The sequence below is a fragment of the Populus alba genome, chromosome 2 (assembly GCF_005239225.2).
Source record: "Populus alba chromosome 2, ASM523922v2, whole genome shotgun sequence".
Taxonomy (NCBI): Eukaryota; Viridiplantae; Streptophyta; class Magnoliopsida; order Malpighiales; family Salicaceae; genus Populus; species Populus alba.
In genome coordinates this window covers 689,040-825,491 of record NC_133285.1, presented here as the reverse complement: position 1 = coordinate 825,491, position 136,452 = coordinate 689,040, and the positions used below count along the sequence as shown (strand labels likewise).

Here is a 136,452-nt window from a genome sequence, read left to right as displayed (position 1 = left end):
GCGTTCAATATACACATATAAGGTAATAAGGTAAAGAGAAATATATACAAATTTGACTTTAGACTCTTATAAAAAAGTTTTACAAACAAAAAATATCATAAGATAAGACTCGTCAGAAAATCAAAATACAATTAACATGTGGCTTCAAACTGTTGGATGATTAGTTCACATGGATTGATGACTTTCTCAACCAATTAGGGTTCAGATACAATATGCACAAAGACTAGCAATGTCTTGTTAGCATGAGTAGGCGTACCAAGGGGTCATATCATGATCAAGCAAATAGAATTATATCTCGAGACCTAACTCATGACATCTATTGCATACTAATAATTCAAATATTCAAAATCAGAAATTATCAAATTAGATGTACATATATCTTATATTCAAAATTTATATTCAATAAATAATCATGTTTAATCATAACAAAGGATAATAATCAATATATATATTATCAAGAAGCATTATCTATTGCATACTAACAATTTAAATATTTATATTATTTCTCATGCATGTATAATATTATTCACTCACCTGACTTCAAAACATAACAAACATAGAAGTAGGTATCGAAAAAAATCCTATTGATGTCCAACAATTGAAATATCATAAATATTTTAGTACAAAAAAAAATACTAAAAAAAAAACTCAAAATGAACATAAGTTCAATTTAACACACTTAGCTTAGGGTGTAACTTATAACATTGTATGTTTAGGAATCACAGTGGTCTTTTTTTAGAAAAACCTAAAAATCAAACGATTTCATGAAATCTAATTCAAAAGAAAAGAAAAATCAAAAAGCTTTATAATGATTCAACAATAAACCTCCATTATTCATCAAAACTAATCTAAAAAAAATGAAATTACAATTAGGGACTAATCTGGATTTTTCTCAGAATTTTAGGAGTCAAATTATAATTTTATCAAATTGAAGGACCAAACCAAAAATATCATAAATCCATAACTATACTGAAAATTTACCCATAATCATCTTCAATTCTTTCTAGAATCTTAATTTTTCTCTAGGGACCAATTTACAACTTTTTTCAAAGTTGAGGCCTAAACTATGATTTTCACAAATGAAAAACCAAACTGAAATTTTATCATCCTCAATCTCAAAACACTTTTGTCCATTATTTCCAACAAGGGTTTTTCACAATTTCTTACAACTTATACATCAATTAAACCAATTAATCTCAAAATTATAATTCCTAACAAAATTATCTAGAAACCAACCAATTAAACAATTACATATAACAATTAATTCATAATATTCCAATCGACTCATCAATCTAACAATTAATCCATAGCATTCCAAATCATAAACTTCAAAACCCTAAATCTAGATAATTTTGTAATCTTAATTAATACCACCAATTATACACATCAAAGCATAAATATTATTTTTTAAGCTTATTTTCTCTAACTTTCTTCTTCTTCTTCTTCTTCTTCTTCTTCTTCTTAATTCTCACTATCAGTTTTCTCTCTTCAAATTAGATTCTTCTCTTTTTTCTTTTTGTTTTTCTCTTCTTATTTATATTTACAAATTGTTAAGCAAATTACCAAAGTATCCTTCAATCATTTATACCTAAGACTTACTCCTCAAGGTATTGTTGTAATTTCCTATTAAACCTTTCTTTCTTCATTTCAAAATATTACAAGGCTAGCATGAACTGGTGTATGGTATATTGATCTTAATACCCTTATCAAGTACAGTGTGTCTACAACCATGCAAAAGAATTTTACAAAATTGTTGCAAGGAATGAAAGCAAAGCTACCCCATCTGGAGATGAACATCAGCTAGTGGCTGAGAATGTTGAGAATGGAAACTCTGGTTGTCAGCAATTTCCTGTAAACAGCCTCCAGCTCCTCCTCTGCTTCATGAATGACTGACTCTAATAGCTCTAGTTCTTTCAATATAGTTTGCACTTGTATAGGATTGATGTCTTTGCCTGACTTCAGGACAAGCAACTCAGCATCTATCTTTTCCAGTTCGGTGGCTTCGCCTTCGCATGATGCACGTTTGGATTGAAATAATTTTGAAACGACAGACCAGCCACGGGAGCTTGATGTTGTCTTTGGCTGAGAAACTAAAGACAAGAGAGATTGGAAAATTTCCAGTGTTGTTTCTTTAACGTCTCTTAGCATGCCGACTACATCGACTGCTGAAGTGTTATTCTTCTCCATGGTCTTCAAATTTCTGAAGCATTTGCGGGTTGTTTTATTTAATTGTTTCCTAGACACCACGTAAGCTTCAATTTCACTTGCGATGCCAGATTCCCCACCTTTTCTCCTCCTGAGGGATGATTCTAGTCTCTTAAAGCATTCTTTCATTGATGAGAAAACATCTTTAGTGTTGTTGCACACATCCAACAACAGCAGAGATCCATTCAACACCTCTTCTGCCCTTTCCTTCTGCTGTTCATTGGAGAGTGTTTGTTGCGTTAGTGGTAACTGAAGAAAATCATCTACGCGCTCATACAAAACTCTGAGGCCCCTCGCTTTTTGGTAAACTGAAGTGGAGGGTGTTTGTGATGATCTCAACCTGTCCAATTGATCTTCAACGCTTACACTTAGAGGATGAGAACTTGAGGGCCAGCTGACAGAACGAACATGACAAGTAGCCATCTTATCTTGCTGGAAAGAAGTCCTGTTACTGATGCTGATACTAATGATCTTGGAAAATGATGTTCAAGACTCCTCTTCTGGGCCTATTATAAAGAGACAAGATGCATGCATCCAGACTTGCAATTGCTGTCACATGGCAGGTCGTCTTCTGACAATGCCGACTTTATCTCATCAATAATGTTGTAGTTCAGGAAGCATAATCCTAATAATATACCTCCAAATTATTCAAACAATATTATCATGCCTCCTTGTAACCCACACAGAAATATGATCAGCACACCATATGCATAATTTAGCTGGAATATTAAATCTCAAATCTCATAATGTAGTCTTTGGAACTATTCATAATGCAGATAAAAGAATTTGATGGTAATTTTCAAATGATTTATTACATAGAATGAAAGAACAAGTAGGACGGGTAAAAATTGCTATACTTGGCCCGACCCATGACTCGAAACTACGAGATATAAAAGAATACACATCTGTAGCGTTGATTAAAGATTCAAGATAAGAATAGAAGGGTTTGATTTATTTGGTTATATATCTTGTATCTAATATCTTATATATCTTATGTGACTATCAAAAAATATATACAATAAGATATTTGTATCCGCTCAATCCTTTTAGTAAGAGATTGGGCCGAGTATAATTTAATCGGAAAATGAAAATTTTGGACATGCTGCTCGACAACAGGGAAGCAACATGAATAATTAAAGATGAATGGTAAAGCAAATAGATGGATCTTGCTCCATCACACGCCAACCAGATTGTAATTATCACTTATATTCAATCATTAACAAAATACATCTCAAGTTGATTGACCTAGCTAGCTATATCACACGTGCATCACCGTGTCATTGCTGTCAAGATTCCAGTTGCTCATCGCCAACTACATCAATGAGAGCTATTTCCGAGCCTCGTGATCCCTTTTGATGCTCGAGCCAAATGAATATATTTGTATGGAAGACATGGCAGCAATCCAATCCACTTTCGTGCACCAATATTTTAGTTGATTGATGTGCTTATATGCAGGGTGTCATGGCAATGAACCAGCAAACATTTTGTCAGGTATGTGATTTTTTTCCATTTCATTAACATTACGAGATGATATTATTAGCAATGGTTCTTCAGCTTTGCCTCTTGAATTGACACTTGCATTATGAGATGATGTAATGATAATTTTTCTGTCTGGGATTCATCAGCACGTATGCTGATATTTTTGGATTATCTTATTGGCGGTAATCATGTTGAACTGTAGCAATGGTGACAGAAAGCTGGTCGCTGTCGGAGAAAGCAACACATGGCAGCAAATGCAGGGCTGGAAGGGAATTTGACTGGCTAATTCTTGCTCTATAACTAATAGAAGCTCTAGGAGTTGGTTTGAACAACTTCGAAGTTTGAACTGTATTACATCACCCATTATTCACATCAGTGTAGGCTTTCTTCTGCTAAAGGGGAAGATCAAAGATGGATGTTTTGATTGGAACCTCTAAGGCTTCTTGCCATGTTCGCTCCATCAGTTTGCCTTCAGAATCCCATCCCTAACTCAAGAGTGTTAAGGTGCGGTTGGGAACGTTGAGATCCTGACAAGAAACATCCTCATTGAATTGCCAAGGATTAAGTGGCCTCCTCAAGAGTTTATACGAAAGCGTGGACGATTTTCTTCAATTGCCACTCACCTACCAAGCTATCTCAAATGTACAACATCAAGGATCCGTGGATGAGGTGTTGGATAGATCTCTCAGGTTGCTAGAGGTGTGTGGCGCAACGAAAGATATCTTTTCACAGATGAAAGAATGCTTAAAGGATCTGGAGTCGTCCATCCTGAGAAAAAGAGGAGAATCTAGCTTGGCAGGAGATGTCGAAGCATTTATGATCTCTCTAGAAAACAATTGAAGAAAGTGATCTCTAAGTCCAAGTCCTTTAGAAGTTTGAAGACAATGGAGAAGGACATATCAGTAGCCCAAGACAAAGACAACCTTATTGACCCTGACAAGAGAAGTTGAAGAGATCAGCGTTGCTGTGTTTGCATCCCTCTTGTCTTCTATTTCTCTGACACCAAAATCAAAGGGAAATGGCTGGTCAGTTGCTTCAAAACTACTCAAGTCCAGAAGTACAGTTGATGCCAAAGAAGTTGGACTGATAAATGCCGAGGTTCTTGCCTGGAGATCGATCAAGCAAAGACATTAGTCTTGTACAAGTCCAAAACTTATTGAAACATTTGGAGGCATCACAGTCAAGCATTCAAGAAGTAGAGGAGGAGTTGGAGTTTGCCTACAGGCTATTACTGAAAACTAGAGTCTCTCTCCTTAACATTCTCATCCATTAGTTTAAAATTTTGTTTTGCATTCAGTTGTTTTTTAAATAATTTTTTATATTAATAATATTTTTTATTTTTTAAAAATTATTTTTTAATATCAACATGTTAAAATAATTTAAAAATATTAAAAATTTATTAACTTGAAGTTAATAAAAAATTTTAAAAAAAAAAAATTTCAAATATTTTTGAAATACAAAAACAAACAATTCAATTCTCAAACAGTTTTTGCTTCTATCAACTTCCCATTTATACAGATTTATTTGTAGCATACAATTTTGGTACATAGAAAAATAATAAACATACATAAATATAGCAGCAACATCTCTCTCGCTGTCTTCAGCACATTAATTTTGAAATAATCTTGAATTTGTTACAGTAGTACACTAGCACAGCCTCAGTCTCGGCTAAAATAATCTTGAAATTCTTGCCGTACATTAATCTCCATATAATCTTGAAATTACAGTAGACTAGTACAGCCTCAGCTGAATTCAGAGCATATGGTTATTAAATTTGGTTTTACAATGATTCAAAAAAATATCTTATCAGACACATTAGATTTTAAATTAAATTAAAAAAATATTAATCTAGTAAAATTTAGTTTACTAAAGCAAGTTTGTTTTAATGACATTAAATAATATTTATATAAATTTATTTATTAAGGGTAGAATAATATTTTCAATTTAACTTATATATATATTTTCTTTGTATTTAGATTAACATTAAATAATCATAATAAATAAATTATTAAAAATTTTAGCTTTTTTTTTATATATTTAATCTTAATTATTTTAACAAATGAGTCCGTCAAATCCAATAAAATCAACTCTGAAAAAAATTTTTTTTTCTTAAGGAGAATGAATAATTTACCCAATAATTTATAATTCATATTTTTTTAGGGGGCTGGTCACCGGGGCCGTAACACCAGGATTCATAAAGTGACAGGAAATATGAAATACAGGGAAGGAGTTAAAAACAATCAATGGGTCGTTTTATGGGCCTAAAAAGGGAAGACTCGTGTCGTTATTGGACCGAAAAATGTCAAATTGACTTTAGGCCACGATGTGAAACACTTGCCAAACGGGCTAATATTATTTCTTTGGTGTACCCAAATGGGCTTGAAACCATGGGCCTACAAATTGCAACTTCGGAAACACTACCCCATTGAAAATGAGAACCACCGATGGCGGACAGGCCGAGGCTTTGTTAATATTTCTAAAAAAAGAAAAAAAACAATTATTCTCTTAGTTAGTCAATAATTCGCTTTTACTCTCAAAGTTCGAAATTTTTCAATAGTAGCTCTGATTTTTAAAAAAAAAAAATTTCATTTGTTCCTTCATGCTAAAAAAAAATAGGTCATTTTTTCAAATTTTTTTATTTTATTTATACATAATTATGTCTCATTTCCCCTCTGTGAAAACATAAGAAAAAATCTTGTATTAGAAAATTCAAAACAAAGGATAAAAAATGTGTTATTTGATATAGTTATCAAATATGATTAAAGTATTAATCTTAAAAAAATATTGCGAGTCATTGAATCACTGAATCACTAAGTCAAATCAATTTTGTTAAAATAATGTTATTTTTTTCTATTTGTTTCTTTATTTTTTTAATTTAATTGAGTTAATAAAAACATAATTAAACCAACAGAGTCTTATTGAGTAAATATTTGTTTGATTTAATTGAAAAATTGATTTGAATTTTTTTTAATTAACACTCAATTGAGATTTTTCAAATCAATATGCCACGCTAGACTAAGTTTAAAAATTATTTTATTTAATGATTAAGGGTAATGATGGATCTTTTCGAAACCAAAAAAAGGGTAATATTGAAACTTTCAAACTGAAGGGGGGCAACAATGAAATATACCCTAAAATGCCGATTTGCTGCATATAAAATTATAAATTGTAGGAAACTTGAAGCAAGTGGATATTGTATTGTACACGTAAATACTTCTCAAACAACACCAAATTTATGGCTCTTTTTTAATCCACCTGGATTCCAAATCAAAATTGAACAAAAATTAATTCTCTTAGAAAATTCTAAGAGATAAATATAAAGCGAGGACACACCACAGAGTGTCGAAGACTCAGACAGAACATCCCAGAAAACCAGAGCATGGCATCATCAACTACAAACCCTTTACTCACTTCAAACTTCTTTGGTTCCCGAAGCTTGCCTTGTCCTAAAACAACCAGACCCTCCTTATCCTTCCTTCTACCCAAAAAATTTCAGAAAATTGTGAATGAAAAGAATTATGAGTCTTTAAAATCCCTTCAGTCACAAGCAACCATAGCTACTGCCTTAATCTTCTCTTCTTTAACCCCTCAGGCGCTAGCAATTGACAACCCTACACCACCACCTACTCCTCCTCCTGTTATTGAAGCCCAGCCCACCAGACCATCCTCTACTCTAGCTCAAAATCTTCTCTTAACAGCTCCGAAACCCCAGTCTCAGTCAACCTCTGACCTTCCTGAAGGTAGTCAATGGCGGTACAGCGAGTTTCTGAATGCGGTCAAGAAAGGGAAAGTGGAAAGAGTTCGTTTCAGCAAAGATGGTTCTGCCCTACAACTCACCGCCGTAGATGGTCGTCGTGCCACCGTTATTGTCCCTAATGACCCTGATCTGATCGACATTTTAGCGATGAACGGCGTTGATATTTCGGTTGCCGAGGGGGATTCTGGTAATGGGCTCTTTAATTTTATTGGAAATCTTTTGTTCCCTTTTCTTGCTTTTGCCGGTTTGTTTCTCCTGTTTCGACGGGCGCAAGGTGGGCCAGGTGGACCCGGTGGGTTGGGTGGGCCGATGGATTTTGGCCGGTCGAAGTCGAAGTTTCAAGAAGTGCCGGAAACCGGTGTGACGTTTGCTGATGTGGCCGGAGCTGATCAGGCTAAATTGGAGTTACAAGAGGTGGTTGATTTCTTGAAAAATCCTGATAAGTACACAGCCTTAGGAGCTAAAATTCCTAAAGGGTGTTTATTAGTTGGGCCGCCAGGGACTGGGAAGACATTGTTGGCCAGAGCTGTGGCAGGAGAGGCGGGCGTGCCGTTCTTTTCGTGCGCAGCCTCGGAGTTTGTTGAGTTGTTTGTTGGAGTGGGGGCGTCGAGAGTGAGAGATTTGTTTGAGAAAGCAAAGTCAAAAGCGCCTTGCATTGTCTTTATTGATGAAATTGATGCGGTTGGGAGGCAGAGAGGGGCTGGACTTGGAGGGGGGAATGATGAGAGAGAGCAGACTATTAATCAGTTGTTGACTGAAATGGATGGATTTTCGGGTAATTCAGGTGTTATTGTGTTGGCTGCTACAAATAGACCCGATGTTCTTGATTCGGCTTTGTTGCGACCGGGAAGGTTTGATAGACAGGTTACAGTCGATAGGCCTGATGTCGCTGGTAGAGTCAAGATTCTTCAGGTAAGTTCAACAATGTCAACCAAGTTGCTCTATTCCTCGTAAAGATGTATTGAGGACACAGATTAGGAAAAGGAAACAAACAATTGAAGCAGAATGTGTTTGCGTGCATGTGTGTGTGTCCTGTCGTGTCGTGTCTATTAAGAGGCAGTAGTTTAAGGCAGCTAAACTCTGAATGTTAGTATTGGTGTTATAAGATAAATTCTCTGCAAAATGATGGTTTTCCGGTCTAGTTATTAATTGGTCCGACACTGCATACTAAATAAATTTTCTATAATTTGATATGTTTGTTTCTAGAGAAAAATGGACTGTTCTGAATTGGTGTGATTATGGATACTAGATTGATTTGTCTGATAATGCATCCTAGAATCAGGTTGTTTTGTAAGCCTGTCCCATTGTCTACAAATTCTGTTCTTGCTTGACCTTAAAATAGTGAACAATTTTACTTTTATGAATTATAGGTGCATTCTAGAGGGAAGGCACTTGCAAAGGATGTGGATTTTGAAAAGATTGCACGGAGGACCCCAGGATTTACTGGAGCTGATTTGCAGAACCTGATGAATGAAGCAGCCATTCTTGCAGCTCGGCGTGACCTCAAGGAAATAAGCAAAGATGAGATTTCTGATGCTCTGGAGAGGATCATTGCAGGACCAGAAAAGAAAAATGCTGTTGTCTCGGATGAAAAGAAAAAATTAGTTGCCTATCACGGTAAAATGCATGATAACCTTTTGGCCTTTCCTCTGGTCTCTTGTTATATCCCAGGATTCAATTTTGTGAGGCTAATTATGTGTGTTACTCTCCATTTGCAGAGGCTGGGCATGCTTTGGTTGGTGCACTTATGCCTGAATATGATCCAGTAGCCAAGATATCCATCATTCCTCGTGGCCAAGCTGGTGGTCTAACATTTTTTGCTCCAAGTGAGGAAAGGCTCGAGTCTGGATTGTACAGTAGAAGCTACCTGGAGAATCAAATGGCTGTTGCACTTGGTGGAAGGTTAGTTCTACTCGTATTGATTGGCCTAGTTCCTGGGGAAAAATTGTAGCAAGGCATATGAGTACTTTCCTGCTCTTCAAGTAGCTATTCTAGAGTGAGCAAGCATCATCAAATTGCCCTTTAGTTTGGACCTTAGTTGAACTGCGAGCTTTATTTTTTGAGTTACAGAAACTTTATGCAAATAAGGGAATTGCCTGTGTTTTACCGAACCTACGATTTTTACTTCTGTAGGGTTGCCGAGGAAGTGATTTTTGGTCAGGAAAATGTGACTACTGGAGCATCCAATGATTTCATGCAAGTTTCACGAGTGGCAAGGCAGATGGTTGAGAGATTTGGGTTCAGCAAAAAGATTGGTCAGGTTGCCATTGGTGGACCTGGTGGAAATCCTTTCTTGGGTCAACAGGTAGGGTTTGTGCTTGAAGTTTTATTGCCTTCTCCCGTTCACTAGCTTTCTCGTTTTCGCCATTTCCAACTCTTCTACAACAAGAACATTGGATTAAGACCCCTCTTGTGTTCCAATCACAGATGTCATCCCAGAAAGACTACTCCATGGCGACTGCTGATGTGGTGGATGCAGAGGTAAGAGAGTTGGTGGAGACAGCTTATACAAGAGCCAAGCAAATCATCACAACTCACATTGACATCCTCCACAAGCTTGCTCAACTCCTCATGGAAAAAGAAAGTGTTGATGGAGAAGAGTTCATGAGTCTCTTCATTGATGGAAAAGCTGAACTATATGTTTCCTGATTGCAATTTTAAGTATCTAAACCATGTTGTATTATAAGTTAAACATACACATATACACAAAAATCAATTATTCTTTATTTATGAATCTTGTAATATGAAGGCCAAGAATTTGTATAGGCAAGATTCTGCTACAAGTTTTTAAAATCATTGCTTTTCTCATTAGGATGTGATGTGAAAAAACTGTGTGATTTTGTATTTTAAAATTTTTGAAAAAAAATTAAATTTTTCTTGGTTTTAATTTTTTTTTTTTTTAAGATAGTATTTTTATGTTGATGTTAAAAATAAATTATAAAAAATAATATATATATATATATATATATTATTTTAATACATTTATGAATAATTTTTTTTTTTTAAAAAAAAATAAGTATAATAATAATAATTATTATTATTATTATTATATTGTCTAAAGTATGCCAATGTCCTTGGAACCCACCATTTATCTGATCATATCCTCAGAGCGTTCTCTGTTTCTAGCCAAACATCCTGCCAGTTTTTCCCCTAAGATTCTGTTCTTTCTTGGCAAACTTCCAGCCTGCGTTTCCTTTCAGATTCTGTTCGTGAAACTTTTTTGTTCTTGATTTCTGCTGCATTCTCTCTTCTTAGAAAGCTTAATATTAACAGCCATCAATGGCCTCCAAAAGAACACATAAGATTAATCGAACCTCAGGGCTCTGTGTCCTCATTGCACAATTAGTTCATGTTATATATTTCCCTTCATATACAAAAACAATAATGCAATAATGTTGGATGTTTCTCTTTATATACGAAACAACAAAATCAATTATTTCATTTAATTTCTGAAAAAAATAGTGCAATGGCCAGTGCAGTAGTATTCTTCTCCACCCCACCCCGAACCCCGCCACGCTATGGTACATTTGGGCAAAAACAACCAATTCCCTCTCCACATCAAACCCACATTTTTTATACAAGAACTGCAATAATTGATCTGGTTACAAAAGAATAATACAGAGTCGTGTTCTTGAGATCATCTTCCACCACTTCCACCACGTTGCTTTTTTTCTTCCAATGCAGCAGCCTCGTTCAACATGTCAGCTGCATCCTTGTGCATGTCAAGCTTGGCAAGGGCAACGGCTTGCATGTAAAATGCTGTAGACCAATCAGGGTAGACACATTGTGCTTGCATCGCATCTCGGAGAGCAGCATCTGGTTGATCAGATAGGAGATGGCAAAGACTACGCCGGGCATAAACAGTTGGTGATACCATTGTTCCCACATCTATAAACTGCACAAACAAGCATTTTATAACTGAGCAGTGAGCACCATACAGAATCCACTTACACTTTTGTCTTTCCAAGATGAACAGGTAGGGAGGCATGGACAACCAAGTCTACATGAATACAGACTTGCGTATTCAAACTAATTCAAGTATATTTCATAGTTTGTAGTTGATTAAGAACAGGAACTATGTTGTTGCCAGCAAATTAACAAGGCATCCCCAGGACCTTGTTAAGAGAAATATAGTATGAGTCCAGTCGACAGGGATAATCTCAAATCCTAATGGATGAAGCACAACAATTTACAATTAACAATTAACTTCATGGTTGAGACATCAGAATTCCGAAACCAAAGATATAAATCAATTCACCCAGGCTTTAACATCCTAGGCGAAACCATCACAACCTAAACATAGTGAGAATATTAAGCCAAAGTATCCAAGTAACTAGTAGCGTCAAAGTCTCAGCAACTTAAAGCCTATCACATCCTGAATATTACTACTCCTATACAGGAAAAGCCATTATCTCATCCACAGATAAAAGAGAAAACACACCTGAGAATAACATTCTACAGCAGTTTTAAAATCTTTGTCACGAAATGCTACATCTCCACGCTTTCTAGCCTCCAACATATCTCTCATTTGTTGTGTCCACTCTTGGAAAGATAACTGAGAATACCCATTTAAAATGGAAGATTTCAGCAGAGAATTAGAAATGGATATCTTGAAAAGTACTTTTTGTGAAATAGATATCACAGAAATAATATTTGTACAATTCAATTACCTCGTTGGTTCCTTCATCATCTTTGTAGTGTGTCATTACCAATATTTGATGGATAGCGGTGAGATCCATCCGTGTACAAGCATCACCCATTGGAGAGAGCGGGTGCTGTGGGGTAGGTGGTGCTGTTTCTTCATGCTTAGAAATTCCCAGCATCACATAGGATGGAACCTGGAAGCAAAGATTTATGATCCCAAAACTGTAACAGTCTTACATGAATACAACCATCTACATTTTGAAGCTACTCAAAGTTGCTTTAAATGCATTGTCTAGGAAGAACAACTTCTAAATAGCAACAAAAAACCAACCCCTCCTTGAGATACAGAGAGAGAGAGAGAGAGAGAGGCAAATCTGTTGAGGAAGATAATAATTAAGGCAAAAATACTTTATTAATGGCAAGATATCAAGTAATACAAAGGGCTCTATTGCGGCAAGCAATCTAGTCATTCCAGATTTTAACTAGCCCCTGTATTCTGATCCCAAGTATTATCAAATTACACTAAAACAAGATAATTGTATGAAACAGAAGGAATGAAGCAAAGTAGGCAGCTTACATCAGGTTTGTTTTGCAGAGGTGCAAGCGTTGTAACAAGATCCTTGGTATTTGGTCGCTCCCTTGGTTCATATTGCAAGCATCGTGAGGCAAGATCGAAAACCACAGTTGCCTCTCCAGTTGAAAAGTTTCCCTCCAAATGAGAATCCATTAAAAGAAGAATGTTCTTCCCTCGAATCATATCAAGAGCCTGCAAGGAGCACATGAGTCAAACGTCTAACAAAAAATCTAACATTTCGTAACTACAGCTTAGTCTACCATTCAGGCTACTGCTTTAAATATATTTGATAGTATAAATAATACATATTCCTGCCATGCAGGCTACTGCTTTGCAGATACTCGAAAATATATATAATACATATTTTCAAATAGAAAAACTAACATGAAGTACTTTTATAAGGGAAAAAAAAAATACAACTCCATTTGCTGTCAATTTCCCATTTCCCTATTAAGCATTAGCATAGCATTAACTGTTATTTTATCTATTCAACCATTTAAGTTATAGCATAGCAATGACAATGTGTCATCATGATCAGAGATCTTGGGCATAATATCAGCAAAAACAGGTTCAAAGCTCAAACAATGGAGTATCGACATGGGCTAGATATACACTCCCAGTCAGCTATCTTCCATAAAATAATATCAACTTGTACATCCTCATGCAACTCAATCTCACACTGCTTGTTTTCATAGGCGAGAGAGAAGCTTGTGTAAGGAAGAGAAAAAAGCAGTTGAGCATTGAGAACATAAATGTATTCTTAATTTCAAAATTGTAACAATGGACAGCAAGTAATCAAATCCCAGGCTCCAGCTAGAATTCAGTCAAAATTATCCAAACACATTGAGCAGTGATTTTGACTCCAGCTTCTACTTAACTAATCATGTACAAAACTTGAAAGTAAGCACTATCAAAATGGACTCCACTGCCCACCAAAAAAAAAGATCATTTTGTTGAACCACTAAATGGAAGCTGTGCATTCTGATGTTCAGCACAGAATGACAGTATGAATCACTTACATGACTAGGAGGGATGTGCTTTCCGCTAAGAAGATCCAAAAGGACAGTCCCAAAGCTGAAGATGACACTTTCTGGAGTGACCCTTCCTAGATATAAGATTTAGTTACTTTTATGAAGCATTGATCAGATAGTAGTCACTAATACAAGCAAAAATGAATTGCAATGCAGCAAAAATAAGGGCTGTTGCTCGAAACTGAGCAAGGCACTTCTTTGGAAATGAAAATGCAAGATTGCTAATGGTATGCACCAGGCTTAAATCATTATATTAGTTTGTAAATTTCGAAGTTTTGTTCATACCAGATTTGGCTACATTGTGTTATACAGGGTTACTGCCAACCACTTAAGTTTTCACATTTGAAAAATGAAATTTTCATCGACATAAAATGCAATGCCTTAAGTACGTGAACTCGTAGAACATTTTATTGAATTATAAAGGCTACTCAAAAAATAGAACAAAAGATTTGAGGCACCAGTCCTACATGCATGGAGGATTGATTAATGAGAATAGGCTCATTGTCTGAGTATGTCCTTATCTCAATAAATACTGATGTTGGGCAATCCTTAGGCATTATATTTGCATTTCAATTAGAAAAAAAATTTCCATTACCTTAATGAGGTTATCAGTTCAATTTCACACATGAAAAACTGAGATAAAATTAGCTGCTCAAAATGTATATTCTCTTATTTTCTCTTTCGGAGGGTTGTACAAATATGATTAAGTTGGACCAAGTATTTTTATCTCTCTTGTAAATTGTCTTCCAATAACGGTCCTCCTCAAAATATTCTGTGTTCGAAGCAGCTCCTCTGTATCTTATTAAAGAACAAACTAAATTCAATTGTGAAAAGACCCAGCTCTCTTCTTTTTCTCCTCTATGGTACACGCATTCTCTTTGATTTTTCACCTCTTTTTTTCTGAGAAACACTACAGATTCTATAAAATACATAATAAGATTATCCTCGTTATACTTGGAGCTTTTTTTTTTTTTTTCAAGATGTAGCTACTAGGATACTTTCAACCAAAATATTGCCATCATGCATTTTAAACCATTGCTTTCAAGGGATTTCCAACAGCAGAGAAGACACAAATGACATGTCGTAGCACAGAGGTGAATGAACTGACTACTGAAAAGTCATAGCAAACAGACATCAACAACAGTCAAAGTAGATTTATAACAAAGCAAAAGCATTTACCATTTTGTAGGTACTCAGGAGGTGTATAAGCAAGATTTGTACTGTAACTCTTTCCATCACTACTATTTTTCATCAATCCAAAACATGAAAGCCGGGGATCTCCATTCTGCCAAAACCATCCACTAGAAATTTATGCAAATGGAAATATCTTAAAACAATCAGAGATGTTAAACTAATCAAATAAAATGGAAATCATAGATAAAAAATTTATGCAAAAGTTAGATAGACAGGCTAGATTATGATAGATCATCAAGCTTACCACACAAGATAAACTTACTATACCTCGTCAAAAAGCACTCTGTAAGCATTCAAGTCATGATACAGAGGACGACCTTCAGAACTACAATAATCTAAAGCTTCAGAAATATATAGTGCAACTCTCAAACGCATTGCCCACTCAATAGTTTGGTTTTCCCCTGTCAAGAAAGCACGGTGAAATTGTATTCATGGACGCCTTGGACGGAAAATATGTTAATATTCTGGTAGAAAAATTTGCTGATGACTATTTAATAATCGTTCAATTCAACATACAAGATACCAATATTTCTGCAAGCTTAATAGCAAGAGACATTGTTACAGGCTGATATTAAATTTTCCTCTTCTACTCGTTTTTAAACAAATTCCTTTTAAACATCACAATCGATTTGAGGTATCCATACAGAAATTATCATCTGAATGATCAGAATGTCATTAGCCCTATCATTGCCTTGAACACGAACAATTTCTTAATATACCCGTGCCGGTGATAAGAATGCTACATAGTCATCGGTAACACAAACAAAAAGCTCAAGCACTTAGCAACACCAAGAATGAAATCCCATTATTATGACAACAAATTGCAGCTTAATCTAAAAGTATTCAAGTTTCTTACCACATTATCCTACTCACTTCATTGTAAAAATATAGGAATAGCTAATACATAAAATTCCAAATAACATTAAAATTTCAAACAAATTCAATAAACATCAATAATAATAAAAAAAACAAAAGCTGAATCAAATTCAACTTAGAAAAAAAAATGCATATAAATACATAATGCAAGAAGGTGCATACAGTGGAATAAGTGTTTTGCAAGGGTATCATGTGGCAGATACTCAGCCACCAACAGCCTCTCGTCTCCGACGCAACAATAACCAATCAAATTCGCTAACCTTTTGTGCCGCAATTTCCCAACACCCCACGCTTCTTCCTTCAAAAAAACAAAAGAAAAGGAAAAACCCATCAACAAAATCAAAACCCCAGAACGAATTTAGAAGGAAAAACAAGAAAATATAATTTATATACGTACAGCGAACTGTTTGGGATCAGGCCAGGCAAGTTTGGTAAATTTCTTGACAGCGATCCAACTTCTATTATTATTGTTATCATGATTCTGTAACCGTCCTTTGTAAACAACATTTGGCGCTTTTTCACCGCTTTCAGACACGATAAACTCGGGACTAAAGTTGTTCGTCGCAGCTTTCAGGTCAGCCAATGAGAACTCCGTGAAAGACAGCACCCCACCAAGACCACCGCTTGTTTCCGTTCCGTTTGTTGGCCGTGAAGCATGATTAATTCGTACATGCTGTGGTCGTTGCTGTTGATTTTTCTGTTGCTGTTGATTGTTTTTACTGTCATCAGAGATTGGTGCTTTAAACAAAGAAGATTGGCAACAACCCATAATATCTCACCCCGAGTTGACTCAGCACCATAAAGAAAAAAAGAAAAAGAATGGGAGCACTGGCTGGCTGGCTATCCACTCGTGTGAGCGAGTGAGAGAGAGAGATCTACTGAGTGAAGAAGAAGAAGGAGGAGGAGGAGAGCAGATGCAGCAGCTTTCGTTTCGTTTTCGTTGCTTTTTTTTCCAAAATATATATATAAAAAAAAATATTATTGGGTTTCTGTACTGACAAAACTTCTGACTCTGTCCCTCTCTGTCTTGCTTTCTACTACTGAGGTGTCCTTTTTACGTGAAGTAGGGGTACTTTTGTCATTATAACAAAACGAAAAAACAATACGTTTGTAATTTATCGCGATATTTTTATTTTTTCTTATTACTATAAATATAAAACCCTTACGTTGTATGTTTCTATGTTTAAACTTGAGTTAAGATGGCTTTGAGGTGTCAATATTTATAATTACCCATGCCTAAATATAATTATTAATAAATAGTAAATGAAACTATCTATTTTCCTTAAATGAATCCTCGAGCAAAACCCATTTACTATTTTCATTTTTATAACAATAATATAGTATAATTTTGATAAATTAATAATTTTAATTAAATGATATTTTTATTTGATCCCATCTAAAATTTAAATTTTAAATAATATCTTGATCAAATAACATCTTGATTAATTAATAAAAAAATTTATGATCCTAGTAATATTAATTTATAAGAGTTTAACTACATTTATTTTATTTTAAAATATTACTAATTGTAGGTGTTATTGAATTTGCTTCTTGAATGATAATGAAGCATCGCGCTGACTTCAATTATTAATATTTAAAGTTTTCTATTATAATCGTGGAAATGTGTGTGTGTGTGTGTATAGTTTTGTGAATACAATAATATTGAATTAGGATTTAAAGATTTAAAAAAAAATCCTTAATATTGTGGGATGGATATGTTTTATTTTCACTATAAATATTTCCACTTAAAATATATATATATAAAATATCTTTTCTCCAAACTTAAAAATTAGCATTGTGAAAATCACATGGTGTTTACCTTGCATTACTTCACCATATTTATATAATATTCGTTAATTGCTCGATTAACATAATCGCTAGCATGGATTTACATGCTAATTAATATATTGATATTTTTTAGATTAGGTTAAGTATTGATGAAAAATTATTTAAAAAACCCAACAGGTAAATATATACTCAAATGAACTCAAAACTCAAAGAAAAGCCATGAATTTAAAATTAAAGGGCTGGAAAAAAAAGTAATAAATAATTCATGCAATATTTTTCTTGACTATTAAAGTATCAATGGCTTGAAAAAGATACATATTTTCTGCTGCTCTATAATTAATAAATTAGTTTCATGATATCCATCACATGTTGCAACGGTTATAAAAATTTTGGATATTATGGTGTCTAATGTATTTTTAAAGTGTTTTTTAATTATAAATACAATGAAATATATTTTTTATATTAACACATTATAAATATTAAAAAAAACTTGCAAAATATCACTTTAGTATTTCCATATAGAAAACATTTTAAAAAAAAATAAGTTAAGTCAAATGGTCACTAAATGTTTGATTGGTATTTTGGTATATTTATTTTTTAAAAGTGTTATTTTATTTGAAAATATGTTAAAATCGTTTTTTTATATATTTTCTATTTTTTTATATCAACACATCAAAACTACCAGAAAATATTAAAATATAATTTGATATTTTTTTCAAACCATATATATTTTTTAAAACATATTTAAACACTATTTATATGCAATATCAAACAGACATTGAACAACTAATCGAATTTTTATTTTTTTTACAACAATTCTCATTGTAGAATTTGATTAGAAGCTTGTTTGATATTGTAGTAGTGATTTTTTTAAAAGTGTTTTTTGCTTAAAAGTGTATTGAATTAATATTTTATATTATTTTTAACACGAAAATATTAAAAAAATTTGAAAACATAAAGAAAAATAATTTAAAACAAATAAAAAATAAAATTTAAGTTTAGTTTAGTTTTTTTCAAAATACTTTAAAATCACAAAAAATAAATGGATTATAAATAACTTATAAATGCGAAGAATTTGAAGCCACAAGTTAAGAAAACCATGTAAAAAAAATTTGTATATATTTTTTTCTTTTTTATTTTTTCCTCGTTGATAGATAAAAGCAAATTGATGGGTGCATCTTCAAAATTAGAAGTAATGATTTAGATAATATATGATTATTGTTTTAATATAGAAGAGATTGAAATAATATTTATTTTTTATATTTTAAAAACATAAAGAATCACTCTAAAATTATTTTTAAACTTTTATCTTCATTTATTTGATGAAATGTATTTCTATTTTTATTATTTTAGATAGTGTTTGGGAGTGTAGAAACTTTTGTTTTTAGATACTTTTTAAAAATATATTTCATTTTAAATATTACATTATTTTTTTTAATATTTTTTATTATTTCAACGTAAGATAATGTTTAAAATAATTATTTTAAATAAAAAATGTTTTTAAAAAATAATTTCTACCACCGTATTAAATTCATTTTTCCTTTCTATTATGGAACTGTAATCTCGCGCTATCTTATAAGCAAAAAAATATAAATCGTATTATTAGTGTGAGAGATGGATGGAAAAAACAATGATTGGCTCTAGAAGAAAACTCCGCGTGAAACATAACACGTGGTTCGAGTTTCGGCGAGAAAATGCGGTTGTGTAGTTTCGTGAGATATGGTTTTCACTCTTTTATTCGTCAAGGCCTGGATTCACACCTGGACGTTTACTTGGTCGAAAATGGAATCGTGCTCGCCCGGAAGCCTCAGGCGAGCCTGCATTCTAGCGTTACATCATTCATACTTGTCGATGATGATTGCTAAAGACAAGATACTGTTTTAGCATGCTTAATTTAATTGTTGCGTATCTTTTAAAATAAAATATTATCAGCATGAAAGGACCATCTCATCTGGTTATTTAGTCGTAGTTGTTTTTGCATTTAAAATTACATAAGAGTATATTTTAAATTTAAAAATAATAATGTTTTATTTATATTTTTTAATAATTTTGATTTGTTTATATAAAATATATATATATATATATATAAAATTTGATGTATTTTTAAGAAAAAAAATTCTTTTAAAAAAACACTTTATAACATAATATCAAGCATATAACATAAATTTGTAGTGTTTATTTTTAGGATACAACGTGTAATTGTACAATAAAAAAAAATATTTTAATGTTTTTATAAAATTAAAGTTATTACCAAACATAGCATGAATTAACTCATGCTAAATCAATTTTCTTTTTTAAAAAAAATTTTAATAATATTTTTTTAAATAGACATTTTATTAAATCAATTTGAGCTAGGTACCAAGTTGATAAATCAACAAGTTAACCAATCAAATCAAGTTTGGTATCACAAGGATGCTAGAGTTTTGATTAAAGAATAACATATATATATATATATATATATATAAACCTTTTTAAGTAAAAAAAACATTTTTAAAAAATAAATTACACTACAATACCAAATACACTTAGGTTATGTGTGTTGTTTATTTTTTGACCTCGTTTGGGGTTGCGGTGCATCTCATTTTTCATCAAAATTTAAAATATTTTTTTTGTTTCAAATTAATTTTTTTAGTATTTTTTTAATCATTTTAATGTGATAATATTAAAAATAAAAAAAATTACATTTTGATGTATTAAAAAAAACGCTTTTAACCTCTATCATACTCTTAAATACCCATTAAAATACAACATGCAATCGCACAACAAAAAAAGGTATTTTTTAATATTTCTAATAAAGTTGTTATCAATGATAAAAAAAAAATAGTTAATTCAAATTAAACAAAGTTATTTTAAATATATATATATATATATTAATTTTTTTAAGAAATTGATGTTTAGCTAACTCGATAAAGTCTAGGTTCCTAAGTTGACAAATTAATAAGATAGCCTATCAAATCAAGTTTGGTATTACAAGGATGCTAGAATTACTCAATTATCATTATAATAGTTTGCTTAATAAAAGACTTCTCTTCATGGGTTCACTGTCAGAGTTGCTACTATTTTGTGGATTTTTCACTAAACAATATGATACGGATTCTTCCAGAGGTAAAGAAAAATAGCAACGAGAAACGTAATTATTATTATTATTTTTTGGTGCAAAGGAGAAAGAAAGAAAAAACCAGACATGAACAGAAACAGAGGCAATAGCATCCCTTAAAAGAAGACGACACAAGCCAGGAGGAGAAGATCCACCGCGCGCGGCTTGGCGAGAAAAGTGATGCACGAAGGGAACTGTAACTGTAAGGGCCTTTAGAAATATCATAATTTGCAAGCTTTCTTCCTTTGAATCATAGTAATCTTAGCTCGACACTGCTTGATTTTTTGGTAACACGTTGAACAGCAAAACAACGTTGGCATGTCAACCATTAATGTTCAGCAGGCGGTACAAAGATGGAAGATGCGGCGGAACTTTGCGGTGCCATCAGCAGCCATCAATGAAAGTCAAAATAAGCAGATAACATGCTTTTCTAGCATATGATATGGTCGGGAGTGCAAGTATTTCTTGCGTTTGGAATATTGGCCAATCAGCATATCCATCTCCAATTCCTCGGAAAGGGACCGGCTGGTCCAAGGCCACTTGAACCTTGTAAGGTGTCCAGATCTTATTTCAGCTCGAATTAGCTGGTCCTAAAAAATCAATCAATGTCCATTCTCGTCGACTTTCTATGTTCCGAACCCCAAACCGATTAGCTTCGTCATGTGTACACTTCCTGCAGAGTCGTTGTCCCGTGCTTGACAAATTTATAAACTTCAATTATAGGTTAAAAGAACTAAATTTCGTTCCATGAAGTTTGTTGACAAAATTACTTAAATTAATTACACTTGTCTGTCTGTTTAGATTTGGTTTCTGTCCCGATGCAAGACTAATTCTGTCAAGCAACCCCCGAGAGATCAAGCCAACACCGAAGCAATTTTTTCGCAAAACCAGGACATGCAGATGAAGCAGCTGCTTTTTTTTTTTTATTTTTTAATATTAATGTGAGTGTCTGGATCAATTTTGCGCGTTACTCGAGTAATCTCATGAGCCTTTAAAATTAATGACTATGTAAGCCTTCCAACAATCCTGAGATTTGTGGGACTCGAACTGGTGACCTCTAAGGAGTAAATTCAGGACCTGACCAAGTTGAGTATACACTCCTCAGAGTTAAAGCAAGCTGCTTTAAGACCATTCGAAGAAGAGATTTCGTCTAATTATTAGTTAGTATATTATACATTATATTTTTATACATTTTACATTATTATAGATAAAGTTAAAATATGTGCTGTTTTTATTGATCACAAAAAAACACCCTTCTTATAATTTACTGTGGATTACAATAGTGTAATTTTTTAAAAAAAATTTAATTTGATTCTCAAACCTTTTTCTTTACACAATTAAGCCTTTTTAAGACCATATTAGAGCTTAATTACATGTTTTTTTTTTTTTAATAACAAGGAGGTTGAATTGAAAGAAAAGAGGACCAAAGTAAAAAAACAGAGTAATAGAGGTGGCGGATTGAAAATCTCGGCAAAAATTCATTTGAGTCCTCATTTTTTTTAGCTATTAGGTGACCAACCCCTTGAATTTTACAAAATTTAATTTCATACCAAACTTCATTTTACTTATTTTCAGCCCTTTTTGGTTGAGAGAGAGTCCGTTGGTGAGGAATTCGGCCACCAAAACATCGTTTTTTAAATAGTCCCATTTTTTTTTAGCTTTTAGGTGACTAACCCCTTGAATTTTATAAAATTTAATTTTGATACCGAACTTCATTTTACTTATTTTTTAGTCCTTTTTTGTTAAGAGAGAGAGAGAGAGAAAGAGAGAGAGAGTTAACTGGTGAGGAATTCAGACCACCAAAATAAGTCGTTTTTTATGTCAAATGGTTTTATATGACGATGAAAGTTAAGATTACATTTTTTTTTACCTTGAAAACATTTAAAAAAACATATCTATGCTCGAAAAGTTTTTTTTGTTTTCAAGTGGATTTCAGGTTTTAGGGCTTTTTTTAATGTTTTTTGTTGCCATGGATTGGTTTAACGAGGTTTCTATAGTGTTTCCTAAGTGTTTTGAGCAAAAAATTGGTTGAAATGAGTTTTTGGATAAAAAACAAAGGACCTCATTTTTCTAGTCACTATAGTTGCCGAATTCCGAGGATGAAAAAACAATGTGTCATCTACTGATGCACGCAACAAGTCAATTTTTCTTCATCTAATGTCCGCCCCATTAAACTTAAAAAAAGAATATAGAGCAGCACGAGGGCCATTGCTTGATTAGATTCAGGCACTAGGCCTGATTTGATTTTTTAATTTTGATTTGTTTTTTAAATAATGCATTAGTTGATCTTTTTCAAATAAATTTTGAGTTTATGTTTTAATTAGTTTGTGATGATTTTTTTTAATGATATTGGTTATGTTTAGTTTTTAAAAAGGTATGTAATATGTATAATTCATCTATAAGTTTTTCTTAATTTTTTATATAGATTAAAAAAATTTTAATATTAATTTTTTTATAAGATTTTTTATATGTGCAGCTTTGTATTTTTTTTATTCAATTAATTTTATATGTGTGTCAGATTTTATTACAAATTTTATGTGTTTTTTCTATTATAAATTTATTTTGATAGATAAAATTCATTAAACACAATAAGGTAAATTACTCGTGTTATGATGTTAAATATTTTGATCTTCATTTATCACTTAATTTTTTACAGCATCTCAATATTAGGTTGATGTTTTATTTTGCGATCATATATATTTTTTTTATCATATAGTTAAATAAAAAATAATTTTGGGAAAAAAATATGATCTCACTAGAGTTCATAACCCGGAAAAAAGGCTTAGTGTGCTAACAAATATATTGACGATTTAATATTTGATTGGTTCAGAAATAAACTGCATGATTTATTATTTTTATTTTATTTTTGCTTTCTTTAAGGTTATTATTGTCTCAAATAAGTATTTATTTTTAGGTTGGTGCTCAATTTTGTGACCATATATTTTTATCATATAATTAAAAAAATATTTTATAAAAAGACAAATTATTAAACTTAATGGAATCCATGACATTATTTGCTTGTGAACTAAGATATGATTAATATGTTATTGTCTTAATAGTTTTTTGTGAAAAAATTTATCATCTTAAAGTTTTGTTAAAAGTAAAGCCATGTTTTTACTAGTCATCAAAATTGCATTTTGATCCATGAAATCAATCAATTTAATTTAGGTCAACTCCCTCATAATTTAGTTTGAAATTCGAGTTAGGCAAAGAATTATGTTGCGAGATTTTAAGATTGACCCATTAAGCCAGGTTTAATAACATAGTCAAAAAATTCTTTGCGCTCTTAACATTTTTTTTTACTTTTTAAAAAACTTGTCTTACCCCCATTGGAGCGTAAGCCAATAAACTAGTTTCATACTAAAAATCATTCCCTCATAAGGCCCATGGTTAAAAGGATTGCTAAGAAAAAAAAAGATCCATTATAAAAGCTTGACATATAAGTCAAAACCAATTAAAAAGAATCTAGAGAGACATCAAACTTCAACTCTCTTGAGTTCGGCTATGTCAAGCCCAACTCTATTAGGACTCGACTACATGCCAAACTCAAGCATTGTGAGTCTGACAAGATACCAGACCTAACTTTTTTGGACTAGGCTACGCATTAGGCCTAAGCTTCTAAGGGTTTAACAAAATGCTAGGCTCAAAAGTTATTGGGCTTAGGATTTCTTCAGATCCAAGCACCTAACATGGAAATCTTAGGATTATCATCTCTCTACACAAGGCAAAAATTCTTATAAGAGTTGTTTATATGTCAATCAATATTAATGTTGATTATAAAAGTTGATCTCATCGATATTAATATTATGTACAGAATAATATAGGACCACCTTCTATAAACACTATTAAACACGTGGTGCTCCAATCAACATTAATGTCATGTAAGGAGACACTTACATGACATTAATGTTGATGTAAGGTTCACCCTCTCTACTTGGATGGGAAAAAAAAAAGAAGAGATTTATAACCTCTTGAATAAAGAGGAAGAAATGTTATAAACACTTTCTTAACAAACAGACCCGTAGACAATCTTCATTTTCTTAGAACATATTCTTAGCATTTATCATACATGAATTAAGAATAAATATTTTTTGTTCTTAGAATTTTAATGTTTATTTGCTAAAACTCCTCATCATAAAATCATTAACTTAATAATCAGAAGGTACCCAAATCCTTCTAATATGGATATTTTTTTGCAAGAGTCCAAACTTTTTTTACCAACCCCTTGCACCATTCAGTTATGGAGAATAGAAAATTGACATTAACATATTATTGTTCATTATCCAAACACTAAAAAACTCAATGTCCCCAACATACTAGATTCTGAAGCATCATTACCGAGTATTTGCTTTTATTGAATTAAAAAAAAAATGTTAAACAACATCCTTCAAATTTTTCTCATAAATAAATTAATTAAAAAAATGTTGATTGGCTTTGAACCACATGAAACTATAAGAAATAAAAGGGAAGCAGAAAGTTCAAAATCCAAAAAACATGCAAACATGAATTGAAGATCACATTGCTTTCTTGGAATGTGTTCGATATATTTTTGACTTTGTGATAATTTTTACGATCATGATTTTAAAAAATAAATTTTAAAAAGATAGTAAATCATGATAGTTTTTTTTTTCATAATCAAGGAGAGTTTTAGTGGAACACATAAAACTATATGTTGTTAAACCAAACACTTTTTAAAATTATGATTAGAGCAAAATATAGTTTCAACCATAGTTATTAAACCAGATTTGAGGATTGACCCCACCAAGAGGCTAAGTTTCAAGTACATGGTTGATCCGGGTCAACCTGAAAAATTTAAAAATAATATTTAAAACTTTAATATTCATATAGTTAAGAAACATTCCATATGGAAATATGTTTGTATGTGTGTGTATATATATTTATCATTAAAAAATTAACATTTTATAAACAATAAAAAAAAATATATGATTCATAAATTAATTTTATAATTTTTGAATTTCTAAAAAAATATAAAAAAAATTGAATTTCTCTTTAATTACCCGAGTTTGGCACAAAAATGAAAATCCTGGTCTAAGTCAACCTATCAGACAGAATTCATAACTATGGTTTCAACAACACGGTACTGCATTGTAAAACGGAACCTTAGTTTACCGGCTGGAACTGAAGTTGTTGGGCCAAAGATAGGTTAATCAAAGATGCAAATCCATGCTGTCGAATTAATAAATAAATAAATTACAAAAAACAAACTCGAATTTAAATCAGGAAAGCACTTGCTCTCTGGATAGCTCGGACAAAGAAAAAGGTTTTGTTGACCTCAAAACAAATTTACAACAAGATTCCTCTGTACTGCTAAAAGGAACAACTAGTATAACCTAACGAGGACGCCGAGAATGATCCTGACAGGTTAAGCTTCAAAATGATACTGATGAAACTGCAAAGTGTCAAACACAGCAGGGCATATATGTCCCAAAAAACACAACAAAAACAATCAAGGATACCTCAGTGGATGTAAAAAAAACCTGACAATATTACACTTGCATCTGATCAAAACTGCAATCATGCCTCAATGGAGGCTGAGCTGAACCACAACATGTCACATTTGTAGCTCAAAAACCGCAGCTCGGATGCCCTACTTGTTATTGCACATAGTATCACAACTATCCACTGTTGAGGAGGTGAAATGAGCAAAGGATGGAAAGAATGAATCCACAGACCAGCCTCGTCGACTCCAGGAAGGGAATAAATTCACAGATATATGTAATGCCTGATTATTGGTGAATAATTAAGGAGCTGCTGGATTCTCTTGACCGAGTCTACTATGTTCAATGTGCACATGAAGCTCCTCATAACCGTGCATGGTATCGGCAGAGAACTGCTCTATGGCTACAAAAATTTGTCTGAGACCAAACTGAAGACTGCTATTATCGGTCATTTCGCTTCGATGTACAGCTCTACCGGCTTGAAACGTCTTCCCTCGAGCTTGAATCACCTTTTGCAACCTTTGCCCCTCCCTCTCCAAGATCTTCATTTTCTTCTCCATGTCCTTGTCGGTAGTAAGTCTTTGCTGTAGGTAAACACGATGTCGTTCCAGGAACTGATTTACACTATCGAATAATCCATTCATTGCATAAATTACCTCCATCTCTGAGACCCTGTCAATTGCAAGTGACCACTGGTTACAGAACGCAAACACCGGAGGTGCTCCTGTCCTACCAGGGGAGAATGGTGGCACATCATCTAGAGTTTCTTCAAGTTCAGATGGAAGACATCTCAGAAGCCAACCATTCAATGCTCTGACGTAGCCTCTTTGTGCACTGATCCAATTGGAAAAGCTTAGATTCCAGTTTTGTAGCTCAATCTTGAGCTGTATTGCTGCTTCAAGATAGGCATCACTAGACTTCACATTGGAAGCAACGGCATCCAAACTCCTGGTTTCGACAACTGCCTGGGACTGACATCTGTGGCATTCTAACATAACTTTCCACATATCCAGTACCCTGTGATTAAATGGATCGATGTTAACCGGCACAAAAAAAAAAAAAAAGAAAAAAAAGACAGCAAACAAGCAACAAGACTAAGTTACAATGCTACATCTTAAAAGCTGTTGCAGATCAGCAGTCCCTACTAAGGAAGCAACAATGTAACTACAAGACAACTGCAAAACAAGTGAAATCCAAAACTCAGTTGTGTTAACTACAAATTAACTTGTGCAAGATTAAACAACAACATACTTTTCAATCAAGTCACTGATCAGTGGCCACAACTCTTCATCCCTCAATTTACTGATAGTAATTGATATCTTGTCAATAACTTGAATTGCAACTGTGATCTTCGTAGATAGCATCCGGATTAAAGGTTGAGTGGAGTTAACTTTATTGGCATCAGCGCCTTTCTCACCCAAGATGTTCATCTGCCCACAGTTCTTCGCAAGAATGAGACGCAATTTTTCCTCAGCCTACAATATAATGAACAATTTCTTTATTTTTCGTGTGGATTAGGAAGCATTCCAAAACGAAAGCAAAAGGAAAAGAACAAAGCAACGTGACAGGACCGTTCTTCTTCGAAAAGAGTAAAGCATACCTTCACTTCATGATAGAGTTTCTTCTCCCACAAGCACAGCTTTCTAAGAGTAGAAGACAGGTTCACAGAAATTATCCCCAAATCCTCATCAAAGCCCCCATGAACAGTACCATTCTTCTCTGAAAAAGACGGAGTAACAGTGTACAACATCTTGGAAGAAACTCCTTTACAAAGGGAAAAAAATCAAATTATTCTTGACAATATTCAACAACAGACTAATTATTAAACAAGAGATGAAGCCATGTTTAAAAGAAAAGTAATGTCAATACCTTGATAAACAGAATTTTTGTAATAATATCTGAATTTCCCTGCATCAAATATTTTCAAGACTTCATTTCCTGACTCTGCAGCTTTGTCAAACAAAACTTCTACTCCTTTCATAACCTCCAAGACACTTTGGATTTTAGCCTGCTGGCCTAAATCTTTACTCTCTTTACTTTCCTCTTTCACATATTCAACTTTCTTTTCTTCTACCACTTTAGCCTCCTTCTTCTGCTTCACATTATTACCTTTCTCTGCTTCCCTCCTCCTATCTTCTTCTCCATTTTTACCACATTTACCTTCTAAACGAATTCCATTCACAAATTCCTTATCCTTGGTCGGTAACTCATATCTCTCATATGTTTCAAAGAAATTCAAGAAATCCCAGGCTGAACTACTTGGAGCCGGAGGTGGAGGAGTTTTCCATGATGGGTAATCGTACTCATTATCGTCAAGATGATCATAAGAATAAGGATTAAACTGACTTTTATGGACTCTATGAAGCGAATCAAGATCTTTGTTGTCTTTAAATTCTTCATCTTCTGAATCAGAACGGAAATCAATGTGAGAAGTCTCCGAGTTCGTAGAACTTGAGGGACAGAAAATAGCAGGCGAAGAGGGTTTACTGAGTTTGGTAACAGCCGCGGAATCGCCGTTAGATTGAGAGTCAGACTGGTTATTGATGAGGGCTTCATCAAAGAAGCGGTGAAGTGCAGGGCCGAGGGACTTGAGGGAGTGCATGTAAGCAACATGAGCATCGGCGAGGGCATAGCTTTGGTAGAGAGCTTCTTCAAGGAACTTACATCGGTCATGGCATAGAGACACTGCAGGGAGCTGGTCAATTCTTGAAATGGAGCAGCCCATGAAGAGAAGAGTTGAACCAGACCGGAAGAAAGATGACTGGACTGGTGTGGTCTGAACTCTGAGAGGGGGGGAGTGAATGTTTGAGAACGTTATACGAGGTTTAAATATTGGTTAGGGGGTGTGCATTTAAAGCTGCATAAATCAGGGGAGAGAGGGAGAGAGAGGAAGAAAGTGAAGTCGTGGTGTACTGGATTAGCTTTAAAGGAGTGGTAGAGGAGAGGGGCTGGCGGGATTGGCGTAACGTCTCTTTGGTATTTTTGAGTTCTTGCCATTGACATCTGTGCCCAAGAGTATTCTTTCTATTGTTTATGTTTCCAAGCATCGATATAAAACAAGGAGGCCAATTCAGTAATCCCGTTTATTCGATTTTATTACAAGAATTTATTTCAGTTTTTTTAATTAATCATATTTTTAAATTAATAAAAAACAATGACATTGCAAGAGTTTTTTTTATAAAAAAAACCGATCGTAGTTTTAAATATTAATAGTAGTAAATTGTACAAGTTATTTGAAATTTAAAATACACATGCTCGATTGATTGAAATGACAATAGAGGAGCTTTTTTTTTTGACAAATCTATTTTAAAACAGGGAGCAAATAATGGAGTCTTAATTATTTACGTGTATCAACCATGTGTGTCGCGTATTTAAAAATATTTCAAGAATTTCATTTTAACCGTTCTTTTTTTAACATTTTAAATTTATCATCTTTCTTCATTGACATTTAAAACTAGTGTAGGAGTATGATTATAATTATTTTTTATGGTAAAATATATTAAAATAATATATTTTTTTATTTTTAAAAAATTATTTTTAAAATTAGTGAATCAACAAGTTTTAAAACATATAAAAAATATTAATTTAAAAAGAAATTTAATTTTTACCCGTGTTGTCAAACGATTCCTTACCTCCCAAATTTCTTAGAAATTTATCTATGTCCTTTGTTTTTAAACCCTATTTTTATTGTAAGAGCCTGATTGGAAGCATGGTAAATATTATATTTTAAATATTTTTTTATTTGAAACTAAATTAAAATAATATATATTTTTAATTTTTAAGATTTATTTTCAATATCTACAAAATACAAAAAAAAATTAAAAACAATAATCTTGAGCACAAAAAAAAATTCAAATTCTGGGTAAATGATATTTTAGCCGTATTGTCGAACACCCCTTACTCTTTTCATAAATAAAAATATAGGATCAATTGTAGGAATTATGTTATATAAGAAATAGAAAAGCTCTGTTTATTTCCATAAAATAAAAAAAAGAGAATTGCATCTGCTATGAAAGTGGGCTGTCGCCGTCGGTTTTACAACCAGAGAGCAAGGATCCTCTGGTGATGAACCGACATACATGTAGATGATCACTTCTTTATGAAAGAAGGTAAAAGGGGTCGGTCCCATGAGAATGCAGGGGTCAATGGAGGACCGATCTTCGTTCCGTACACCATGGCCTACACCATACACATGATGGAGGAATTTTATACGTTTCACCCTTTCCATGGCTTAAGCTTTTAAACCTAATCATGGAGGATTTGAAAAGGCCTGAGACGATCCTGTTTTCAAATCAGCCCTTAATTGTGATCATCATTCATTTATTTTTGGTAATAATTGTGATCATAATTTAGTGATGTTGAGGAAATTACATGGAAAAGGATGTTTCAACTCTTCAGTTGATTGAAACCAACGCGGATTGTTTTCCTTTTATATCCTTGCTGTTGCAAAAAGTAAATAAATAGATCTACAAATGGTACGGGAGAGATTAAATCATGTTTGTGTGTTTTAAAAGTATTTTTTTAAAAATTTATTTTTATTTTTATTATTTTATTTTAAATTAATATTTTTTTGTGTTTTGAGTATGTTTGCAAGATATATTTTTTTTTATTTAACTTTAAAAAATTATTTTAATATATTTTTGAATAAAAAACACTTTAAAAAACAGCCACAACTACATTCTCAAATACGCTCAAAATTAAAAACTGGCTCGTCGTAGAGAATATATATATTTTAACTAAATTGGATATAATTGTTTAAGTGATCTACCCGATTCTACCGGGTATAATTATTAGACTTGATTCAAAAATAAATTAAATGAAAGGGCTGAATTATCAGTTATGCAAGTTTAAAAAACTACATCAAGTAAAAAAATTTAATAGATTTTCATCAAGTTAATTCAGATATTTAATCATGTTGTATTAGATTTATTTTATTTTATTTTATTTTTTATAAAATCTATCCTGAGCCAAATTTCAAAATCTAAGATTGATCTGGTCTAGAATTATCTTGCCAGACTAGTTGGAGTTTAATAACGGTGATAGAAAGTACAAGCACAACGTTTAAAAGTTAAGGGAATGGGAATAATGAAGGGTTAGAATGTCATGTGATCTCCTTTTCGAGCATTTTAGATTCAGGAAAACAGGTAAAAACAAAAAGAGTCACGTTCACGACGGGGATTTTGAATCTGATTGCATCTCAAAAGGAGGGGTAAGAGTGGAATTCCAACTCGAGCAGGCTTGTCTGTATTGTCTCTCCTTTATCTTTCTTCTCAATGTGTGCCACGTCCCCATGACGAGGAGCCATGGAACCGTGTTCCTCGTTTCCAGCCTTGTATCCTGTCCTCATTCGGGGGAAAGCCTATACCCTTTTGCTTTCGATAATGCCTTCTAAAACATGGAGGTTCTGATCGGCGGCAAATAGAACTCCTGCCACCGCATGATTCCAGGTGTCGCCGAGGAACAAAGGGCAGGGTCCCCTCCCCAACCCACACACCTATTTATTAAATTCAGCACAGCCTAGGGTTTACATAATAAATTCTTGATTTGCAGCAATATTAGTTTAAGCTTAGATGATTTAAGTGGTTAATTTAGAATTTAGTTGACCACTGTATGAAAATCAATAATTTTTTTAAGATAGATTGAATTAATGTTATTTTAATAAAAAAAAATAATGAAGTGGACCTTATAACCCAATGACATGAGCCTTTACCAAACCAGACGAGTCCGTTAACTATGCCTACACGTTATGCTACACTGAATGGAACAAATAGATAAACCCTAACTGGAAACAGCTATACCCCAACCCATGATTTGGACTAGGATTGGATTAGATTGGTTAAGTTAATGGTTTTTCTTTTCTTTTCTTTTTTCTTTCTAGATGTAATTACAGATATTCTGCCGTTAATTTTGCGAAGATTAATTCTTTATTTAGAGTAGATTATTATAATTGTTGTTCATGTAGAAGATTCCAATTCATTTTTCAGAACTACCTGTCGGATTATTGCGGGAACGGAAGACTGGAAGGTGAGAAGTAAAAGGCAGATGGTGATCAATTTTATCTCTCGGAGACCTAACCGAAGCTTATCAAGAATCACAAGCAGTGGCCCCTGCTTGATTGGCAATTTCCCTTTTAAAGACGAGACAGGTCGTACCCCCTTCAACTATTCTCGACCGCACCAAAATCAAAAAGACGTTCTCTGATTTAACAAAGTTTTTTTTTTTTTTTTTTAAAAAAAAAGAAGGTGACGAGCTCGTGTAGCCTGAACAAGACAATTGTGAGAAGAAACCTTCATCATAATCTTGCAACGGTCTAATATGAAATGGGTCCAGTTGCTCGCTATGTTGCACGGGGTAATTCATACTGTTAAAATAAATAAAAAACACACACACACAAAAGCTAGCTCTGTAGCACAAGTTCGTCTCCTCCTAGACTCTTGTTTTGGAAGAGAATTTCTGCAGATGAATGGTGCCTTTGAGAACCAGACAGAGGCACTTGGGGAAGCCACCTTGAAATTCTTACAATGTGATTAATCTTTGAGAGCTCCAGTGTTGTTACGAATCCATGATTTTTTTAATCCATATTTATTTATTACCATAACTAGAATCACGGGCCTCATGAATGGACCTTCTCCAGCCCAATTACTGTTGTTTCTTCTATATTAATTTGTGCTGGGATTTGGTTAGGATTTCGTGTTGGGCCTACTCTTGAGACATTAGCATTATTAGGCAGTAGGCCCATAGGCTAATATTTAGTAAGCTGCACTGTCGGAGAGAAGAGCCATCAGACTTCAGTAAGGGAACACGTGTGTGATATATTAATTACATGCCTCATTGAAAATAAATTTAAGTATTTTTTTTAATGCATTATAATTATTTTACTTCTCAGATGCTGTGATATATTATATTTAATATAGCAATTGAAATGGATGGATTTAATAAATCATATAAAGTTAATGTACCGATCGTGTAATTATCCCTAAAGGAACAGAAATCTAGCTAGCGTGAGCCCAGAACAGGAGAGGAAGTGGAGCCCAACAACAAGACGTCATGATCCACTGATGAAGCTCAATTCACTGGAGACTGCGAGGCTCGGAGCCACAAGAGCTCGAGCATGCATTTTATAGACCTTCTCGTTCATTTTTCTACCCTCCACAAGGCATAAAAGCAGCACAACAAACATCATGGGGTCACGTCCATGGCTCTTTTTGTTCTCTTCTCTTAGCTGGGATGTCAAAACAATTCGAGCCCCGAGCTAAATTCAGCTGTCAATGCCGCTGGAGGCCATTGAGTCTCGAGAAAAGGTTAGAAAGGGAAGCAATGCCAATGATAGGAAGCGTGGTACGTACGTGATCTTCAATTATCTCGAAACAAATTAAGGTCATGATTAAGGGATGATTGTGCTTAATTATAAATTAGCTTTCCAGCAATACCACAATTATTACATATTTTTATGAAATATATTTTCAAATTAATGTAATATGATGCGTATTCACCAAATCATTTTCGATATTGGATACAACGACCGACTTGGGAATGCTGCACTTACAGCTAAAACGCATGTGGATGCAATTTATTTATTTATTTATTAGAAGATATATAGATCTCATTAATGTAATATGACTCCATCATTTGCTCACGTAATTGTATCCCTCCAATTATTTATTCATAATTACAAAGTCTATGCGCCGCCATCATTTTTCTGTTTGTAGAGGTTTCTTTTAATTAATTCTTAATTTAAGTATTTTATATATATAAAAAAGAATGTCTAAAGACAGAGCAGGATTAATTTGTGATGTATATGATCAGACTGTAGGCACACCATTAGTCCATTTCTATACAAATATATATATTACCACTAAATTAATTTGACCATTTTCATTTGATTTTACTGAAGAAAAAAGGGAAAAAGTAAGAATAAAATAAAAACTAAATGACATGATCTTCCTTTTTTCCTTTCTATTGTGTGAGACTATTGAGTAATGAAACCCTAGTGTTTATCAAACTCCTAAACACTCTTTCACCACCAGTTCCAACATCACCAATACACCCCTCCAACTCTTGCATCCTTTTCAAAACCATCCTCACCTCTTCATCTTCCTTCTTTCCCAATCCCCACAAACTCTCAACTCCAATTTGCTGAAATTCTTGAATTCCTTCATCAATCTTAACCTTCTTCGGCAACCTTAGTACTCTAATCCAGGATGATTTTCTTGACGCGAAAGACAACGTCGACATTCCATTAAAAAGTGCAAACGAAACCAACACGTTAACTTCGATAACATCTATAATAACACGAATCAACTCATCATCACCAACAGAGGGGCCTGAACCCAGTCCAGGAAACGGGCTTCGTGCGATGCATCGAACTGTGGAAACAAGTTTAGCCATTTCTTTAGCCATTTTCTTGCGAGACTTGAGGTATAAAGCAATCTTTGAGTCATCTTTCTTTCTTATTGCTACCTGTGCAGCAACTTGGTCATCTTTAACAGCCAAAACTAATGTTTGGAAGATTCCATAAACATCAACAAAACGAAGAAAGTCTTCAAGAAGCTTCTCCACCCATTCAGGCTGTCTACGAAGAGATTCTCGTGTTTGAGGTAGCTGAAGGAAGTCATCTAAAGAATCTTGAACATCCTTAAGACGACTCAAGCCATCACAAAGCCAAACACAAGTTCGGTTTTCGAGCTTCGATGACCAAGTTTTAAGCTCATTGATCTCGTTTATGAGCTGGGAAATCAAGGGATGTGATCTGCATGGAAGACTAATGGATCTATTGTGGTAAGAGATGGTTGGTTTTGATAGAGTACGGCTAGGAATTTTGTTAGGAAATGAAAGAGAGCGCTTGAACACGCCTACCATTTTCAAGCGGTGCTGAATCTTGGTAGTGTTTTTGGAGTTGTAATGTTTTTTTTTTTTGTGAGAAGAAAAGAAAGAAGAGGGGAGGTATATAAAGGTAGGACAACGAAGGCGCACGAGGGGATTAAGGATGGAGGGGACTGGATCGGCGAAGAAATCCAGCTGTTAATTATTTAGTTTTAGTTTTAACCAAGTGGGCTAGCTTAGGGTTTGCAAACCGAGGCAAGGAGCCATCGGTTATGGATCACCATTTCATGTTTCAACTGGAGAGGAGACACACATGGTTTTGACATGCTGGCTTTCTTGGATTGTTGCCCAGCTTTCATTTCTTGCTCTGCTCCAAGTTTTTCTCTCCCGAATTGGAAGGATTCGTGAGGTTAATCGTTAATTTTACTTATGAATTCGTCATGCCCTAGGTGAATTGTGATTCTTTCAATTATTTTTCTACTTCCAAATGTCAATCTTGCTCGGACCAATTTACATGTAAATCAGATTTAAATTTTAAAAATTATGAATATATCACTCTAACCAATTCACTTCTTTCTTAACGTTGAATGATTTTTTCATTGGTTGCTAACTTTGATATATATTAATTTAAGGGAAATATTAATCTAGCGTTCCCTATAACTGAAATTATCTAGAAAAATAAGTGTGCTATTTCTATGCAAAATCATCTATCAAGACCTCTTTGTTATATTTATAGTTTATATCCACATGAAACCATATGAGATGTAATTTAATTTTACCTTTTATTGAACCCAATTTACTTCAGAGCCTTGGATTAATCTAATAATCACAAGACTATAAAACTGAAATTAATTGAGCTTTACATATATAAAATGCCAGGGTGCATTGCAGACCCATACAGGCACAGCAGTAATGGTGCCTGGATCACCATGTGGGGGGTTAAAGAAGAGACTATGGGTTTGGTGTGCAACAAGTTGTAAAAACGCGTTGGTTCTGAGTACTGTTCATGCACCTCATATGTAATGTACACTTGCATAAATTAATTCGTCCCAGTCTTCTATTTAATTAATTCCCTTGCCTGTCAACCTTGCTAATCATAGGCATCCCTTTTGCTGCCATAAAACATTAAATAATATCAATTAAGAAAGATTATTTTGTTTTGTTTTTACTGTAATGTATAATGTTTTCAAATTCACATACTTCAAAATATATATATCCGTAAACTTTTGTGTTTTGTTTGGTTAGTATTACAGGGACAATATAATATAAGCGTATTTAATTAATTGAGGAATCAGAAATATAAATATAAAATAGATATATTTATATAAAAAATTTAAAATATTTTTTTTACTTTATATTAACAAAATAACTTTATATTTTTTAATATTTCTCCTTAAATCCACTATATTTATTTATCTTAATATTTATGAATAAAAAAATTGAACAGATAAAAAACTTCTTGGTAAGGACTCTTAAATTTGTGACTACAATTCGAAGCGACGGCATGGCGGTCGAACTCACGTGGAGCATTAAAAGGCAAATCTTTTTGGAAATTAAAGCAGCAACTTACAATCTTTAGGGAGTCGATGAAGAGATACACAGGGTTAGCAATTATTTTACGCCGAACTAGCTAGGGACTTGAAAAAGATCACACGCAGCTTAAGAATCTTCGATAACATATTACGTAAAATCTTTAGAGCTCAGATTGATGCACGCTTCAAATCCAGCTATAGTCAATTAGCCATCTTTGAAGGCTTCGAGAAGGGTTTTTTTTTTTTTTTACAATAAATTATTCATTCCTCTTTCTCTTCCTTTTTCGTGTGATTCAATTGTACACACAAATTTTATATATTAAAAGTATTTTTAAAAATAGCTACCAACATTACAATATTAATAAACTTGAATATGAAATATATAGGTGGGAGTTCTTTTTATTTTTCAAATTCCATAATTAATTGTTAGATCTGGATTTTAAAATATATATCCTAAATCTTGTTTTGAATATATAAATTTTCTTACAAATTCAAAAGCTTTAACCCTGCTGCTAGTGAGATGTTTGTTTAACATGTTTCGACAAAAGAAGGATGGTCATTTCATTTTTATTTTTATTTTATAGACTTGAACTTCTACTTGAGAGGATTGGTTTTTAGTACTTTGTTTTTCTTCCTTTTCGCATGGTCTCTGATTTTGGTCTCAATATTTGATGAAAAATTTAATTTTCGAGGACCACAGAATATGGAATCATTCACTAAAAAAACAAATCGCATAGAAAAACAGCTGATCTTGAGAAGAAGAAAAGAAGAAGAAGAAGAAGAAGAAGAAGAAGAAACCTTGGAATGCATGTCCTGTCCAATAACGAATATTGATAGCAGTTTTCCAACCCCAAAGAGTTGTGGATTTAAGAACTGGCTAAGTAAATAGCCTCTCCTGCTCCATGTACCTAACAAAACCCTTGCCTGGCACCAAGTAATTATTGGTCTGTACAGCATGGATTAAGACATGAGATGGCATGCCTGCAAATACCCAGCAGCATTTTGCTATTCTTCGTGGCATGCATAGAACTTGGATACGAGCAACAATGACTAGACATCGATTACTAAAATCCTGAATGCATGCATTGATTCCAGAAACTGTAGTAATCATTGCAATCGGACAATTGAACAGCCACCCAGGGCCATGGAAGTTGAACGCTCACTCATACAAAATTCGGAAACTGCAACTTCAAGTCTAACTTAACTAGAGTCCTCTCTAATGTCGACCATCATGTTATTTGTTTAACTAAAGCTGGAGCTTAGAATTGAACTTCCAAGGTTCCGAGCTGACCACGTTGTGTTCTGACTCGTCCCTCTCTCTCTCTCTCCTCTCTCTCTCTCTCTCTCTCTCTCTCTCTCTCATCAAAACCAAAATAATATTCCATCAATTAACTAAAATTCCACCATTGTTGGACTTACAAGACACTGGTGGAACTCGAGGCAGACATGACAGATAAGCTTGGTGGAACTTGTCCTCGACCATCTCTGCCTCTTACATCATGGGTTATATATGCTAAGAGATAAGACATGAAGTATAAGCCACGAGATTCTTTTGCGAAACGGTGGCAATATGCGTGAAGCTGGACGGTACAGGAAATTTTGTGCACAAAAAGAGTGTCAAGGAATTCACGTTCCTGCTTTGATTGGAGGGCATCTTACATGAAAACGGTGGTATAATATAGCCATGCATTGATGCTAAGCCATCCCATGTGGAGATGATTAATTGGAAGGCATCATCTTACATGAAAACTAACTTGAAGAGAATGACAAATAAACAGAGATGAGGTTACACGTTTTAATCATTCATAATTCTCGTCTTGTATTCTGTCATAGCCTCCATGTTTATTATTAAAGTTATTAAATCCAATTCCGATCATAGGAGAGATGCATTCACCGAGTTAATTTAAAACATTTGTTTTAGTATTTTTTTAAGAAACAATAAGAATGTTGTTGTTTTTTTTTTATATAATAAAATTCAAATTATATTTTGATTTAATGGAATCATTGATTGACCTGTTAAGTTTACCTAATTACATTAAAATCAAGCCATTTATTTTTCATCTATAACAAAGATGGGTATTTTTATAGTAATATTTATTGGGTTTTAATACTTAGAAAACACTATTTTAAAAATTGTTTTTTATATGAGTGTTTGTTTTCGTGGTTTATATTGCTTTTTGTCTAAAAAAAATACATTAATTTAAATGTTTTTATGTTTTTCATGATACTTTTAATATTCTGATATTTTAAAAAAATATTTTAATTAAAAAATATTTTTTAAAAAATATCATGTATCTAAACAGATGACTGACTCATTCAACCGGACGGAGCAAGCAGACAATTGAAGCGGATCGGGAGAAGCAAGAAAAAGGAGGGTACACTGAATCAGCCACCTGAAATGACAACAATGAAGCCAGTGACTGATGGTGTTGGAATGCATGCTAACGAGACGCTGCCGGGGCAGGGGGCAGGGGCGGGGGCGGGGGCGGGGGCGGCAGGACAGAGACAAACCACCAGCTCGTGAGACCCTGAGTGCTGATGGGCCGGCGGAGAAGCCTGGTTTTTCAGCCCAAACACCAATCTCCACCTTCAACAGGTGACCGATATCTTGAAATCACAGGCAAGTCTTGTATCTGTTTTGTTTTTCCTTGGACCACCTTAGTTTTGAGTGGAGATTAATTTTTTTTGGATGAAAGTTTTTAATTTATTCTTTTTAGTCATGCGGAATGTTGATTTTAAAAAGAAACTTGAAAAACTAAATCCAACCAAACTTGAAAAAACAATTATAAATAAAAAATATTATTAAATCAAAGTCTATAAAAAACAGTCAAACTAAAACTAATTAATTTAAATTAAATTTATTTAATTTTTATTATAAATATAAAACCAAACTGAATAAAATCGAATTGATTGGCTTAATTTTTATATCCAATTCGGTTGATTTTTTTATCCTTTGAACCAATACTCATTTAACTCAATCTTGATTTCCTTTTAACAACACGTAAGCATGTGACTGGGCTCCCTTGCCATCAGCCATTTGCAAGTGTGGGCTCGGGCCTTATTGAGGGAAACATTCGATTACCCATTTCCACTCAAAATATCACGATAAAGCCCAACATACTTGACTTTCTGGGCCCCGCGCTACCTTTCAGAAGCTCTTTCTAGGCCTCTTCCTTGAACGCTGAGAGTTCTGAACATGAGAAAGATTTATTTCTGTAGTATTATTTCCATTTATTAAACCTATAATAAATATCTATAAGATTACTAATTTGATTTTTTTGATATATTTTTTAGACTTATTATTGTAATATTTAGATATTCTTAAATGAATTTTAATATAGAAACAAAGTTATATTGGGTCTCGAATAAGGCAAGAAGAATCCGTTAGAATTACAAATTTGAATAAATGAGTTAATTTCGTGTATATAGGTTGTGATTGAATAAATTATATTTTACTACAGATCCGACGAGGCAATAAAATCTGTTAGATTAATTTATATTGATTACAACCTTAATTATAGAGGATATCATGCTCAACGTTGTTTTTGTTTTGTTTTTTTAATGGTAATAATAATGTATAAGATCAATTCTTATAATACATTGTACGTTTCTTCTATGAGATGTAGATATAATTCATAATTTAAAACTCAAGAAAGAGGCTGTAATAACTTTTTTATTTTTAAGATATTTATTTTGAGTTCTAGAATTATATAATTGTGTCCAACCTTATTGTTCTGCTGTTTATTTTATTTTATTTTATTATTAATTCGGTTATTTGGAATATCCAAATAATTATACTAATCAGACCTTAATAACAGAGAAAAAAACAAAATAAAGGCAGAAGAAAGAAAGAAACAAACTACGGCTGAGGAGGTTCACGGCGGAGACTAGGTGGTTGTGCAAAGCGAAATTTGAGGACCGTGTGTGTTATCTAGTCCGAGTATTTATTATTATTATTATTAAAAAGGGCAGAAATAGTTCAAGATTCTCACAATTGCGAGAAGGGCAAGACACAATGAATGGGTTAAATTGTGTTTATAAACTGATATATTAAACTTATAATTAAAATGATTTATTTAAATATAATGGGAGCTAGAACTTAGAACTACTTGTGCAAAGCACTGCCACTAGCCAGAGAAATTATTTGGTTTATTAGTGAGAAAATAATCTTGAATATATCTGGTTTTTGTTGTGTTATGATAGAGGGTTATACACATCAAGTAAAATTACTCAAATTTAAATTATTTTATTAAATATGTAATTTAAATTCAGTAGTTTTGTTTTTAAGAAATTAAATATATATTTTTTAAAAAAAATAAATGAATTGTCACACAAATATCGCAAGAAAAAATACAATTCAAAAGAATAATTAAAACATTATATAGTTTTTGTTTTAAGTAAACAGAATAACTAACCAAATTTAATTAATATCCATACAATCCGAGATCCAATATACTTAAAACAAAATAATTGAGATTAGTTAATTTTGAGATTTTTAAAATTATTAATTATGTAATTAAACACTAGCTAATAGCTACGTATAAAATAAAAACAACTGAAGCTAGTTAATTTGAAAACATTTGAAATTATTTTTATTTTTTAAAATAAAATAAACATTTCTTCATCTTATGAAAGCTAATGTATATTTAAAAATCACATCCCTCTCAAAATGTGAATGATTTTTAAAATCTTATTTAAAAATCACATTCCACTTTTTGTTCGATCGTCTTTAATGTTCATGGGCGCAGGGGAAGTCGAGTCCCTTATCTTCATTCCTGAGAAGAGGAAGAAGCAGATAGAGCAAGGGCGTCCCCGTCGCCTTCCGTATCAACACCCAATAAATATAATTTCTGGGAGGGAAAGTAAATCTTTTAATTTTCAGTCATCTTCTCCGATTAAAAAGCAATTAATGCAGTAGATAATCTACATGTCCTTTTAGCCTAAACTAAACATGTCCCATGAAGATTTTGTCTTTGCTTGACTAATTTTTTTTCATTTTCAATCGTTTTAAAAAATCTATAAATACCTACACGATCCATAAACCCTTGCACGTCTTTCGGCAATCCCTTCTGCCCCATACTCCATAGCAGAGTCAAGTCAACTCTTGTAATTCTTGAGAGCATCATGGCTTCACATCTCAACTCGAACATGGTTAGCCGCCTTTGTTTATACCTGCCATTTCCATCCACTGTCAAATATTTTTATTTCTTCTTTTACATTTTTTAATGACTTGTTAATTCTCTTGCAGTCTTGTGGCTTGAAAGTGGAGACCAAGGACCCTGAATGGCATAGGACATTAACCAAAGTACTGAAAAGAATCAAAGGTAACCAAGCACTTAATTTTATTTCTTGTTTGGTTTGAGATTTTTAATCTCATCTCTAATTACTCAACGGATTGAATATTGCGTATTAATTTACTACCATCTTCTCCAGGGGTTAGCTACGCCATAGATGTTGAACAAGGCATGGCATACATCAGAGGTAGAGTGGATCCAAACAAGCTGCTTAAAAAGTTATCAAAAGGAGGGAAACATGCAGACATATGCTGGGTCGAGACAGGAAACATGAATCCTTACATGAACAATGGCTACCAGTATCCCCCCCCAGGAGGCTACCACCAGCCAGGACCAGCATATCACCACGGCTATCACCCAGGTTATGCCATGACCAGCCACTATCCGAAGAGACCACCCACTTACTATGGCTATGGCTATGCTTATGGCTATGATCCTCGCAGCTATGTTTATCCTACCTGGGCTTAGAGTTTCTCTTTATAGATTGATAGATGGATGGATGGATGCAGATGGGGACTGCTGTTTTTATCCAGTCTCCTTTGTAGCAGATTGATGCCTGTGCATGGACCCAGGTGGTTTTTTTCTGTTTTTGGTAGTGGCACAAACGGATGGCCCATGGTTTTTTATGTGGCCCCTTCGGCCATTATTTTTTATTAATGCCAACTTCATATTTCGTAGACGGTTGGATTTGAACTTAATTTAATTTTTGGCGTGATGCAATTTATGGACTATATGCTTCGTATCACATCAGGCATGATGAGTTTGTCCTACCATTATAAATCTGAGAGTTGAATCTTTATATTTATGCAGCGGCGGAGACGGGGGTTTGCAGGCCCTGGCCCCAACAAGAGATTTCCCAGGCTTTGCTCCTGATTGTATGATTAAGTGGTGGATTTGATTTGATTTTTGAAGTTGATTTTGTGGTTGTTTTCTTTTCAATGATTTTGTTATTGTTCTCGTAGTTTATAAATGTTAACTTACTTACAGGAAGCAAGGTTGAAACCCTTACGTTGTATTATTTCATGGAACTGTTTCAATCATAGAATATGACAAGAGTGGGATACGCTGAAGGATTTGTCTGTGACTGAGTTCGAAGTCTTGTTTGTTTTGCCCTTTTGTTCATGGGCTAGCAAACATTTGACTGCTTAGCGTAGACACCAACCAGTTTCTATTTTTTGTCATTTTACCACATGTAGAAGTCAACTAGATCTGTGGAATTATCTGTAAGAAAAAAACCATGTGGAGGTTGATAGAATACGGTATACACAACCGGTAAAATAATAATTAAATCTTAAAAATATATGATTTACTTGGAATTGTTTATGTTTGTGATGAATTTCCAAGTCTTGTATGGTTTCCCTTTTATGATAATCAATGGTTAGCATACATTTGACTGCTCTGATATTATTTTATTATTTTTTATGTGTTGATGATAAAAAATTTTAAAAAAATTCTATAATATGGTTACTGTGATCATAACCTTCTAGCCTCAAAATTCATTGTGTTGCTTTGGTGTTTATGGGTCTCAAGATAGGCTGCTGACCTATAAAAATTTTAAATGCCAGTCCCTTTGAGCTGTTTATGAAAAATCTGCCTCTGGCAATGTAGATGTTGTCGCCGAGGAAAAAATTCAGCACCACAAACATTGGTTTCCCTCGATGATGATTAGTGGGTGGCAGCAGCAGATCAGAAGTTGTCTTGATTTTGCCAATATTTAGTTTGGATTTGGTGGGACTGTTCTCACATCAAAGAATAACACAACATTATGAAACTTTAAGACTACTCCTCTAGTCCTGTAATTATAACTTTTAAGGAACAGTAAGAAATCACTATGAAGTGTATGATCCAATGTACTATAATCCCTGCCCAAAAACCCTCTTAATTCCTATACTTTAACAAGAAATTAACCTCCAAAATAAATAATCAAGATTCTGCCTCTCTAACTCTGTCCAAGGCCTAATCTACATATCTCCTCCACTGGAGGACTATCCCACTTGAAAGCCCTTTTCTTCATTTCATTAAAATCATCCAAACATTGCTTCTCCTCTAGACCCATAATCCTCTTCCTTCCGGAGGCAAGTTCCTTCCCAGCAGCTCTATCAAAAATCTTTTCCCACCCACTCTCCCACCCACCATGTGCATCACATAACTTAAGTGTCCCGTTTTCCCAGTTAGTCCAACTCCAACCCTTATGAAGCGATTTCATAACTTTACCTACACAAGTCCCTTCACAAACAGGATTACAAGGCCTGCATTTCGCACCACTTAACGGGCCGGGACTCGACAACGCAGCCACCGGCACCCCGAACCGTTTAGGAGGAAACTCATATCTACGATCAGTAACAATACAAAAGGGCAATCTTTTAGTAACAAAAGGAACACCTTGTGTAGTAAGCTGGGCTTTAAAAGCAGTTTCCGAGTTGAGTTGATGAAATCCAGCCGCGTCAAGTTGGGGAACCAGCGAAAGACGTGAAAGGGCTACTGTTGAGGTTTTAAGATCACCGATGCCAAGCCGGTCATTAAGGCCACCATAAGTAGATCCTGGTGGAACCAGGTAGTGACCCGGGATGAAATTTTCAGGCCCCAATGGAGCATTCCAGTACCCGTCAACACGGGTACGGATTATCCAGTCATACTTAAATCCCTTTAGGCTTTGGTATTCCTGGATTATTGTCAGACATCCTTCTACGAGATTAAAATATTGAAGCAGACCCTGAAACAATTAAAAACGACACAAATCATGAATTCACCTTCGTTTTGTCCGTTACTCGAGTACCAAAACGACAGGCACTGTATTACAACAAGTTGATGGTGATTGAACTTTACTAACACGTTTACAGTAATAGTTCGTGTGTGTGTGTGTGTGTGTAGATGGATGGATATGAACCGTTCCTGGAAATTTATAGATATGGTGATGGACGTATTCGAAAATTTGTTTCGTTCCTTGAAATTTCAGCAATAACAACAGTCCAAAGGCTATGGAACTATTTATAAAAACAAAAATAAAAGTCAGAAAATTCTCACAACCTTATCATAAATTAGAAGAGAAACCATCAGAAGAGACCAAAAAAAATTCCTTAAATTGTAATTTATTGAAACAAATTCGATAAATAATGTAATTATACGAAAAACAAGAATAAAAAAGAGCTAATCCATCATTAACATACAGAAAATGAATTAAAACAAAAAACCAACTTTGAGAATGGAATTCAAAGCAAAATATAAAGCAAATCAAGGAAGGTAAAAGGGGAAGCAGACCTGTATGCCATTAGGAGAGTTAGCAGCAGTGAGGACACGGAGCTGAGGCAAGGTCTCAGGCAGAGGTTTAGGATGGATGATCCGGACAGAGGCAAGCCTAGGAACAGACTTCAAGAGAGAAAATTTGAAAGCTTTGTCGTCAAAATTACTGTGTAAAAATAGGTCTGAATTTGGATACACTTGGAGAATATTCTTGATAATGGAGGGTCCAGTCAGTTCAAACCTCCTGGCCCCGCCAACCAAACACACCGCCATTCTCGACCGACCCAACTCATCTTTCAACGAAGTTGACGCACTGCGATTCACAGGCGCCAAACCCGGGAGAGCAATTGAGGAATAATTCGATGTTGTTGTTGTCGTTGTGGTGGTGGTGGTGAGGGGGAGGGGGAGGGTGATCACGGACGCGGTTTTGTTGAGGAAGTGGGAAGCGAAGGGGGCAAAAGAGGAAAAAGGGTTGATGGGTGTCAAAGAGACGGTGAGGAAAAGGAGGAGAGTAAGAGTAGGGATGGTGAAGAGGAGAGGTTTCCAATATAGATCAGAGAACAATCTGGACATGAAAGGAGGTTTGGTCATTTTTTGTGGGGATTGGACTAGCATGTTTTGTAGGTGAAGAAGAAGGGTTGAATCCTGGTTTTGGCTGCGCCCATGACGAGGCAAATTGCTGAAAAACTTGAAGGAAATTTGGGTGTTATGATCTGGTTTTGTAACGGTGGTTTCTGGTTTGGAGACGAGTGGCCTTTTGGTTTGGTAAAAGGCAAGATGTTCACGGTACACGCGGTTTTATTTACGGGAGGATGCTTTTGGAGTTCTTGGGTTTTTTATTATTATCATTTATGACAAACTAGACCAATGCCTATGATTCATTTGCTTATTCGTGACATAGTCAATGAAATCAAGTTTATTTATGATTTCATTCTCGAAATATTTATATATTTATAATTTAATCATAATTACAAAACCTGAATTGGCCTATAACGGTTATTTTAAAAAAAAAATGTATTGTTAATAAAAGTATTAATAATTTCATTTTTTAACGTCTAAACCATAAATTCAGCTGCAAATTAATCAAATATATCGTTCATTAATTGCAAGTTTGCCTCTCTACTAGCCGACGTTACTTTAGTTTTTTTCAGGAAACAATTAGGCGTTGAATTAAATTCTAAGAAACGAGATCATCAAACTAATCACGATTTAATTAAACTCAACACTTCTTCGTCATCCCTCACGTTTGATCTTTTTTTTTTTTTTTTTTTTTGTATCAATATACATGGACCTACTTTTAGCACAAATTACTATGTAAAAGCTCGCAACTAATTTTTATTTGACAAAGTCTTCTGTTTCAAGGTAAGAAAACGATACAATTGTTTTTTGTAATACTGGAAGGAAATTTATGATTTCGACTTGTCAAAGTATTTTTTTAATCAAATCCCTTGCGTTGAAATTTAAACCAAAGGAATGTGATCACGTGTTGTGGATAACAACTGGTGTGCGTTGGAAAATAGCCAAGAGTATAAAATGATTGCGTATTTAATAAGATTCTCGCTTTATGTTACTTGGATGATGTTTGATATTGAATCAAATATTTTTTTAATTTTTAATTATTATTTTTATTTTTAAATTGTATTGATACACTGAAATAAAAAATAAATTTTAAAAAATAAAAAATATTTTTATGCATTTTCAAAATATAAAATACTTTTAAAACAACTTCTAAAAAAACACTAAATTAATCATGTTAACTTTTCAATTGAAAGAACAAAACCTCAAAGACTAATCACAACTACAAAGACAAACATAAAATTTAGAAGGTGTTTGAAACAGAGATATTGTTGACTTTTTTTTGGTGAAACCCACATAAAAAATACATGTATTTTATTTTTTTAAGGTGTGATCAGTGTTTTAAAAGGACTGTACTTTAAAAAAAAACCAATCACACCTCTATCTCAAACACACTTACCCTAATTCAAAATTTGGACAACAAGTTTGTTGGATTAATCTATAGATTGATAGGTTAGTTTGATTTTTTTTTTTATATATCAAAATAACATTATTTGTTAAAAAAAAAAACATTGAAATAAAATATAGACCGAGCAAGATTCATAGTCAATGAATTACTGAATTAACTAGCCTAACCAAGTCAGGTTTTATAATTATGTGTTAAACATGTATCATATCTAGTCATTTAATTGATAATGAAGTATATAGAAACAACACAAGAAAAAACAATAAATACAATAACACAAAATTTTTCAAAAGAAAAGATAACATTGAAACTCTAATTTATAATCTTATTATTGAATATTTCTTTTTAAGTATTTTGTTTTTCTAAAAGGTTTACAACTTCTTAAATAACCAAAAAACTAACCTAAACAAACTAGAAAAATAAAAGAAAAACAATAAAAATCACAAACAAACTATAAAAAATAAAACAATAAAAAATAGTATTCAATTTCCTAAACTAAATAAAAATAATAAAAATATTAACTTTTTCTAAAAATCATCATCATCGGATACCTAAGCTTGACCCTATGATCTTCACATCGTGTTTAGGAAAGGAGAAAAGGTGAAAAGAAAATGGGAAGGAAAAAACAAATTTCAAGATTTTTCTCTTGTTTGGAAAGAAAGAAGAGGCAGGGGAGGGGACAATGGGAATAAAATGTTCTCCGGGGAAAAGAGTGGTGAAATTATAATTTCATCCCTTTAAAAACAACTAGCTAGTTTTAGACCAAGGATATTTTCTTAGTAATTTTAACTTCCAAAAAGATTTCCCTCCAAGTTTTTACCATTTAAAACATTGAAAACAACGAACCTTTTCTCCATTTTTTTTTCATCTTATTATTAATTTATCCAGAGGAAAAAAAGTGTTTTGTCATTTATCTCATTTTCTATATTTGTTTTCCTCGCTCTTCTTATTTTTCTAAACCAGTATTGACGGCGAAGGTTTCATTTCAAGTATTTCCTTTGTCGAGCCTGTAGCCCATCAATTGTTGGGCTCATTATGTTTCTTTTCACACTTTCTCCTCAGCTCTCATCTCTCATATAATTGTCAAACCTAATCCTCTAAGTTAAGAAGTTTATTTTTATATTTTATGAAGAAAATTTTATTTATTTATTTTAAATTATTTTTTTAATATTTTCATATATTTTTACATGTTAATATCAAAAATAAATCTTAAAAAGTAAAATAACATTACTTCAATATATTAATATACAACTGGAATACCAAACAAATTCTAAATTAATTTATAAGTCAATCTAGATTTATTATTTTTGTCAAAAAAAAAAAAAAAAAACTTATCGAGCACATGACTTGATTAAATCAATCATGTTTTCAAACAACCTGGCAAGTCATTCAAACTTGATACAAGAGTTTATTAAGTCAACCCATATAGCCAAGTTCAATGACTATATTCCAATTTTAACACCGACAACAATTTTTTGTAGTAAACTACTGGTGAATTCATACATTTTAGTACAATAATTATCAATCTCTATAGATTATTTTTTAATATATGTTTTTTAAAGCTATATATATATATATATATATATATATATATCTTCTTTTGTAACTTAATTATTCTATTAATTTTCCATGACAATTCAATTGTTTTTTTTAAAAACCTGATAAATCCTGTATTTTATTTCTTTGTAACTTAGTTATTTCATTAGTTTTTCATGACAATTTAATTTGTTTTCTTGTTAAAATATACATCATTTCTACTCAAATTTCAAATTTTCACCTACTAAAGACAACAAAAGAAGCAAACAATCAACTCATTTCAAGGGACTAACCTATGTTTTTTTCCAAAAAAGGAGCTCTAACTCATAACATCTAAAGACTAAAAATAACGTCTTACACCCATCCTACCTTCAGGGGAAATGATATACTGTCCAATATTTAGAAACTGCACAAGACCTGAATGGATGCATTTATCATCCAAAGAATGAATAAATTGACATATACTACTAATTACTCTTACGTGAGACGTTTCAAACAATATGATTGAAATTAAATGAGATAAATATGAAACACCTACAAGAAAATGAGGAGCCTGAAAAATCAAGTCTTCATTGCAAGGGAGGGGGAGGCAAGTCCAGCGAGTCATCAGCTGAAGGTGGAGGTGACGACCCAAAATCGAGATACGGGTAGACACCAGGTGGCCTTTCCTGAGGTTCGATTGATAGCAACTGGCTTGATTCTCCCACGACATCAGCCCATCCATAATGGGGTTCAGCCCTTTTGTCAAAACCAAAAAAGTTGCTAGTTAATCCAATTCGTAATAGTTCCAAGAAAGAAATTTACATCTTTAGTACAAGTACTTTTTTATTAGCCAAATTCAGTGTGTTTGGTATTGCGGTAGCTTTTGTGGTTGTGGTTTGAAAAAAGTTGTTTTATAAAAAGTACTTTTAGTTGAGGTTGGTTTGAAAAAATAGGTGTTTGGTTAAAACTGTGGTTGAAACTGAGGTTGAGTAAAAAGTAGTTTAATGTGTTTGGTTAAAAAAATGCTTTTCAAATTGAGGTTATAAAATATATATATATATATATATATATTGTTTTTAATTTAAATATTGTAGATTTAATTATTGTTATTACATCATGAAATAAATAATATTTTATATAAAATATTTTTTATTGTTTCATTAAACCATTTACAATTCCATCACGTATAAAATACATCCGATAAGGACTATAGTTTTATTGGTTTTGTAAGCGCGCAACAACATCAGGTAAAATATCATCAGAAATAAAATTAGGATTGTGATCAAATTCTACAAATATTACGTCATCAAACGATCTTCTTCTAATTTATATAGTGTTATTGGATAATGTAAAACACTAATTTTTTAAAATAAAACACAATTAAAAATAAAAAATATTTTTTTTTACTGGATCAGAACCAGGTCCGGTATTCACTGTTCATGTGAACAGTGGAAGAATTCTCCACTGTTCATATGAACAGTGAAGGAACTCTCTACTGTGCACTTAAGTGAACAGTGGAGAGTGAATTAATTTCACTCTCCACTGTTCACTTAAGTGCACAGTGGAGAGTTCATTCTCCAACATGAGAAGACGCAGGTAGGATCGCAGGAGAAGAACGCAGGAGAAGCAGATAAAATCTACTTCTCATGAGCTGAGGTTCGACCTCAGTTATTAGGTGGGGCCCATGTAAAAAAATGAGAAGTTTGGATTAACCAAACACTTTACTTCAGCTTTTGTTTTCAACCGCTGCCGCAACCGCAGCGCCAAACAGCCACATAATAGGTTTCCTCGTCCACAACAATATCCCAGCTTTCACCTGTTGTGCCTTTTCCATATTTGTGAACTTTCCTGGTAAGCATAAAGAAACATCAGACTGGCAGTTCCCGATACAGCACACTGAAAAAACTCATACATACTGAGTTCCATACCCGTTCCCAAGATGTTCCTCTCCCCACGTCCTTGACCAGCCTGGACATGAAACACAATAAGTGACACCAGACTCCAAGAACTAAGCAAATAAAGTCAAACATGAACATTTCAGTGATCGTCCAAGTTACACCAGACTCCTGTTCTACGAGTGTACATTTCTGATGTACAGAGTTGCTTAATAATGTCCAAGGGAATGGTCGGAAAAAACAAGTTTGAAGCTCTGGTGGAAAGATATTCTTCAATGTAGGAATCACTAACTAATTAGACCTTGTTTCAAAAAATCTAGCAAGTTAAGAGTCTTTCATATATATAACCTGATGATCACAAAGAAAATAGCAACAAATGCTAATGGATTTCTAGAGAGAAGGTTGCTTTCCTGGATTGTAAATGTTGACAGGCAACGAACTAACTGTGAATGTCGGCAAGTATCCACCTTAATGTATTAGTAATGAGAGTATCTTATGAAACTGAGCAATTCTCGTATCAGTGAGGACAAGAGAAGGCACATTAAAAAAATTATGCACCCCTATGAAGAATGTACTTGATGTACATTTCTAGTCAACAAAAACAGTAGTCTAAAGTACAACCAACATAAATAATTACAGGAAGCTAGGATAGAGGAGCATAGAACATGATTAAAAACATACCTCCACCACTAGGAGAACCATGCCATGTCTCCCCATGGCGCGAACCTATACCAGCAAAGAACTTTTCTTCCCACTTGTCTCCCCATTTGGTTCCCAATTCGGTCTCGGCCCATTTATCTGTCCTGAGGAGAGAAAAAATAAAACTTGGGGAAACTATTTTCAAGCTCTTCTAATTATGAAGTTAATTGAGAAACATGAGGAGATATAAAACTTCGTGCAATCTTTCGTTATTCCCAAAGCAGTGTGGTAAAAAGAAAGGAAGTTCCATTGAAAACTCTAGATCACTTATGTTTCATATATTTGTCTGAGGTACTTTTATTATATCATCACTCAAAATACTGACTAATACCTAAATGTTTTTTTTTTTAGAGGAAACAATTAATTCGTATCTTCAGGTTTTGCACATATTTTATGATAGCCCTCCTTCCTACATAGACTGCGCCATGCTTCAGCATCTAGAATCCTGAAAAAATTCTACTCTAACAGTCAGGGCCTGAATAACAGACAATTTCAACTGTTTATGACTGATCTCAAAAACTATTTTCTTATGATACTAATGGATTATTAATTTTACATGGCCGATGATACTGGGTATTAAAAAGTCCAAAATAATAAGCTGGCTAAAAATAGATTGGGGTACAAAGAAAAGATAAAATGGAGAATGCAAGAACCATTTTGTGACGGAGCCTCTTCCATCGTAATGCTCCCCCCACTTCTCCCACCATGACTGCTCATTCAATCTTCCATACTTATTTGCCCCTTTCTCAGTCCAACCTTTAGCATCATATTTTTCCCACCTAAGTCCAAAATTAAAGCGCGGTTAATAAATGGATTTGTTGTTCTGCTCAGTTGCATGCTTGACCAAAACAACTCATATTCATCATATTGACTCTTTATCGGAATATTAGCTTACCATTTCTCATACCATCCAGCATTTTCAGTGCCCAACTTCGCTTGTTTCTGTGCACTCCTCTCTATTCTTGCAAGATTACTGCAGTAACAAAATAAGATAGGTGGTTTATTAATGAAAAGTTCCACACGTGATTAACTGAAGACACTCATTACTGGCAGAACTTTCAATCTTATTTGGATAGGAAAAAAGATACGAATTAAACCTCCATTCATCTTGATGAAGCATCTCTTGCCATGTTTCCCACCACGTGTCCCCTTCAGCATTTCTTCCAGATTTCTCCACGCCTGAGAAAGATCATCTTGAATGAGGGTGAAAGCCTCAATATGATTAAATTTCCAACCCAATAAAATTGAAACTACTCATCATATCATGTAAATGATAAGACAAGCAATATACCTAGCTCTTTGTATCCGGTCCAGTCGCCTTTCTCCCACCACTGTCAAGGAGATCAATAAATCCAATTAAATGCATCCACCTGGGATGATACTCTACTGGGGTTAATGATCAATCCCAAAATAACAAAGATTTAAAAATAAAACAAAAACATGACAATTGACTAGCAAAATCAAACTGTACATTTCAAAAAGCAGGAATGCACAGCCTATATCACCGTTCCTACACTGGAGGACAAGGAAAGGAGCAGAGCCAAGATGCAAGTTCCTCGTAATTTTATTTTTTTTAATTAGCATTGAATCAACAACCTTTCCTGTGGTGCAATTCAACTGACAGGTGGATTGATCATGGGAGGGCCGACAACAGAGTGAGTAATAATGAAATTAATTTTGCAATATTGGCGCTATAATCACATCGGATGGATAGTACGAAAATGGGGCAAAATATCAAAACATATGCTCGAACAAGCAAAAAAAAAAAAAAAAAAAATAAAAGATTATACCGTTTCTTCCCATTGAGAAGAAGTATCATGTGATCGACCACCCATCTTCTTCCACCTACATCTATAACCATTTTCGCCAAGATCCTCTCCACTTTTTCGAAACCAACTACTTCCATCCTCATTAGTCCCACTCTCATTCACTTTCTCATTTAACAAGTTGATTCCCATATCTTTCTCATTCGCAATACCAGTATCTACATTAACCCAATCATTGCTCAAAACACACAGTTAACGCAAAATCCAACTCAATCACTGCTAATTACCTCTCTTCGGCGGTGTATCTCGCGACTGTGGGCCGGAATTTCTCGGCGTACATCTCGAATAAAACTTCTCTTGTTTCGTACCGAAGCGAGACCTCCAGTTTATTTAAAAAAAAATGAAATTGATTAATAAACCTAAGAAGTATCATAAAGAAAGGGGGTAAATACGGTGTTGTACGTACTGAGGAGAGGGAAATGGCAACACAGTAATGGCTTGGATACGACTTCTGTGAGAGCGTTTCTCCTCGGGTTTCTCAATGCTATTACCCGACCCGGACGCTCTGCGAACCACTGAGTCAGAGCAACAGCAACTATTGATTCGACTCCCCCGAACTCCATTACCGTCAAGGAACAGGCTCAGTCTCCGCTTCTTCTTCCTCAACTCAAGTTCGTTATTGTTAGCGTGGAAAGGAGAACTGCTGAGTCGGCTGCGCTTGAAATCGGGGTGAGTCGTAAAACCACTGGAACTCACAGCCATTGATTACGAAAATGTCATCCAAGAGACTGCGGGAGTGGTTTATGAAGTGGAAGGAGAGAGAGAAGCCTAGAATTTTGATAAATTAAATTAAAAGATGGAGGGGCAAAGGAGAGAATATCGCGGAATTTAAAAAGAGGAGGTGAGACATTTGATTGACTACGGAGACTGAGCGCCTGCTACTGTATTGTTTAGTTTTTAAAAGAGTATTTCATGTTAAAAAATATTAAATTAATAAAAGAAATTTAAGTGTATTTTAATAATTTTGAGGTGTTAATATTAAAAATATAAAAAATATTTTTAAAAATAAATTTATATTATGATATTAAACTCAAATTAAGAGACCTTGGATTTTAAAAAAGAGAAATGAATGTGGTTTCAATTGGGTCTGGCTGTTGAATCGAGAATGATTCATCAATTAATTTGGTGATTTGTTAATTTAGGATATAGCTTGTATTTTATTTCAAATTAAATTGAGTTTACTATCTCAACTTACAACCTAGTTAAAATTTAATTTTTATTTAAAACTATATTATTTTAGTTTTATTATATCACGTTTTGAAAATATAATATTTATTAAATGATCAAACCGTGTTATTTTTTGGATTAATCGGTTAATTGTGTTTTTAAAATAACAAAGAAAATTTCAAAACTATCAAGATCAAGGGGGGTTTTGGCGAGATTTTTGGTATCTAAAAATATGACTATTTGTGTAGCTACATGATGGCTATTATAGAAAAAACAAGCTCGTGAAACTCCTATAAAAATTTAAACACAAAATAACGATCAAACAAAAAGTTATGGTCATCTTGAGCTGTTATTTAAGCCTTACATGACCAGATCTTTTTTTTTTTTTTTTTTTTATCTTAAACCTGTCTAATTGATTTATAAATACATTTGTTATGTCATCCACGTGATTTGTTATTTAGTTATGTCAAATTTACACCCGAATGCTTGAAATCACCTACTGTTATGTGAACAATAACTTTTTGAGATTTTAATTAAAATTTATTTTTTATTCAACAAATTGGAGTCCAAAACATATTTGAAAGAAAAACTTCATAAAATTATGATTTTTGTATAAAATAACTAACCGATTAATATAACTAGATCCAACTAATCGACCAATTGAGACAGAAAATTAGAATTTGATTATGTTGCGCCTTAGAAACGTGATATTTAATAAATATTGCTATTCTAAAATGTAACATAGTCAAGCTATATAATTTCACTAAATCTATTTAAACCTCCGTCAAAAATATGATATTGCTATTTTAAAATGTAACATGGTAAAGCTATTCAATTTCACTAAATCTTTTTAAACCTTCATCAATTTACCAATTTTTTTTTTAATTTACTGTACTAATTCTATAAAAAAAAATCCGCTGAAACTTGTAATTTTGTGTATCACGGATTCACGCTATCACAGTACAAGGCTGGAAATACCGAAATAGAGCTCCTGGAGGTAGAGTTGCCATCAAGGACTCGGTGTTTCAATTTGAACCCAGACTCTTCGACGACGTGAGCAAAGTGGTTCACTATTGGACCAACCCTTAATTCGCAGAATGACATTTTATTTGAAAATCCATGGTTTCTAATCTCATTCAAATAATTGTTAGTACATGTTGTTTTCTAAAATAAATTTTTATTTAAAAATATATCAAAATAATTTTTTTTTTTCAGATTTTTTTAACATTAACACATCAAAATCACAAAAAAAAACACTACAACAAAAATCAATTTAACTCTTTCTCAAGCCAAAAACATTTTAAAACAAGCATCTAAAAACACCCCCTAATACCAATTTTAGAAAAGGTTCCTGAAATCATCACTCCATAGATCTTGGATCCTCAAGATTGGCTCCTCAACCCCAATGGTTGAGATTCTTCAAAACATGATAGAGGAAAATGATTTTCGCTGGATTAGTATATGATCAAGTGAAATTAACAAGTTATGTTCTCATGGATTCCACTGATAAAAAAGAATGTGGGCATTTTGCAGAGTTAGTATACAATATACACGGGACAAACTTGGTGACAATATAGCGTCAAATGTAACGAAAAAAGCTCTTCAGCATCTAAGAGTACAATGAAACTTGCATTGACATGATAAGACCTCATTGCAGAATTGTTTTTTAAATGGAGTTCTTACCTGACATTTAGTGTTGGTGGAAACAGCCAGAAGATGGTTTAACATAGGGCATATGCGCGATGAATTCATTTTTTGGGGAGATAAGGCTTTATTGATTCTACTACAACCTGCAAGACATGACAAGCAATTTAATTAATTAGATTGTGAACAAAGGTCAAAGGAGTTTCCCAATGCAATCCAAATTCCATAGTATGTATTAGTGGGAGCAAAGCATCCACAACGTGGATAATTTGACACAGATTCTGGAACAAAACTATTGCACCGTGCTTCCAGAACCGAGAAGACATGCCTCACACCCTTAAAATAAGAAAATGGACTCTGTAAATGCAATTCAACTTGAAACTTCTGATGGTAATGCAAGGGAAATAATGCAGTGTGATATTCAACAGAACAATCATCAGCCCATCGTGGCCTAGGCATGAAAAGCATCAAACCAATAATTTACTTGGCGGCCAGGGCCTGGAAGATGTATGCCTTTTGCAAAACATGAGGCTATGCATCAGTGGTTCAATTGTTTTCCAAATGAAATGAGTAACACTTCTAATGTTTATCGCTACAGTAAAGGACTAGTGATCTTACCCTCCCATCATAGGATAAAGATGCAAAAATCCAAGGTTCTTGAGAACTCCAAGCAAGCCCTATCATCAGAGGTTACTGGTCAGGTTGATTTTAAAATTTGACGTTTAAAGATACCATATGGCTTCATTCATTACCATAGACACTGTCGTCATAGTCACTGAATGAGTTCAGCAATGGATCAAGTTCCCGAGTTGGTGATTTAAACACACTGCTCAATACAAACACATTGATGAGATATCAGTCAAAGGAAGAATGAAAAGTTCCCGAGTTGGTGATCTAAACACACTGCTCAATACAAACACATTGATGAGATATCAGTCAAAAGAAGAATGAAAAGGTCAAGAGTAACGCATCTGGTAAACAGATAAGAAAAAATGACTTTTCAGATGTCAACTCATCACTGGTTGTCGTAGAAGCGAACCACAAATTGACAGTCGAGTCTGTACCACCACTCTGCAATAACTTACCTTTGGTCAGGAAAATGTTGATAAATAGGATAGCTAGAAGGGTTTCGTTATCATAACAACCATCCAGACAATGAATGACTTCAAATGGAAGGGTATGTCCCCTACTGCCTTATTGTAAGGCATATAATTGACGATACATAAAAAGCCAAGAAACAGTGATACTTGTGACCAGTTTTTTATACTTCCCGTATTCCATAAGCGCTGTCCATTTGAGAAAGCACATGCTTACAGGCAATGCAAACAATGAACTTCGAAAAGTTTGCTGACTTTCCACCTTTGGACTCGATTGTGTTTGACATTTTTAGATAAAAGGTGATCATTGGTGACTAATATGGAAGAAGGTGGTGTGTGTGTGTGTGTGTGTGTTTTGTGGGGGGTGAGGGGGGGGGAGAGAGAGAGAGAGAGAGAGAGAACCAGGATCAGTCCATCATATTCAGGGTTACATGCGACAGCCCATGTCCTGCCAACATTTGGAAACACAGTGAGAGAACTATAAATACTTGAATTTTAACAATTTTATACACTGGAGGAGGAGCCGATAGAAAACATCTAACTTAATAAGAACATATAATACACATGCAACCATATGGCCAGAATAGCTCATCAGAACTGCATCATACAAGAAATGGATTACCAGTGTGAATGTCCACGAAGCTCTTTTATAGGAACCTTGGGCATTCTAAGATCCCAAATGTGTATCCCAGATTCATCCTCTGCGGTAACCTGCAATGATTAATTCATTAATGCCAATAAATCTCAATGGGCAGTGGTATGATGGTATTATTGCCAAAGAATTTTAACAGATCCTGAAGTTCATGAAGTTTAACGAGAGAATTAACTTTATAACAGAAAATTATTCTTTGCATTTGAAGCACATTTCCGAAAGATCAATGCCCTGATGCTCTCCATTGTAATTTTCTCCAAATTTAGACAAATCCCTGAAGGGCTGTCATTATATTAACAAAACTATAGCTTGTGGCATTTTCTCGGTGCATAAAAATCACTGTTTATTTTTTCACAAATTATTGTGGATTGTAGTAATTTTTTTAAAAAATTTTCAATTTGATCCTTGAATTTTTTTTCTTTGCACAAGTGAGCCCTTTTGAACCAAAATTAGCACCCAATTGTATGTTTTTTTGGGAGGGAGGGAGGGTTGAATTGAAGGACAGAGGACTGAAATGAGAAATACAGGTAATATAGGTAGCTATGCTACAAGGTCCCTTTAATTTTTAAAAAATATATTTTGGTACCAAACTTTAATTTCTCATTTTGCAGTTTTTTTTTCATGGGAGATTCCAGCAAAAAAAGAAAAAGCTCCTTGTTGGTGACAATTCTGACTATCAAATAGGTTAAAATTAGTGTCAACAGATTCCACTAGGTGAAGAGAGTTTTATAGTGGTTATTTTAAGCTTTAATGTAGCATAAAAAACCAGATCTATATTTTTTCCAGTTTGATTCAGTGGTTTAGACCGTATTTTGGGTTTAATGAGTTGATAGGTTAGTTTCTTGATGTTCTAACAGTGTTTTGTAGTTGAAATGGGTTTAAAAAAGGTTTTTTGGATAAAACACTTGTAGGCCCGACTTTCTAGCCATTGCAGTGGTGGATAGAATTTGAACCGGAAGACGACACGTCTTTTGTAAATTTTTTATTTCAAATTTTGATTTTTAATCCTTTTATCAAACTTTAATTTTTTTTTAATATTATTCTTGGATCCATAATCTTGGTTTTTTTTTTTTTTTCAAAATTAATTCTCATTCTCTTGAATTTTATTTTTTGTTTTAGGTTTTTATGTTAATTGGATTTTTCTTTTTGATTTTGCCATTTAATTCAAAATTTTAGGCTGTCCTCTTATTTTTGGAAGTCGATATGGGGCAAATATGAGGTTACATGTCAAGTGGATTGACTTGAGTTGATCCAATTCAAACAATTTTTTTTTTATTTTATAAAAAAAATAAAAGTAACATTATTTTGAAAGAAAAAAAATAAAGAAAAATAGTCAACGAGTTTTGACCTGATTTTAACTAGGTTTGCCACATGTTAATCAAGTCACGGGTCAACTCGTGTTTTTAATCGTTCCACGCCAGATCAATTCTCTTCAAATTTCTTTTTAAACCTGACTTGCCTTAAGCCCTGAGTCACGGGTCAATCCACCGTTTTTTTTTTTTCTATTGGATTATAATGTTTGCATGATCCTACTCGCGAGTTTTGACAACCTTACCTAGATTTACTGGTTCTTTGTTTTTTTTTATTTCTTTTCATTAACTAGATTTTTTATTGATTTTATCCTTATATGTTTTGATTCTTGGAGATTGACAATCATAATTGTTTTCAATTTTCTGTTTATAATATCAAGTCATGAATTTTTTTCTCTTCTTTAAAATATACTGACAACGCTTGAATATCTTTTTTTTATATTATAGAATATTGATCCCGGCCCGTAACGAAACAAGGGCCACCTATCTAGTAATCTTTCTAAATAAAAAGAGTTTATGATTTGATGCCTTCAACTGCTCCAAAAAAGTATATTTCCTCACTACTACAGATATATGAGATTATAAATCGATGCAGAGATGCATGTCTAGAGGTAAACAGAGTTACAGTATAGCACTTACAAGTATATGTTTCTTCCTGGTGTCATAGTCTACATTGCGAACATGGCCGCACTCAATTGAATTTGCTTTCCTGTAAACACATAAATCATACCGTTAGACATGATTGACATGCATCTATCTTAATGGTAAGACATAAGCTAATTAGCAGTTCCAAAACACCAATCAAGATTTTGTTAAAAAAAAGAGTCAGAATCTCAACCACTGATGTAGTGAAATCTTCATAAAGCTAAACTAGTAGGCAACAAGCTGATATTCAAAATAATAATAATACTAATAATAACATAATAATAATAATAATAATAATAATAAAAAAAACAGAATTTTAAAACTAATTCATCAGTATAGATTCAAACACAAGTTAAAGAGGTTACAACCCTCCAGTTCAGGACTTGGAATGCTGGCTATTATTAATAGATAAGTTAAATAAAAAATAAAATAGAAGGATATGCAGAACTATCATACTTCATCGCCCGAAGATCCCAAAGCTGGACTGAGGATTCACAAGTTGCTGCAACAGCATTCACGTCATGTGGATCCCAGGCTCCACCAGATAAGTAATGCAGCATGCCAGCCGACTCCTTCGATTGCACCTAGATTTTTCAGTAACATCTGAATACGTATCAGCACAAGAATTCAAGAGTGAATTACCACAGACTTGCACAGTTATACTTCACTCGTTTATCCCATCCACTGTCACCAAACAACAGCATAATGGTATCATTCAAAACACCAATTTCCATCATTTTCACATTGCATAAAATAAATACCTATACCATATCATAAGCACCAATATGAAAAACATAATCATACAAAGAATCCCAGTACAACTTCTACCTGGGCTGCTTGTCTTGAACAGTCTAAGCTCCACAAGAAGATATTTTCCTGATCAATGCTTATCAACTTATCATTCCTTCCCGATGGCCACCACAGGACACTGTTGGGTACCCACATATGGCAATTGCGACAAACAACAAAACATTTAAGGATCCAAATATCCACAAGTTAAGAACAAAACTCAAAACCCCACATCATAAAACACACATGACATGAAACACTTCAAACTCACCAATTAACCTTCCCAACATGTCCATCAAGAGACGCAATCCTTTCCAATTGCGGAGAATTTAATTGCCCATATAACTCAGGAATCTGCCACACTGCTGCTCCAAATGATTCACCTTCAATCCAAAAAAATCCCATCAAACCAGACTAATTCAGCTCACATACGCACATTAATGCATCGATCACGCTCTAACTGAATTGTTTAAACATAATTAAAAAAAACTAAGTGATTGATTATACCAGCGGAGAAAACAGTGGAGAAAACACGTTGATCAAAAGGACAAGAAGAGAGATTCCAGATCTCTTCAGGGTGCGAAAACAATCCTTCGCATATCAATTCAGTTCCGCCTGCAGATAACCTAAGCAAGTGCACCTATTCCACATTACAATTTCACTCATTAGATCCAACAAAATAGTCAAAAAAAAAACAACAAAAAAAAATCAGAAATAGTTTTGACCTCGTTTTCTTCTCTGAGACTGAGAGTTCCAGCGATGAAGCTGGTGTGATCCGTGTCTGCCTTCACATCTGATATGCACCTTGCCTGGAGGACATTGAATATTTTGAACAAGATTAGGGTTAGATTTGAAGAAATAGCGAGTGAGTTGGGGTTTTGGAAGGGTGACCACCTGATATTTGAGGCCGTAGCCAATGCCTGTTGATCCTCCTTGCATTTTTTTTTGCTTGCGATGATGAGAGCAGAGAGGAGCTATCTACGTTTCTTCATGCAACCTGTTGATTTTTCTTTCTGTTTTCTCCCTGGCAGGCCCGTTAAGGAACGATGTTTGTCTAGAAAGCGTGGGCTCAAGGAGGCCCACTTATTGTGGTTCGGTTTGAGATAAGCCCGAATGAAGGCGAGAAAGCTAGCTTGCTCTGAGTGATCTCGAAGAGGGAGAGCATGAGAGCCAGGGCCCTAGTCTCGTTATGAATTTACGAGATCTATTCATGGGTTTCATTACTTTTACACGAACAAGGGACTATTTTATTTTATTTTTTAAAAAGAAAAACTGGTATTGCTGTGAAGAAGATATTGACGTGTAAATTGATCCGAGAAAAGGGGCATAATAATTATTCCGAAAGTAATTCTCAATCCCCTTCACATTTGGAAACAGGCGCTGCTATTGATGAGCTCTGATCGAATACAAAACAGAACCATCCAAAATCAGTAAAACTCTTATAAATCAATTAGATGGTGAACTAGATTCACCTAGGATAAGGAACGGTAAGAGCAGTACGGAACCCTTGAGAACTGCTATCGAAATGCTAGTTTTCAAGCTATCAATTTCATAAACTACCAAGATTTTCTATACTCTAGTTTTGACAACAAATTCTCCAACTATCACTGATGACTAGCCTCCAAAGAAAACATGTCAAAAAAGAAAATTCCAATCAGCAATGTATACACACGTGTCGCTGCTTAACAGCCTCTGGGAAGAGAACAGCTTTGCGGGACCCTAATCTCACTCTTAAAACACTAAAACAGACAGCCATCAATCTATCAGAAGTCTATAACCGAGAAGGGTTCTGAAAACCCTTCTTAGACTGCGTCTTCAGACCCGTTCCACGAATTTCACTGCAAAGAGGCTGAACTCTGAAGGCTCGTGAAAGATATGATGTTGAACTCAATATCACACCTTACGGGTGATGTTCCCAAGTCATAACTCATTAAAACAGCTCAGTGTTGTGTCATGATACTGGCGATGTTCCGATGGTTGGAGCGGGGCTTTTGGGGATCTCAATCCTGGCTGGCAGTTTTATAAACAGCAGGTTTGGCATATGCAGCATGATCTTTTGACCATTCAACAAAAGAATTGTTTAAGCACAGCAAAGAACCCAGTTTAGCACTGTCTAGTCTGAAAGAATTTCTTCTAACTCGGGTTCTTCATTGGTGATTCCGTCATAATCCATACCTGTTCCATTGAACTGTTCTTTCTCTTGAGGGCCATCTTGGTATCCATCATCATCAGGATCAGGCAATTCTGGCTCATTGTAGCTTAATACATCATCATACCCCTTTCCATATTTTCCAGGTCCTGAATCTTTCTTTGCTTTGGCTTCAGAATCTTCACAAATGCAGGTGTGTGGGTTCTCATGAAAGTCTCCCCTACCCGGCCTCACCTCCTTTGGCTCCCCCATGAAGCCCCTCTGATAAGTACGCATTTTAGAGGTGAATGCTTCCCATGACATGGTTGTTTGGTTCAAGAACAATCTATATAGCTTTTTAGCATTTGGACGAATGGTAGGTTTGTGTCCAAAATATCTCCTGCAATTTAAGGAAATTTAAAAATTAGTCCCTAATGACAGAAGAAAAAAAGTCAAAGAAGAATGAAGAGAAGAGATGGAGAAGTCAAAGTACCTTCTTCCAGCTAATATTCTAGCCATGTTACCATTGTTGTTGGTAACAAACACATCACTTTCTTCACAAACAATGAAGTCAAGTGCAGCCATCCTTGAAGAAAATGAAGAAAATGGCTCCAGCTCCTCCTTGCTGGCTAAAGTCTCTTTTGTATAGAAGTTTGGGAAGAGTGCTTTTAGGGGTGCCAATGTCTCTTCCCCTCCATACACTTCTCCGGATGCCACATAAATATTAATGTCACTGCTATAACCCAGAGCTCTCAACATAAGGCCAACTTCTCTTGGAGTCAGCGGGCATTTTCCATGCCTCCTTTCCTTATCAGGGTTACTTACCTGCAAATGTACAAAGATAAAACTCATAGACACATTAGATGCTCCAGATCCATAGTACAAACACACATAAAAGAAGCCAAATAATTCACCCAGGGAAGTAAAATTCACTTAGGTTTAGATTCAACACTAAATCAAATTTCCAAATGCTTCAGAATTAAGTAATTTCAATGACAACTGAACTTCGGGTTGTCAATATCATGATGATGAAAGTAGGGTGATTATTTGTTTTAAATTGATGGTGGAAGAGTACATCAGTTGAGCCTTACATGTAAAGTTTTCCACCTCTTCCTTATTGCACCAAGTTCCTTCCTTTCCTTGTCACCTCCACCGTAATAGCATCCAGAGAATGCCAGCATATCAGGCTCAAACCTATAGCAAGAATAATTTGGCTTCTCATTATGCATGTATAACAAATAAAAACAGGCTTCTCAAGTAAGTTAGTCCCAAGTAAGTTAGGCTTCTTGAATTTAGAATTCATCAGTTGGAATCATAAATCCAATAAAAACAGGCTTCTCATTATGCATGTATAACCTATGATCCAGATATTGGGTTTTGTGGCCTGCCAAAATCACACTTGGTCTTAGGCCAGTCACCCGATCATTAAAATCCAATTAGTGCTCTCAAACAGTCATGTTTTTATTGACTATTTAACTAGAGCAAACAAGGTAGACGTGTTTTGATTTCGTATTTGTAATTTAAGTCTCACGCAGTAACCTGTAACTGCTAACAACCACAGGAGTGACTGACACAGTAATCTGTAACCACTAACAAGCACAGGAGTGACTGACTGTGGGTACAAATGCACAGGCCACAAAATAAGTACAAACAAAGTGGCAGCCTTTGATCAGTTCAGGTGATGAGATTCAGATGCATGGTTTTCAAATATGAGTTCAAAATATACATGCTAACAAATAAACCCAGGAAATAGAAAGAGAAAAGATCATTTTATTGTAATAAGTGGACAAAGGACAAATAATCCAATTTAATAATGCAGAGAAAACCAGAATGCTGAAGCTAAACTGTACAGTTATGATAGTTTCCCTACCATAACCATAGATCACATTAGTGGGGCTCACATGGATCATATATGGAGTCCATTGGCTCCCCTTATCAGGCAATAGGCGAAACTCTTCAAATAGCAGGTTAATACTTGGAAATACAGCCAGTTTTAGCAGAAAATGAATTAGAATACCTCAGATGCAAGGCAATGAAATGCTTGCTTTTCATCCTCATTCGATGGACCAATTTCTCACCCATTCGAAGAATAGGATCAGTAAACTTTAAAGCATGGTAGTTGACTCTACATCTCAACTTTTGTAATTGGGTATCCAACCTATTTGCAACTCTATAATCAAACTTTGTGAGCTGAATTGCCTGTCATAAAATTAAGTCCAGGAAATCAAGTCATTCTTAAAATAAACAAAAAAATTGCCAGGAAACAGAGAGCATAAAATAAAGGTATGCATCCTAATCAACATAGCACAGAAAAAGTAATAGATCCATATGGAGTCTCATGAGTAGATTCTACTTAAAACAAAAATATTTTTAAGTTCAAAATTGGATCAAGGAAAGGTTTGTCAAATTTTGTGCTATCAAACTTCCTCCATAATACCCAAATAGTTCAAGTCAACACTTGAGTATTTGTATGTCCCCTTTAATTGATAATGATTCATATGACTTAATAAACACAATTTTTATCCCACGCCTAATGGTTCTCAAGGCAAGCAACCAGGATGTTATTACCTATTAAACATGACTTATTTGACAAACTATTGGTGTAGTTGCAAGACCAGAGAAGCAAGGATACAAACATAAACAAGAAGAACTCTGCAACTTAATATTGCATGGTAAGAAATTGTAAAATATAAAAGCAATCAGAAGAAGGTTGCAGAGAAAGGAGAACTTACATGCCTTTTCAAAAGAACAGGTAAGATACGGTTTTGATAACACCTCTCACTACACTTCCTTGGAACGCGCATGTTGCGTGGAATCCAAGTTTTCCCTCCCCTTTTAGGAAGAGATTTAATGATTTTGACATCCTTTGACAGAGAAGAAATATACCAATCAACATCAAAAATCTCTGAAAAATCACTGCAAAAGACAAAGTAACATAGCAGTCATAATATTACAACATAAATGCCTACCAGTAGTTGCAAATAAGATTCCAAGCAAAGGTTTCTGTTATACTCATTCAATAACGAACCTTGAATCTTTCCAAAAAGACTTCTGGTCAAGCCGTGGAACAACAAGAGTGGCATTCAAGATACGAGCAGCAACAACGGCATCTATAATCTGCAAAAGTGTTCAGTGAATCATCAATGCCAACAGCAAAAAATTAATCAAGTGAAATATAATCATTATGCACTGCAGCAACATGAAAACATGACCTGAAAGTCAGTAAAGAGAAAGAAAAAAAGGCATGCGTAAGAGCATCATTCGATCCCAATATTACAGCCAGTATAAGTTAAAATGAATGCCTTGCAGAGAATAAGCATCTCAGACTGTTTCTCTAATTCTGTATTAACACACAAAACATATTTATGATGATTCAAGGAATGTCAATCTAGTAAGAGCCACTATTAACAGTTCTCTGACCACCCTCTACAATTCTCCCAATCTCTCTCGTCCCTCGAGTCGTACTCTGGAATTTTGTGTCCACCAAAACTTCTGCCACATTTTTTATTCCATCCACTGCCAACCCTCGTAAAACACACTATATGCGTTTAAAGTTGGTAGCTCACAGACAACTAACAGCTATAAAAGTGGGTCTTGCAGATTTGGTGCAAAACATTGCCTCCAAGTAAGTGTATGGCAAGGTATAGACAAAATAGAGCTTTCCTTCGGTTTGTGATTAATATGCAAAAATATTTAGCATGGTGCATCGCAAGTTAGCGTAGTGTGCTCATGAGTGACTGAGTGATCTTGGTCTGTGCATTTTACAGCACTTTGAACTATTTTAATGTGACGGAAGTTGTTTCCATAACCTCAAAGGTTTTCCCCTTCGGAGTCCACCATTTTGCTTCTGCTTTTTTCAAGATGTTTCAACATGTACTAAAGTGATCGGGGGGGCATTAGGTTTGTATAATAGACCCGGTATTCCAAGCAAGAGGCAGCAAACTTTCAAACAACCTCAGTTACATGATCATCCCTGATAACCCATAAACTGAAACCTCAAAACAGAGAAACAAAAATCTATTTCCTCAAATAATCAACTATTAACCAATACATAAGCTCAAAACTCACCCCAGTCCTTTGCTGATTTAAGCCTCCACTAGTAACAATCAGCAAGTACCGATTGGGTTGTGTAACAGCATCAGCATCTACAAAATGAATTAAAAACCTCAGTATAAAAGATTTACAAATAAACAAGAAACTCTTAAAGAAGCCACATTTTACAATTCAACAAAAACCAAATAAAAACGAGCAGCAACTCATCCAATGCTAGTAGCTAGCTCAGATTGCTGTTTTGTAACAATAAAAATAATAAAAAATCTCTGCTCAATACACTTACTTGCAAACTTGATGCTAGCATTGCTGCATCCATAGTAATATAACGAATTTTTCGAGCTCCAAATATCACGATCCGTCCTTCCTTTTTTCTATTACCCAAGCACAAAAAAAAAATAAGCAAAAAATAATAATGGCATCATTAATAATAAAAAAAGTGAGGCAAAGCCCTGACCGGTATGTGAAGAACAGATTGTCCAATCGTATCTTCAACAACACCATTCCTAGCGTACAGCTGAATACAAAAGAAGAAGGAGACAAGTAAGAAAAGTTCATAATCGTATATTTATACGCGTGCGTATACGTATAGAGAAATGTACGATACTGTGCGATACAATACCGAGTTCGTATGTTGGGGATTATTAGAATCAATCGGAGTAGGAGCGAGAAATGAGAGGAGGGCAAAGAGAATGAGAAGAGCTCCAGAAATAGAGCATATTAGAGGAAGAATAGACCGGAAACGGTTGTAATAGTGGTTACGCCGCCGGTGAAACGCCATTATTACGGAAGTGATTTTTCCCTCTCTAAAAAATGGCGTGTAGAGGGAGGAAAAGCGAAAGCGGATCTGCTTGCTAGGACTCCAGCATTGCCTGAAAGACGATCCAGGATTTATAAGAATAAATCATGTTAATTGAAAAGAGAGAGGAGAAACACCGATACATTGTTCTGGTCATCTTTCAAGTTTCTTACGTGTCTATATTTTTTTTTATCCAAATGATACCATCAAAATAATATAATTTTTTCTGTTCGTTAAGTGTAAATTGCTTAATAACAAGTATATTTTATGATTTTAAAAAATTAATCTATTATATAACCATCGCCTCTTAGATTATATTTATCTTTATTAACTGTCCGCAGCGGAGCGCTTAGCTTGTCTTTACTCGTCGGAGACTTTTTTGACGTTTGCTTTTCTTTTTTTAATTTTCTTGAGGTAATAACGTAATCAGAGAAGTTTAATTCTTTTTTTTTTTTTGTTTTTTTATCTTGTAATTAGTATACTCCACGTGGATGCCAGCTGTAAGATCTATAAAAGTTTAGAACAAATCCCTTTATCTGCAGCCCCAGTTCTCTTCTCAAGGGATCCTCACCGTCTTCAAACCAGCAGCACCGGCTTCTATGGGTGAACCGCGTTTAAAAAATAAATTATTTTATATTTTTATATTATTTGATGTATTAATATTAAAAATAATTTTTAAAAAAATAAAAAAATTTATTTTAATATATTTTTAAACACAAAACATTTTAAAATATTATTATTACTATCATCTTAAAAAAAAAAAAAAAAACAAATACTAGAGGATCGTCACAGCCACAAAATAAAAAACACCGTCGTTGATGATGGTCAGGAAAGCTAGAGGGCAAGGGAATTGCATGAATTATTTTGATTCTCGATCTCCAATAATCGATTTAATTAGTAACAGAGGAATGATATCTAAACTCATATGGTTGTGTTAAAAAAATAGGTTTTTAAAAAAATATTTTTAATTGTGATTTTAAAAATATAAATTTTAAAAATACATAATTGATTAAAACTATTCTAAAATAGATTTTTAAATGTAAAATAAATATAAAATAGATCTTAAACGTAAATTATTTTAATTTTAATAAAATTAAAATTTAAAATGTAATTATACGTGATTTCAGTGTAAAAAAAAAACTCTTTAACTAACCAAATAATTTAAATATATTAGTATTAAAAATAAAATTTTAAAAATAAATCAGCTATTGATGATGGCGTCCGCGAACATTTAAAAAGAATGTCAGATTTGCCCGGACTGAATTTTTAACATCAAATAAAAAAAAAAAATTGAAAAAACAAATGACAGCTGTGGGATTTGAACCCACGCCCTTTCGGACCAGAGCCTAAATCTGGCGCCTTAGACCACTCGGCCAAACTGTCTTGATGATCAGTGTCTTCCTAAAATATCTTAATATTCTAAACCTTCATTCACTATTATTGTAAATCAATAACAATCTGTATTTTCAATCCCCCGATCAATTTTAAGTTTAGTACCTTTTCTTTCACGTGTAAAATTCTCAGGGTTAGCTTGTAGGGAATAAAATCGTACAAAGGCAAAATCATGAATATAAAAATAATTTAACAAAATCTTAATATATAATTTTTTTAACATCCTACTAGAAAAAAAAATATTATTATCTGACGTTGATATATATATGAATTAAAAGTTAATATTATAATGCTTATCATAACAACTTTTTTTTATATATATTTATATATATATATATATAAAAGAAAAGGAAGTAATTTATGTGAAAAAATATATACTTCTAGTATATAAAATTGATACATATAAATTAAAAATTCACATTGTAACTTTTATTATAATTTCAGGCGAAATGACTTGTTGAAGAAAATGATATTGGATAAATTTTAATTTTGTTTTTTAATATTAAGGAAAAGATATTTATACATTATTCGAGAATTAACTTTGTTTTTTAATATTATTAAAAAAAAACACTATTTTTCTCCAAAACAAATAAATAAAAATGAGACTATCTGCCCTAGGTTCATAAATTAGTCCAAAAAAAGGGCCCTGATTCATTTATCCACCTCCCATAACCTTTCCAAGTCATAAGGTCCTCAAATCAACGGTTACAAATAGAACAGACAAAACACCTGAAACAACACCAAGTCACCAACCATCCGACCCTCCACCACACGGTCCACACCAATCCCCTACAAACCACCTCACATTTCTGTAGTGCAACCGCTCTCCCCCTCTGCCCACAAAACAAACCCTCATCTCTGAAAATTCCCGTCCCCCTCCTCCTCCACTCTTGTACACTCTACCTCCGTCGATGGAAAAACTATAAAAAAAACTTCAGGAACAGCCCATTTCAGCAAACAAGTAACTGAGTTTGAGTCACCGAGTTGGCCATGGTTTCGTTGACAGTGACGGGCTCCTTTGTATCTAAATTATCTTCTTCTTCGAACAGCTCAACAGTTCTTGTCTCGACTCGATCTCGACTATGTTCTTCAGTTTGTTTTCCAGGAAACAAGGGGAACTACTGTAGTGAAGGGAGGTTTGGCTTTCGAGTTAAGGCTTACGATTCTTCCAAGAATGACTCTTCTTCTAATAACAATAACTCTGGTGACGCCAAGCCGCCTAATGGTACTATGGTAATTTTATCAATCTCCTGTAGTTCTTGCATGAATTGCTTTACTTTTTAGTGGAAACTGACTGAAATGGTTTTGGGTTTTCTTTTTTGAATCAACAGCCAAAGACCAGGAGGGAAATTCTATTGGAATATGTCAAAAATGTTCAGCCTGAGTTCATGGAGCTTTTTGTAAAACGAGCACCCCAGCAGGTTTTGCTATCTTTTTTTATTATTCTTGGCATCATTTCATTGGCTCTTAGGCATTGCTTCAGTTTCTCTAGCATTGTTTGTAGTGGAAATATGGATACGAAGCATCCTTGTCATTTTTTTAGGTTGTTGATGCGATGAGACAGACAGTGGCTAATATGATTGGGACTCTGCCTCCGCAGTTTTTCGCTGTAACAGTTACAACTGTGAGTATATTGCGCATTTGGAAATTCATGGTTTAGTGTTGAAAACTGCAGGCATTTTGGTATTGAGAGAGGTCGGTTTGGGCTTTTTTGTTTCAGGTGGCTGAAAATCTTGCGCAGCTCATGTATAGTGTTATGATGACGGGCTATATGTTCAAGAATGCACAATACCGGTTGGATTTGCAACAGAGTTTGGAGCAGGTTGCACTTCCTGATGCACAAGAAGAAAAGAAGGTAATTGGTTTGTTGAAATCTGAAGATACAATTCACTGCTATAGGTTTAATGGGTCTACAAGTTTAACATTATCTCTGTCTTAAAGGGGCATATAACTTTATCTTTGTTTTGACAAAAAAATATCGTTTTTTCCCCAGTATATAAGTAGATGTTATGACTGTTCAGGATGAGCCAGATTATGCACCTGGTACACAGAAAAATGTGTCTGGTGAAGTTATTCGGTGGAATAATGTTTCCGGCCCTGAAAGAATTGATGCTAAAAAATACATCGAGTTACTTGAAGCGGAGATTGAAGAACTAAATAGTCAAGTTGGCAGAAAATCTGCAAATGGACAGAATGAATTATTGGAATATCTCAAGTCTCTTGAGCCCCTAAATTTGAAGGTAAATACAGTTACTGCTTTTTTTATATATCCTGGCGTGCCTCGGTTAATTAATGCAGTTAACAGTTACTGTCAGGTCTCTGCTTGGCGAGATGCACCCACGCTAGTTGAATAGTTTATTATTCTTGCATACCAGTGCCCATTGTTTTGAATGCCATCTAAAGAACACTTGTTTTTGCCTTTTCATTTTTGAAAGGTTCAAAATTTTACTTTTGGAATGTTTTTCTTTCATAAAGTAACAAAAGACTAGAAGTGTATAGAAAATATACTCCCGCGACCACCTTGCTTCCCACTTCCAGATTGCCAGGCTGTATGGAGGAACTTTGATTTTATTTCCACATTTTCACTTCAAATTGCTTTTTATGATTTTGCAGGATTTGACAAGCAGTGCTGGAGAGGATGCTGTTCTTGCAATGAACACGTTCATCAAGCGTCTTTTGGCTGTTTCAGGTCCCGACCAAATGAAGGTTTCCCTGAGAACTGACTCAAATTTCTTGATTTACTGCTATGAATAGGATTCGTATTAGTAAAAAGAAAACATGCTCATTCTTCTAAAAGATTGTTCATGTAAATAGAGTGGTTAAAGGTTCTATATCTGATTATGAACTAATCAATTTGGATGAATAGTCAAGCATTTCTTCAATCCTTGCAAATAAATGTTTTATTTATTTGTGTTTTTGTGATAGTTGCTTAGTTTCAAAAAGGGCATAACCTTATTTACATGAAGAAAGGGGATAATTTAAAGCCATTTGTATTAGAGATTGTGTCCCTTTGAATATCTGGTAGTTGCATTTTCTTCCCTGGATTTTATTTGATATCAAGCAAGCATTGACCATATCATTTATGAATTCTCTACCATTCTTAGATATCTTTTGAGCAAGTGTAGTGCATTGAACCTTTCAGGACAAGGCTGATGAAAGGAATTAGTTTTAGATGCAGATGCTTCGAAACAATTATAATGTCACTGGATTTCTTGAATAATCACTTGATTTTTCTGAGCAAACTTAAAGAGTCATGCATTCTTGACTTCGATTCCAATTGCAGACATCTGTAACAGAGACTAGTGCACCAGAGCTTGCAAAGCTTCTTTATTGGTTGATGGTGGTTGGGTACAGCATTCGGAACATTGAAGTCCGTTTTGACATGGAGCGAGTACTTGGTGCACCTCCAAAGCTTGCAGAGTTACCACCTGGAGAAAATGTTTAACCAGTTGCATAGGTGTGCTAATGACTTTTGTTGACCAAGCAGGAGCATAGTGATCTTCATATTGGATTTGATCACGTGGCAGATATATCTGTTGAGTTCATATCTTGAAGCAGGCTCAATGCCAGCACGATTCTTTTCCCTTGCCACAGGAGATTGGATTTCTAAAATTATTGATAATCCTTTGATCGAATACCTGTTGCAGATTTTTAGTTAAATTTCTGTAGTTAAAGATGCTTTTCAGAAGCAGTAATTTTTAAGGAAGTTGAATAATAAGATTGTCAGCAAAATCATTCTCAAATCAATATCATTATGCATCTTGAAACACCTCTCAATTACTGACATGAAAGAAATAGTGCAGCCTCACATGGAGGATCAAGGATCAAAGATCAAAGATTGAAGATCGAAGGAATGCAACAAGATAACTCAGATAAATCTTGCATAAATTAATAAAATAAGTGAACACAAGCTCGTGTTCTTTCCTATACTCTGCTTCGCTCCCTAACTTCTTTTCATCCCGGCTGCCTACATCTGGGTAAACCTAAAAGTATGCTTTCCACTGTCACAGTAATAAAAAAATAAAAAAAAATAAATCGAGGGCAGAGCACATACAGATGGGGAAGTTGCAGTGAATCCATGTGACTCCACTGCTTGTAGCTTCCCAGAAATCAAGAAAATGAATCGACAATTTGAGCCAGAGCTTCATTCCCACGAACAACCATAGCTGTTATTGATTATATGATGGAGAAACAGCCACTGCATGATCAAGTATCAAGAATTGGGAACCTGTATTCTGGGATATGCACGTTTATACAAGCTCATGCAAACAGTGTCATGCTGCTGAAGGACCCCATTGAAAGCGCACTTCATAGCCCCCAAGCATAAATCACAAAAGTTACCAGAAAAAAACTAAAAGATACCACATCATTTATATCATCTGATGGAACATAAGATGCCTGCTACATAAGAAAACTTGATGCTGGAATCCTGCATTGGATGAAAATGGAATCCGATCCCTTCAAAGTTTAGGCTAGATAGACAAAAAAGTGACCACATTTCGTGAAGAGAAGAGGAGGAGGAGGAGGAGGTATCTGCTATAGATATCCTCACACCTTAAACCATCTTACATCCTCTGGACTATTAAAAAATGTATCTTACAGAGGCTTTCAATTTTGATACTCGTTGAGGCTTTCAAAACAAAACTAAAGGAAAATGGTGAAGGTGACAAGTATGAGGTAAGTTCGGTGGCTAAGGGATATAAAGAAGAATATGAAATTGGTTATAAAAAAGTTTTTCAAGACGTGATACAATCAGATAGGTGATCGCATTGGCAACACAAAACTGGTGACCTATTTTCCAGTTGGATATCAAATTGATATTTTTACATGGAAACTTGGAGGAACGAGTATTTGTAGAACAACCCCTTGATTATATTAAGATCGAAAATGAGCATATATAGTTAAAGAAAGTTTTTTTATAAATTAAAACAAACTCCACGAGTTTAATGTAATTGTATTGTAATTTATTTTCTAAAAAAAAACTTTCACAAATATCCATATAAACACGCATTTTTTTTGTTAAAATTGAAGATAAAGGGAAATTTTTAATTTTTTGCCTTATATATAGGTAATCTTATTTTTATTGGAAAATATGATGTGAATTCAAGAAATCTATGATGGTTGAATTTAAAATGCTTGAACTTGTCATGGAAATTATACTTACCTGGCAAAGAAGTAGTATAATAAGCTAATGGGATCTATATTTCTCAAAAGAATTATGTGCGGGAAATTTTGAACAGGTTTTGGATACAGGATTGCAATCCTGAAAGCACTCCACCTAAGTTTAGCTTGAAGCTAGACAAGGATCATGAAGCGAAGAAGGTGGACGACACACTTTACAGGCAAATTGTTAGCAGTTTAATATATTTATCTATAATAAGACCAGACATAATGTATTCTGTAAGTTTAATAAGTATACACAAAAATGTTTTTGTTAGTTGCGAAGAGAATCCTTCATTATTTACAAGGAACTAGAGATTTTGGGTTATTCTACAATAAGGATGAAAAGTTAGATTTATTTGGGTTTGCTGACAATAATTATGCATGTGATCAGAAGGAATACTTAGGGTTATGTTTTAATGTTGGGCACAGAGGCCGTTTCGTGGTCTTCTCAAGTTGGCTATATTTGTGAAGCTACACGATTTATTTGGTGTTTGTTCACATGCTGTTGTGAAAGTGTTTTTAGTAATACGGTAGCTTGTTGTGGTTGTAATTTAAAAAAAATTGTTTTATAAAAAATAGTTTTAATTGAGGTTGGTTTGAAAAAATAGGTGTTTGGTTAAAACTGTGATTAAAATTGAGATTGAAGAAAAAGTAGTTTAATGTGTTTGGTTAAGAATGCTTTTGAAAATTGAGGTTATAAAATAATTTTTTTAAAAAAATATATTAATATTGATGGTTTTAAATTTAAATATTGTAAAATTAATTACTCCTATTACATCATGAAAAAAATAATACTTTATATAAAATATTTTTTTTATTCCATTAAACTATTTATAATTCCATTACGTACAAAATTTATCGATAAAAACTACAGTTTTCATAATTTTTTGAGCATGTAATAAAATTAGATAAAATATTATCAGATATAAAATTGATATTACTGCGAGTGAATTTAATTCACTCTATACTAGTTTTTCGAGAAAAAATTTTTGTTCACATCGCGAATGAATTTAATTCTCTAAACTAGTTTTTTTTTTTAAAAAAAAATTAATACAATTAACACACTTAAAAAAAAAAAAAAAACATGCGGACAATACAAGTGAATTGCACTGTTCACGTGAATAGTGCAGTGAATTGCACTGTTTGTTATTTTTTATTATTCGCTACAGTGCATGAAAAGTAGGTTTTCATAACTTTTTCTTTACAGCGTTTTAAACGCAAAAATCATGTGGACTCCATGCATAGTAAATCGATTTTTTTATTATCAAATGGCTGCGAACTGCGTTTTAAATAAAACGCAGCAACAGCCGCGTAGACAAATACCCTCTAAATGAGAAATTTACAAAGGGTTGATTTTATTTTAAATTGATTTATATAGATTTTAAAATTTAAATGTTTTATTTCATATTCATTGAAAGCTCTGATCATTAGTAGGTTTCATCAGGTCTCTAGGAATTTGTTTGATCAATTTTTTTTTAAATTGATAAATTAATAAGATCAAGTCAAATAAATTTTTTTTTTTTATTATTATTTTAACTTAGACAGATCGAAATCCTAGTCCGACCAGGTCCTATATTGACCCGTAAGGCTTGTCCGGTTTTTGAAACAATGGCTTCAATTTGCAGCGGCTATTACAGTCTTTCATTTAGAAAATGAAGTTGTCATGTCCAAAACTAAAATTAAGGGATCAGTTAATTAAATTATAAAACTTCAGGGGCCATACAATGAAAATCTGTCTTCGTCCTCTTCACCACCAAAAGGCATAAAATATCCATACCGGATAAACCAACACCCCTTGCTTCCCGTTAAGCCACCTCTACCCTCAGCCTCTCTATCACTCTCTCTCGCTCTATCTCGGAAAGGAGAGACCTAAAATGCTTCTGTTCCCGCAACCTCTCCCATATCGTTTCCCTTCAATTTCCATAACTTCTCCAATCTTCCACCACCACCACCTTATCCTCCAACCACAACTCTCCGCCACTCCCACCACCACTGCCCTCACCGCCACAAATCTCACCGACTCCTCCCTCCCTTACTCAAAACGACATCACGAAACTTCACAAAACGACATCGAAGACTACTACAACGACGACGACGACGACATTCTCCCTCTCCAAAGCCTCCGTTACGACTTCACTCCACTCATCAACTACCTCTCCAACAAAATTTCCACTTCCACCGACTCGGACTGCGACTCAGCCTCACCTACATCGTTAGACTCCACCGAGTTCCAACTCGCCGAGTCATACCGTGCAGTCCCTGGTCCACTCTGGCACTCCCTATTAAAATCTCTCTGTACTTCCTCTTCCTCTATTCCTCTAGCTTACGCTGTCGTTTCTTGGCTTCAAAAGCATAACCTCTGTTTCTCTTACGAGCTGCTCTACTCTATTTTGATCCACGCACTTGGTCAGTCAGAGAAACTATACGAGGCGTTTTTGCTCTCTCAAAAGCAAAACTTGACTCCATTAACTTATAATGCCTTGATTAGCGCGTGTGCACGGAATAATGATATTGAAAAAGCGCTTAATTTGATATCTAGAATGCGGGAGGACGGTTATCATTCGGATTTTGTTAATTATAGTTTGATAATTAGGTCGTTAATGAGGAATAACAGAGCAGATTCTGCGATTTTGCAAAAGATTTACAGGGAAATTGATCGTGATAAGCTTGAAGTTGATGTGCAGTTATGGAATGATATTATTGTTGGGCTTGCGAAAGCTGGGGATTTAGATAAAGCGTTGGAGTTTTTGGGTGTGGTGCAAGGAAGTGGTTTGAGTGTGAAAACTGCCACGCTTGTCACAGTGATTTGGGGTTTGGGGAATTGTGGTAGGACAGAGGAAGCGGAGGCAATTTTTGAAGAAATGAGAGATAATGGATTGCAACCGAGGACCAGGGCGTATAATGCACTTCTTAGAGGGTATGTGAAAGCGGGTTTATTGAGAGACGCAGAGTTTGTTGTTTCGGAGATGGAGAGGAGTGGTGTTTTGCCAAATGAACAGACTTATAGTTTGTTGATTGATGCGTATGGGAATGCGGAGAGATGGGAGAGTGCGAGGATTGTGTTGAAGGAAATGGAAGCGAGTGATGTGCAGCCTAATGCATATGTTTTTAGTCGGATTTTGGCGAGTTATCGGGATAAAGGGGAGTGGCAGAAAACTTTTCAGGTTTTAAGGGAAATGGAGGACAGTGGGGTGCGTCCTGATAGGATATTTTATAATGTTTTGATTGATACTTTCGGCAAGTTCAATTGTCTTGATCATGCCATGGCTACCTTTGATAGGATGTTATCGGAAGGGATAGAGCCTGACACAATTACTTGGAATACACTTATAGACTGTCATTGTAAGGCAGGGAAGCATGATAGAGCGGAGGAGTTGTTTGAGGAAATGATGGAGAAAGGCTACTTGCCTTGTAATACTACATTTAACATTATGATTAATTCATTTGGGGACCAGGAGAGATGGGTTGATGTGAAGAATTTGTTGACAAATATGCGGAGTCAGGGTTTATTGCCTAATGCCGTGACATATACTACCCTTATTGATATTTACGGGAAATCTGGTAGGTTTGATGATGCAATTGAGTGCTTGGATGATATGAAGGCTGCAGGACTGAAACCATCCTCTACGATGTACAATGCGTTGCTAAATGCTTATGCACAGAGGGTATGTTAACAGCCTTGGCACTGACATCAACTCCATTATATGATTACTTTTTCATGTGATCTTGCGAAATGCTTTATTCATATGGTTACTGATAGCCAGATGATGGTATATTATAGTCAGTCTTGGCCACATGGACTATTTTCGCTGTGGGTATACAAATAAACTTGTGCATCAAAATATAAGATCTTTACCGGGAATAAACTATACATCCATGATCATGTGCCTAGATGTCCGACTTATCATTTTCATGCACACTGTATGGGCAGGACATAGGAGAACATGACTAATATTTTAGATAATTACTGATGAACTTCTACATTACAGTTGCTGTGCACTTGAGATCACTGACACTCATCGTTTTAATGTTTAGTAAGATGACACTGTCAACCTTACCAAAACACATAGTTCTGATGCAATTGGGAAGGTTGTGCAGTTTATCACTTGTTTTATAATTGTGCTATCTTCAATTCAATGGCGGCTTCTAAACTCAGAAGATCAAGCTCAGATATTGGTTTGCACAAATTAGACAGTAAGGAGGTTCAAATGAACGCGTTCCATACCCTTTTCTTGCAAATGGGAACTCTGATATACATAGGATCTACTGTCCTGTCCTCTTAATGATCTCGCATTCCATATTCTCACAGGGTTTGTCTGAGCAAGCTGTAAGTGCATTTTGGGCAATGAGGGATGATGGCCTAAAGCCTAGTCTCTTAGCTCTCAATTCGTTGATCAATGCATTTGGAAAGGATAGGAGGGATGTTGAAGCATTTGTAGTGCTGCAGTACATGAAGGAAAATGTAAGTTGTAGTTAATAGTTACTCACAGAGTATCTATTTTCCTTGTTGAAACTGCAATTGTCTTGCCCTCGTATAAAATGTCAGTGGTCCTCTAACTGCAGGATTTGAAGCCAGATGTGGTTACTTATACAACACTTATGAAAGCTCTGATTCTTGTTGAGAAGTTTGATAAGGTATAATATTCATTAAACTGTACGAGTGCTCGCAGACAATGTTTGGAAAATTTGATGTGCTGCCATTTCTTTCTTGTGACATGTTTGGACAATGATACTGCACCCTTCGCATTTTGTGCCCATTGTATATCCACCACAACTGTTGATCTCCTTTTTTTAAGGTGTTGCTGACATGATAAGCTGGACCTTGCATATTTCATGGGCTGATAAATTGTTTGCAGCAACCCGTATATCAAAAATAGATGTCTTAGTTCTTACTATCAATCATACCTTACCTGCCTTAAAAGTAATATAATCAAATGAATGCATAATTTCTTTTTGCTTCTAACTAGAAATGAAGCATCATACCAAATACCTGATGCATAGTTTATAACCACTTTGTTAACTTGAAACTGCATAATTATTGCTTGGTGTGTGTCATGCCACATTTCTGTTTGCATTTCTTTTTTTTTTCCTTGTACTCCATGTCTGTATCCGAGCTGGAAGAACAGAGCCTTTGAAAGTCGATCAGCAACTAGGTGGTTCACTTCAGCATTATAGTGCATCTACTAATTTCGAGCTTGCATTATAGGATATAATAGAAAGGTCATTCTTTGAGCATGCCATCTGAGATTGCTGTTTATGTCTAACAAACATCTTCGATGCCCTAGCATTACCGTTACAATTACTTAATATATACCTATCAATCACCCTGTGGTTCTATATGAAGATAATCGACCTGCATGTTTCAGGTGCCATCTGTGTATGAAGAAATGATTTTGTCTGGGTGCACCCCAGATAGGAAAGCCAGAGCAATGTTACGCTCTGCTCTGAAATACATGAAGCAAACACTGGAATAGTAGATGAGAAGCCCAAGCTATCCAGCCATACAAAATACAATATCGTTATTACATCCGAAGTTGCTTCCCTGTTCAAGGTTTGTGCCTGCAGTCCGTTGTGCTGCCATCATTTTATCATGATTAACATGTTATTCTCCATTGCACGAAATATTCTCATTCTCTAGACCCGATGATTTTGCAGGAAATGCTTCATACGCGCATCCCCACAACTTGGAAAGGGTTTCTGCTTCAGGAGCAAATGATTGTCTGCATCCATGAAGAGTCATATACTTGATATCAAAACACAGGATTTGAGGAAACCTCCTCCCAACTGTACAGTTCTTAACTTTTTTGTCACAGCTCCTGAGTTGTATTCTATAATTGCATCAGTTCTAATCATTCTTTTATCCTAATGGAGATATAGGCACTGCTATTCAATTGAACATCATCCTCCCATGGTGCAAAGATTCGACCAAACAAAAACCATTGATTTTTTCTTTCGAGAATCATTTTCTCATCTGCTTCCCCTGTAGCTTGTTGATATACATCAGGTTCAAGGCTGCTGATCTAGAGCAGAGAATAGTTTTTTCGAGGCAAACTAATTACTATAGGAATATTGGCAAATTGTGATCAACAATACTGTGGAAGCTCTTTGAATTCGTCAATGCAGAGGCAAATCATTGAGGAACTGATGTTGAACTATGGACAAAAAAATGTTTCTATAAGATACCTCAAGATACAATGTCAGATGGATAAGGCTGAGACAATAGGTCTACTTGACTTGCCCTTTGCAATTCTAGAACAGAACATGAACAATAACAAAACTGAGGATAATAAGAAGAGCCTAAAATACGTTCTTATCTCCTGCATTCCAACATCTAGCACCTCCATCTTTTTACCATATCTATTTCTCCTTTCCATCAAGTACCCATCAAGATATTCATCAATGGATACAAACTTGTCGACACCAGACGCCATGGCCTTTGAATGGTTTCCATCTAGCTGGAGCGGTCCCAACTTGAAAATTGTGAAAAAAGCAGATGACCAGTCATGGAGAACTCTCTGTGTTGCCCAAAACAAAAATATGATCGTTAAATTTCGATTCTTTACCATCACGAACCAAATGCTATTTCTGTATAGAAAAAAAAATTGCAATCCAGTTTACATTGAAGGTAGTAAGATCAACAGGATTGAACATTTTAAAGCAGTCCTTTGAAGAAGCTGCGGTATCTCCGTATATCTGCCAGTTACAGCATTAGAAACAAAGGTTAGGCAGAAAGACTGGCTTATAACTTTAAAGCATTTTTATGAAAGGTGTTCATATTTCACAGACCTCGAAGGTGAAGGCCATAGGCACTTTTACAATGTCGTACATGAAATCTGTTGCTGTCCCATGTGCAAGATACCTAAATTAAAGCATTAAAGCATAAACATGTCAAAATCTCAACTGGCACTCCAGACCTGCTGAATAACCACTCTCCAGCAACAAGATCATCTAATTTTCAACATTGTACGGTAAATCATATTTCCTTCAAGTTGATAATATGTGGAAACAGGCAACAAAGGCCCTGGAAGCACTGCGCGCATTAGGCTATAACAGCCGAAGTACCCAGATGTTTTACACTAGAATGAGACATATGAACCAACTATAATTCAGAAACCTGGACAATGCAGGAATGGCGACATTTACTAAAATTACATGTTGTCCCTAAAGACAGCCCAAAGGAAAAAAAAAAAAAAAAAAAACTCCTGACATATCACAAAGCCATTAACATGTCTACGTGTGTCATTTGTATGCAATGCACTGTGATTAAGTGGTAAGTCCATATGACAGCATGCTTTGCAGAAATGGGAACTGATTGTGTATTATTAAGCTCATGGACAGTCATCAGTAACCACTGTCAAAACACTAAAATAGAGGGTGTGGTGTCTCTCTAGAAACAATGGATGGAACTATGAAATTTCTGAATAGAAACAGGTTTGCAGTTTTAAGTAATACAAACCCAACAGAGCCTCCTCCTGAGCCAATCATACAATGTTTGTGGCAATGAACATTGTTCAGTTTACTAAGCAATGACCTCATTCGTTCTGATAGCACACCATCAGGGGTTGTATTCCTGTGGTCATAAGGCATAAATAATGCCTGAACAACAAAAGCAAATAAGAGATCATGCAACCCTAAATGAAAAGGGAAAGAACGCATTATAAAGAACCAAACTATGGGCAGAGAAAAAATGAAAAAATTTGACAAAACAACGTTTCTTAGGATCAGTTCAGCAATCAATGATAAAGGATATTTACTTGGGACCACTCACCTCCATTCCCGAATGCACATTAACCCATATGTGAGGATCGAACGTTAAGGCGAGTTTCCGCATTATTTGAGTTTCAGGCTCACTAAAAGGACCAGTTCCAGGATTTTCTTCATATGGATCATAGTCCTGTAAATGGGGAACTATTGAATATGAGACAAAGAAACCACATCACATAGGAGCACACCACTGAACTGAATTATAACATTCGTATCCTTCAGTGACAAATACGAGTATAAAGACTTTACTGATTATTCTAAAGGCTCATTTATTGCCCATCGTACAAAGATTTCAATTCACTTATTAAATGCACGTACTACTTGAGTCCACCTCAACCTAATGCCCGAGGACATCATCGCAGATCATGAGCACATAACATGTAATGACGTTATGCAAAATAGTATTCCAAGAGTATAAAGTTAATAGGCAGAACAGACCTTCTCCTTTTTTCCCCAATCAACGCTCCAATTCCGGTTGAGATCAACTCCTCTACCTGCCAAAAAGAAAACTTAGCACCACAATTTCTCCAAAAAGTCAAATTAAACCTTAAAATAAACTGCATTACCATTTCTTCTCTCACAAAGATCTCCTTCCTCAACAATTTTCCGTCCATTCAAGTTTTCCATTGGCACCACCTGCCATGCCATTCAAAATAAGCATCCCAAAACATCAGGCCGTAAACACCAGTAATACATATATTGCCTCAATAGGTTACATACTTCAATTACAAGTGAAATTAATGTCCGACGAAAAATTTTAAGCTACCTTTACGATGAGCTTGTCTAGGGTATTGTTTAAAGAAGAAGCATCTACATCAGGTAGAAACTGTTCCTCGCTTAAAACCGACAAGATCCGAAACGCAAGTTCTGTTGTAATTAGCTCCCTCCCATGTTGCCCGAAACTCTGGAAGACAAGGGAATCATCTGTCAACAAAACCAGCAATTACCGATCACACCAAAATACCAGCATGCAATAACCTAATACACTACACACCAAATCGAATTCCTTAAATCCAATCAACAAAAACCAATAACTCCTTAAGTCAAACAACTTGATGGGTTCTTCCATAAATACATAAACAAAGAAAAAAGGCTAAAAACTTACAAGAAGAATCCGAAACTTTGACCTGTCATCAGTCTCTTTCCTACTTCTGCAATAAGTAACTACAGTGATCTCTGCTTTATAACCCTTGTTTCCTGTTTTAATCGTCTCCGCCTATTATTATTATTTTTTAATAAAAAAACAGCAGCAACCCATCATTACAACCTTAAAAACAACATTAATAATAAATTTTTATCACCAGAAACAAAAACTTACGGTAAGTTTATCTGGGTGACGGTGTACCAATGCCTTTATTTGCTCTAACAAATCAGCACTGCAAAAAAAAAAAATAGAATCAGAATGAAAACTTAAATACTATTTCGTAAGTAAAATTTTTTTTTTTTTTTTGGGGGGGGGGGAGGGGGAGCATTTTGATTTAGAATTTACCTGGAATGGTAGAGATCGCGATTTATGGAAGTGATAGTGGAATTAGATTTAGCATTGACAAGTGAAGGAGAAGCGAAAAAGAAGAAATAGAGGAGAGGGAGGAGAGAAGCCATAAGTTGGAGGAGGAGGGATATTTTTTCCTCTTGATTTATGTGTTGCTTTGTGTTTCATTTAATTTTTTTTTTTGGCTGGCAGGCCAAAAAGGGAGATAATAACTGTGATGTGATCTAATTTCAGTGATTTAAAAAAAAAAAATTATTTGCTTCACTGTCGATGATGGTGGTGGTCCTGGCGAGGAGAGAGATTTTCTAATCTAGGTTTCCCACGGTAAAATGGCCACACAAACATTATGATATTCATAATTGTTAATTCTAGGGTTAATTTGATATGAATTTAATTACGGATTAATCATATTAATTTAAGATATATTATTTAAAAAAAACATAAAATATTTTTTTTATAATTTTTTTAAAAAATTAAAATTATATTTTGATTGAATTATAAGGTAACTAACTACCCAGTTAAACAAGATTAATATTAAATTAATTTTATTTTTTCATACTCGGCATAAAAAAAAGTCAATCGGTCTTGGATCGAACCAATTAGCTAGATAAGGTCAAATAACAATGATGTCACATAACAACGATATAATTATCATGATCTTTATATATATATATATATATATATAGATAGATGTTAGATTATGAGATCAGCAATTTTCATGTTAATTTTAATTTAAAAGAGTTCAATAAAAAATTAATGGGTTGATTGACTGACCTGGCAAGTCAGTCAAGTTTTGTTTTTTTTTTTAATCTGGATTGATTGACATCCTGAATTAACCGGCCATGCCGGTTCGCAATTTCTGAAATTCATTCCTCACTTCAGTCACCAAGTCATTTAGTCCAGGCTTGGACTCGGCCACATATCGTGCAGCTGCTATCCAAAAGAGATTTCCCATGGAATTCTCTGACCTAAGGTCGGCAATGGCTGAGGGATCAAACACAAATCTCCTGGTTATGCACTTTCCCTTTTTTTACATAGAACTCCACATAACAATCGATGAGTCTCCACGCCATGTATCATTTGCAGGGAAGAGGGAACTAGCAATGAACTCAGGGCACACGGTTGCTTCATTACTGCCTCAGGCTGTAGCAGTCCATGCCTTCAGAAAGGAGCTCAAAGCAGCACCATCCAGGAACTTGTGACATGTACACATGCCAATGCCATTGCCACCACACTCAAAGACGTTTTCTTGAACACTAGTCACGTATACTGCTGCAGTTGATTCCTTCACAGGGAAGAAATTGACACACTGCCAGGAGGTCAGGTTGGCCAAGGAGTTCATCAAGATTGAAGTCAAGAGCCCTGGTTTCCATATAACAGGCCCCTTTGTCGTTGCAGTAAACGGAAAATGAGTCTTTGATCTTTCCACCAAGAGGGTGAAATCGAGTTAAGGTCTATGGTAGAGATTTGTAGCAGCTCCAGTCTTGTGGGACATCAGGATGGCTAGGACTAAAGTTGTCATTCATTGGATGGAATAAGATGATTGGCTATAGGAAGTTTATGATATATGCTCATTTGATTGTAGTGATTTCTGTTTGGACATCAATGTTACGATTTCTCTAGTCTTTTCTAGCCGAAGCACCACCTCTGCACAACTCTTAAAATAATGTACCTGTTCTTGGTAAGTGCTGTGGTGAGCAAATGATGAAACATAATTTACAACCTTAAGGTGTTGCAATCCAAGTAAAAACTCCAAATTTATATAATTCTTGTCACAAACTGGCTTATGACGCAGCAGTACTGCTAACAGAAGCAGAAGAAAATGGTGGAGACATTACAAGAACCTACTTCTAGATGCTTTTACAGTTCAAAACCTGTTGGATGGAAGTTTCCAAGTTCTCCTACCTTGGTAAAGCCATCTTAACGAAAGTGATTAACCGCATCAGGGCCTTAAATACAGCTTAAGATGATTTAGTTCTGAGCAATCATGTTGAGTTACAAGCCACAGCTTAAGAAAGATTGTTGCCAGCGTCACTGTCAGTAACCTAGCTCTCATGTACACTGCACTGATTTATCGATGTCCAGAGGACTTGGGTTCAAAGATGCAAATTTGAGGAGCTCTGGATTGCCTTCTAAAACAGTCATGTCTTTTTCATCCAAGGTCACGAAAGCTTCGATGCCATCACACCTTGTGTCAGCCAAAATGATAAGGTTCATGGTAAGTGAACCTGACACAGCGAAACTGCTAATCCAAACAGGCTTGCCCCATCCAAAATCAGCATCATAGAAGCCAAATCTACACCAACTAGAAAAACCAAGGTAGTCTACTCCATCCTTGGAGCCAAATTCACCTATTTCTTTGAGTGTTTGCTCCGCCGGAGAATTGCCTTCATCACCTTTTATCTGCTCAACAAAGTCAGAATCAATTTTTGATATTGCTTTCCTCACCTCACCAACCAAGTCGTTTAATTCGACCCTGGACTTGTTCATGCATTTTGCAGCTGCTAACCACAGGAAATTTCCCATGGAATTCTCTCCCAACTTTGGTTCCATTTTTCTTCGCAGATTCACCAAGTGCGTTAGTAAAGAAGGCCGCCTTTGGGATCCTCGCCATTCTTCTGAGGCTGCCATGAAGCACTTCCACAGGAAAGATGAGACCACCTCGACGCGAGTGGGGCATTCCACTCCTAAGCTGGCTGCTTGGGCTCTGAGGCTGGAAATTGATGAGGCATCAAACACAAATCTCTTAGTAACGCCCTTGCCCTTTTTGAACAAGGAACCAAACATAACAACTGCGGAGTCTCGAAGCCGCAAATCATTTGCAGGGAAGAGAGAACTGGAAACGAACTCGGGGTATATAATTGCTTCCTTTCCGCCTCTGGCTGTGGCAGACCATGCCTTGAGAAAGGTGCTCAAAGCAGCACCATCTAGGATACGGTGAGATATGCATATGCCAATAGCAATACCACCACATTCAAAAACATTTACTTGAAAATTAGCAACATGTGTGACTGCTTTCGGAGGGAGTTCACATGGAAAGAATTGATGTACTAACAGGAGGTCAGGCTGCCTAAGGAATTCACTGAGATGGCAGTTGACTTGTGCTTCCACATAATAGGCTCCTTCATCGTTGCAATCAATGGAAAGCTCATCTTTGATCTTTCCAGCAAGTGGGTAAAAGCGAGTCAAGGTCTCTGATAGAGATTTTTGAAGCACTCCTAGTCTTTTGGGGACATCAAGATTGCTAGCACCAGAATTGTCATTCATCGGATAGTACAGGAGAAGCGGCGCGTATGGAACTGGAATAAGCTGGTCCAAAAGGGACAGCTTGAAATTTCTCAGGTGTGGAGGTGTTGGAGAAGATGGTCTTACATTTTGTTTGGAAATGATTTGCACTTCCATTTTCACTGGTTTTAGCTTCCTTTCAAGTTGTTTGAGAAATCTAACAAAGCTTCACCATGTTTTTATACTTGAAAGAACAAAGATGACTCCAAACTAAGCACCACAACTCCCAAAAGAGCTGATATGTCCGAGATTCTTCTCCTGTCATTGTCCAATTACCCCTAGGATCAAAATAAAAATATTGGGCTGTTGGATAAGGGTTTGTACTTTCAATTGATAGGTACTGCGTTCTCAAATTATTTTGTTTGTTTGACTTTCTAAGATATTATTTTATTTTGTCTATAAATTTTTTTGTTTTATAAAAATAAACTTTATTTAAAAAAAAATATTTTTAAAAATTATTTCCTATATATTTAGCCTTGCGCAATATGTTTTTGAGATGTGGGTTTACTCAATCAATTTCACTTGTGTTTATATTTTTATTATTTTTTATTAATTTAAATAAATAATTAAGTTCATTAAACACAATCAGATAAATATCTAGTTTTATATAATTTAATATCTTAATTTACATTTATCTTTTAATTTGTTTTTATTTTTCAATTGATTATTATTAATGGTTTTTTTGTTTATTTACATAGATAATTATTAATTTATTTAATTAGAAATTTTTCATAAACTTTTCAGCTTATAATTTATTTATTTTTTAATGTGAAAAACCACATCAGGATAATGATATTTTCTTGAAAAAACAAAATTACAATCCCTAAAGAGAGCCTGAGTTAGAGAACTATTGGGTGTTATAACAAATGTAGCCTTCCCTATCCAAAACGACAAATAAGCAAGTGTGATATAACAAATGTCTCTAGTTAAAATATAATTTAATTTACAAAAATTTATTTTATAAAAAATCACTTTTTAAAATAATTTTTTTTTCTCATCCCTCAATTTCCAAAAAGTATCACAGCACACTGCAAAAAAGACCTTATCTCTTCACCATCACCATCATCATCACCATCACCGTCGCAGAAAGTAGACGTTACTGTAAGATTTGAACGTGGAAAACGAATCACGCCCTGCCTTTTTAGGTTGAAAATTGAAATAGCTTGGAAGATCCCTCAGATCAATTCAGTTGAATTAATTCTTTTTGCCAGACTAGTTGCCTTCTTTGGTAGGACAGCTGAAGAAAAAAATGCTTCGATGATAAGAACTGTTCGTGTTTGCGCTGTTTCTGTTTAATCGGAGGGCCTGTTGCATCATTCAATGAATGTTCAATGTTCAAACCTTTAGACCAGTCCCCTTAGGAAAGCACGTGACGTGGATTGCTCAAAAATAAATAAAAAGGCTGATGATATATATGTTGAGCATGCTTCACCCCGTAAGCAAATATAAATAAAACACAAATAAATAAATTTACATAGTTTTTTAAGACCGGGCATGTTCACAAAATATTATTAAATAAATTATACTAACACCTAACTCAACCCAATATAATTCCACAAAACACAATAATTTGTTTTTATACTTGATATTTTTTTTAAATTTGTTATTTTTGTCTTTATTTATAGAAGAAATGAAAGTCTTTGTAGTAATTAATAAATACTAAACAACTACTAACTAATACAATAAATATTACAGCTGACTTTTGTGTATTTGTTATAAATGATGGTGGTTGAAAAATGTGGGCATAAATTTGATTGCATTGATATAATCTGCACTTGATCATAATACATATACAAAATATGCCAAGCGTTGTGATTGTGGCGGTGAAGGGGTAGGGTTTTGATGAGGTGTCGCTTTTTTTTGTTTATTTGGGAGATGTTGAGAAGAAAAGAGAGAAAAAAAAAAAAAAGATGAACATAATTGGTGATTTTTGAAGATTGCCGGCATGGGCTATTGGATGATGATAAAAGAGACCAAATTATAATCATAGCTATATAGTACTAATGCTTCAAGATAAAGAGACAGGGAGGGAGCTACTCTGACGACGAGATCTGTCTTCTTTTTTTCTTCTTTTCTTTTTAATTTTATATCTTGAAATCACATAAATTTCCTTTAAAATTATTTCAAAATTAAATTTGTTTAATGTCTTTATCATCTCTTCAGCTGAACCTGTGTTCGACTCTTCTATCTAGTAATATTATTAATTAATACTTAAAAATATATTTTTTTCAAGGTTTTATATTATTATTTTACACTTGAAATATCAACAACTCGTTAACTGAAACATGTTTTATAATAACAAATATGATACTATAAGATACTTTAATTTATGGTAAATATTCATCTCAAATGCAGGCATATCACATAAATGAAAGGATTGATTGATAAGTTTAAGTACTGAAATTGAAAGGACAAAGAGATGACCAAACTTAGAAAATAGATGTCAGTTCAGTCCAAAATGGAACATTATTCGATAATTGGGTTATATCTGGAGCTATATTTATTGAATTTAGGTCTGCTTTATATGGATGAAAAGATAAGACATAGGCCTAAAAATTTCATATGGAGTCCAAGATTTAAAAAGGTCGTTTTCAAGTCCAAATTATAGCAACAATGAAGAAGTCTGAATTTGTCCTACGGCCCAGATATTGTTTAGTATTCAGCCCATATCTCGAGTTCTAGAAGTCTAAATGACCTCAATTTTTTTTTCCTGGAAAGATGAGACAATTTCCTAGAACTTTCATAGGTATAGCTAGTTTAAATTCAAACATTATCAATGACGTTTGTTCAGACAAAAAGATAAGGATTGTCACCAAGTCAAGATGTGGTCACCCACTCAATAATTAGTCATCAAATCAATAGTTCTAAATTTTGGCCTATAAAAGGAGGCATTTGCCATGCATTTATGCATCTTGGTTTCCATATCAAGATCATGCTCTTTATTTATTTCTTTATATATTTGTAATGTTTAAGTTTTATTTTATGTTATATTTTCTTTAATCTCTTGTTTATGCTTTTCATTTCCTTTACTATACTTTTGTTCTTATTTTATTTATTTATGTTTATCTTCTTCATTATATTTAGCTAAGTTTATTATGTCAAGGTGAAAAGGTTTCATTAATGATGTTAGAATATATATAATATAAACTCAACATGGACTTCAATGTTTATATCCAAGAAAGTTTGTTATTAACATGTCTTATCTTTTTATCTTACTAATTCTTAATACTTTGCTTGTTAAATGGTTAATCTAGATTTGTGTTGTATAACACTTAGTATAACAAATACATGTCACTTTCATAGCCACCCGTAAGATATAACCTATACATGTGCTATGAAAGGAACTTGATTTGTTGTTAACATAAGTTAGCATCATGAATTCCTGACAATATTTAAAAGTTTGGTGTTACTTAAATAAGATAATTAACATGATCATGTTAAAAATTTATAATAAATTATTAAGGATAAATCATCCGATTAAAACCTTATTTGTGTGTGGTTTCCAGTTAATTAATAAAAAAAATTATATTATACTTATTTCTAATACTATTAGTGGATTCTCTAACCTTGATAATTATTATATCATTGTTTAATTTTCACATTAATCTTACATCTCAAAGCCCTCTAAAAACAACTTCACATTCACATTAATCTTCATCATTTATAATTTGAAAACAACTTTTTCTTCTCTTTTTTTTTTTTTAAAAAAAAAAAAAAAAACTAGATTGATAGCAACAAAGGCATCTGATACTCTTTGTTTGAGCTCGTTAGAACACCATTTGCAGCCTTCAAGATTATAAAGTAACGACGACATTACGAGGGCAAAAGAGCTTATCAATTATTGGATTTAAACACCATCTTGCGAACAAGGTGGGCATAATACGTTGGGGTGGAGACATCTGTGATGATGCTTGCGAACAAGGAAACTTATATTAAATTCCAGGGACAACATCGAAGAGTTTTTGTTTTTGTTTTTTTTATCCCTTTCGATGTTTAAGCGTGTCACAAAATACAGCTCTAACTCCGGCAAATCCAACTATTAGTAATGAAAAGAATCTTTAGGAGTTGATCTCATCATCAAGGAGTTTTACTCTGTACGAGTTCAACTATTAAATTGATAGTACAAAAGATTATTTTTGAAATCTTATGCCAAAGAAAACAATACAAAAGGACATAAGCATAAGAAAAACTTTTTTTTTTTGGTGAAAAAAGGTTTCATCACAATAACTCTAATCATATGTTATAACTAAATAATTTTTTTCTAATCTAGTTTGTCTTTTAAAAATTTATAACTTTTTAAATAGGTTAGAAACGGACCGTTACAAGGTAGGGAGATTAAAATCCTGTATCAAATAAAAAAAACATAAAATTTGAAATTAAGCTAAAATTAAAAATAAAAAAAAATTAACTTAAATAATATTTTTCAAGTCTAATTTATAAATTTTATAGGTTTGATTACTTACATTGAGCCGAAACCTTTATAGAATGAGATGTTTAAAGTTTTTCGATCAAATTTGAACATGATTAAATAATTATTTTAAAAGCACTAGATTTTTTTTGTCAAATTATTTTTTAGCACATATATTTTTTTTATTTTAAAAAAATTTAATTATACTATATTAATTCATAAATGAATCTACTAGGCTTTCTACAATAGTGACAAATCTTAAGAAGTGATCTTGGAACAGAGAATCATTTAATTATAAGATTAGCATCATTCTTGGTTATTAGATTCTTAATTAAATATCTTTGGACATCCATTATATGAATATCTATCCAATTATTTTGCTTAAACTCCTTGGATACGTGTATCTTGAGATCACTTGAAAGCTCCTGCTGCTTCTTTTCTTAACTAGATTGATGGCAACGAAAGCATCTGATACTCTTGGTTTTAACTCGTTAAACTGCCATTTGCAGCTTTCTGCATTATGAAGTAACAAGATTACAAGGGCAAAAGAGCTTATCAATTATTGGATTTCACATCATCGTTTTCATAAGGTATGCATAATAAGTTAGGTCAAGTCGTCTATGTTGTTTGCGAACAAGGAAACTTAAATTAAATTCCAGGGACAGCATCAAAGATTTCTCTGTCTTTTGCTAGAACATCAAAGGAGTTCTTGCAACTTCTCTGTTTTTTTAATCTCTTTTGATGTTTCAAGCGTGTCAAAAAATAAAACACTAACTTCGGCAGATCCAACAACATGTTGTCACGGACAATCAGATATAAAAGATCCCACTGCAGTGTCCTGCAAACATTTTCGTTCTGTTTCCGTTAGATTTGATTGATTTTTTTTTTCTGACAAGGATTTCATTGATTTTTTTAATTTTGCGGAACAGTACAAGATCTGCGACCACCTCACTCGGGGCTCGTTACAGAACATGCCACTTGACATATAGCCACAATTGTCCTAGAATCTAGAGTGAGTTCTACCATTCGAGAACAAGCACAGGCGCATGCTGATGCAACAAGCTTAGCATCTACCTTGCCTTAACTAGAATAATCTACTTGTGCCACCATAGGTATTTGTAATCATCATGACAAGACGGAGCAAATAGCTCAGCTAGAAGCCACTTTTTCCTTCTTGGATTACATCTCATGTTCTTGTACAGCTGATCGTTGCAATAGATTTGCAGCAAAACTCTAACGCACGATCTTTGGTAGCTCTCATTCGCATAGTTCCTCGTGCATCTTTCCCAGACAAATTCAATTTTGCCCTTTTACTACAAATAAGTAACAAAAACCTAACTTTTTTTAACATTTTTATTTTTCTTGCTTTTCCCTCTTTTTTTCCCTTCTACCATCACCATACATGTCATCCTATAGCAAACGAGAAAGATTACATTGGACAATTTTAAATTTTAGGGGTGGAAATCTACAAGGGCAAAAAAGTGTTCATCCAGCAGTACACTTTATCAATTGTTCATATTGGAGGCAGAAAATTTATGCAGATTGACAAAATTACAGCACAATCAATCAACAAACCATGTTCAATGTAATTCAATATACTAACAGGAACCAGTTGTTATCTTCCAATCAACATTGATTTACAGTCTACTTGTGTTTCCCTTTGAAATGCTTCCCATGGCCTTGGCCTTCTCCTTCAAGACAAATTTTTGTACCTTTCCAGTTGAAGTCTTTGGCAATTCCTGAAACACAACAGTTCGAGGTGCCATGTAATGGGGCAAGTGATCTCTACAAAACTTGATAAGTTCTTCAGAATTCGCATTACAGCCATCCTTCAACTTCACAAATGCACAAGGTGTTTCTCCCCAGTAATCATCAGGTCGTCCTACTATAGCTGCTTCCAGAACTGCAGGATGACTAAAGAGTACAGACTCTACCTCAATTGAGCTGATATTTTCACCCCCTGAAATTATAATGTCTTTCGATCGGTCCTTCAGCTCTATGTAACCATCAGGATGTTTCACCCCTAAGTCCCCGCTCCTAAACCATCCACCATTGAATGCATCTTTTGTTGCTTTCAGATTTTTTAGATATCCATTCATCACAGTATTGCCTCTAAACATAACCTCGCCCATGGTTTTTGCATCTGCCGGTACACTCTTCATGGTAACGGGATCTTTTATATCAAGCTCCTCCAACCCAAGATGTTGCACCCCTTGACGAGCCTTGATCTTTGCTTGACTTTCTCGAGGTAAGGATGCCCATTCAGGTTTCCATGTGCAAACTGTACCAGGACCGTAAGTTTCCGTCAAACCATATGCGTGAGTCACGTGAAATCCTAATTCCTCCATCTTGTACAGCACATGAGATGGTGGGGGCGCGCCTCCTGTCATGACTGACACTTTTCCTGGAAGAGGCTTTCTATCTCTAGCTGATGCATTTATTATCATGTTCAAAACTGTTGGTGCACCACCCAAGTGAGTGACCTTGTGCTGAGCAATATTTTCAAATATATCTTTCGCGGTGACATTTCTCTGACAAACATTAGTACCACCTTGTGCAGCCACTGCCCAAGTAAGACACCAACCATTGCAATGAAACATGGGGACACACCAAAGATATACAGGCATTGAGCTCATCTCATTTAGAAGAACAGCAGCGAAAGAATTAAGATAAGCTCCTCTATGGCTATAAATAACACCTTTTGGACTTGATGTAGTGCCTGAAGTATAATTAAGCGAAATGGGATCCCATTCGTCTTTCGGCCATCTAACTTCAAAGTCCAATTTTCCGGTTGCCAAGAGACTCTCATATTCCAAGATTCCAGGAGAGGAAATGGCAGCTGGCTGACCACACTCAGAGATTAAGACAAGAAGCGGCAGCTTGGTTTTTGTCTCCCGGAGAATCTCAAGTGCTCCTTGAGCAATTGAGAGAAATTGGTAGTCTACAAAAATAACTTTAGCCTCCGAATGTTTCAGCAAGACAGAAACCATTGAAGAATCATGGCGGACATTAAGAGCACACAAAACTGCCCCGGCCATTGGAGCACCAAAATGTAGCTCATACATCGCTGGAATATTTGGGGCCAACGCAGCAACCTGTTCAAATTACTAGAAGTTAAAGCTTAGCAAAAATTTACATTATTTACAATTAATATGCAAGGATTGAAGAAATTAATAAACCCTGGGTAGATTAAGAAGCAAATTTACAAGAGCAAGTGGTGTAATTTCTTTTGCAGAAACCACATCATTTTTACCATTTGCAAGGGTATATTTATTTCAAGACAATATCCCATTTTTTTATAAAAAAAAATCCATAATTTAAGTATCAAGTGGTGAATTGTTATATTGTATTTTAGGCCAAAAACTAGCAGTATGATTAAAAGCAACGAGATAAAGTTCTCTAAAAAGAAATGGGAGTAAGAGGAGATAAAGCAAAGTCCTTTCTCTATTCATTCAATCATGGTTTAGGGCAGGATCCCATTTTACCCAAAATGCATTGGAAAATAATCTCAAGTTTCAAAGAAACCACAACCATTTGGTTAGGAAAAAAAACCCTAAATTGGACTATTTACATTGTGGCAACTTCTTGCATCCAAGTGAACCCTGACAGGGAATCCTATGTGGTCCATTCAAGAGCAATGTAAGCTACATACGTCTAAAATTCTTTATTCAATATTCGTCAAATTACATGTTGAAACAAAAAATCTGTCCTATATTCTTTCCTTATCTTTTATGGTCTCTGGCATTTTGTTAGTAAGGTGATGGACATTGACAAGCACCACGACACTCTGTGGCCAACCACAAATCACAAAATAGACAAACAAACACTACTAAATCTTGCCATTAACTCCATTAAATCAACATGAAATTCAACGAGAAGCCAAATTCATCCATTTCAAAAACAAAAGATCAAAACCCTCAAATAGTTTGAGATGAAGAAGCTAAAGATTATCATAACTTGTCAGCAAACCAACACAAAAACGCTTTAAAACGAGAGAGAGAGAGAGAGAGTAGTAGTTACCACATCACCAGGGGAAATCCCAAGATGGGCAAGAGCAGAAGCGAGTCTGATGCACCTCTCATGAGTCTCCTTCCAGGTGTACTTAACATCACCATCGATAACAGAGATTCTGTCTCTGTAAACAATCGCTGAGCGTTCAAGAAAGCTGATTGGAGTCAAAGGAACGTAGTTAGCTGAGCACTTGACTATGCCCTCCATTTCTGACACCAAAATTATCACTTCCGTTCTCGGTTTTTTTTTTTTTGCTGTTTCTTATCCTCACCAAAGCCTATCCGTACATTAAGTAATGTCTGCAACAACTAACTAGTTTCTACTCCATTGACACCAAGAAAGTTGCAGCTGAAAATAATAAAGGGATGTCTGAACTAGGGACGGGACCGCTTTAAGGGATTTGCTGGAGTAAATTTTATTCTGTCTCTGTAGACTCAACAATGTTGAATGTTCACCTTCTGTCCCTATTTAGAGTTTCTCAATATTGCCCACCTGTTTTCTTTAAAGTTCCAATACTAGCCATAGGCTCATAGCCATGAAATAGCTTGTTTTTTTGGATGTCTGTTGTATTTTATTTCAGGTTATCAAGTGCTTTTATAAAATTAAAATATTTAAAATGGGGATATGAGAGGAAAAAATGAGATAGATATAAGAAAAAAAAGTTTAAAAGCATATTCATTTATTTTCTTTATAAAATGAATATAAAAAAATCTAATTAATGTACTTAAATTATGCACTTCAGGTGTTTTAAAAGATAATTGTTAGCTCGTACTGTTTATTGGAAGTCAAAGCATTGAATATAAAGTTACCTATTTTTTAATGCAAGATTTTTATTTTTAATTATAAAGAAAATATTCAAATGAGAGATCTTGAGGAGAAAATCCGAGCTAATTAATAATTTAATTGATTAAGATTAAGTTCGATAAAAACATTTATTAATTTTTGGTAAAAAATAAATTAATATATTAAACTCATGACTCCATTCTTATCTTAAATTTATCAATTATGATATCAATGCCCTTGAAGTTTTTTTTTTATATTTCATATCAACATCTAAATGATGAATAATAATTACTTATATACATTCATGTGCGTTTATTTAACTTATCTAACACATCTATTTCATGGAAAAGATTTTTTTATTCATAGAAAAAAAAAATGATTCCTTAGACTATCATATGTGGACAAAATTGTAACTCCTAGAGAGAAGGTCTGAAAGGGAGAGCAGAAAGAGATGGAGCAGCCGGCGCCATTAAACCCCGATGAGGATGAGAGATAATGCCCTCAAATCAAGCTTACTGTAATTAATATGTAAACCTAATTTGTGGTTGCTGTAATTAATATGTCAAATTAATTTGATTAAGTGTGTGATTGTTCTTTATTGCATTTTTTAAATTGAATTATATTAAAATAATATTTTTTTATTTTTTTAAAATTACTTCTAAAATCAGTATATCAAAAGCATACAAAAAAAATTAAATTTTAATAAAAAAATAATTTTAAAAAAAACATGAATTCATCTGCATTTTCAAATATTACCTTAACATATTTAATCCTGTTAGGTGAAAAGACTAGAAAGGGTGTTTGGTATGTGCATAAAAGAGATACGATTCTTGCTTTTTTTTTTCTAAACTTGAATTTATGGAACCTACAAAATACAACCCCAAAAATAAAATAAAATAAAATAAAAAACAAGACCCAACTCCTTTTCCTTTGCTTTCACCAAACCAAAAACTCTCTATGTCTGTCTTCATTTTACCTATGAAGTTTTCCCAGTCATAGAAAAATCTTTTTTTTTTTTATTAGCTGCTGCTCATTTTCAAGCCAGATTGTTTTTTTTTATAGATCACAGCTAATTTAACTATTGAATTACTCTGATTTTTGTATATATTATGCTATACTTTCTTACCTAAAAAATCAGAGTATAGCATAGTACATACAATAATCAAAGCAATCTAATTATAAAAACAATAATCTGACCTGAAAACTAGCCATGACCGGTCCAAGAAAAAAAAGAATTTTTTAAACTTGTTAGAATTTAATCTATACCATTCAGAACTAAGAGGACATAAGCGAATCTTAACTTAAAAAAATGGAGCAGATCTAACAATGAATGAAGGTGAAACAGGTTATAAACTACGGTTACCTCGAACTCAGTTTCCTAAAAATATTGTGACAGGAATATCTTTCAGTCGGTAGTAAATAAACAAAATTTGTTTAGAAAATTTTTTAGAATGTAATTATAGTTGTTTTTTTAAAATATATTAAAATAATATTTTTTTATTTTTTAAAAATTATTTTTTAAAATCAGCGCATCAAAATAATTTAAAAATACTAAAAATTATTAATTTGAAGTAAAAAATAAATTTATTTTTAAAAAAAAATATTTTTAAAACACAAAAACAAATAAAATAGTGATGAACATAACGCTAAACATATCTGAAAATGAAAATGAGTGAAATCTAACTGTAGCTGGAGTATTTCAATTTTTTAGTTTCTTAACAATGATCTTTAACTTTGTAAATTGATAATGCTTCCAATAACAACAAACCATAAGAGATTCCTAAAAACATTTGCTTTAGAGCATGACTGACTCCTTCACGTTACAGCATGAGCTTATTTCAGATTCAACCATCACCGAAGCTAAGTTGTAGAAGTACATGGCTATTACTTTATTACATAACTTGGAGAAGAAACATGCAAAGCAAACTGTAATTAAGAACTCCAAACTTCTCTGATGGTCTGGTCTTTGATGATGTCTTCTTCATTATATTCTGAAGCAGAATTAAGCATTCATCCTTGCTTTCCTTCAATCTGAATGTGGAAACCGTTGCAGAATCCCAAAGCTGGAGATCTAACCATGTCTCTTCCCTTGACTTTTCTCCACCTAGTTGATCAACATTTGATTCCCACAGTTAAGTCTTGATCTTCGATATCATTTAACATGCATGATTATGTATGTGCAATAGAAGTACCTGTATTTGGTGACTAAGAAATGTAAGAACACAGGCATTAAAACCCTACTGAACTCTGCTCCAGCACATGACCTTTAGCCTCCTCCAAAAGCTATGAAGTTCGTTGCAGTTGAAATAGCTCCCGTGTTCTTTAGAATGTTTTGAGAAATGATAAGTTAGCAGAGTTTAAGAGAAATATAGGGAACAAGATGATGTTTGGAAACTTGGGGTCGATTCAAGACAAGGAAAAGTGGGTACTTACATCCCATCTTGATGGATCAAAGGCAAGGGGATATTTGTAGGTGTTGGGATTTAATTGAACAGCTGCTGAAACCTGCTAGCAGGTTTGGCTTAATTAGTTCAGGACTAATTTGCTCACTATCTAGACTAGCGAAGGTGATCTGGGATTGGAATTCACCATCAACTTGAATGTCTTTTATGGCCCTTCTATGTATTCCTGGAGCAACACTTGCCTGCCTGAGTGATTCGTTAACAACCTGAAATCATCAGAAATGGTCAGGTGAAAAATTTATCAGGAAAAGAAAGATATGTTAAGATGATGAAGAAAGAGCCAAGATGTGAAGACTTACATGATGGGTATAGGTCATGGATTTATATTCTTTCCTGGAAGTCCAGAATCTGTACCTTTTCTTCTCTCAAGGATTCTCTCATGCTCCACCTGGGAAGGTACAGAATCAATCTTCATCAACAACTTGTTTTCAAGAGTTTCAGTAATTTTTAGTTTACTTACCTTCAGTTTCTGCACCACTGGAGGGTGGTCTGTGAGAAATTTAAAGGCTAATGCAAGTGTGGAGGATATAGTCTCAAAGCTGGCAAGGAGCAGCCCAAACATCATGTAAATGGCAAACTCACCTGTCCAAAAATTTTCCTTCTGTCTTCCACAATTTGATCAAGAAAATGTCCTTTGCGGATCCCTGGATTGCCGTCTCTCTTATAGCAAGTCAGTTATTAGTTTTATAGCCCCTCTTCTGGTTCTGCATATAATCATAAACACTAAGTGACTTGAATGAAGCCAGAAGAGCTATGGTTTTCCAAAATAATTACCTTTAAACATCTATGAAATGCTGTGCCAGGAGTATTCAAAGGGATTGACATGAGTCCTTGCAAGAAGTTGGTGAAACTTTCAGCTATATTTTCCCCTGATTTTTCTGATTCATAACTGAACAATACTTTTGCAGTAAAATCAGATGTCATCTGAAAGTTTTGGGGAAAAAATGGAGAAAAAGATGTTGAAACAGTGATAGTAGCTACAAGTCTTATTGCGAGGCATCAAAAAACAGCAGTGCTAATGATGCTTCATTCCATCAATCTAGAGCTACAATTTAGAAGTTATTCAATAGGTAATCGGAGATTAAGCTCAAAATTGATTTACAGATGAACTGGAACTCTTCACTTCTATAGTTGGTCGCTTAGACCAGTCCTGCAATGCTTGGCTTATAGCAGTTTCTAACTTTGGCAGCAGCTTATCTTTGAGGGGCTCAGGGCCAAAATAAGCCAAGACTAAGTTCCTGAGGTACTTGTGTATGGAACCATGTTTCGAAATAACTGATGTGGCATCTTGGTGAAGAAGCTTGGCAAAGGAATCCATGTACCATCTTTCAACCAATTTCCCTTCTTGTTGAAGAAGGTTAAAGTTGAAATCAGGATCTGATTTTACAATCACCGGCCTACCCGCCAAGCTGGTTCAAGACAGTGGATCATATCTGCAATAACAGAAAAAATAGATATTATTCTCAATTAATGTGAAAAATAAATAAATCAAGAGGGCCATTTTCTGCTCACTTTCTCATTCTCTTCTTGATAAAATTTGGGATGTCTAGTAACTTGCTTGGAATGAGAAACTGCAAGGTCTCCCCAATATATGGGAAGCCCATGGAGCCAGGAGGTAGATTTCCGTTGTATTTTGGGTTCCTCCACCTATAGATCCAATGAGTGGTGCTTATTACAAGCAAAATTATTACCAGAACTGAGAAGTAAACAGACCACATCTCCATTATTATCTAAGAAAAGAGTTTCAAAACATGACAATACAAGCACTTTAGCTGGATTCTTGTTGAAGATCGTGCTAGCTAGTGACCTTTTATACAGATAGCTAGCTATCTGTGATCATGCTACTACATATGACAAGTATAAGAATACATTTGGCACCTAACTGATTTATATCAGGTTGACTCAAGTATGATCCAACTACGACTGCTATACTCTCAGCTAGTCAAGTCTCCAATTCTGAGTTTAAATAATAGCCACACAGAAGAAAATTAGACCACAGCTTGAGAAGTAAATGTTAAGATAAGATCTATCTCTCTTTTATCTGACTGAATGTTGAGCTTCTGTAAGATGGTAGTGTAGGTGGAAGCTCAGCAGCAGTGTTCTTCTGCTGTTGACAAAACAGTAATGGGTGACACGTGGTTTTTGGAGTTCCAACTTTTTTTCTTCTGTTTTTCTTTTCATTTCATGGGGGAATATTTATCATTGTTGAATCATACGCTGAGAAATTTTGTTTGATGAAGATATACCTGTAGAAGAGCCATAAGATGTTGGTGTTGCCATAATTGTTGAGGCTTTTTCTCCTCCCTGCTGTTCTCGCTCTTTTTGTATGCTTCTGATAATTTCCACTTTGCTCCCATTTGAAGTGTACAGATCTCGGTATGTTTGCCAGTTTCGAAAACGTCTTTAAAAAAAATTAATTTTTTAAAAAAAAAATTAATTTTTTTTTTTGATATTTTTATATTATTTTGATTTCTTAAATATATTTTAAAATCAAAAATATTTTAAAAAATAATCACCATTATACTTCCAAACACTACTATTAATTTCTAGGCCTCGGTCAAATTCGGTAACCATATGGAAGTAATAATTATGTTGACCTGAAAATTAAAAATCAGATCACTCTCAAAAGGAAAAAGAAAGAAAGAAAGAAAGAGAGAAAAAAGGAAATCAAGCATTGTAGTGCTTTATTGAAGTAATAATTATGTTGACCTGAAACTAGGTTTTATTTTAATTTTAAAAAAAATAGTAACTAATCTACAGGTTAACCTATTCAGCCTTTTTCCTTTTTTATTTTGGGACAGTTACAGCTAAGAATTTCAAAAGGGTATCAAGGGAAAGTTACAGTTACTATAATAAAAGTATATTTATGCAAAACCCAAACAATAAAAGTATATTTATGCAAAATCCGAACATGTTAAGGAAAGAAATCACTGTCACACCTTAATCAAATCATACTTGCTAATCATAACCGCCAGCTCAAGAATTTGACCGTTGAGCCGCTCCCCTACCTCAATTCAAACACACAGTCCATTGCCTCTCAATAAAACCCTAAAAACAGCAGGAAAAAAGAACCCATTACACATTTCAAATCAAAAGGTAAACCATCTTCCATCTCTTTCTTTAATTTTCTGTCATCTCTTTAACCCTCTTTCTCCATACACAGTTTTCTTTGAAGAAAATGTCAAGGATGAAAACCGCTGGCAAGCCTCCACTTGCTAAATCGCCCACCAGGCTGCGTCCTCGCCGTTCTATTCGATCTGAATCCACCACTTCACAGACTCCTCCTGGTAGGTTTGTTGTTTATTATAGTTGTTGTTTGCAGTTGTTGTTTGTTGGGTTTAAAGGTTTTTTAACAAAGTTTTTGGTTGTGTCAGGTTCTTTAGCTAAATCTCAGAGACCAAACCGGAAATGGGACATGGAAGAATCTGATCTCCGCCCTGAATACCAATCAATATCCTGGGAATTACGTGCTCTAGCGAAGATGGCTCGCGGTGAATTTGGAAATGGGGAGTCAAGTAATGGTGGAGTTGGTAGAAGTTTGAGTGCAAATTCTAGCCCTTCGTTTGAGAGAGGCAGGTTTTATGAGGAGTATTCTGTTAGGAGAAATGAGAGGTTGAAGAGAAAGAAAGGAGACACAAGAAATGAGGTGAAGACTCCTTGTAATCTTGGAGTAACTATTGAGTCTTCAAAGAGGAGGGATTCGAAGAAGCTTGGGAGCTTGAGGAAATCTGTTTCTGCTGCTTACTATGTGGAGAGAAATGAGAATCCAAGGTACATGTTGAGGAGCATGAATAAAGAGAACAAGAAGCCTCCTTTGCCTGTTTACAATTACGAGAAATCTGTGCTTGCAAGTGAAAGGAAAGTTACTGCTCCGAAGGCTAGGAAAATCTGAATGTTGGAATTGGGTTTTAAAGATGGTTTTATTGATTTTGAATCTTCTTTGGGAATTTGCTTTGTAAGGGAAACTGGATCTTACTTCATACTCATATGAGTATTATTATTGTTTCAAGTAAATGTTTGTTGCTTTCTTGCAACTCTGTTTAGTCGTTTGATGCACGAGGTGATAGGATTATTATCAGCTGGCTGTATCTCTCTCTAGAAACGTGATTGGAGGCAAAGATTTTTTAGAGATTTAGAGTCCTTGTTAATATTACATGGTACCTAGTAAAAAATTTACGTAACTTGATGAGGTGTATTTAAAATGGTCCAAGAGGAAAGATAATTTGTGAAGAAAGGTCTCATTTAATATTCTCCCAGCTTGGCTTCTGCTTTCATTTTTCCAACAAGTCAGCAGCACCTGCCTCAGTACTCTCAAGACTGTGACATGGATTTTGGGGATAACTACAGTAGCTGGGAGAGATTTTAGCAACCATGGAGGGGGGGAATCATTGAAATTCTTGCAATAAATCTGTTCAATGCTGATGATGATTATGCCTTGAATTTTGACAAAAATCATCAAACAAGAGTTAATGTGATAATAATTCTAATTTGAATCCAAAACCCTATCACAGTACGAGGAAGAAGTCAACAATTCTTTACAAAACTAAGAAGGATCACGATTTTTAAAAGTATTAAAAACTATGATTATGGCTATTAAGAATGCAACAGGAAGTGCAGAAGTGCACAAGGTGTACAAAACTAGCGTTGTATCTTATGTTGTAACCAGAAGATATGCAAGGCCTTTCAAATATTCGACAATTTCAGATCCTCCTAGCTTTGAACTTCCAAATACTCTATCAACGAAGGTAATCGGGACCTGAGCCAAATTCAAAACCAAAATCAAGGATCTTTGGACAATAGTATCAAGTAGTCTACAGTGCAAATTTCAACACAAACAGCATAACCATACATGAAGGAGAAATTAGGTGAGATAAATAACCACGCAGATAGAGGTTGTTAACAGAGAAAAGAAGCAATACAACTAAAAGAAGCTGTAAACTGTAGAGCTTTCAGAATTATCTAGAGTTTATCCAGCAATTATCTTTCAGAATTATCTAGAGTTTATCCAGCAACATCTTTAAACATTCAGAATTCAATTGGAATTTTACGGATCAACAGATATTATTATCCAACAGGCATGATGACAAGAATATAGTATACTAAATGAACAGGGAATTGAAACGTTTATGGAACAGGATAAACTATTGGCATGTCCTGGGCTATGTAGTTGTTCAAGCCACAACCAAGATGAAGAAAGCATAAATCAAGATGCATAGCCACACATGCATGAAATGCGTAATCTCAAAACTCAGGCCAAACAAAGTTGGCAAGAACAGTCACAATATTGTATGACGTGAAATGAACCAAAGTACACAATAACAGTCTGTGTATATTGATTTTAATGATAAACCAAAATAACATGAGATACAAAACTACCTCCTCAATATGGTAGCCTTTTCTGGAAGCCCGGACAATCATCTCCATTTGAAAGACATATCCCTTGCTAACCACAGAACTGATAATATCTTCAAGCACTGATTTCTTATAAAGCCTTCAAGAAAGAAGTAGTTTCAGTTCTAAATCACCAAGTATCAGGCACTAAATGAATGAAAACCATACAAAAATTCATACCTGAAAGATCCTGTCAGATCAGATACACCAGGCCACAGGAGTGTTTGAGCAAGAACATTAGCTCCCCTACTAGTTAGCTTGCGCATTAGATTCCACCCATGTACGCCTCCACCTTTAACATATCGGGTCCCAGTAACTATGCTTGCACCAGTCTCCAACTGTTTCCTAATGGCATATCATGGGGAAAACGCCAGAAAACTTAAGGACATCAGCACCTAAGGTCTAATAAAAGAGCAAATAAGTGTATAGAGCATATACATGCACATTGGAAAAGGTTGCTTACTTGATAAAGCTTGGCAGATACTTTGGCTGCAAAATATAAAGCACACAGATCAGGTTAACAAAACAAGTCACTATTGTCATTTCCAATTCCAACCATGAGCATGCTCGGAAAAGCTAAATAAGCAGCTAAAGCTCATATGGCCCAACACGCATTCCTGTTTGAATTTTTCATTCCTTTCTATATGAAAGGACAGGATTTTCAAGTAAGATATACACAAACAACATGCAGAAGATCCCAGGAAAAAAAATCTATTAGTAGACATCTATAAATATAGACACCACCAAGAGGCTTCAATCACGCAAAAGTTACAAGTTAGAACTAAATATTAAACATGTGAAAACAATTGCGTAATACTTACATGGTGAGATAGATCAGCATCCATGATGACAACAAAATTCCCAGACGCATGCTTCAACCCATGAATGTAAGCCGTACCTAGCAACATAAACAAACATCAAGAACCAGTTTTTTTCAATTCTTATTATATTTATCAAACACAACAACAATGCTACCTACCTAGTCCAAGCTTCTTCGCTCTAGGTCTTAACAACTGCATCATCAAAAGCAATCAGAGATAATTAATTACACACTATCATCTCAAGCAAACCCAAAAACGAAATATTGATCAACCCATTGAAAAGGTCTAAAAGAGTCAACTCTTGATTGCCATGATACACTTACAATGTGATCTTCACCATATACTTGCTGTAACTGTTTAACAACTTCTTGAGTACCATCAGGACTCCCATCATCCACGATAATAATTTCAAAATCAACATCCCTAATCCAGTCATGACAACACAAATCACATTAATTAACCTTCCAACTAACAGATGATCACGGTAATTTAATCATTTCTATGCTAAAATAGCAGAATTCGAAGCAGAAAATTTCCGAAAACAGTAAACTTTGATGCCATCAAATCATGATGATAGAGAAAAGGAGAGAATTCGAGAGTGGAATAACCGGAGGTGTTTGAAGATGAGATAAACGATGAGTGCAATGTTGAGACGCTCGTTGTACGTTGGCACTATTATGCTGTATTTGTTCTTCTTCTCTTTCTCCATTTTTGTTTTGATTGTAAACCCTAATTTTGGAGCAGAGCTGAGATGTAGTAGAAGGCGCAAAATTTTACAGAGGGAGAAAAGTCCTCCGTTTCGAATCCGTGGTGGTGGTGGTGGTGGCGATCGAGGAACGAAGGGATGATTTGGGTTTGTAGGCCGGTTTGTTCGATATGGGCTGAAGCTTCGTCTTTTGGGTCAACCTTAGATGGGCTAGACACAGTTAAGAAGGAACGGAAGCATAAACCTGGAAACCACGGTAAAAAGTTTTCAAAAATTAATTGCACTCCTTACGAAATAGTATAATTATTTTAAAAAAAAAATATCAGGGATGTAGGTTGTCTTAATATTTATCTATATAAAAAATTTAAAGTATAAATTTAAAATTCAATGCAAGTAAGGTCAAAATATTTTATAATATAAAATGAGATATACATTTGATTATGTTTACTAAACTTATTTATTTAAATAAATAAAAAATAAATATACATCCGAAAAAACTCATAACTTGAAAGATAAAACACAAATGAAACTAGCTAAATAAAATAACACCATAAAAAATATTAAGCAATGTCGAACACATCAAGAATATAATTTAAATTAAATGAATATTTTTCATTTTAAAAATAAAACTTCATTTGAATAAAAAAAATATAAATGAATTAGAATAATACCTTAAAAAATAAAATAGAAATAAAACAGAACAACTAAAAAAATCTTATATTAAAAACAAAACATGCAAAAATCGTGACTTGAGTCATGAGACTAGGATAAATTTGTAGAAAAGACTTGAAAATAATCACAAAACTAGTATTAAAAAAAAACTAATGTAGATCAATAAAACTGCATGAAACCGAATTCCCAACAAATTAAATGTCAAAATATAAAACTATAAAGAAAAAAAAATGAACACACAAAAAGATTGAAAAAAACAAGGGCGAGAAAAAATATTAGGTGGAGAGATAAAAAATTTCAATTAGAGGGTTTAGTTGAATTGAAAAATAGCTTTAATAAAAGGAAAAAAAAAGTGAGGGTTAAACTGTAAAAAAGTAAAATAATAAAAAATTTGATTGAATGATAAAATTAAAATAAATAAAAAAACTCCAACAAAAATACCAGGAACAAAATTATAAATTTTTTAAAAATAACTAAAATAAAAGCCAAACATGCGAGGAATCGTAATTGAATGATTAGATTGAAAAAAATACAAACTTCTATAAATGAAGAAAAAACAAAATAACAAATTAATAGAATGAATACTGAGATTGAAAAATGAAAAATAAAGAGATAATGATGTGCATTACTTGTTAAGAAAGAGAAAAATAGAAGGAAAAAATCAAACAATTAGTGGTGATAATCAGACCATCATCAGCCACCACATGCCATTTTAAATGGAAAAGAACACAGTGAAGTATCTAAAGAGACAACAAAATGCTAATTACATCTATTGGGTGGTGTCACACGTATTGCTTGAACGTCATCCTCGTGTTAGGATATACTAGGCATACTCTAGCAATTTTAAACATTAAATTTTTTTTAAAAAAAACATGAAAAATACCAAAATACTTCCAAATAATAAGTTTATGTTTTGCCTCTTCTAATATTAAAAATATGATTGCATTATACATTTAAATTTTAAAACCCTAAAATACTCTTATCAAGAAACACAGTAATTTTTTTTTTACTCCAAGAGCATACATGTATTTTTACTGTATTAGAAACCTATGCCAAAAAAGAAAAGTTTTTGGTCAACAAGTTTATATTTTGTTGCCTAAAGGAGAAAATAGTATTTTTACCATTAAAAACATATGAAAAAAGACATCAACACCCCTACCTAAAAGGCTTGATTTTTTTGGACCGAAAAACAAAAAAGTAATTTTACGGTAGCCTAAGACACAATTTACTATAACTTAGATTACAATAAAACATTCACACCATTTAATTTTTTTTAGATAATTAAAGTTTTCTGGATCATCTAAATTTACCTTAATAGAAATCTCATACCCTCTAATTTTACCTAAAAGCAAAAGTTGATGGATGTTTATAAGATTTTTTTTTTCGTATTTAGTTTTTATTAAATAAAATACATATATTATGAAAAAATAAAATATTTTATATTTTTATAGAAAAAAGTTATAAAAAAAAATACACAGTTGGATTTATTTTATTTATATTAGTGTCAATTCTTTACTTTTAAAATTATTTGATCGAAAATCCGAGTTATTTTTAAATTATAAAGTTATATTGAACTATAAGTGTTTTCGATTTATTTGACTTTTTTTTTTTGGATTCGAGAAAACTCCACTCCCTAAAAAACATACTTTGTGGGCCAGGTGAGTGAATAAAACCCCGGCTGTCCCATGCTTTACAAGAGGTGTATGCCTTGACTCGAACTCAAGACCTGTTGTGCAGATCTCAAACTCTTTGCCACCACGCTTTGTCCCTTGAGGACTTATTTGACATATATGATTATACAATGACATGTAGCTTGATGATGAAAGGTATTTTAAATTTTTAATATAATAAATATTATATTTTTAAAAAATATAATCCATTAGAATAAATAAAAGTAAATGAGACAAAAGTGGTATGAAACATAATGAAGCTTTTAACTACTGCGAAAATATCATGAAATCACAATCTTGCCATTCAACTGTAGCAAGTGTCCGATGTGTCAAGAATTATAATTCGCTTGGTACCAGAGAGTTTAATTTAATCAACAAAGTCAAGAGTTTAATTAAATCATACTTCCAACGATTTTTCATCCTCATGTTCAATATCTTTTTCCAGTTCATTTTCCATAACACAACCAAACACTGGAAAGTATTTTCCAGTTCATTTTCCATAACACTACCAAATGACGAAAATACCACTTTCCAGCCGAATTCACTTTACATGTAGTCTTCTTAGCAAGCCACGTCAATGGTGCAGTCACCCCACATCAGGACTTAATCTCTGTTATTACGAAAGAGTCCCTGTATTCACTAAAATGGCAAATGTACCCTTGCTTGCTATAAATAAAACTCAGTATTAGACAGGGAAAGAACTAGATTGTTTGTCTCTTGGGGTTAATTAGGGTTTTGCACAGAGAGAAAAGAAGAGGAGCGATGAGCAGAAGCTTAGGGATTCCGGTGAAGCTACTACACGAAGCTTCCGGTCACATAGTGACGGTGGAGCTGAAGAGCGGAGAGCTTTATAGAGGAAGCATGGTAGAGTGCGAGGATAACTGGAATTGCCAGCTCGAGAGCATCACTTACACTGCTAAGGTACCACTCCATACTTTATTTTTTATCCATGCTTATGAAACCTTAGGTTTTGCGTTTGTAGAGTGAAATTACGAGTTCGAAGCGTTTTCGTTTACTGTTTTGTGAAACCCTGGGATCTAGTGCGTGAGATTGGGAAAAGTTTCGGGGGCATTTTGAAAATTTGTTAACCAATGTTAATGTTTTGTTGCGGAGGAGAGGGGAAGGAAGTTGTGACCTTGAAACCCTAAATTGAGAAGGTTTTTCTTTGCCCGCTTTTTTAAGTGCTTTTTACAGGTAATGACGTGGGATGTTTTTTTAATCATGCATTGACACGCTATGCTCTCCGTGAATTTTGAATGTAAATGTTGTTGCAATGGAATGTGAAATAAATTTAGTTTAAAGTTAAGTTAATCAGTCATAAAGATTTAAATGAAAACTTTCAGTTTTGAGATGGATGGATGGATGCAGATGTGGTAATGCTTAAAGATTTTAGAGAGCTGATTTTAATTGCCTGCCATTTGGTTTTTATATTGTCCGTAGCAATCAATGTTTTGATTTTCGATCAAGCAAAGTTAATCAATGTTTTGATTTTCGATCAAGCAAAGTCATAAAGTTAATCAATTTGAATTGTTGTCTCTTTGATGCTCGCCGATGCAAATCTCTTGAGGTTGGATGCTATGGCTGTTGTATCTGGGTTTTTATTGGTTTTTAATTTTGGTCCTCTACGTGACAGGATGGGAAGGTCTCACAGCTTGAGCATGTTTTCATTCGTGGCAGTAAAGTCAGGTAGCTAATAATATCCTCAGTGAAGCTCTGTAGTTATTGAGACAGTTTGTTGGATTTTAACATATTGACTGTAATTGGTTTATGATAATGTGAAATTTAAACAGATTCATGGTCATACCTGATATGCTAAAGAATGCACCCATGTTCAAGCGTTTGGATGCTAGAATCAAGGTATGCTCCCACTTTGCGAGCCCTTGTATTCTTTTGAATGAGTCATTTTTATGGCAATCTCTAATTAACCATTTCTTATGTGCTTGAAGGGTAAGAGTGCATCGCTAGGTGTTGGCAGGGGAAGATCTGTTGCAATGCGGTCCAAAGTAAGCATTTTGCTCTCATTGAGATCTTAAATTTAATTCCTTTTGTGGTCTTTTGAGCCCAAAACACTTCAACAGCTTTGTATTTCATCACCCCCAGCTATTTTTATTTGTGGTCAGCTTGTAAGGACTAACTAGCGGTTCTACTCTTCCTGCAGGCTCAAGCTACTGGTCGTGGAGCAGCCCCTGGCAGGGGTGTTGTACCACCTGTCAGGAGGTAATCGGCGTGTAGTTAGGAATTTAGGATCCCTGTTCTTCAATCAAATTTGGTGTATAAGGTTGACGTTCGTAGTGCCTTTTGAGATAACGAAAAATGAATCCTGGATTATGAGTGACATATCTCTACTTTTATGCATGTGTTCAATTTTGGTATTGGATATTTTCTTCCAGTGATAGTGATATGATGACCAGTCAACCCCATATGCCAATCATGGGGCAAAGCATGTCTCCTCGAATGCGTGCTGCGCTTTGTAGATGCTTATGTTCTTATTTTTATCTACTGTAATCTTGTTGGTTCTAGCATTTTGGCATAAAAAAAATCAATATCTGCTCCGCAGAAAGACACTTTGATCTTGTGTTGAAAAATTGAATGCATATCTACAGTTGACTGCTAGATGCGAGGAGCTTAAAACTCCTCTTCCTGTCTTCTTTTCATCCTTTTGGCACTGCTTGGATGATGTAGAATGTCGATTTAAATAATTTTTCTTGAAAAAAATTGTGGAGTCTCCGCAAGATTTCACTACAAACCGGATCATTGACTTGCCATGTTAAAACATATCCGATTCAGGCCAGGTCACGGAGCATACCTGTAAAGCCAGGCTATACAGCTGTGTTCCCACCCATATTCATGTATGCAGGCACTTAAATTTTAATATAGGCACGCAGGAACTGTACAAAGGTGCAGTGATGAGTTTTTTTTTCCCTTCTTGTTTGGTTACAGCAATGGATTGATGCGTTTTATTGGACGGGAAGGAGCATTTATAAATACCATAAAAATAAAAAGAAGCACAAAACACGGAGGCGTGCAATCCCATAATCATCAAACTAGTGGAAGTAACCATAGAGTTCCAAGAAGCAAATGCACAAATTGTGCGGGTTCGAGCCATCTGTCGTGCGACCTGTAAGAACAACCCTGAAGAATCTAAATGGAAGTAGAGCTTGGGGCCCGGTTATGGGCCATGATGCAAACTGACCAGCCTTGCACATTGTCTGGTCGTTCTCGTGCACTCTCAAGTTTGTCCAGGTCTTCCCATCCAGTGAACCCTTTTGGAGAAATCAACAAAGGAACGACAGTAAAAATGGTGGATTACTGGCATTTAATCTGTTTAATATGATTTAAGATAGGGTAACCCTTTTGGAGAACTGAACAGGGATGAATGAACACCTGCAAATTCCAACATCTTATGAAGGCTCTTGACCCATCCTGTCTCAGAGTGTAGTGGTTGCACATAAGCTGCATCAATCACAGCAGGGGGGGTGAGCATGGGGCTTAGAACTCGGGTCGAAAACTAAGTTGGAGGTTGACTGTTTCATGATTGTTACAATATTTCCTCTGTTTGCTTTAAGATTTTCAGAAATATAGCTTATTAAAAGAGGATTTTGAAAAGGTTGCAATGAGTAGAGGACAAAAACCTGATGATCTTGGCCGATGTCAACCATCCACCATGCATGTATTTGTCCACCTTCCACACGAGGCCCAGCAAAGCACGTTCCCTGATGCACGAAAGGCAACTCAATTCCCAAAGAAACACACTATACATAATATATATGTTGCGGACATATCATTCATACTAACCTGGTAACTTCGTGACACTAAAGCCTTGGGGTCAGTGTATCTTGAAGGGGGGCTGCTGGCAGTGATCGTGATTCTCTGGAACATTCAGTTAGAGGGTAAGCAGCGGTTTATTGAATATGTTTTATGTAAGTATATGGTTACAAGTGACCAAGTAACTTGTTAATTGTTGATGTGAATATATTTAATTTATTAATAAAAATTTATTTAATATTAATATTCATTAAATATTTTATTAATGAACCTAATATTTAATTAATGAAATTATAAAGTTATTATAATTATAGAATTCTTATTGTATCAAAGTATTGTTCCCAAATGTTTTTAGTCAATGTTTTATTAAAATTGAACATTAATTAGAGTTGATGTGACTAATATATATTATATTCTTTTTTATATATATAAAAAAACAGTTGTTCTCGTAAACTGATGTATGATAGATATCTAAAACTAATATATAGATGTTTGTCGGATGATATGTACATTGAACTGACTCGTGTGAGAATTCCATATGGAAAAATCACTTGTGTATATGAAAAGACTCACGTGACAATTGTATAAGTAATCTTTTGACTTGAGGTCATTGAGTTATATTATATAGAAAATATTATGTTTTGATTCTGCTATACATTGTCTTTATCAAGGGTAACAAATTGACAAATATTAGATATAACATGAATTATATAAAGGTATTTGATTAATTAAGAGAGGATTCATCATCCTAAATGAATTAGAAAAATATTTCGCATGTTCTCAGACAGTATTGATTGTAAATCCTTGCGTAAGGTAAAATGAGATTTGAAAAGAATTTCAAATCTTATTCAAATATTCAATAACTATAGTATTGAGAATAAACATGATTTAACATAGTAGACACACTACATGCTATAATGTCTAAATCAAAATATTATTGGTGAAAGGATAATAATTACACTAAGAAACTGGTCACAAAAATATTAAGTCAAATCACTTATGACTTTTCTAATATTTAAGGGATCATGACATATTGCTAGATATTATATTTGATTTTCAAATATAAATCAATTAATTGTTGAATCGATAATAAATTAATTTGTTTAATTTATTTAATTCTATTTTATTTAGGATTGTGATTTATATTTGAACCAACTTATTAAGAAACCTAATAGTTCACACATATAAAAGCCACTAATAAAAAATCAAAATGGAATGATTAATCAAGTGTAACTTGATTGTAAATAAATTTTAAAAATTAAAGATTAGAATATAATTAATATAGAGAATTATAATTTTAAACCTAAAAACAATCCAGTAAGGAATTGATTGAAAAAATTTCTAAAATTAACCTAAAATAATATATATGATATTATTTAAAGGGCAAATTAATATTTTATTATTTATTAAGTTTTTAGGCTTTTTTATAAATAAAGTATCAATAAAATACTTTATAAATAATAAAATATCAATAAAGTATTAATAAATCTTTCTTTATTAATACTTTATAAATAAAATATCAAGCTTTTCTATAAATAAAATATCATACTTTATATTTCTTGTGAGGTGTGATTTAAGTGAAGGTGAGTAAAGTATAATAAGTAAACACCTAAAACACAAAAGAAAAAAGTTAATACTCTAAAGTATAACAATCTCTCTCTTCTAAAAAGATTTAGGGGCATTATCAATGATGGTTCATGTGAATTATTGTTAAAAACCGGATATTTAAATAATTTATAGCTTACGATAACTCAATCTTAAAACAACTATTTAAAGTAAAAAATATATATTTAATCTTCAAGTAATCTTCATATAAACCCTTAACAATCCTAAATCTATTTAATAAAATTCTTAAAACCTTTGAAAAAATTTTAAATTTATAATTCTCACTGAACATATATATTTCAAGAAAACAACATTTCACTGGTTTATCTATAGATACTTCCACAATATATATATATATATATATATATAACCCACACAAAATTCACCTTCTCTAAAAGGGGATTAATCCACTGATGTTCCCCGTAAGATGTACCAGCAAAGTAGAGTACTCCATTGCTGTCACCATCAGATATGTACAGAAGCTCCTTGTAGCTAGATCGCCTATGTTGAAACCTTAGGCTACAAAAATAAGACAGTTAGCTACTATTTTATTATGCCATAGCTCATCAACAAAGCATCACCTCAGAAGCATGGAATTAAAAAGTAACCACTTTAACACAGAAATTACATGAGCTAGTAACATGACTCAATAGATGTTCACTCTCATTTGACTTTGACAAGCCCCCAATTTTATTTATTTATTTATTGGTGTTTGTGTCAATTAGCCAAACAAGACCCTATGGAAAAAATCACATTTACCATATATTTATCACATTTCATCAATTCAACCCAACCCAACCCAATGGGACTAAATTATAAACAAACTATAACAAACTTACCCTATAGAACAGACTATATAGTTTACAACTCATTCCAACTGGGTTGAATTGAAAAAAATGTGGCCATAGATGATTTTTTTCTTTTTTTTGCAGTGGCTCATTCTTTAAATTATACAAACATACGAACTAAATTGGGGAATTTTGGTAGTAGTTAAGAACCTCTACTACTCTAGTGGAGCCAATGAATAATAATCAGCTGCCTCCATGCATAACTTGGATTAATTTGGACAGATATCAATCTCCACTATTGGACAGGTTAAGATTAAAAAGGATGAAAAGGCTAGGCCACTCTTACAACCTAGATCAAGAGTCAAGACACATGGACGTGAAAAGTGAAACCAGCATCTTGCACTTACTTTTGTTCATTCCCAGGCCTTAGGGATTCGAATTCTACATAACTGATGCCCTCTCTCACCTGTGACATTAGCAAGCGTGAAATCTAGATGTTGAAAATGAAAAGCAACGTTTTTTCTCAAAAATCTCAACTCTTCTGAAACATGATAACTTACAAGATCGTGAAAAATGGGAAGATGCCTGCCTAGGTTGCTCTGCCCCAGCTGCAACGTGATAGCAGGAGTTCAGGGCACAATTCTCAATAGATTGGCTAGATGTTCTTTCCATATTCAAAGCTTACTTACCTTCTTAAGCAAGTCGCGTGGCATCAATGGAAATCGCACAAATGGCAAGAAGTCATCCAGGGATTGAACCCTGTCCTTGAAAAGGAGGTCAGGAGTTGAAAGTGCATGGAGCTCAGATACCTCCTCCCATCCACACAATTCTTTAGCTCTCATACCCCACATGAGTATTGCGTTGAGGACTCTTTCTTCAGATGTTACAGTTAGATCTTGATGCTGCGAAACCCATCCTTTGTTATAGAGAATGTTTATGATTATATTATTTGCCAACAATCACAAATTGCTTTTAAGGAAGAACTTATCAGAGTAATGTATTTCACATGTTATCCTCAGTCCATTTTAAATTTAAAACAACTAAAGCACGACTATGAAATTCCATCTCCAAAATCCTTTTTTATCCCATGTACTTAGTTATCTAATCCATTCATTCCTTTGCAACTAAAGAGCAACATAGCAGCAAACCACTACCATATCGTGGACCTACCTCCACTGTCGAAAAGGAAACAGTATTCTACATACAAAGAGCTTGCTCTTCCTAATTTTTTGGACCATTCAGTCCTGGATTCTATTGGCGGAGCACACTTGTATTGACACAGTCTATAAATCCTCTAATCAACCCTCAAAGTTGTCAATTTGAAGAATGAGAACCAACCTGAACAATATTGCTAAAATTTGACTCATCTAATAAGATGAAGTCAAGGCTTGCGGTGGTACAATAATCGAAGTGCATAGCAAATTTCCTCTCGCACGTTTCTTCAATGAGTTTACTTGATGGAATTGATGACACCGCTTGAAGGATTGGACATACTGAGTCCTGCAACAAAGTTCAATAGTTAGCTTCATCACAAATAACCAACTACATTCCCAAATTTGTCTGCTTCGTCGTCCATTAAACTTGTGCATAATAGAAAACACTTGTTGTATGACCTTCTTCCACTAGGAGAACTCCATCCCTGCATATAATATGGACATGAAAGGTATCAATATCTCTTAATTCAATGTCATAAAGGGGTCACTTCTTTTGTTTTCAGAAGCCCGAAACCGCAAGTCACTTCTCCTTCTTTTAATTCTAGTCAACAAGAAGCATACTGTAACAACAAAACAAAGATATGATTCTACAAAAAATTTCTGGATTAAATTATTTGTAATATAAGGCTTAGCTACCTCAGAGAGACACTCTAAAAGTGTTTTGCAGCATTCTTGGTAAAGGTGAGTGACCCCAAATTGATCAGCTAACAAAAGAACCTGGAGTAGCAAGGTTCCAAATTCCACAGAATCTTCCAGGCTGAGCACTCCGCTATACAAGAATTCAAGCATGACCTTGAAGGCTTCAGGTGACACATCGCTTAAGAAAACCTCCGAGGAGCTACTCTCACTCATTCCATTTGTAAACATCTGCCAAAGCAACTATTTACTTTAGTAATAATCCATCTGATTTGGAAAATCAATAGACCAAAGCATTGATAAAGAAAATTCAGGATAAAGCCTCAGTAGCAATGAACACAAATGGCATATATAGATCACATATTTGGTCAGCCACTAGATAAAATGTTTTTAAGGTTTGCCTTGGGAGCATATTAAGTTTCTGTTCTATGTGTACTAAGAGACTATCTCATCCAGTGTGTGTCAATACCAATGACATGTAAATGTTTCAGATAGATAATTATTAAATACCACCACCAACCAATTCTGAGCTGAAAAGTTGAAAACTTGTATCATAGTTTAAAATCATCAAAAGACCTTTACAGAAATATCCTTACATCATTTTATTAAAAATATAACAACATCTCTATAATTTCTTGGATATCAGTGTACACTAGTCAAATTCATTTAATCAGGTATTACTGAATCATCAGTCCCTTTTAACATGAAATACACTTTCATAAACATTTCCAAAACATGCTATACAGAGGACATGGAGACACAATAGAAGCTAGATGAAGATGGCTCACCTTTGAAAATGGAACACTCCATAAACTTAGAATGACTTTGTGAAGTTGAGCAACAAGACCATGACCCTCAATGTAAATGTTTATGTCGCTATAGTCTCCAGTCGACTGCAACTGCTTAAGCCTTTTCACATTCATAGGTAGTTGAGAAGGAAAGGCCATACAACAATGGGGCTGGAAGCTTGGATATGATAATTCCACACTCTTACCAGAGTCAAATAACTTTTTATTCAGTTTAAATCGTTCTGCAGTTTCCTCACACTGCCTCACCAGTGGTATCACTTCAAATTGTAAGCTCAGAGCCCGCAAAGAACCAAGTTGCGCCTCTGAAATCTATATCAAAGAGGGGACACCAGTGAGATTAAACAGCCCAAGAGTAACTAGAAGTGATGCGGGAAGCTAGATTCATTCTTAAAAGAAATGAACATGACAATAAAACAAAAGGCGGAATCATCCTCAATGAAGAAGCATAAAATCTGGAAATGTGGACCGGTGATGATACCTGTGTCTGGCCAGTGTATATATATTGAAGAAGTGCATGAAGAATTGGATATGACATGTCCTGGAGCTGAATAACATCTTCATTTGGCAAGCTCACAGGAAAATTACCAGATGCTTGTAAGATAACCTTATGAGCTGGGACAAGTCTTTTGTCCTTGCCAACAATGAACAATACATCAGATAATTCCCAACTCTCAAGAAAATTTTCAAGTCCCCATTTCTCATAGCTCATCTGTTCACCTTCTAGCTCCTCTTCCTTCCCCTCGTATTCTCCGGAGTCAACTTGCTTCCATAGCAACATATGATTATGTGGTAATGGCAACACATTGACATTTCTATACCCGACATGTTTATCCCAACAGCTAAGACCAACATACCGAACACTGCAGTTTGGGTTCGAATCTAACCACTGAAACACAAGATTCTGAAAAGGGTATCTCCCTTTGCCAACACTAATCAACCCATCATAAATACTGATCCAATAACTTTGAAAAGTGGAAGAGCAGCAAAGCGCAACTCCCTCCTCATCAACAACTGTTTTGCCATCAACCTCAATTTTCAATCGGCGATTCCTATGACTCCCAAGAATCACAGTATAATGAGGACTGTTATCCCTCTTATAATGGTAGTGTTGGCTTCCTACATTCTCCCTAAACACCACTGTAACATCATTGTGAGCAAAAGCATCAAAAGCCACACAGCCTCTTCCTGCTTCCCTAAATTTCAAATCTTTTCTCCAAGCACACTGAAATGGTGCTACTGTGAGAAACTTCTTCTCTTCTATCATCTCTTCCTTGCTATTAAAAAAAACCGCTAACCCACACTCAACTGACGCAATTGCACTATAGAATAAGCAATACTTATCGGAGCCTCAAGACACCAAGAAAAGGGCCTCCACCTTATCTATCTGATAAAGAAGACATGAACAGTTGTATTAGATTTTAACGACAAGTAACTGGCTCAAAAATTTTCATAGGTCAAATAAAGAAAACCCATCAAACTCGATCAAATCATGACATATTTATAGTAATAGAAATTTGAATTAAATAAAAATAGTAGTAGTAGCAGTAGTAACCCAAAATAAATTATCTAGGGAGAAAGCTGGAATCTGCCAGAGAAGCAATCAACCAACTTGACAAAAAATCTGAACTCATCATCAATCCTACACCACATTCTTATTTGAAAGACAAGAACATACATCAAAACATCTTTACAAAAATTAATCTTCCCCTCAAAAAATAAAAATCATACCGAAAAAAGCCCATGAACATGCATGATGATAGCTGGCAACAAAATATCAGATTCAATGTAAAGGTGGTTTCTTTTTTTTTTTCCTCGATTTTTACCTGGTAGAATATTCAAGAAACCATCTTTGTCAGCAACTTGAACACGAAATGTAACGAGAACCAGACAAAAGAAAAATATATTTTGATCAACTTGAAAAGGATTTAAATCTTATGAAAGAGTGAAGTGGTGGAGTGGGAGATTTTTGTCTTGTTTTTGTAAGGATTAGGCTGCCACTTGGATTATAGGTAAATGGTGGCTGAAGAGATTGTTTGAAAGCGAGACGTGGCACCGAGTGCTGGGCAGCTGGGTGTGCGTGCTTGGACAAGGATGCTTCTCTCATATTTGCGACCTCCGTCCTGACATGACAAGGCCAGCTAGAGTTCAGGGATGAGAATTGAAACTGCCTCCATCAAAGTCATGTACAAATAGATATCGAGAGATTTTTATGTAAAAATGAATAAAAATACCAATATAAATATAATCTCGGTGTCCCTCGATATATATATATATATATATATATATATATATATATATATATATATAATTTATGCAGTTATTTTTCTAAAATTATCTTAATTTAGTTTGTTTATTAAATATAATTATATATATATATAATTTGTTTACCTTAATAAAAATTAATTATAAAAAATATATAAATGTAATCCATTTCCATTGTCATTTCTAGCGTTGCATGTATGTGGTATTATGATGATTAATTTTTTAGGCTGGAATCCATTTAGTGATGGAAACAAATAAAGAATTTTTATTTTTATTAGAAAAGAAAGATGTTGTTGTTATATAACATTGATAATTAAAAATCATAATTGGTTTCAGAATTTGGTTAAAAGGACTAATTATGTATAAAAAAGACGTATCATTCCTGATACATCTTATATAATATAAACTACATTGTTTATTTGTGTGATATAAATTAAGGTATTGTTGTATTTTTTAGTTATTGATTTATATGAGATTTAAGAAAAGTCATCATAAATAATGATATCCTTATCTTATTAGATTAAAACTTAATCATTCTAGAGTTAAAATATATTTTTGTATTTTGAAGTAAAGGATTTTTAGTTTTTTTTTTGAAATTTTTTTTTTTGGAGAAAAATCAAGAATTTTTTAATGTCAATTTTATATTTTACAGTATAAGTCTATGGTCCTATATTAGGTAAAATTGCTAAAAAAATATATGATTGACCCATAAATAATTTCAAAATGATTTCTAAATTTTCTGAGCTTTTTTAAAGAGCATATTTGGCTAGATATTAAAATAAAACAAGTTAAAAAACTAAGAGAAAAGCATAAGGGTGTGTTTGTCAAACACACCCTTAGCCTAAGGGCTGGACTAATTGGGCTTGTGGCACAATCTTAGCCTAGTTGATTGGGTCGGCTGAAGGCCCAATTATTTTTTATAAGGATGGGTTAGGTTGAGCTGAGGATCCATCCCGAATAACTTGGTCACTGGCCCAGCTTAATAACCAAGCTATGCAAAGCTTGTAGGACGTGAATTAATTTACATTGTGCAATGTTTTAATAGAAGAAGAAAAGATACAAATGAAGGAAGAGAAAGGAGAGGACTTGCCTAGCTAGAGGAGAAGTGCTACTAGTAGTGTGCTTGATGACTTGAGGTAGAGGTTGGCATGGCTGAGAAAAAAGTTGAAATAGACAATTGAGATGTAGAAGAGTTGTTATTGGTGCTGGGAATGGAGGATGGTTTCTTTTTAAAGAGAACGAGAGAAAGATTCTAGTGTCTTCAGCAAATTCAAATTGGTCTAGGAAGGTTATTTTTTAGTCTTTTTTTTTTCTTCTTTCGGGTCTTTTCCCTTTTTTTCTTATCTCCTCTCTCTCTCTCTCTCTCTTTTTTTTTTTTTGGTGTCGACATGGAGCATCCCTATTTATAAGGCATGAGGGAGGTGCCTTAGCTCCCATTTGGAGCCAAGTCTCAGTCATTAAACTCTTTGGGATTAACCACAACCCTTGATGCCAAGCCAAAACCAACTAGTACTCTCAAACCAGGCTATCAAAAACTAGTCGAGTCAATGGTTTTGGACCACTGTTGGAGCAGCTACATGGGGAACCACTCAGCGAGAATCGTGCTGGGAGGTAGTACTATTGTAGAGGGTAAAGGTGGTGTGTGTTTATTTTATGAGAGTTGGAAGACAATCCACAATGCCTTCTAAATCGGCAATGTTTTCTCTCTTTTTTAAAAAAAATTAATTAATTACTAAAATGACATTATTTTACATGAAATGTGTCATTTCATTTAAATGAAACGATGTTGTTTCGATGCTTTAGATTCAAATTAGGTTTAAAATCTCCTCTCTCAATCTAAGTCCTCAATTTTAGATTTATTAAATCAAGTTCTTAATTAAAAATTTAAGTCATTGAAAGGATCTCGAAAACCCACCAAAGCACAAATGCCAGAATCTTTCAGAAAAATAAATTCATATTCAAATAGTGCATGACTACATGGATAAGCTCACACTAACTCATCAATTTGGGATCCAATTTAGGATGTTTCTTAGGAGGTGTCGGGAAGGAATTAGAATGTAATAATATCGATTCATACAAATAAAGAAGAAAAGTTTCTCTATTGATTCAAACGTTGTAAGGGTAGCAAAAGAGGAAAAACTGGAGATTTCACATAGTACTTTTGATAAAAAAAAAATCAATATGATCTATTTCATGTCCTTCAATCAATAAAAAAGTGAGTCAGATTCTACAAGATCAAACCTATGGGATTTAAGGAATGACGGAAGGGAATAAAAAAAAGGAGGGAAAATAATAAATATATAAACAAAAAAGAGTCCATATTCCAAATGAACAAATTCAAACTTGAAAATATCTTTTTGATTCTCGAAGAAAGGGGGTAAAAGGATTGATCGAAAAAGATCTTTTGTTCTTATTCTTATTATAAGATCGTGATTGGAATTGTATATGTTTGATAAAAAGAAGAATCTTCTCTTTTGAGCATAATAAAAAAAGAAAAGTGTTCAATTGGAACATGAAGACGTGACTGAATTTATTCTAGTTATTTTTTTGGATGAATTGGATGGAGGAAAGAGCTTCTAGACTGATGAAAATGGTCTAATGACTTTGAAAGAATTGAACGAGAAGCCATATGAGGTGAAAATATCATGTACGGTTCTATAAAGTGGTAGTAAAGGTGACTTATCTATCAACTTTTCCATTATCACCCCTAGAAAACCAAACTCTACCTTACGTAAAGTTGTTAGAGTATAATTAACCTCTGGATTTGAAACCACTACTTAAATACCTTGTGTTGGCCTTAATTTGCAAGAACATCTTGTAGTCTTGGTAGGAGGGGGAAGGATTTACCTAATGTTAGATATGACATTGTTCGAGGAACTCTAGATGTTGTCGGAGTAAAGGATCATCAATAAGGGCGTTATAGTGTGTTGTAAATTCTTATCAAATACTTGTTTCATTTGATGATGCCATGTGAATTGCTAGAAACATGTAAAGTATATGGCAAACCCAATAATAAAAGTTTTGTAAAGGGACTGAAGCAGGCTACAATGAGACAAAAGATCTTTTTTTTAAAGAGATTTGATTATGAATTATTCTATCTCTAAGGTCCAATATTAGAATAATTTCATATGTTTTTCTTGACTTTATCTGTGTCACCAAACAATTCAAAATGCCTTGACTTTTTTAGAGAAGGTTCGAGTCAAATAAAAATAATTTGAAACACTTCTTTTTACACTATTTCAGGAACTCAATGACTCAATTGCATGGATATGGAAAATACAAGATTTATAATCCTAGCAGAAAAAGGAGGGAAATGAATACTCAATTTAAAGTGAGTGAACAAAATTTCATACTCAATCTCATATACATATATAATTTTATAGAAAGATATATTCAATGAAAGTCATATGTATATCTTGGAGGGAGGTATTTCATTTCTTTCAAGATCCACCCTACAATATGGGGTAAAAAAGCCAAAATAAATAATTTTATTAGCCTTTATAAAAAAAAATTGAATATTGACAATCCCTTACACACTTATGTCACGTTGAGGTACTGTAGAAGAAAAAAACTATAAAATCCAATTCAAATTATCGTAACTGATTAATTAATATGTTGGTTAACCGTATTTTGAAACACATAAAAAAATCATTAGCATATCAAATTCTCCATCAAGCCATAAGAAAAATTCAACAAAAGACAAACAAATTCACTATTTGTTTTACACCAAGCAATACATAGAGTATCTTCCGATATAGAGTCTGTTTGGTATTGTGGTTGCTTTTGTGGTTGTGGTTTAAAAAAAGTAGTTTAATAAAAAGTGCTTTTCGTGAGGTTCGTTTTAAAATTTGGTTAAAACTGCGGTTAAAATTGTGGTTGAAAAAATCAATTTCTTGTATTTGATTAATATATTTTTTTGTATACAGTCTGATTGTAAAATTACTTTAAAAAATATATCTTTATATTTATAAGAGATGCTATTTTACTTTATTATAAAAACAATCAACTATTTACCTCTTGTGTTGGGTGCACGCAATAATCTTGCCCTTGTCTTTTTAACTTAGACAGATTGGCATCAAAATTAATACAATTTTTGTTAATTAGCTCAAACTAATAATGCTACTAGAAAGGATAAAATTGCATCTTTTGAGGATATATAACGAGACCAAGGAAAAGCTCTCATGACATACTTCCTTTTTCTCTTCAACATCCCAGTGATGGGCATCTGAGAGCTCTCAATCTGCTCCTTTTCGTGTTGCCCATTTGGTTCATTATTGCCTCTGTTTGAGACGAGAGAAGAGAACAGAGGGGAAGGAAAAATTTGGGAAATGAGAATCTAGATCAATGGCAATAATTTGGGAACAGAGAGGAAGGAAGCAGAGGAGACGAGCTAACAGGAATTTGGTGCAGGTAGAAGCCTCGTTTGACAGAAGAAAGGACAGAAGAAGGGGTTGATAAAGTTTTGTGTTAATTACAGTGTCGGTGAGAGAGAGGAGAACACGAAAAAGCAATTGTAAATTGCTTTTCAAAAACTGAGGTCCAACCTCAGTTTTTGAGTGGGACCCATATAAATAAAACTGTGGTTCAACTTAACCAAACATTTCAATATTGCTTTTACTTTCATCCGCAGCGCAATTGCAGTGCCAAACGACCACATAGTAGTAAAAGCAAGATGTGCTTATCAAGTTCCCATCAAAATAGAACCACACAAGGAAAAGCATTTGTTATTTATTGGTTATTAAGAGTATCCCGAAAACATATGGGTTGAAATATGGTTTTCAAATTAAGTTTTGAGTTGGTGGATGCTGCGAGAGAGTGGCAATGCCATCCCTAAAAAGAAAGAGGCTCATTAAATGATAGAGACAAATAAAGCTTTTGTACATTTTTGTTAATCCATGAATAAAGAAGACATACAAGTTATTATATTTTTTTATTAAAAAATAAAAAAATATAATATTTAAAAATATTATAGAAACAAATTTATTTTGTATATTTTTATTCATTTTATACATAATATTTTTTTTTATCTAAAAACATTAATCAAACACAATTTTATATTTCACGTGGATTAAAAAAAAAGTACTGCCAAGCTTAAAGAAAAGCTGTTAAGAAATGTGCGTTCAAGCAATACACATTTCTATATATTTGTATTTTCCTTACTCCAACCAAATATATTTTTATTCATTTTATACATGTTTTTTTTTTTATCTAAAAACACTAACCAAATACAATTTTGTATTTAACGTCGATTAAAAAAAAGGTGCTGCCAGCTTAAAGAAAAGTTGGTAAGAAGTGTGCTCACTTCAAGCAATACAGGGATTGTTCATGTTCAATCTATATAAATTGAATTCATTCTTCTCGAGGCCACTGCTACCTGGGGAACCTGTACCTATATAAATTATTTGGATCAGATTGAACAGAGGATTTCCCCACAACTTCATTATTGCTACTTTGCTGTGAAGACATAATAACTCTCTGGCTTGTGATGATGATGGCATAAAAAACAGCAGCAACAGCAATACATAATCATGGCTTTGTGATGATATCCTCCAGTGTTTCTTCATTTTATTTTTTATTTTTATTTTTTGCCTTTTGGGGTTAATCTGAGTGTTCAGATTTGGTTCAACATGCAAGAATTCTCACTTAGCCCATCTTCTATAAAAAACAGTCTGAGACAAGCAAAATCTCAAACCATTCTTCTATAAAAAACAGTAGTGCCCATCTTCAATCGCTAATTTCAAAAGCGAATGATTCAACAAGAAACATACACAGAAAATCAAGCCTTGAAAACATTATTTTACTCTTGAGAAAGGAGAATGAAAACATCCCCTGTTATGTTCAAATAGCATAAAAGAAAGAATATCAAAAGTTCAAAGAACTCTAAGCCTGATCCTCGTCCAGGGGCAACTTCAGTTGCTCTGTTATAACCCCCAACCCCCCAAATTTTACTTGAATAAGGTTAGTCTTTTCATGTCAAATCATCTTATGCTTGTCAGTCCTGCTAAAATTTAGCTTCCAGTAAAAAGTTAGCAGGCTCGTTCTTCACAGCATAACCAAATTTAGAGGTGCTATACTTCCGATGTACGCCTGTTAGCTTCCCTGTTCCAGAATTCCTATGAAAAATAACCATAAGCCTTGAACATTCCCTGTATCCCCACAATAGGACAGAAAAAACAAACGAGGAGTCAACAAATGTCGATCTTGACATGTAAATGGAAACAGGCAAAGAGATACACACTTACCTGAGCTGCTCTTCTGAGTAGCTAGTATAATACTCATTAGTCTTGCTCCATTGCTTTGTTCCACTAAGAGTACATTGAGCAGTATATATTGCAGCAGCAGCTAACAATGAAGGTGGAAACTTGAGCATGTCATATTCAACGAGGCAGAGCTCAACAATGAAGAAGGACAGAAGTTCAAGCTGCTTAAAAATAACAACCGGTTTAATCAGTATCGTCACACTAAAAAAAAACCAACGAGTACAGTTAAATTATTCATGCAATAGACCATTACAAACCTTCGTGTCACGTGAAGCCTTTAGGAATCTCCTCATAAAAACATATGGAGTGGGAACAGATAGATTAAATTGTAAGGTGTTCACCATGAGCTTCTCCTGCAGGAATTAAAATTCGTATCATATATGCATCCACCTTCTGATCATAATATTAATATGACAAAAACAATGAATGATTAAATATTAATATACCATGGCAAGCACTTCTTTTCTGCTGTATGCTTTATCAGAAATCAGAATGAGATCCTCAACAACTGGAACAGATACTTCTTCATATTTGCATGCAAGTAGCATGGCTGTCACTCCAACGAGCTGGAGTTTCTTTCTTGCTACGGGCTGGACTGCTAGAAATCTATCGATGAGATTGACAGTAAGGTATAAGGTCTCCTCCATCAATTCAAACTTGTAGTGCACCTGTTAATTCCATCAAATTTGTAAGCAGTTCAGATGAAACCAGATAACTAACTTTAATCTTTTAAGCATTATTTAGGTAATAAAAACTGCATCTGCAAACCTCAATCAACCAATCAATGAGAATGCCTCTCATTCTCTCGTTGATGTCAAATTGCTGTTCCATGTAGTTTGGTGCGACACAGCCAGATATCTGCAATTATTTTTCCAGAAAAAGAGTTAGGTAAGTGAACTGAGAAGGCAAATACTTCAAACGAAAAACCATAAACATACCATCAACAGAGCTATTTTCCATCCAACATGGTTAGACAAATATACCTTCTAACATGTTTTGTAACATAAAGCTCCACCCTTGTTTATTTAAAATTTCGAAATAAATTTATAACAGCCCTTTTTTGCCTAAATATCTTAAATTAGATAGGAGCACTGAAGGCTTTTGTTTATTTTTCACAAATTGTATACGAAGATAGATTCTGTGTCACCTCTGCTTTCTTGTAGAAATTGTATAAATCATCAACGTATTCAACTACAGCAAGTGGATTCTTCTTGTCACAGCCGTCTATGTCCATGATCGGCTCTTCTTCGACATCTTCCATTTCAACTTCATCCTGAAGGAAACCAAGAATTCAATGGCACCCTAACCAGAGACACAACAGCAACACAAACAAATTCTAAAAAGTTATATTTCAAATACCATCCGGTCAATCTCCTCCAACATTGCCTCTGTATGTTGCACATACATTGGCACAGCAAAGTCATTACTGCTCTTGTAGTCCTCCACATCTACGATGTTACAATCTTCTGGCTCACTAGAAATTGGTTCCGATAGAACTGGTTTTTTTATTTCCTGTTAACATAAACAACTCTCAGTCCCATCTCATAATTTACCCCCGTATATCCACCCTAAAAATTAACAGCAAATTCAATTCTTTTAAAAGGTACCTCTGGTTTATGTTGTTGCTGCTGCTTGTTAGCAAGCTGGGCAGCGAACTTCCTAAACAAACATCATGAATTACACCCAAAAAGAGTCAGTTAAAAGATCAATTCATTGACATCAAAATAGCACCTTCAACATCAAACAAAAGGTCAATTAGTTACTGACCTAGTGATAGGTCGATGCACTGGAATTGGTGGGTTCTTAATACAAATACCTTCTCTTCTAAATTGTAAAACAGACAAAACATTTTCAGAAGTAAGTAATCAAAGACAAGACACAAGCAAAAAAAAAGAAAGATTCAAAATTTTCATCATTCAAGACCCATGAAAATCAATTAAAAATAAAGAAAAAAAACTCCACACCACCAAGTGCCTACTTTCTTTACTTTTTCTTCATTTTCTCAGGAACCAAACAAGAGATTAAGATTAAGATTAAGACACTAGTAAGGATTTAAGAACACTTACTCCGATAACCCTCTTTTGTTGATAGCACAGGGGTACGGTGGACCTCCAATGATGTTCCGATTAATGTTGCTCAACGCCCGGCGATTAGTTCCTGTCGCCACCGGAAACTTCCCTACTCCGCCACGTAAAACCCCTTTAAAATTGAGAAAAACTAATTGCTTAAAAAAAGCCTTCATTTTTTAAACTAAACAGATAATAAAAATTAAATACCACTTCTGGGGGTTTTGTTATTACCTTGAACATTTCCGGGTCCGATCACACCCGGGTAGTTCTCATCGGATCCAGCCATTGTTTTCTACCAATAAAGAAAACCCATTAATGGGGTTTTGTTAAAACAGCTAAATGCTATAAAGAAAGTTAATAAAAAGTACAAAATATGGTTTTTTATTAAAAAAAATAAATAAAAGAAAAGAGAAAGACCTAATCAAGAACTAAGATCAAAACGCAAAACCCAGATCATAAAATCAAACAATTCACCTTCAAATTCAAGTATTGTTTTAAGCTTCTTCTTCGATTGGGAACAAAAAACCTTCAAATTCAATGCAACCCTGTTTCCCTTAAAGTACGTGCCTTGATCTTAGAGAGAGACTAATCAAAAGAACCCCATTAATGGAGCACGATCTCTCTCCCTCTCTCCCTCTAATCAAAATCTTTGTGGGTTCTAGAGAAGAAATGCAAAGGAAGGAGGAAGAAAGAAGAGGAGAGATAGAAACAAGAAGACGAACTGAACTGTATGCGAAATTGAGACGCAAATATCGGATTTGTGTCTGTGCCCTCTTCTATATATTTTTAAAACCAACGGCTAGTAAATTCTGACCGTCTGATCTTTTTTTATTGAAAAGTCGCGTTCTCCTGTGTGCCGCTCAACGGCTACCTTGCCATGTGCCCCCTTTTAAAAATTTCCCACACACCTCACTCCATTACTGTACTCAACTGTCTTCTACTACTACTATTTTTTTTTGTTCCTTATCCTTGCGACACAGCCCTTTTAAGGGTTGGTTGTCTTTAAAGCAAGGGTTTATTACTCTTTAGCCCCACCTTGGAAAATTTTGAATCTCAAAAATTTTATGTCATGCTGCAAAGCAATGATGTTAAGCTCAGCTTTCCAGATTAACTTGTAACTTTGATCATGTTAAAAAACAATATGTGGAAGTTTACCTGTCAAACAGGGATAATTTGATGGTTAATCCATGATTGATTAGTCTTGTTAAAATTTAATTTGAATTCTTTTAAAAAAAAATCTTGAAACGATATGGTTTTTGGATTGATAAATCAAGTTTAATAATTTTAATTGCAACAAAACTAGTGTATTTTGTAAAAACAAATAGTAATGATATTCATTGTTACCAAGCTTTCATATAAATGTGTGTGGTAGTGTGTTAATTTCAGTTTTTTGGTGTTTTTTTTTTTTAAAAAATTAATATGATTTTAAATGAAAAATATTTTTTTAAAAAATATCACTTACTACAATACTTACCATATAATAAGATTGGTTTGCGTGTTGCACCATATGTATAATGAACCACACAAACATACAAAACCTAAATATATGTGATTTTAATATCTATGATTTTAGTATGGTAGTGATAGAAAGGTGATACGAGTTTTTTTTGGGAATTTAGTATAGTATTAAAGAAAAGATAAAACAACACAATGTAGAAAATATTAAAAAAAATAATAAAATTTACGAAGTTACAGATGACATATATGATTTGAGAATTGCAAATATCATATGCAATTCTCTCAAATTATAAATTTATTAAACACAAAGATTCAATAAAAAATCATGATATATGATATAGATAAAAATACAAAGAAAAAAAAAAGACTCTTAAGCACAATAAAACTCTAATGATGACACCATTGATACCATCAAAAAGATTTCGACAAGACGAATCTACTGACACAAAAATATATTATTAACAGTGACCATAATGAGCTACATAAGTGATCCAAAAGGCCAATGAGCCCCGACACTTTTAAATGATTCATGTGGTCCACTTTGTTTATCGTTTGTGACCTTATCTCGCGTCATTTATTTTTTCTCACTGAGATCTTTTTTATAATACTAGTGGTGTTATTACTAGAATTTTATTGTGCCTCTAAAATTTTTTTATTTTATTTTTATCTCTCCTCTCTCTTTATGAATTACAAGGAGAGTATAAGAAAGAAAGAGAGAAAACAAATAAAAAAAACATCAAACAAGGTCATTGACGATGAACAGGGTAGGTCGCATGAGTTGTCCAAATATGTTAAGATTTACTTGTTTTTGGGTTACTTATGTGACTCACTCCGATCTTGATAATGATCTTTTTTGATGTTGTTTAATTTATTTTATTGGTATCTTTTCAATAATATTGATGATATTGTTATTAAAGTTTTGATATATCTTTATGATTTTTTTTCTCTTTTCTCTTTTAAATTAATATTTTGTCCATCAATTTTGCAGTTAATCATGTATAACACTTGTGGCTCTCAAACCAAAGATATCTTCTACGATTTTTATATTTTATTATTTTTTAAAATATTTTTTACACTATCATTTTATGATAAATTTTTTTACCATGCTAAAAAAAAATTATTCTCCTTTTCATCCTTAATGGATGGGGCATTCTATACTACGATCATAGGAGAGCCAATAGACCATCATCCACGTCATCGATGTGCGATAAGCATTGATTAGATCTTGATTGGATTTCCATCTTGGTGACCATGGTGAATCGGGCGGCTGAGAGACCATCATCATCGATTTGATGAAGGAGTTGCAATGCAAAGTGGCCATCTTTTTTTTTTTTTTTTGCCATTTTTTAAAAGGACAATTCGGTCTTCATAAATATGGAGCCTGTAGACTCTGCACAGTGTGTCCCGACAACAGGAGGCCGACAGCCTGGTACAAGCAACGTTTGCCGTTACTATGATTATGTTAAGAATTTTTTAGTAGATCATAACTTGGGCATTTTAGTTTTAATAAATAAAAATATACTCCTAGTATCATTTTGTATCAAATGATATCCTTGTATCATCATCATCATCCATTTACAGGCACATATATATATATATATATATATATATAGAAGAGGTGAGAAGTTTGTTAGTGAGTTAGGCACCATTTCTTTATGTATCTAGGCTGTGCTTTAAGAAAATGATTTTTTTTAATTTTTAATTATTATTTTTGGGATTTTTAGATTTTTTAATATATTGATGTAAAAAGTAAAATTTAAAAATAAAAAAAAATTATTTGATATATTTTTAATTATTTTAAAAATAATTATCATCCATCGCAACATTAAATACTATCTTAATAATAATTAACGAGACACACCTGTGACTTATACAATTAGAAGGATTAAACTGCTACTAGTTACTTAAATAGGGACTAGTAAATTGATTTGTTCGGAATTTTTAACAGATTAATTAATAAGAATTATTGAAAATTACCACATTCCTCTCTAGAAAAATGGTCTGTCGTTTGAGGAGCATCTTGACTTCATTCAAACCAGTGCACATTTTTTTATTTTATTTTATTTTATGCTGAAGTCGGGAGTTATTAATTCTTCGCTCTAGTTTTCGAATTTTGAAGCAAGTTCAAACCATGTCCATTTGAACTGAGCATTGATTTATTTAATGTTTAATACAATATTTAAAGTTCATATAAACAATGATGAAAACTGCGATTCGAGTAAAAAAAAAAACATTATGAACATAAAAATAATGTTTCATTGGCTTGGAACGCAACAAACAACAGACACTAAAACACATTAAAATACTTGTTGGAGTGTTGTAATGAATTTGCACCCTCCCAAAATATTGGACAAGGTTTTATATTCAAAAATAAATTGTCAGATTCCATTATATATATATATATATAAAATAAAAGAAGCTACTGGTTCGACCCTTGATTCCATTATGCCAAAACTTTAAGAAACTCTGTCGTTTAACTAATACATCCAAAGAACTTGTGTTGTTTTGATTGAATTATGCCACTTGATTTGTAACCCTAACAGGGTTAACAAAATCATCTTGACCCTGAGCGGAGAATCCATGGCTAATTTATAGATATATAGCTAGGGCATGGCAACAAATTATATTCATTCTGTTATGCCTATGGAAAGTATTGTTACAGGGTGTGATAGTTATTACTGTTGTCCTCTGTTATTATATATAATTTAAAATGTTTTTTTGTTTAGAAATATATTAAAATAATATATTTTTAAAAAAATTATTTTTAATATCAAGACATTGAAAGGATATAAAAATATACAAAAATTAAATAAAAATTAATTTTTTTTAAAAAAATACAATTTCAATTATATTTCTAAACATTGACTTAAACATGTTTATCTCCTGGCATGAAGGAAGGAGTTCATAGCTGTAAAATCCAAACTGCCTAGACTGTTATCTGACAGCTAAAATTTGATATTCATGTGAAAATCAAGGTTAATTCAGTTTGGTATCGTCTTGCAAGCAGATTCTCATATTTTGTGCCCCAGAAAGGGGAAGAAAACCCATGATTAGCACAAAATTAATTGAGCTACCAAAAGGAAAGATGAAAGGGGAACCAAATTAAATAACTGAGAAGAAAACATCCCTTCGTTGATTAATTAATTAATTATTTTCACGTTGAACTTTATATACATAAATGTATATGATATTTTTATTTGATACCCAATATATAATATTCTGGTTAATTAATAATTTTTCGCGTTGAACTTTATATACATAAATGTGGATGCTAACAGAAATAGATAAGTAAAACCGAATACAATTTAACTAGAAAGACTTGACAGACAAAGCGAAGGTGTCTTCCAAAATCCATTTTGTCCGTACTAACTAACTTTCAAATTCTATTTTAAGAGCCAAACCGCCGGAAAGCCCGCGAAGAGGCTTACATCCATCGAAGAAACAAGCCACGGCTCAATTTCATGAAGAATATTTAGGGTTAGGGTTTCGTTCCCTTCCAGTTTCTCATCCCTTGCAAACATTTTTTTCCCATGCAAAACGACCAAGATTGATCACATGTCTAAAACCCAGCTGGAATCCACGAGTTTTCCCGGGGAAGATTGCAAGCAGCAGATGGTAATGGATGGAGAAAGAGATCAGGAAAGTACTGAATCAAATGAATCAAGCCCACGAGAGGAAATCGATATTGCTCAAGAGATCTTGAGCGTGATTGAATCTGTTGCCAGACTTGGAGATTACAGAAGAAGTCATAAGAAGGAATGTTATGGCCTTGTTAGACGGATGAAACTTTTGTTGCCATTCTTAGAGGAGATCAAGGATTTTGATGGGACAATTTCTGACGTGGGTATTGCTTCTTTGAGTAGTTTGAAGAAGGCACTTGTTTTGGCCAAGAAGCTGTTAACAACTTGCAATGAAGGAAGCAAAATTTATCTGGTCATGACTTTACAATTAATTCTGATCTAATGATGATTAATTATTTAATATTTGCTATTAATGCATATTTACTGACTTGTTTGTGGTTCAGGTTGTCGAGAGCGAGGCGGTTATGATGAGATTCCATAATGTTCTTGACAAATTATGGAAAGCTCTTGAAGCTGTGCCTTTCGATGAATTTGAGATCTCTGATGAGGTGAAAGAACAGGTATGTTAATCGAGCATTTTAATTTTGGTAATCTTAATGAACATTGAATGGTTCTTTCTTTGATTTTTCCCCATTATATACTTCATGAATTTGCTTGTAAGGCTCCGTTTTATTTCTATGATGAGGTCTGTATTTTATTATAGCTATATCACAGTTTTGTATGGGTAACAGTGAAAACTCTTTCTTGAAACCTTGGTTAAAAAAATAGTATAATTTATAGTTTTTTTTTAAATTTATTTTTTCAAACGACAATAATAAAAGCTATTACAATGCCAAACACACTTGATAAAGAAAAATGTGTTGTGTTTAATATTGTGATATAATTTGAGATGAATATTGTGATGGTGAATTAGCCCTCCTCGATCATTTTGGCTTGGATTGATTTCTTGAAGAAATGATATGGGAAAAGGAAAGTTACCCTTTAATTAATTTTGTGCTCTTCATGTTTTCGAAGTCTCTGTAGCCTGTTTGGAGGTTTACGTTTGGTAGTTCTGGAACGAAAATGATCGTTACAAGAACATGAACTCGCTGGGCTGGGATTCTACATGAACTTGCACTAGCAGTTCGATACCTGTCTGTTCGAGACATTTTCAGCTGATGTATTTTGAATTTCTGCAAGCTGTTTATCCTGTTGTGGTATCATAATCTGAGGCAATTCTCCATGGTTGTTCAGGTTGAGCTGATGAAAGTGCAGCTTAGACGAGCAAAGAGGAGAACGGATACACAAGATATAGAGCTCGCAATGGATATGATGGTGGTGCTAACAAAGAAGGATGACCGGAATGCTGACAGGGCCATAATAGAAAGACTAGCGAAAAAGCTAGAGCTGATTAGCGTTGAAGACCTGGAGATTGAAACTGTAGCTATGAGGAATCTTGTTAGAGAGAGAGGGAACCAAGTAACTGAGAGCACCCAGCAAATGATTGATCTTCTTAACAAATTCAAGCAAGTTGTAGGCATGGAAGTGACCGATGTGCTTGATGATCCTGTTGTGCCTAAAATGCTGAAGAAGAGCCCGTCTCTGATCATCCCACATGAATTCCTCTGTCCAATCACACTAGAAATAATGACAGATCCTGTTATTGTTGCAAGCGGTCAGGTAAGCAGTCATATCCAAGTGAAACACCTTTCTTCATAATTCCTCAGGATACTAATCTGTGAGCTTCCTTCTTTTCCCTCGGTGATCCCCTAAAGACTTATGAAAGAGAGAGCATACGGAAGTGGATTGATTCCAATCACCGGACCTGTCCGAAGACTCGAGAAATACTGGCTCACCTGTCATTGGCACCGAATTATGCACTCAAAAACTTAATATTGCAGTGGTGTGAGAATAATAATTTTGAGCTTCCCAAAAAGCATTTTCCAGCAAGCTCAGACCCCGGGACCACCTCCGAGCACCAAGAGAAAGTCTCTTCTTTGGTTAAGGACCTATCTTCTAGTCAGCTCGAAGTGCAGAGAAAGGCCGTGAAGAAGATTCGCTTGCTCTCCAAAGAGAATCCCGAGAACAGAATCTTGATTGCCAACAATGGAGGAATCCCACCAATAGTTCAACTCCTGTCCTATCCCGATTCTAAAATTCTAGAGCACGCCGTAACAGCTTTGCTGAATCTATCTATTGATGAGAATAACAAGAGTCTCATAACCAAGGAGGGAGCCGTTCCGGCTATAATAGGAGTTTTGAATAGCGGAACCACTGAGGCTAGGGAGAACTCTGCAGCAGCTTTATTTAGCTTATCAATGCTCGATGAGAACAAAGTGACCATAGGGTTGTCCGATGGCATCCCGCCATTAGTAGATTTGTTACAGAATGGAACTGTAAGAGGGAAAAAAGATGCTGCCACTGCACTCTTTAACTTATCCCTCAACCATTCAAACAAAGGTAGGGCTATAGATGCTGGCATTGTCACACCATTACTCCACTTGATCGAGGACAGGAGTCTGGGCATGGTCGATGAGGCCCTGTCGATCTTTCTACTCCTTGCATCGCATCCTGAAGGGCGAAATGAGATCGGACGGCTCTCGTTTATTGAAACTCTTGTAGAACTCATGAAAGATGGCACCCCCAAAAACAAAGAATGTGCAACTTCAGTTCTTCTTGAGCTGGGATCAACCAATTCTTCTTTCATGCTTGCTGCACTTCAATTTGGCGTCTACGAAAATTTAGTTGAGATCTCAAAGAGTGGAACCAATAGAGCTCAGAGGAAGGCAAATTCTCTGTTACAGCTTATGAGCAAAGCTGAACACATTTGAGATTCTTGTCTAAAGTTGAACATACTAACTTTTCTAATGTTCTGTGTCCATATTAAATTGTTGTAATTATATAAATGACATACATTAATTCTGTATTCACTTGTTTGTTCACTGTCTTCTCCATTTGGTCTTTGAAATTTGAATTGGAGTAGGTGAAGTGGTGAACGCATAGACTTCAGGATCTGAGGCTAATTGCATAATGACTTGCAAAAATCTCAGTTGCTCAGTGATTCAAGGAAACTTTGCTGCACAAATTCTTCTCCCCTCCATGTCTAGACCCCAAAGTTATTAAACCTGCATGGTGGGTGAACTCAGGATCCCGATAACCTTGCTCTCATGTAGACCAAGTTTTAAAATAATTCAATTGGAAGTTACTCGATTTGATCTAATTGGTCAACTTGTGACCGATTAAAATCTGGTTTTATTTTTAAAAAATAATTTTAATTTTTATTTAAAAATAATTGATTTGGATTGCTATAAGTTAACAGTCCAACCCATAATTTGATTCGTATTGAGTTTAATAAATTTGTCAAATCCTCCTAAGACTTTATATATATTTGACAATGCAATTAAAAATATATTTTTATTTAAAAAATATCATAAAAAATATTAAAAATATTTTAAAAAGATATTAATTTGATAATTTTTATTTAAGATTTAATTTTAAAAAATCACTTTAAAACCACAATCCAAAAATCAATTCAAAGCAAGATCCAAATTATGTATAAGAGTTGATTTTCAAGAAATAATTTTTTTAAAAAATTAAAATAATATTATTTAAAAAAAAAACCAACAAATGGTGTTTTAACTAAGTTAGCAGATCAAACTGGATTTTTTTGTCCAAATAATTTTTTTTTAACATTGACCTGTCCTGACTGCAATCAATTAAATAATATGTAAATTAATTTTAAGAGTTGTATCTTTCTTATAAATTATCAATTCGAGTCCTATAAGTCTTAAAATTATTAAAAATTTATATGATTATTAATTTTAAAATTTATTGAATTACTTAATATATGTAAAAATCGACCAAACATCAATATTAATTAAAAAAATAATAATGTACAGATCTGGGTTTTACAACCACGCTACGCAGACCGACAATTCCTCCGTATAGAAATAAGGCATGTGGCCACAATAATTATCCATTCTCTATGTGCTCAGTAAAGGCTGGGTTCTGGATGGCATGCGTTGGAAAAAAACAAACATAGCAGTTGATGGCCACACAAAAGGCGGAGTGGTAACGCATCATCACCTTATCATCAGCCTTGTGGGCTGAAACGGCACAGGAATCAAGGTGACGTCTCATCCTGTAAGTGGGCCTGGCCCGTTTACTGTTCCATTTCTATTTCCTGCTCTAGATAAGAATAGATATTTTTATCAAACAGAATTGTTTCACGATTACAACTCACAAATTTTTATGGATGAAAGATATTTTCTTATTATTATTTTTAATGAATTTTTTCTTATATAGATATTAATAATTACAACTTAAAAGTTTGTGAGTATAGTAATAATTGTTTTTTAAAATGTTTTTTTCTTGTAAATATATCAAAATAATATTTTTATTTTTAAAAAATTATTTTTAACATTAGCACATCAAAATATATGAAAACATAAAAAAAATTAATTTAAAATAAAAAAAATCCAAAAAATTTAAATTTTTTTTAAAATATTTTTAAAACATAAAAAACAAACTGTATTTATTTTTATTAGGTAAAACATCAATTACCAATATTTAATTATTTATAGTATATTAAAAAAGACATGGAAAAAAGAATGAACTAAAAATAATTTTTATGGAGGAAAAGAAATATTGTTATTATTTTTCATTACTAGATATTACTAAAAACGGATGCATAAGGACCAACAACCAATGCCTCGGTATTTGTAAAGCCAAAAAAATTCTTGAATATTGGAAGGAAAAAAAAAAGGATCCATAACTTCCTCTTAGCCAACAACCAAACCCAAATATTCTTTCC

At 34.0% G+C, this 136,452-nt stretch overlaps 21 protein-coding genes, 2 long non-coding RNA genes, 1 other non-coding gene and 1 pseudogene across 37 annotated transcripts; 8 read left to right on the top strand and 17 right to left on the bottom strand.

The window, feature by feature from the left end:
• Positions 1–1,800: 1,800 nt before the first annotated feature.
• Positions 1,801–2,628, bottom strand: LOC118041983 (uncharacterized). The gene has a single exon (XM_035049479.1). The coding sequence runs from the start codon at positions 2,626–2,628 to the stop codon at positions 1,801–1,803; it is 828 nt and encodes a 275-aa protein (XP_034905370.1).
• Positions 2,629–7,009: 4,381 nt separating this feature from the next.
• Positions 7,010–10,252, top strand: LOC118042102 (ATP-dependent zinc metalloprotease FTSH, chloroplastic). Its single transcript, XM_035049670.2, has 5 exons — positions 7,010–8,353; positions 8,812–9,058; positions 9,160–9,343; positions 9,575–9,746; positions 9,869–10,252. Exons 1-5 carry the CDS (start codon positions 7,064–7,066, stop codon positions 10,088–10,090), a joined length of 2,115 nt encoding a protein of 704 aa, XP_034905561.1. The 5' UTR covers positions 7,010–7,063; the 3' UTR covers positions 10,091–10,252.
• Positions 10,253–10,859: 607 nt separating this feature from the next.
• LOC118042100 (serine/threonine-protein kinase BSK1) lies at positions 10,860–16,771 on the bottom strand. The gene is made up of 9 exons (XM_035049669.2): positions 16,158–16,771; positions 15,923–16,058; positions 15,152–15,285; positions 14,870–14,975; positions 13,679–13,764; positions 12,663–12,851; positions 12,112–12,279; positions 11,883–11,996; positions 10,860–11,336 (listed from the first exon to the last, which is right to left on the bottom strand). The coding sequence occupies exons 1-9, from the start codon at positions 16,527–16,529 to the stop codon at positions 11,079–11,081; spliced, it is 1,563 nt and encodes a 520-aa protein (XP_034905560.1). The 5' UTR covers positions 16,530–16,771; the 3' UTR covers positions 10,860–11,078.
• Positions 16,772–25,809: 9,038 nt separating this feature from the next.
• Positions 25,810–29,104, bottom strand: LOC118042099 (protein ALTERED PHOSPHATE STARVATION RESPONSE 1). 2 transcript variants are annotated; one of them, XM_035049668.2, is made up of 4 exons: positions 27,974–29,104; positions 27,705–27,823; positions 27,356–27,579; positions 25,810–27,121 (listed from the first exon to the last, which is right to left on the bottom strand). In XM_035049668.2, exons 1-4 carry the CDS (start codon positions 28,827–28,829, stop codon positions 26,407–26,409), a joined length of 1,914 nt encoding a protein of 637 aa, XP_034905559.1. In that variant the 5' UTR covers positions 28,830–29,104; the 3' UTR covers positions 25,810–26,406. The 2 variants fall into 2 exon arrangements, with proteins under 2 accessions (XP_034905559.1, XP_034905558.1); XM_035049667.2 differs by having other exon boundaries at positions 27,705–27,868; positions 27,974–29,102.
• A 4,956-nt stretch (positions 29,105–34,060) lies between these two features.
• On the bottom strand, positions 34,061–35,014 carry LOC118042097 (uncharacterized). The gene has a single exon (XM_035049665.2). It carries the CDS (start codon positions 34,961–34,963, stop codon positions 34,061–34,063), a length of 903 nt encoding a protein of 300 aa, XP_034905556.1. The 5' UTR covers positions 34,964–35,014.
• Positions 35,015–41,526: 6,512 nt separating this feature from the next.
• Positions 41,527–42,402, top strand: LOC118042098 (heavy metal-associated isoprenylated plant protein 32). Its single transcript, XM_035049666.2, has 3 exons — positions 41,527–41,610; positions 41,708–41,783; positions 41,893–42,402. The coding sequence occupies exons 1-3, from the start codon at positions 41,584–41,586 to the stop codon at positions 42,219–42,221; spliced, it is 432 nt and encodes a 143-aa protein (XP_034905557.1). The 5' UTR covers positions 41,527–41,583; the 3' UTR covers positions 42,222–42,402.
• A 1,104-nt stretch (positions 42,403–43,506) lies between these two features.
• Positions 43,507–45,817, bottom strand: LOC118042096 (uncharacterized). Its single transcript, XM_035049664.2, has 2 exons — positions 45,012–45,817; positions 43,507–44,466 (listed from the first exon to the last, which is right to left on the bottom strand). The coding sequence occupies exons 1-2, from the start codon at positions 45,606–45,608 to the stop codon at positions 43,693–43,695; spliced, it is 1,371 nt and encodes a 456-aa protein (XP_034905555.1). The 5' UTR covers positions 45,609–45,817; the 3' UTR covers positions 43,507–43,692.
• Positions 45,818–50,062: 4,245 nt separating this feature from the next.
• On the bottom strand, positions 50,063–53,783 carry LOC118042095 (protein EARLY STARVATION 1, chloroplastic). Its single transcript, XM_035049662.2, has 10 exons — positions 53,319–53,783; positions 53,140–53,231; positions 52,877–53,070; positions 52,378–52,417; positions 52,184–52,265; positions 51,982–52,059; positions 51,740–51,865; positions 51,069–51,190; positions 50,421–50,460; positions 50,063–50,340 (listed from the first exon to the last, which is right to left on the bottom strand). Exons 1-10 carry the CDS (start codon positions 53,612–53,614, stop codon positions 50,232–50,234), a joined length of 1,179 nt encoding a protein of 392 aa, XP_034905553.2. The 5' UTR covers positions 53,615–53,783; the 3' UTR covers positions 50,063–50,231.
• Positions 52,206–61,270, bottom strand: LOC118042094 (WD repeat-containing protein DWA2). Of its 3 annotated transcripts, XR_012169228.1 has the most exons (15): positions 61,111–61,270; positions 60,942–61,025; positions 60,724–60,856; positions 60,488–60,599; positions 60,256–60,355; positions 59,884–60,011; positions 59,422–59,491; positions 57,443–57,531; positions 57,223–57,268; positions 56,721–56,794; positions 56,476–56,549; positions 56,342–56,400; positions 55,763–55,869; positions 52,378–52,456; positions 52,206–52,265 (listed from the first exon to the last, which is right to left on the bottom strand). XR_012169228.1 is itself a non-coding variant. In XM_035049659.2 (13 exons), exons 1-13 carry the CDS (start codon positions 61,153–61,155, stop codon positions 55,828–55,830), a joined length of 1,056 nt encoding a protein of 351 aa, XP_034905550.1. In that variant the 5' UTR covers positions 61,156–61,270; the 3' UTR covers positions 55,550–55,827. The 3 variants fall into 3 exon arrangements, 1 of the variants encoding a protein (XP_034905550.1); XR_012169229.1 differs by lacking the exons at positions 52,206–52,265; positions 52,378–52,456 and adding an exon at positions 54,523–55,496; XM_035049659.2 differs by lacking the exons at positions 52,206–52,265; positions 52,378–52,456 and having other exon boundaries at positions 55,550–55,869.
• A 348-nt stretch (positions 61,271–61,618) lies between these two features.
• LOC118042093 (O-fucosyltransferase 16) lies at positions 61,619–67,494 on the bottom strand. The gene is made up of 10 exons (XM_035049658.2): positions 67,017–67,494; positions 66,852–66,911; positions 66,681–66,768; positions 66,413–66,489; positions 65,373–65,461; positions 65,077–65,260; positions 64,362–64,543; positions 63,436–63,538; positions 62,838–63,169; positions 61,619–62,744 (listed from the first exon to the last, which is right to left on the bottom strand). Exons 1-10 carry the CDS (start codon positions 67,173–67,175, stop codon positions 62,330–62,332), a joined length of 1,689 nt encoding a protein of 562 aa, XP_034905549.1. The 5' UTR covers positions 67,176–67,494; the 3' UTR covers positions 61,619–62,329.
• A 1,002-nt stretch (positions 67,495–68,496) lies between these two features.
• TRNAL-UAG (transfer RNA leucine (anticodon UAG)) lies at positions 68,497–68,576 on the bottom strand. Its single transcript has one exon. It is a non-coding gene; the product is annotated as a tRNA-Leu (tRNA).
• A 755-nt stretch (positions 68,577–69,331) lies between these two features.
• Positions 69,332–72,328, top strand: LOC118042091 (uncharacterized). The gene is made up of 7 exons (XM_035049657.2): positions 69,332–69,818; positions 69,917–70,006; positions 70,129–70,209; positions 70,306–70,440; positions 70,607–70,825; positions 71,199–71,291; positions 71,869–72,328. Exons 1-7 carry the CDS (start codon positions 69,576–69,578, stop codon positions 72,028–72,030), a joined length of 1,023 nt encoding a protein of 340 aa, XP_034905548.1. The 5' UTR covers positions 69,332–69,575; the 3' UTR covers positions 72,031–72,328.
• A 3,159-nt stretch (positions 72,329–75,487) lies between these two features.
• LOC118042079 (uncharacterized) lies at positions 75,488–79,718 on the top strand. Of its 3 annotated transcripts, XM_073407567.1 has the most exons (6): positions 75,489–77,413; positions 78,058–78,210; positions 78,312–78,383; positions 79,115–79,299; positions 79,404–79,534; positions 79,626–79,718. In XM_073407567.1, exons 1-4 carry the CDS (start codon positions 75,623–75,625, stop codon positions 79,220–79,222), a joined length of 2,124 nt encoding a protein of 707 aa, XP_073263668.1. In that variant the 5' UTR covers positions 75,489–75,622; the 3' UTR covers positions 79,223–79,299; positions 79,404–79,534; positions 79,626–79,718. The 3 variants fall into 3 exon arrangements, with proteins under 3 accessions (XP_073263669.1, XP_073263668.1, XP_034905530.1); XM_073407568.1 differs by having other exon boundaries at positions 75,488–77,413; positions 79,387–79,718; XM_035049639.2 differs by having other exon boundaries at positions 79,404–79,718.
• A 183-nt stretch (positions 79,719–79,901) lies between these two features.
• LOC118042086 (uncharacterized) lies at positions 79,902–83,229 on the bottom strand. The gene is made up of 11 exons (XM_035049652.2): positions 83,002–83,229; positions 82,831–82,888; positions 82,618–82,728; positions 82,279–82,416; positions 82,079–82,148; positions 81,951–82,006; positions 81,517–81,642; positions 81,205–81,344; positions 80,535–80,607; positions 80,367–80,441; positions 79,902–80,263 (listed from the first exon to the last, which is right to left on the bottom strand). The coding sequence occupies exons 1-11, from the start codon at positions 83,112–83,114 to the stop codon at positions 79,946–79,948; spliced, it is 1,278 nt and encodes a 425-aa protein (XP_034905543.1). The 5' UTR covers positions 83,115–83,229; the 3' UTR covers positions 79,902–79,945.
• A 607-nt stretch (positions 83,230–83,836) lies between these two features.
• LOC118042082 (epi-neemfruitin B 7-O-acetyltransferse L7AT) lies at positions 83,837–86,406 on the bottom strand. The gene is made up of 4 exons (XM_073407522.1): positions 85,065–86,406; positions 84,677–84,804; positions 84,164–84,313; positions 83,837–84,028 (listed from the first exon to the last, which is right to left on the bottom strand). Exons 1-4 carry the CDS (start codon positions 86,404–86,406, stop codon positions 83,837–83,839), a joined length of 1,812 nt encoding a protein of 603 aa, XP_073263623.1.
• A 4,711-nt stretch (positions 86,407–91,117) lies between these two features.
• LOC140955233 (uncharacterized) lies at positions 91,118–93,371 on the top strand. The gene is made up of 3 exons (XR_012169038.1): positions 91,118–91,287; positions 91,627–93,171; positions 93,258–93,371. It is a non-coding gene; the product is annotated as an uncharacterized lncRNA (long non-coding RNA).
• On the bottom strand, positions 92,127–95,149 carry LOC118042080 (butanoate--CoA ligase AAE1). Its single transcript, XM_035049640.2, has 2 exons — positions 94,718–95,149; positions 92,127–93,792 (listed from the first exon to the last, which is right to left on the bottom strand). The coding sequence occupies exons 1-2, from the start codon at positions 94,913–94,915 to the stop codon at positions 92,335–92,337; spliced, it is 1,656 nt and encodes a 551-aa protein (XP_034905531.1). The 5' UTR covers positions 94,916–95,149; the 3' UTR covers positions 92,127–92,334.
• A 2,097-nt stretch (positions 95,150–97,246) lies between these two features.
• LOC118042090 (uncharacterized) lies at positions 97,247–98,508 on the bottom strand. Its single transcript, XR_004686412.2, has 4 exons — positions 98,253–98,508; positions 97,925–98,159; positions 97,684–97,811; positions 97,247–97,595 (listed from the first exon to the last, which is right to left on the bottom strand). It is a non-coding gene; the product is annotated as an uncharacterized lncRNA (long non-coding RNA).
• A 181-nt stretch (positions 98,509–98,689) lies between these two features.
• LOC140955231 (cucurbitadienol 11-hydroxylase-like) lies at positions 98,690–100,307 on the bottom strand (annotated as a pseudogene).
• A 558-nt stretch (positions 100,308–100,865) lies between these two features.
• LOC118042088 (uncharacterized) lies at positions 100,866–101,996 on the top strand. 2 transcript variants are annotated; one of them, XM_035049655.2, is made up of 3 exons: positions 100,866–101,049; positions 101,117–101,240; positions 101,328–101,996. In XM_035049655.2, exons 2-3 carry the CDS (start codon positions 101,132–101,134, stop codon positions 101,843–101,845), a joined length of 627 nt encoding a protein of 208 aa, XP_034905546.1. In that variant the 5' UTR covers positions 100,866–101,049; positions 101,117–101,131; the 3' UTR covers positions 101,846–101,996. The 2 variants fall into 2 exon arrangements, with proteins under 2 accessions (XP_034905546.1, XP_034905545.1); XM_035049654.2 differs by having other exon boundaries at positions 100,867–101,240.
• Positions 101,997–102,408: 412 nt separating this feature from the next.
• LOC118042087 (dolichol-phosphate mannosyltransferase subunit 1) lies at positions 102,409–105,068 on the bottom strand. The gene is made up of 8 exons (XM_035049653.2): positions 104,774–105,068; positions 104,489–104,588; positions 104,324–104,357; positions 104,166–104,242; positions 103,808–103,833; positions 103,525–103,689; positions 103,330–103,444; positions 102,409–102,709 (listed from the first exon to the last, which is right to left on the bottom strand). The coding sequence occupies exons 1-8, from the start codon at positions 104,872–104,874 to the stop codon at positions 102,605–102,607; spliced, it is 723 nt and encodes a 240-aa protein (XP_034905544.1). The 5' UTR covers positions 104,875–105,068; the 3' UTR covers positions 102,409–102,604.
• A 2,834-nt stretch (positions 105,069–107,902) lies between these two features.
• LOC118042089 (small nuclear ribonucleoprotein SmD3b) lies at positions 107,903–109,590 on the top strand. Its single transcript, XM_035049656.2, has 5 exons — positions 107,903–108,134; positions 108,847–108,899; positions 109,004–109,070; positions 109,160–109,216; positions 109,372–109,590. The coding sequence occupies exons 1-5, from the start codon at positions 107,976–107,978 to the stop codon at positions 109,432–109,434; spliced, it is 399 nt and encodes a 132-aa protein (XP_034905547.1). The 5' UTR covers positions 107,903–107,975; the 3' UTR covers positions 109,435–109,590.
• A 512-nt stretch (positions 109,591–110,102) lies between these two features.
• On the bottom strand, positions 110,103–118,199 carry LOC118042078 (BTB/POZ domain-containing protein At2g30600). Of its 2 annotated transcripts, none has more exons than XM_035049637.2 (13): positions 117,759–118,199; positions 116,509–117,414; positions 116,010–116,339; positions 115,222–115,452; positions 114,710–114,871; positions 114,061–114,273; positions 113,932–113,979; positions 113,779–113,837; positions 112,970–113,102; positions 111,009–111,083; positions 110,846–110,926; positions 110,598–110,666; positions 110,103–110,476 (listed from the first exon to the last, which is right to left on the bottom strand). In XM_035049637.2, exons 2-13 carry the CDS (start codon positions 117,292–117,294, stop codon positions 110,258–110,260), a joined length of 2,406 nt encoding a protein of 801 aa, XP_034905528.1. In that variant the 5' UTR covers positions 117,295–117,414; positions 117,759–118,199; the 3' UTR covers positions 110,103–110,257. The 2 variants fall into 2 exon arrangements, with proteins under 2 accessions (XP_034905528.1, XP_034905526.1); XM_035049635.2 differs by having other exon boundaries at positions 117,854–118,199.
• A 5,871-nt stretch (positions 118,200–124,070) lies between these two features.
• Positions 124,071–127,507, bottom strand: LOC118042083 (cyclin-B2-4). 7 transcript variants are annotated; one of them, XM_073407428.1, is made up of 12 exons: positions 127,096–127,507; positions 126,853–126,913; positions 126,619–126,730; positions 126,320–126,373; positions 126,160–126,211; positions 125,903–126,064; positions 125,700–125,825; positions 125,321–125,410; positions 124,999–125,220; positions 124,810–124,905; positions 124,535–124,716; positions 124,071–124,438 (listed from the first exon to the last, which is right to left on the bottom strand). In XM_073407428.1, the coding sequence occupies exons 2-12, from the start codon at positions 126,905–126,907 to the stop codon at positions 124,294–124,296; spliced, it is 1,296 nt and encodes a 431-aa protein (XP_073263529.1). In that variant the 5' UTR covers positions 126,908–126,913; positions 127,096–127,507; the 3' UTR covers positions 124,071–124,293. The 7 variants fall into 7 exon arrangements, with proteins under 7 accessions (XP_073263529.1, XP_073263528.1, XP_073263526.1 ...); XM_073407427.1 differs by having other exon boundaries at positions 126,619–126,751; positions 127,096–127,501; XM_073407425.1 differs by having other exon boundaries at positions 126,320–126,376; positions 126,619–126,751; positions 127,096–127,497.
• Positions 127,508–131,697: 4,190 nt separating this feature from the next.
• LOC118041982 (U-box domain-containing protein 15) lies at positions 131,698–134,470 on the top strand. Its single transcript, XM_035049478.1, has 4 exons — positions 131,698–132,012; positions 132,104–132,220; positions 132,894–133,319; positions 133,415–134,470. The coding sequence occupies exons 1-4, from the start codon at positions 131,698–131,700 to the stop codon at positions 134,468–134,470; spliced, it is 1,914 nt and encodes a 637-aa protein (XP_034905369.1).
• Positions 134,471–136,452: the final 1,982 nt, after the last annotated feature.

What these genes read in the sequence shown, in the direction of transcription:
- LOC118042080 (XM_035049640.2), bottom strand. Translation starts at nt 94,915, where the DNA reads ATGGAGGGCATAGTCAAGTGCTCAGCTAACTACGTTCCTTTGACTCCA. An exon ending in GGATTTCCCCTGGTGATGTG is followed by an intron (nt 93,793 to 94,717) that starts GTAACTACTACT and finishes TAATTTGAACAG; the next exon opens with GTTGCTGCGTTGGCCCCAAA.
- LOC118042078 (XM_035049637.2), bottom strand. Translation starts at nt 117,294, where the DNA reads ATGATAGAAGAGAAGAAGTTTCTCACAGTAGCACCATTTCAGTGTGCT. An exon ending in AGGCCTGGGAATGAACAAAA is followed by an intron (nt 113,103 to 113,778) that starts GTAAGTGCAAGA and finishes TTATTTTTGTAG; the next exon opens with CCTAAGGTTTCAACATAGGC. An exon ending in TAAGATGTTGGAATTTGCAG is followed by an intron (nt 110,477 to 110,597) that starts GTGTTCATTCAT and finishes TTTCTCCAAAAG; the next exon opens with GGTTCACTGGATGGGAAGAC.
- LOC118042089 (XM_035049656.2), top strand. Translation starts at nt 107,976, where the DNA reads ATGAGCAGAAGCTTAGGGATTCCGGTGAAGCTACTACACGAAGCTTCC. An exon ending in GCATCACTTACACTGCTAAG is followed by an intron (nt 108,135 to 108,846) that starts GTACCACTCCAT and finishes TCTACGTGACAG; the next exon opens with GATGGGAAGGTCTCACAGCT. An exon ending in GTTTGGATGCTAGAATCAAG is followed by an intron (nt 109,071 to 109,159) that starts GTATGCTCCCAC and finishes ATGTGCTTGAAG; the next exon opens with GGTAAGAGTGCATCGCTAGG.
- LOC118042099 (XM_035049667.2), bottom strand. Translation starts at nt 28,829, where the DNA reads ATGGGCTGCTCCATTTCAAGAATTGACCAGCTCCCTGCAGTGTCTCTA. An exon ending in CAAAAATTCTGTTTATCAAG is followed by an intron (nt 27,869 to 27,973) that starts GTATTGACATTA and finishes CCCTTTGTAAAG; the next exon opens with GAGTTTCTTCCAAGATGTTG. An exon ending in AACTCTATCATGAAGTGAAG is followed by an intron (nt 27,580 to 27,704) that starts GTATGCTTTACT and finishes ATTATATTGTAG; the next exon opens with GCTGAGGAAAAATTGCGTCT.
- LOC118042095 (XM_035049662.2), bottom strand. Translation starts at nt 53,614, where the DNA reads ATGGCTGTGAGTTCCAGTGGTTTTACGACTCACCCCGATTTCAAGCGC. An exon ending in GCTGGATGGTATGAGAAATG is followed by an intron (nt 51,866 to 51,981) that starts GTAAGCTAATAT and finishes TTTTGGACTTAG; the next exon opens with GTGGGAAAAATATGATGCTA. An exon ending in GAGGAACATCTTGGGAACGG is followed by an intron (nt 50,341 to 50,420) that starts GTATGGAACTCA and finishes TATGCTTACCAG; the next exon opens with GAAAGTTCACAAATATGGAA.
- LOC118041982 (XM_035049478.1), top strand. Translation starts at nt 131,698, where the DNA reads ATGGATGGAGAAAGAGATCAGGAAAGTACTGAATCAAATGAATCAAGC. An exon ending in AAGGAAGCAAAATTTATCTG is followed by an intron (nt 132,013 to 132,103) that starts GTCATGACTTTA and finishes TTTGTGGTTCAG; the next exon opens with GTTGTCGAGAGCGAGGCGGT. An exon ending in TTATTGTTGCAAGCGGTCAG is followed by an intron (nt 133,320 to 133,414) that starts GTAAGCAGTCAT and finishes GATCCCCTAAAG; the next exon opens with ACTTATGAAAGAGAGAGCAT.
- LOC118041983 (XM_035049479.1), bottom strand. Translation starts at nt 2,628, where the DNA reads ATGGCTACTTGTCATGTTCGTTCTGTCAGCTGGCCCTCAAGTTCTCAT.
- LOC118042102 (XM_035049670.2), top strand. Translation starts at nt 7,064, where the DNA reads ATGGCATCATCAACTACAAACCCTTTACTCACTTCAAACTTCTTTGGT. An exon ending in AAAATTAGTTGCCTATCACG is followed by an intron (nt 9,059 to 9,159) that starts GTAAAATGCATG and finishes CTCCATTTGCAG; the next exon opens with AGGCTGGGCATGCTTTGGTT. An exon ending in GCTGTTGCACTTGGTGGAAG is followed by an intron (nt 9,344 to 9,574) that starts GTTAGTTCTACT and finishes TTACTTCTGTAG; the next exon opens with GGTTGCCGAGGAAGTGATTT.
- LOC118042082 (XM_073407522.1), bottom strand. Translation starts at nt 86,406, where the DNA reads ATGGAAGTGCAAATCATTTCCAAACAAAATGTAAGACCATCTTCTCCA. An exon ending in CATCGATAAATCAGTGCAGT is followed by an intron (nt 84,805 to 85,064) that starts GTACATGAGAGC and finishes TTCTGTTAGCAG; the next exon opens with TACTGCTGCGTCATAAGCCA. An exon ending in ACAGCACTTACCAAGAACAG is followed by an intron (nt 84,314 to 84,676) that starts GTACATTATTTT and finishes ACCTCCTGGCAG; the next exon opens with TGTGTCAATTTCTTCCCTGT.
- LOC118042091 (XM_035049657.2), top strand. Translation starts at nt 69,576, where the DNA reads ATGGTTTCGTTGACAGTGACGGGCTCCTTTGTATCTAAATTATCTTCT. An exon ending in AGCCGCCTAATGGTACTATG is followed by an intron (nt 69,819 to 69,916) that starts GTAATTTTATCA and finishes TTGAATCAACAG; the next exon opens with CCAAAGACCAGGAGGGAAAT. An exon ending in CAGGTCCCGACCAAATGAAG is followed by an intron (nt 71,292 to 71,868) that starts GTTTCCCTGAGA and finishes TTCCAATTGCAG; the next exon opens with ACATCTGTAACAGAGACTAG.
- LOC118042100 (XM_035049669.2), bottom strand. Translation starts at nt 16,529, where the DNA reads ATGGGTTGTTGCCAATCTTCTTTGTTTAAAGCACCAATCTCTGATGAC. An exon ending in CTGATCCCAAACAGTTCGCT is followed by an intron (nt 16,059 to 16,157) that starts GTACGTATATAA and finishes GTTTTTTTGAAG; the next exon opens with GAAGAAGCGTGGGGTGTTGG. An exon ending in ATGATGAAGGAACCAACGAG is followed by an intron (nt 11,997 to 12,111) that starts GTAATTGAATTG and finishes GGGTATTCTCAG; the next exon opens with TTATCTTTCCAAGAGTGGAC.
- LOC118042098 (XM_035049666.2), top strand. Translation starts at nt 41,584, where the DNA reads ATGGCTTCACATCTCAACTCGAACATG. An exon ending in CACATCTCAACTCGAACATG is followed by an intron (nt 41,611 to 41,707) that starts GTTAGCCGCCTT and finishes ATTCTCTTGCAG; the next exon opens with TCTTGTGGCTTGAAAGTGGA. An exon ending in AGTACTGAAAAGAATCAAAG is followed by an intron (nt 41,784 to 41,892) that starts GTAACCAAGCAC and finishes CATCTTCTCCAG; the next exon opens with GGGTTAGCTACGCCATAGAT.
- LOC118042097 (XM_035049665.2), bottom strand. Translation starts at nt 34,963, where the DNA reads ATGGTAGGCGTGTTCAAGCGCTCTCTTTCATTTCCTAACAAAATTCCT.
- LOC118042088 (XM_035049655.2), top strand. Translation starts at nt 101,132, where the DNA reads ATGTCAAGGATGAAAACCGCTGGCAAGCCTCCACTTGCTAAATCGCCC. An exon ending in CACTTCACAGACTCCTCCTG is followed by an intron (nt 101,241 to 101,327) that starts GTAGGTTTGTTG and finishes TGGTTGTGTCAG; the next exon opens with GTTCTTTAGCTAAATCTCAG.
- LOC118042096 (XM_035049664.2), bottom strand. Translation starts at nt 45,608, where the DNA reads ATGCTAGTCCAATCCCCACAAAAAATGACCAAACCTCCTTTCATGTCC. An exon ending in ACTCTCCTAATGGCATACAG is followed by an intron (nt 44,467 to 45,011) that starts GTCTGCTTCCCC and finishes TAATTGTTTCAG; the next exon opens with GGTCTGCTTCAATATTTTAA.
- LOC118042079 (XM_073407568.1), top strand. Translation starts at nt 75,623, where the DNA reads ATGCTTCTGTTCCCGCAACCTCTCCCATATCGTTTCCCTTCAATTTCC. An exon ending in TAAATGCTTATGCACAGAGG is followed by an intron (nt 77,414 to 78,057) that starts GTATGTTAACAG and finishes ATATTCTCACAG; the next exon opens with GGTTTGTCTGAGCAAGCTGT. An exon ending in TTGTTGAGAAGTTTGATAAG is followed by an intron (nt 78,384 to 79,114) that starts GTATAATATTCA and finishes TGCATGTTTCAG; the next exon opens with GTGCCATCTGTGTATGAAGA.
- LOC118042094 (XM_035049659.2), bottom strand. Translation starts at nt 61,155, where the DNA reads ATGCAAGGAGGATCAACAGGCATTGGCTACGGCCTCAAATATCAG. An exon ending in GCTACGGCCTCAAATATCAG is followed by an intron (nt 61,026 to 61,110) that starts GTGGTCACCCTT and finishes AATGTCCTCCAG; the next exon opens with GCAAGGTGCATATCAGATGT. An exon ending in GATGAGTTGACATCTGAAAA is followed by an intron (nt 56,550 to 56,720) that starts GTCATTTTTTCT and finishes TGTATTGAGCAG; the next exon opens with TGTGTTTAAATCACCAACTC.
- LOC118042086 (XM_035049652.2), bottom strand. Translation starts at nt 83,114, where the DNA reads ATGGCTTCTCTCCTCCCTCTCCTCTATTTCTTCTTTTTCGCTTCTCCT. An exon ending in CGCGATCTCTACCATTCCAG is followed by an intron (nt 82,889 to 83,001) that starts GTAAATTCTAAA and finishes TTTTTTTTGCAG; the next exon opens with TGCTGATTTGTTAGAGCAAA. An exon ending in GTCACCCAGATAAACTTACC is followed by an intron (nt 82,729 to 82,830) that starts GTAAGTTTTTGT and finishes TAATAATAATAG; the next exon opens with GCGGAGACGATTAAAACAGG.
- LOC118042083 (XM_073407425.1), bottom strand. Translation starts at nt 126,907, where the DNA reads ATGGCTGGATCCGATGAGAACTACCCGGGTGTGATCGGACCCGGAAAT. An exon ending in AGCAACAACATAAACCAGAG is followed by an intron (nt 126,065 to 126,159) that starts GTACCTTTTAAA and finishes TTATGTTAACAG; the next exon opens with GAAATAAAAAAACCAGTTCT. An exon ending in ATTTCTACAAGAAAGCAGAG is followed by an intron (nt 125,411 to 125,699) that starts GTGACACAGAAT and finishes AAATAATTGCAG; the next exon opens with ATATCTGGCTGTGTCGCACC.
- LOC118042087 (XM_035049653.2), bottom strand. Translation starts at nt 104,874, where the DNA reads ATGGAGAAAGAGAAGAAGAACAAATACAGCATAATAGTGCCAACGTAC. An exon ending in ATGCTGATCTATCTCACCAT is followed by an intron (nt 103,834 to 104,165) that starts GTAAGTATTACG and finishes TATATTTTGCAG; the next exon opens with CCAAAGTATCTGCCAAGCTT. An exon ending in AAGGCTACCATATTGAGGAG is followed by an intron (nt 102,710 to 103,329) that starts GTAGTTTTGTAT and finishes AATTTGGCTCAG; the next exon opens with GTCCCGATTACCTTCGTTGA.
- LOC118042093 (XM_035049658.2), bottom strand. Translation starts at nt 67,175, where the DNA reads ATGGCGTTTCACCGGCGGCGTAACCACTATTACAACCGTTTCCGGTCT. An exon ending in AATCTGTTCTTCACATACCG is followed by an intron (nt 66,769 to 66,851) that starts GTCAGGGCTTTG and finishes CTTGGGTAATAG; the next exon opens with AAAAAAGGAAGGACGGATCG. An exon ending in TTCATTGCCTTGCATCTGAG is followed by an intron (nt 63,539 to 64,361) that starts GTATTCTAATTC and finishes TTCTTGCTATAG; the next exon opens with GTTTGAGCCTGATATGCTGG.